A 144,179-nucleotide genomic window follows, 5' to 3' on the forward strand; every position below is an offset into this window, starting at 1 on the left:
TAAAGGGGATCTTGTAAGTGAAGACAAAGCACAAAAATAACATAGACCAGAAAGAAACAGAGACAACCTATGAAACAGGGACTTTACAGGTAATACATGACACTAAATTCATATCTGTCAATAGTTACTCTGAATGTAAATGGGCTAAATGCTCCAATCAAAAGACACAGGTATCAGACTGTATGAAAAAGCAAGACCTATCCACATGCTGTATACAAAAGACTCATTTTAGACCTAAAGACACCTCCAGATTGAAAGTGAGAGGGTGGAGAACAATTTATGATGCCAGTGGACATCAAAAGAAAGCTGTAGTAGCAATCTTCATATCAGACAAATTGGATTTTAAATCAAAGACTGTACTAAGGGATGAAGAGGGACATTATATCATACTTACAGGGTTTATCCAACAAGAAGATCTAACAATCGTAAATATTTGTGCTCCTAACTTGAGAGCAGCCAATTATACTAAACAATTAATAAGCAAATTAAAATAACACATTAATAATAATACAATAATAGTAGAAGATTTCAACACCTCACTCAAAGCAATAAACAGATCATCTAAGCAGAAGAACAACAAGGAAACAAGGGGTTTGAATGAAACACTAGACCAGATGGATTTCAAAGATATATAGAGAGCATGCCATCCTAAAGCAACAGAATACACATTCTTCGCAAGTACATACAGAACATTCTCCAGAACAGATCATATATGGGGGTCACAAATCAGGGCCCAAATGGTACCAAAAGATTGGAATTATTTCCTGCATATTTTCCGACCACAATGCTTTGAAACTGGAACTCAATCAAAAGAGGAAATTTTAAAGGAACTCAAACACTTGGAGATTAAAGAGCATCCTACTCAAGAATGAATGGGTCAACCAGGAAATTAAAGAATTTAAAAGAATCATGGAAATAAATGAAAATGAAAATTAGACAGTTCAAAGCCTTTGGGATACAGCAAAGGCAGTCCTAAGAGGGAAGTACATAGCAATACAAGCCTTTATCAAGAAACAAGAAAGGTCTCAAATACACAAGCTAACCTCACACCCAAAGGAGCTGGAGAAAGAACAGCAAATATAGCCTAAACCAAGAAGGAGAAGAGAAATAATAAAGATTAGAACATAAATCAATGAAATATAAACCAAAAGAACATTAGAACAGGTCAACAAACCTAGAAGTTGGTTCTTTGAAAGAATTAGTAAGATCGACAAATCCTTAGCCAGACTTATCCATAAGAAAAGAGAAAGGACCCAAATTAATAAAATCATGAATGAAAGAGGAGAGATCATGACTAATACCAAGGAAATACAAATTTAAGAATATATTATTGGCAATATATATGAACACATTAGGCAGTCTGGGAGAAATGGACATATTCCTGGAAATGTATAAACTACCAAAACAAACAGGAAGAAATAGAAAACCTGAACAGACCAATAACCAGCAAGGAAATTGAAGCAGTAATTTAAAATCTCCCAACACAAAAGAGTCCAGGGCCGGATAGCTTCCCACGGGAAATCCTAGAGGAAAACACATGCAGCAACCTCTTCAACCTTGGCTGTACAGCTTCTTGCTAGATACTTCTAGAAAGTCATGGGAAACAAAAGCAAAAATGAACTCTTGGGACTTCATCAAGATAAAAAGCTTTTGCACAGAAATGAAAAAAGTCAACAAAACTGAAAGACAACCTATGGAATGGGAGAAGATATTTGCAAATGACTTATCAGATAAAGGGATAGTATCCAAGGTCTATAAAAAAAGTTATCAAACTCAACACAAAACCCAAATTATCCAGTGAAGAAATGGGCAGAAGACATGAACAGACATTTGTCCAAAGAAGACATACAAATGGCCAACAGATACAAGAAAAAGTGCTCCACATCCCTTGGCATCAGGGAAATACAAATCAAAACCACAATGAGATACCACTTCACACAGTCAGAATGGCTAAGATTAGCGAGACAGGAAACAACAAATGTTGGCTAGGATGTTGAGAAAGGGGAACCCTCTTACATTTTTGGTGGGAATGCAAGCAGGTACAACCACTCTGGAGAACAATATGGAGATTCCTCAAGAAGTTAAAAATAGAGCTACCCTATGACCCAGCAATTTCACTACTAGGTGTTTACCACAAAGATACAAATGTAGTAATTGGAACAGGCATCCGCACCCCCAATGTTTACAGCAACAATGTCCAAAATAACCAGACTGTGGAAAGAGCCCAGATGTCCATCAACAGATGAATGAATAAATAAGAAAAGAAGATGTGGTACACACACACACACACACACACACACTGGAATATTACTCAGCCATCAGAAAGGATGAATACTTATCCTTTGTACTGACACGAATGGAACTGGAGGGTGTTATGCTGAGCAAAGTAAGTCAATCAGAGAAAGATAATTATTCTATGGTTTCACTCATATGTGGAATATAAGAAACAGTTCAGAGGATCATAGGGGAAGGGAGGGAAAACTGAATGGGACGTCAGAGAGGGAGAAAAACCATGAGAGACTCTTAATTATAGGAAACAAACTGAGGCTTGCTGGGGTGGTGGTGGATGGAGGGATGGATAATTGGGTGATGGACATTAAGGAGGGCAGATGATGTGACAGGAATTGAGTGTTACACACAATTGGATTATTGAACACTATATATGAGATAAATGATGTTGGCTATTTGAATTTTTTAAAAGGTAAAAAGATAAAAAAACCCAAAATTATGAATGTTGAAATGTTTCAAAAGGCTTTACATAAAGAAGTTGTGTCTCCTTTACCTAATATTTTCAGGGAATGGATATTATGTCATACTGGAGAACAATTTCCCTACCTTGCAATTTAAAACCAAAAGCCTCTTAATGAAGTCTTAATGGAGGCTATGGTTAGAAATTCAAGGGTTAATAGAATCAGGGTAAAAGTATGTTGGAGAATTGGTATGTTTGAACACATTTACATTAAGATGTCATGTCTTTTTTATCTGATCACATTATGGGGATGGACACTGTATCTAACTGTGGAACATTTTCCCTACCTAGTACAGTAAGACAGAAGGCATGCAAATCCATCCTTGAGGCAAGCTAATTGGACATGCTAAATGGAAACGAGTAAGATTGCCTGAGTCCACACAGTATGGAATAGAAGCCAGAATGTTGGTGGGAACAAATTCTCTATGACAAATGGCCACAAAGGCTGTGCCCTTTACAACCCCAGGGGCTACCAATTACCATTTGTACAGGACTCCTGATCCTCGCCCGTGGGAACAAGAGCAGAAGCAGGGGTGACTAGAGGCCAGCCATCAGCAGTCCCATTGTTGGGCAGGGAAGATAGTGGCAGCTGGGACTCTACTCTAGCAGTAGAGGTCTATCCATTAGTGGATCAAAACCTCCTCCCTATGACCGAGCGATTGCACCACTAGGTATTTATTCAAAGGATATAAATATAGTGATCTGAAGCAGTGTGTGCACCCCAATGTTTATAGCAGCAATGTCCACAATAGCCAAACTATGGAATTAGCCCAGATGTCTATCAGCAGATGAATGGATAAAAAAGAGGTAGTGTATGTACATATATACCATGGAATACTACTCAATCACCAACAATGAAATCTTATCATTTGCAATGACATGGATGGAATTAGAGGGTATTATGGTAAGCAAAATAAGTCAATGAGAGACAATTATCATATGATTTTACTCACGTGGAATTTAAGAAACAAAACAGAGGATCATAGGGGAAGGGAGGGGAAAAAATAAAACAAGATGAAATCAGAGAGTGAGACAAACCATAAGAGACTCAACCATAGGAAACAAATTGAAGGCGGCTGGAGGGTCGGGTTGGGGGAGGGATGTGGTAACTGGGTGATGGGCATTAAGGAGGACACCTGATGTAATGAGCACTGGGTGTTATATGTAACTGATGAATACTAAACTCTAGTTCTGAAACTAACTAACTAACTAATTAAATAAATAAATCAAACCTCCCTAAATAGGATCGCTGTTTCCTGTACTTTATTCCCTTCTATTATATAGGGTTTCTGAAGAAGTTTGGTCTGTAAATATCAGCCTGTCTTGCCTGCATTCAGATAACTATTTCACAGTGAATACAAACTATTGAATATTACATTGTACACTTGAAACTAATATAATGTTCTATGTTAATTATACTTTAATTAAAAAGATGGGAAACATAAAAGGCACATTCCACAGTTCAACCATGAGAACTGAGGTCCCCTGGTGGCTTAAAGTGGTAGTGACAAGAGCCCTGCCAGATGGGCGATAGTGACACCTTAGGGGGTTGAGGAAATGAGCCCGGATGTTGGGACATACAGGGATTCCCTTCTGTCAGGGTTGTTCCATTCTGTATTTCAGATGAGATTCAGAGGTCATGGCACTAGATCTTCATATTTTTAGTTCATTACCTTTTCTAGTACACTATATGACAAGACCCTGAGATAAATACCTTAGAGTTAGTGGAACATTTTCCCTGTCCCTGACCTTCCATGGTAAGGAAGAGAGATACTGCTAAAAGAGACTATAGATGTTAAAAGACAGGTTTCTGCGGGGTTTTTTGACATTTGGTCCAGACTGATGGTGCATACTCCATGCTATAAATGAAGACAGGTTAATGTCTTTACTTTTGTCAAGCAAAATTCTTGAAATTCTTCTTGGAAGAATTTATAAACAGTTGTTTCTGACTTAGATTGTTGTCAGAAAATTTCAGAAATTCATGGGAGCACAGAATCTCTGATACACCTTTCAATATGGAGCAGAGTTGCCTCTATCACATTTCTGAAAAGTAGCCATTCATTAGTTTCCTGAACAGCCATAGTAACAAGTAGAGACCTCACTCCCTTGAAATACAGCCCATTATATTTTTAGCTCTATTACAAATATAAACCCTGCAGGAATTCTAGGCAGGCTGAGCATAGGTAATCCAGTGAGTGAATACATATGGTCAAGGCTGAAGGTTGTAATAAAACACCATAGGAACAAAAATTTTTCATTTTATATACTTCTCCTTAGAAATAATGAAAGTTGGATAGGGGAGATAACTAGAAGAATTTCTACATGGTTTCACTTTTATTCTGTCTTCTCTTAGAAAGTCATATAAAAGTACATTTCTCCATCCTTGGAGCTGACCTGCTACTAACATTTTATTTCTGTATTAGTGTTCTTCAGAGAAACAGAGCCAACAGAATATATATGTATGAACATAGGTAGACAGGTATGTGTTTATTTATTATAGGAAGACCACACATTATGGGGACTGAGAAATACCACGTTCTGCCTTTTACAAGCTGGAGAACCAGGAAAGGTGGTGGTGTAACTTAGTCAAAGTCCAAAGGTCTAATAATCGGGGGGCTAATGGTGTAAGTCCAAGTGTGGGTCTGAAAGTTGGAGAACCAGAACCATCAGTGTCCAAGGGCAGAAGATGGATATCTCAGCTTAAGCAGAGAATGGATTCACTCTTCCTCCACTTTTCCTTCTTTTCAGGCCATCAATGGATGGACTGATGCCCCTTGTCTTGGTGAGAACCATCAACTTTACTTAGTCTACTGATTCAAGTGCTAATCTCTTCCAGAGACACCTCACAGACATACCCAGAAATAATGTTTTACCAGCTGTCTGAATCCCTTAGCCCAGTCCAGTTGACACATAAAATTAACCATCACAATTTCTATGGAGAATATTCACCATTTTTATATAGCCTCTGAGATAAGGGACACATACTTATAGGATGATGACCTTCCATGTAAGAAAAGAAAACTGGTAACAGCTCCTAGGAGTGAGGTTGCTTCAACAAAAATATTTGTTGACAAGTGAATTTAATTAATTAGAAAGGAAATGGATAATACCTTTACAAAGTAGTCTTTCATGGTAAGTTTGGGAAAAAGGCATTTTAAAGGCCAGAGTCTAAAGGCTCATCTGCTTGTCTCAATCTGTTCTGTTCCTGCCTAAGGCTAAGACTTCATTATCTCTAATTTGGATCATTAACATAGCCTTCTTTCTCTTTTTTCCCCCCTCCTTTCAGTATGATGTGTGTAGGAGTGGATTTCTTTTTATTCATCCTGCCTAGGATTCAATGCGCTTCTAGAATCCATGGAGCATTGCCTGTTAACTGCTCTGAAAATTTTTGGCCATCATCTTCCCCATTTTTTCTCTCTTGTCCCACCAAAACTCAAATTAAATGTACTGTAGATCTTCTCACTCTATTCATTGTATCTCTTAGCATACATTTTCTTTTTTCCCATATAATTTGTTTCATCAGTTAGAATTCTGTATAATTTCTTCTGATCTATCTTTCAATTTAATAATTCTTTTCTAAGGGAGTGGCATGGTATATTCAGTGTGCTGGATGGGAAAAATCTTCAGCCAAGAATACTCTGTCCAGCAAAGCTATCATTCAAAAAAGAAAGAGAGGTAAAGAGTTTTCTGGAAAAAAAAAAAACTAAAGGAGTTCATGACCACTAAACAACCCTTGCAAGAAATATTAAAGGGGAGACTTTGAGTGGAAAAGAGAGACCAAAAGTGACAGTATAAAGATACAAAACACAAAAGCAGTAAAAATGGATATTTCTATAAAAATTACTGAAGGAACTCACAAAAAAGGATATACAATATAATAACATATACCTAACAGGTGGGGAGGAGAGGAGAAAAGAATGGGTTCAAATTTACTCAACCATCAACTTAACATAGACTACTATATGCAGAGGAGGTTATATATACAAACCTAATGGTAACCATATATCGAAAAACACTAATAAATATATAAAGAATAAAAAAAAAAGAAATCCAAATGTATCATTAAAGAAAACCAGGAAAACATGAGAAAATAGCAACAAAGGATCAGAGAAAATCTTCAGAAACAACTACAAAACAAATAGAAAATGACCATAAATATATATTTATCAATAATTACTTTGAATGTAAATGGATTACATCCTCCAATCAAAATATACAGGGTGACAGAATAAATTAAATAAAAACAAAACAAGACCCACCTATATGCTGCTTAGAAGAGACTTCTTTTAGACCTTAAGACACCTGTAGATGGAAAGTGAGGGGATGGAGAAACATGTATCATACAAATGGATGCTAAAAGAAAGCCAGAGTAGCAATACTTATATCAGATAAAGTAGACTTTAAAGAAAGATTATAACAAGAAACAAGGAAATCATAAAGGAGACAATCCAAGAAATAAAATAATTCTAAATTTTTATGTGCCCAACATAAGAGCACCCAGATACATAAAACAGCTAACAACAAACATAGAGAAACTAACCAGAAATAATACAGTAATAGTAGAGAACTTTAACACCTTACTTGTATCAATGGACAGATCATCTAAACAGCAAATCAATAAGGAATCTGGCTTTCAATGTCACATTGGACCAGATGAATTTAACAGATGCATTTAACAGAGCATTCCATCCTAAACAGGAGAATACACATTCTTTTCTTTTTTTTTTTTTTAAGATTTTATTTTATTTATTTGAGAGAGAGAGACAGTGAGAGAGAGCACGAGCAAGGAGAAGGTCAGAGAGCGAAGCCCCATGGAGCTGGGAGCCTGATGTGGGACTCGATCCCGGGACTCCAGGATCACGCCCTGAGCTGAAGGCAGTCGTCCAACCAACTGCGCCACCCAGGCGTCCCTACACATTCTTTTCAAGTGTGCAGAACATTCACCAGAGTAGATCACATTACACCACAAAACAAGCCTCAACAAATTTAAGATCAAAGTCATACCATGCATGTTTTCTGACCACAATGCTGTGAAACTAGAAGTCAACCACAAAAAAAAATCTGGAAAGACCACAAGTATATGGAAGTTAAGTAACATGCTGCTAAACCATGAATGGGTCAACCAAGAAATCGAAGAATATATTAAAAACTACATGGAGAAACAAACTGAGGGTTTTGGAGGGGAGGAAGGATGGGGCGTTAGGTGAGCCTGGAGATTGGTACTAAGGAGGGCATGTATTACATGGAGCACTGGGTGTGGTGCATAAACAATGAATCTTGGAACACTGAAAAAATAAAATAAAAATTTTTAAAAAGTACATGGAAACAAATGAAAATGAAAACACAATGGTTCAAAACCTTTGGGATGCAACAAAAGCAGTCCTAACTGGGAAGTATATAGCAATATAGGTCTATTTCAAGAAGCAAGAAAAACTCAAATAAATAACCTAACCTTATAACTAAAGGAGCTAGAAAAAGAACAACCAAAACCTAAAACTAGCAAAAGAAAGGAAATAATAAAGATAAGAGCAGAAATAATGATACAGATAGTTTAAAAAAAAAACAATAGAAAAGATCAATGAAACCAGGAGCTGGTTTTTCTTGGGAAAAAAAATAAATAAAATTGAAAAAAAATCAATAATACTGATAAACCTCTAGCTAGACTGATAAAGAAAAAAAGGGAAGGACTCAAATAAATAAAATCACAAAGGAGAGAGGATAAATGCTGAGTGAAATAAGTCAAGCAGAGAGAGTCAATTATCATATGGTTTCACTTATTTGTGGAGCATAACAAATAGCAGGGAGGACAAGGGGCGTTAGAGAGGAGAAGGGAATTTGGGTAAATTGAAAGGGGAGGTGAACCATGAGAGACTATGGACTCTGAAAAACAATCTGAGGGGTTTGAAGTGGCGGGGGGGGGGGGTGGGAGGTTGGGGTACCAGGTGGTGGGTATTATAGAGGGCACGGCTTGCATGGAGCACTGGGTGTGGTGAAAAAATAATGAATAATGTTTTTCTGAAAATAAATAAATTGAAAAAAAAATAACCAACACCACAGAAATACAATTATAAGAGAATATTATATAAAACTATATGACAACAAATTGAAAAACCCAGAAGAAATGGATAAATTCCTAGAAAAAGACTACCAAAACTGAAACTGGAAGAAATAGAAAATGTGGACAGACCAATTACCAGCAATGAAATTGAATCAATAATCAAAAAATTCCCAATGAACAAGAGTCCAGGATCAGACGGCTTCACAGGCAAATTCCACCAAATATTTAAAGAAAAACTAATACACATTCTTCTTAAACTATTGCAAAAAATAGAGAAAAGAAAAGGAAGGAAAACTCCCAAACTCATTCTATAAGGCCAGCATTACCCTGATAAAGGGTAAAACCAGATAAAGACACCACTAAAAAAAGAGAACTAGAGGCCAATATCTTTGATGAACATAGATGCAGAAATCTTCAACCAAATATTGGTAAGGCAAATCTAATGATACATTTAATAAAATCATTCACCACAATCAAGTGGGATTTATTACTGGCTTGCAAGGGTGGTTCCATATTGGCAAATTAATCCATGTGATATACCACGTCAATAAGAGAAAGGATAAGAACCATCTGATCATTTCAATAAAGAGAAAGCAGAAATAAAGAGAAAGCACTTGAAAACAGAGAAAGCACTTGATAAAATATAATATTCATTCATGACAAAAACCCTCTGAAAAGTAGTTCTAGAGGGAAGATGCCTCAACATAATAAAGGCCATATATGAAAAACCCACAGCTACTGTGTAAACCTGGCGATTCACAGACCTGTACCCCTGGGGATAAAAATATATGTCTATAAAAAATAAAAAATTATTTAAAAAAATAATAAAAAAATTAACATTACCCTTAATGGGGAAAAACTGAGACCTTTTCCCCTAAGGTATGGAAGAAGACAAGGATATCCACTCTCACCACGGTTATTTAAGTACTGAAAATACTGAAAGTCCTAGCCACAACAACTGGACAACAAAATGAAATAAAAGGAATGCAAATTGGCAAGGAAAAGTAAAACTCGCTATTTGCAGAGGACATGATACTATATACAGAAAACCCAAAAGACTCCACGAAAAAACTGCTAGAACTGATGAACTCAGGAAAGTCACAGATAAAAAATCATTGTACAGAAATCTGTTGCATCTCTAATAATGAAGCCACAGAAGGAGAAATTAAAAACCAATCCCATTTACAACTGCACCAAAAATAATAAGATACCTAGGAACAGACCCAACCAAAGAGGGGAATGATCTGTATTCCGAAAACTGTAAAATATTGATGAAAGAAATTAAAAATGGCACAAAGAAATGGAAAGACATTCCATGCTTATGGATTGGAAGAACAAATATTGTTAAAATGTCTATACTACACAAAGCGATTTACACATTTAATGCAACCCCTACCAAAATAACAACATTTTTCACAAAACTAGAATAAACAATTCTAGAATTCATATGGAACCGCAAAAACCCTGAATACCTGCAGGAATCTTGAAAAAGAAAAGCAAAGCTGGAGGCATCACAATTCCGGACCTCAGCTTATATATTACAAAGCTGCAGTCATTGTAGGGTAACTGGCACAGAAGTAGGCACAAAGGTCAGTGACAGAATAGGAAACCCAGAAATAACCCCACAACTGTACAGTCAATTAATCTTTGACAAAACAGGAAAGACTATCTGATGAGAAAAAGGCAGTCTCTTAAAATGGTGTTGAGGGGATGCCTGAGTGGCTCAGTTGATAAAGCAGCTGCCTTCAGCTCAGGTCAGGATCCCAGAGTCCTAGGATCAAGTCTTGAATCAGGCTTCCTGCTCAGTGGGGATCCTCTTCTCCCTCTCCCTTTGCCTGCTGCTCCTTCAGCTTGCGCGCTCGCTCTCTAAACTGGACAGCAACATGCAAAAGAATAAAACTGAAACCCTTCCTTACACCATCCGCAAAAATAAATTCAAAATGAATTAAAGACCTAAATATGAGACCTGAAAGCATAAAAATCCCAGAAGAGAACATAGGCAGTAACTTCTTTGACAGTGGCCATAGCAACTTTTTTCTAGATAGGTCTCCTGAGGCAAGGGAAACAATTGCAAAAATAAATATTGGGACTATACCAAATTAAAAAGCTTCTGCACAGCAAAGTTAATAATCAACTAAACTAAAAGGCAACCTACAGAATGGGAAAAGATATTTGCAAATGACATATCCAATAAAGGTTTAATATCCAAAATATATAAACAACTTCCACAACTCAACAAACAAACAAACAAACAAAAATCCAATTAAAAAATGGAGACATTTCTCCAAGAAGACATCTAGATGGCTAACAGACACATGAAAAGATGTGATGATGAGCATCAGGGAAATGCAAATCAAAACCACAGTAACATACCACCTCACCTCCTTCAGAATGGCTAAAATCAAGAATATAAGAAACAACAGGTGTTGATGAGGATATGGAGAAAAAGGAATTTTTTTGCACCATTGGTGTGAACACAAACTGGTGCCGCTTCTTTGGAAAACAGTATGAAAGTTCCTCAAAAAGTTAAAAAGAGTAGTATTGTATAATTCAGGAGTCATACTACTGGATATTTACCCACAGAATACAAAATCACTAATTCGAAGGTATGCATGCACCCCTATGTTTATAGCAGCATTATCTACAATAACCAAATTATGGAAGCAGCCCCAGTGTCCATGAATGGATGAATGGATAAAGAAGAGGTTGTATACATATGCAATAGAATATTACTCAGCCATAAAAAGAATGAAATCTTGCCATTTTCAATGGCATGGATGGAGCTATAGAGCATTTGTTAAGTGAACTAAGTCAGTTAGAGAAAGACAAATACCATAATGACTTCACCATATGCAAAATCTGAGAACAAAAGAGTAGAGGGGGAAGAAAGAGAGAAAGATAAAGCAAGAAACAGATTTTTAACTCTAGAGAACAATCTGATGGTTACCAGAGGGGAGGTGGGTAAGGAAATGGGTGAACTAGGTGATGGGGATTAAGGAATGCACTTGTGATGAACACTGGGTGATGTATGGAAGTGTCGAATCACTATATTGCATACATGAAACTAATATAACACTATGTTAACCAACTGGATTTAAAATAAAAACTTAAAAAATAATTCTTAAGTTTATTTTTCTTCATTGTACTTATCCTTGTCCAACAGTTGTGTTCCTCTTCTGTTAAACACATTCACCGAATTTTCAATCATTATATTTTTTTAGTTCTAGATACCCTGTTTGATGACTTTTCAAATCGACTATGTGGCTTTTTAGGATTTTTCTGTTCCCTGCAGACATTTTAAAGCTTATCTTTTCTTTTCTGAACTACTGTAAATCACAGTCTATGTCTCATAATTCTGATATTTGAAGTCTCAGTGAATTTTTTTTCATTGTCTTTTTTTTTTCTTCTGGTTGTCACAGTGTATTTTTCTTTGTGTGCCTACTTACCTCTACGTGCTGATGTATTATTGAAAAATTATTTGTGAGACTGATTTCAGGCCTAGGAAGACAGAATATTTCTGCAGAGAGTATTTTCATTCATTGTTGACAAATGCCTGGCAATAGTACCTGTCCAAAACTACTTTAATACAAGTTTAACCAGGTGATCCTTGGTAAACCCTTGTGATGGGTTATCTTGGCTGCAAGTTCATGCAAGGGCTTGTTCCTTCTCATTCACCATTATCCTGAAGGGATAGTCACATAGTTTCAGCCTAAAGTGGCTGAGTGACTTATTAAATCTACTCATATGGGATGTGGGGTTCCACTTTATGTCCCCTTTGCCCATGAGTTCATCAAAACCACAACTCAGTTTCACAATACTTTCTTCTGGATTCAGCAAATGCCCGTGGACAAAAGTTGTTCTGAGTGCTGGACATTTCCATCTAGGTCCTTGTCTTCTTCTAGATTTTGGCCTCATTATTTCTTAACTCTTTTCTTTTTTAGATTTTATTTATTTATTTGACAGACAGAGATCACAAGTAGGCAGAGAGGCAGGCAGAGAGAGGAAGGGAAGCAGGATCCCCGCTGAGCAGAGAGCCCCATGTGGGGCTCGATCCCAGGACCCTGGATCATGACCTGGGCAGAAGGCAGAGACTTTAACCCAGATGCCCCTATTTCTGAACTCTTAATGAAGGTCATTTCTTATTATATTTCATCTAGTTTTTTTTATTTTTAATTTTTTAAGAAAAATATTTTAAAGATTTTATTTATTTATTTGATAGAGACACAGTGAGAGAGGGAACACAAGCAGGGGGAGTGGGAGAGGGAGAAGCAGACTCCCTGCTGAGCAGGGAGCCCGATGCTGGGCTCAATCCCAGGACCCTGGGATCATGACCTGAACCAAAGACAGATGCTTAACGACTGAGCCACCCAGGCGCCCCATCATCTAGTTTTGTTTTTTGTTTTTTTTTTTTTTTAGTTGTCCTTATTTGGGATGATTAGCCCAAATAACTCAGTCTGCCATTACCAGAAGCAGAGATGTACATATATCCTCCTCACTGCTCTCCTTATCCCCAGTCTCTCTCTTCCTTCCAGTTTCTCCTTCTCTTTCACAAGGTAACTGAAAGCTTCTTCCTTATTGTGTTATTTCCTCTGCACACATCCTTCAAAACTTACTGTTGAAGGTAAAGCAGAAATTAAATTCCTTAGTTTGGACAATCAGATCTGAAACTCTCTTTTGTTTTACTTATTCACTGAGTAGGTATTTACTGGGTACTCACTAGGCCAGATGCTACCTATTCTTTTGATTCTTACCTCTTTTACTGCTTGTCTTACCTCCTAACTCACCAAACACTTCAGCCAAACTGGAATGCTCACTATAATGTGGCAGAGCTGGGTCAAAACACAGATGGGCTAACTCCTAGGTCAGAGCCCTTTACACCATGAGCCCATATTCAGGTTTAAGTGCATTCGGTCCGAGTATTTATGTATATTCTTTTTTAAAAAAAGATTTTATTTACTTATTTGACAGAGAGCAAGTGAGCTCAGGAGAGAAGTAGGGAGCAGGGAGCCCAATGTGGGACTGGATCCCAGGACCCCAAGATCATGACCTGAGCCGAAGGCAGACGCTTAACCGACTGAGCCACCCAGGCACCCCTATTTATGTATATTCTAGTAAAATAACTAGACAAAAGCTCAGCACATAAAAATTATACTGGCTTTTATGTATTTCTTGTTGCCTTTTAGGCTATCTGTCATGTGAGTCTGGAATGTAAGCTCTGAAAGTGAATTAAGTATTACCATCAAGTTTTTAGCAATCACTATAATCACAAGGACACCTGAGGGGGGAATGAGGCTTGCTTCCTTTGACAAATATGGCACTGATTGTGCAATTTGTTCCGGGGGCTAGGAAAAATGAGCTTGCAAACAAATCTACTCCCACCTGCTGGCAGTTGCCTGAAATACCAGTCAAAACCAACTTTCACTGAAAAAACAAAACAAAACAAAACAAAAAAACAGTTCTGGAACTAGGCCAACCCAGAAACAGGATTCTGGGTTTGGCTTTTCCCACTATATAACCTTGAGCCAACCCCTCTTCCTTCTCTAGGCTTCAGTGTCCCCACATGTACAACTCAGGTGCTTGGCAAAATTACTTGGAATGGCTGTTCCATTTTTTGTAAGCAAGAATTATCCCCACAAGGATGCCTGAGTGACTGGGGACAAGGAATGAAGGATTACAAGCAGGAGGGGTGGGCTTGACTTACCTGCTCTTGCGAGTGATGGTTAGTGATGCTCCCACATTTTTTTTTTCTAACCTTGCACTCATGTGGGAAGGAAGCATTTGCTGCGATGGAAAGAAAAAGAGGGAAAATGAGAGGGGAAATGAAGGTACTAGGGTGCTCTGCTGGTTATAAGAAGGCAGGAAATTATGAGATATATTTTTAAAGTGATTCTAAAATGGTAAAAAAAAGTGTGGGTGGTTGTTTATGATGGGTAAAGACTTAAATCCTTAGCTGTGACAAACAGCCACCCCCAGGAGTTCCACACAACTGAAACTTTGCAATATGTTGGGCACAAGCACTTCCAACTCATTTACCAAATACTGAAAGAAAGAGAAAGGGAACAATGTTTCTGCTGGAATGTTCTAGTTAACCAAGAGTGAACTTGAAATCTGTTTTGATTTCAACACTTTTAAATGGCATGCCTTAGGATGTTCAAAGCTGAGTTCTATTTGTTGATTGCCTATTTGGCTTTTGTGCTCTGAAGAGGCCTCTTGCTAAACTTGTTTTAAATTGGACCAGAGATGGGAAGGAGAGAGGGTAATGAATGGAGGCATTTTCTCATCTCAGATATCCTTTTATCCCACAGAGCTATCTATATTCAGGATAGTAGAAAGAATAAATACCCTCTAGTCAAAATGCCAGGCTTTTCCATACGATGGGGCCAGAATGCTGGAACATTAGACGGGCCAGCTCTCCAGAGGCTAATTCCCTTGAAGATACACTTATCTTTGCCTTCTTTTCCCCTTTTATGGTGTCAGCCAACAACACTCCAACGCTGTATCCTCTGGTTTGGGGTGTGTGTGTGTGTGAGCGCGCACTCCAATTTCTGTCCTACTGAAGGGTCACTCCTGCTGTGGCCAGCACCCTGTCATAAAAATTTATTTGGTGATCCTCTTCCACTCCACCCAGAGGCTCAAGCGTCTGGAAATGACCAACAGTCTTGTCCTGCTTCCCCCAAATGTCTAGCTCATTCAGAATGCAGATTCAGCCAGGGCAGTCAAATCACGGCACTTATTCACCACAAAAAGCAACCTCTTGGCCACAAGCTGTTCCAAGAGAAAAACAAATTTTCCATTTTTGCAGGGGGGGGGACGCGGGGGAGGGGTACGTCGAGCAGCGGACCCTGGCCCAACCCTCCAGAGCCAAGGTGCTGGAGCTGGCCCAAGAGATACTGCAGATGCCTGTAAGAGCAGAGGACTGGGCAGCACCCCAGTTGGGGAAGATAGCAGGGTTGTTTGTCTTTTTGTATGGCTCCTGGCATCTGCACAATTGGCTAGGCTGGCGCGGCCATGGAGTGGGCGGAGCCAGCGGCGCGGCTGGCTCAATGCCCGCCCAGTTGCAGCTGGGACTGGCTTCAGACCCAGCGTAATTCAAAGCGGTCGACCCGTCCTGTGGGCGCGGCGTGGAGTAGAGCTCCTGCCTGGCTATTCCTCTCGCCGCGCGGGGCTCCGGACCGACTCCCGCACTTTCTGCTCACCTTTGCCCTCTATGCTGAGCTCTTAGAGGTGACTCTTTGCGGAAGAGATAGCGCCCTCACCCCATCTCATTCACCGCCTGACCCCCGCCCCGCCCCCCCAGCTCCCTCTAGCCTCGTGCTTCCCGCTCACCTCCTTCTGTCCTTTTCCTGATCCGCGACCTTCTTATTCTCCGTAGGTCCCAGCTATGCCATCCCGGGCTTGCTGGGATCCGCTGTCTTCCAACAGCTCTTCAGGACCTGGCTCCTGGAGGGCGACACCACCCCCCAACCTAGAAATTCCACTTTGACCTGTAATGAATCCTCCTCCAACGTTCCCAGCGTCGTCTTGGACCCTCTTTTATTGGTAAGCTGGTCGCTAGGCTACCGTGAGCCGGCAGGAGGGGCGAGTGGGCGGTCTTTTGGTAGGAGTTGGCTTGGGGACGCTTGGACCTGGGCTTCTGAGCCCCTGCTAATGCACCTGCCCGTCAGCCCCTGCAGGGGTTGGTGGTGGTAATGAGGGTGGCCAGTCCTGTGTTTCAGCCCATATGTTACAGTGGCACCTGATAGCACCCAATTTCACTGTGTGCCCAAATAGCAGGGGGTGGGGATACCACCACCCCAGGGTCCAAACCGTCTGTCCCCAGGGACTAAGGTCCCAAGCGTTTTGGAGTCATGGGCATTGGCCCCCGTGTGTGGGGGGGGGAGTGGTGAGGGTTGTGGGGTGTTAACTTCAGAGCAAAGAGCAATTTTATTTAAGTAAAAGAATGAGATTATTTGGGAATAGCAGAGGAATTGCAATTTGTGACAAGCAAGCTGTGGCAAAACATAAGCAAGTCCGAAGAGACAAAGGGAAGGTCAGCTTTTATAGGTTTTAGGAAGAAATTGGGGAGGGTTCTGGACAAAAGTTGACGGAGAAGATGGGAGGGGCGGTTTGAAGATGGTCAGGGTTTCTCATTTGCTGCAGGTGGTGATTAGTGTGCAGCTGGATCAGGGAGGGGTCTTCCTTTTCTTAAAGACAGGAGATAAATTCCTATGTGGAAAGTGCCCTCTCTCGTCAATGTAATTATCTTCCTTCTTCCTGCTGGTTATGTATGCTGCAGTGAGAGGTATGTACTTGAAAGGTCCCCCTCTGGGGCTTCCTGACTCCATTTTAAGTGTTTCCTTTAATTATTTTCACATTTACCCCCTTTGATCAAGATCTTTCCTGAAAGTATTGCTGATCAAGGGTCAGAATTTTCAAATTTCAAATTTAGTGGTTTGTTCCTCGATAGCAGGAAAGATCTTTCCTGGTTGTCATTGGGCCACACTGGAGAGAATGTGCATAATGATTGGAAGCCATCGAGGCCACATTTGAGGAGTAAGGAAGGGTAGGAGGGAGAGCTATCAATCACTTCCCATCAAGAGTCTGTGTCTGGGGCACCTGGGTGGTTCAGTGGGTTAAGCTGCTGCCTTTGGCTTGGGTCATGATCTCAGGGTCCTGGGATCGAGTCCCAGGTCGGGCTCTCTGCTTGATGGGGAGCCTGCTTCCCTCTCTCTCTCTCTGCCTGCCTCTCTGTCTACTAGTGATCTCTCTCTGTCAAATAAATAAATAAAATCTTTTTTTTTTAAAAAAGAGTCTGTGTCTTATCAAGGTCCTAAATGTTGGAGATTATCTCAAAGTGCAGAGCTAGCATCACCCTACTTGATGTATTACTTCTGAAGAGATTTGATAAGCAACAGTTAAAGTTTAAAAATAATTATACAAGCAGAATTAAAAGTAATGACAAATCCAGTTTCCAGGATGGTTCCAAACCAAGATCCCAAACCCAGCTAAATATATCAAAAGACCAGGGGTCATTAGGTCAGATTTGTTTTTTTTTTTTAAAGATTTTATTTATTTATTTGACAGAGAGAGATCACAAATAGGCAGAGAGGCAGGCAGAGAGAGAGAGGAGGAAGCAGGCTCTCCGCTCAGCAGAGAGCCCGATGCGGGACTTGATCCCAGGACCCTGAGATCATGACCTGAGCCGAAGGCAGCGGCTTAACACACTGAGCCACCCAGGCGCCCCAGGTCAGATTTGTTTTAATCAGCGCATATGTCCCCTGATCTCATGTAATTGAATTTCTACTTCTCCAGAGGTATTTACCCACGTACAACAAGTGGTACCTGTTGTTGCACAAACACCTTGCTCAGCAAGTAGATAATCAAGGGCTCTACGATTGTCCAACATTACATTAGTCAATGAGTCAAATGATGGCTGATAGGATGCTATTGCTTTGGAACTGGCTGTGGAATTGGCCAGCTTTGCTAATGTTAGGGGGAGATACCTGATTCTGTGTTCATTGGCATTTACTCCATCAATCCAAGGAAGTAAATATCTTCCTATGGAGGCAAACCAAGGGACATGTATACCTCCTAGAATTTCCCATTTATGATGGCTCTGGAGGTCTAATGGGGCAGACCAATGGGAAGTCTCTTGATTTGTTATAGATGTTAACAGGAATGCTATTAAGTAACCCAGTAACATTGACTTCCAAGTTGCCAGCTATCTAAGCATTCATATGCCCATAGGAAATGCTGTCCCTTGCAAACAAAACCAGGTGGAACATAGAAGACTAAGGTCTCATTATTGAAAGATTTCTTAACTGGAAATTTCCTGATTGATCCTTTGTAGCCATGGTTCAGAGGAGTTAGGATGACATTCTATGAGAGTCCCATCTTTTCCTAAAGGGCTTTTCTAAAAACCTTGCAAAGAGGCATAAACTTATTTATATTTCCCTTGGGTGCAGGGAGACAGATCACAGTTCTATAAGGAAAAGAACCTGGGGGAGTGAAAATTGTATGACTGGCAAAGATGGAGGGATTTGGCGGAGGTAGTATGACTATGTCTAAGGAAATGTTGAAGTAAGGTGTGTGAACACCTGGTTGCAATAAGCCAACCTGCTAATTAACATCTCTAGGCTTTTGGTTGTAATCAGCAGTGGCATTTCGTTCTAGAAAGAAAGCAGTTGTAGGTAATACCATGGGATCTCTGACATCGAGATCAGGTTGGAGCTTCTTGTGACAGATCCAACAGTCAGAGAGGTTTCTCCCTTTTGCAAAGGATTGGAAATATGGATAAGGACACTGTCTTTTCCAGAAAGAGAGGGCAAAGAAAGTACAAGCAAAGGAAAGAAGGTATATAGATGCCTGGTCCTGTCATCTTGAGAAAGCTTTTTCATCTGCTTCAGTTCCTGGAAATCTTTATTTTTGGGTCACCAGTTGGTGTGTAGGACCAGTAAAGGTTTGGTGCTTTATTTTTTTTTTAATTTTATTGCTTTTTAAAAAGATTTTATTTATTTATTTGAGAGAGAGAGTAGGAGCAGGAGGAGGGAGAAGGGCAGAGGCAGAGGGAGAAGCAGACTCCCTGCAGAGCAGGGAGTCCAATGCAGGGTTGAGGGGTTTGATCCCAGGACTCTGAGATCATGACCTGAGCCAAAGACAGATGCTTATCCCTCTGAGCCACCCAGGTGCTCTGTGTGCTTTCTTTAGAAGTGACATGGGAATCCACAATTCTGTTCCTTGGAATTCGGCAGCACAGTGGTTGTTTAGCAGCACCTGATACAGGTCCATTTCAATGGGGATGAAGAGAGACTTTCTCGTCCTTGTGAGTGGATATAGTTCACCTTGTGCTGAAGTAGCCAAAGATGTCACTTCAGTTACTTCCAAGGGAGTTGGAATTATATATCCAGCACCATATTTGCCATTTTCACCTTTCAAATAAGAACTGCCAGTGAGCTATGACAAATTAGCATCAACGAAAGGAGTTTCCTGTAAGTCATCACAGGGAGTCAGGAGGTGATCTGTCAGAGTCAAACAGTATTGTCTGGAGTATTGCTCTAGAAGAGGGAAGGAGAGTACCAGAATTAAGGTTATTACAGTGAGAAAAAATTATGTGAAGAACTGTGAGCAAGAGGATTTCATAGGTGGTGAGATGATTGGCTGAAAATTGTTGAGTGTGATGAGAATTTAGTTAGGGATGGAGGCTGATAGAGTATGAGGGTTGAGAACAACAGGATGATGAGGGATAACAATACTATATTGTTCTGAGATCCCAGACAGAACCCCATTCACAGTCATTAGAATTTAGGAAGGTTTCTATTTCCTGGGGGCACAAAGATGGTTAGAGGGGATCCCTGACTATTCCTTCAGTGGCCTTAACTAAAAGGGTAGTGCAGGAACAGCTCTGAGGCAAGGGAAGGTATTCTCAGGCCATAGGGTCTAGCTGTTGGCTATATTACCCTATTGGTTTATGATGGTCCCCATGTTTTTGGTTGAATACCCCCAAGGTCCTTCCCTTCCCCGTCATATATAAAAGGGAAAAAAGGAAGTTGGTAATTGGGACGTCCAAGGGCAAGGAGATTTATTAAGCTTTCTTTTAAGGGGTCAGGTTTAGTGTTCTTTAGTAATGTATGTAAAGGCTGAGCCATGAGAGGAAAGTTTGAAATTCATTTCTGATGCTAGGCCATCAGCCCACCTGAGAGAACCTTATAATGGGCACTTAGTTTTGGGAAATTCAGGATGCTATGGAGCTTACTTGGATCTACGTGGAGCCCTTGTTCTGATATTAGGTGTCCTAAATAACAAATTTGAATTTGAACAAAATGCAGTTTTTCCTTGGAGACCTTGTGTCCCTTTTAGGCTAAAAATCAGATGGATGCTGTCTTCCTGTGAAAAGGGAACACATGATTAGTGTCCTTATAACTAGCTCTGGTGTCATTAGAGATGGAAAAAATAAATGACATTAAAGGTTCAGAGAAGGAGACAGACAATACTGTTTGACTCTGACAGATCACCATATGAGACTCTGGGGGAAAAACTGAGGGTTATAGAAGGGAGGGGTGGGGGATGGGGTAACTGGGTGATGGGTATTACAGAGGGCATGTGTTGGGATGAACACTGGGTGTTATACACAACTAATGAATAATTGAACACTACAACAGAAATGTATGTACTATATTCTGGCTAATTGAACATAATCATAATAAAAAAAGGTTCATTTGCTTCATCTAGTTGGCTATTTTGGTTGTTGCTGTCAAATTATAGAATTTATTTCCCCCTTTTGAGAGAAAGAAATTCTAGCACAGTATTTCTCCAAGAAATCCTGGCCCAACAAGTGAATAGAGGCAGAGAAACTAAGGAGAAAGTTGGGTATCTCTCAGAGGGCTTAAATAAAGGGGTATAGGGTTAGAGACAGGAGCCAGTTGAGGTTTATTTGACACACATTTCCCATTTGAATCGTGTTAGTACTTGAGGCAAGGGCTATTTGATAACAGACGGGTTGAGAACGGAGGGCATAGCTCTGGTGTCAGTAATGGCAGAGAGAGAGAGTTATTCCTAATCTGGAGAGTTGTTTCTCTAAACCAGCTAAGAGCAGGACTGGGAAAAGCCCCTGTAATTCCTTGGAGTTTCATTGTTGGGAGTTAGGAGGAGGACACTTGGAAAGGTTGGTTAAAGCATGGAGGACACTTGGAATGCTTAAGCTTATAACGGTCTTTTTTCCAATGCTGTGGCTTTTTGCAATAATGACAAAGATCATCAGGAGGGTTTTGTTTAGGGGCCTCCATTTGTTTTGTTGGAGTTGTAAATTACCAGCCTGTTCTTAGGGCTTTCCCAAAACCTGTTGCCTGGAATAAGATTCAGGCTTGTACCCAGAAGCCCAATGAGCCCATGAATAATTATTATAGCTGGTTCCAAATTGTTTTCAGAGAAAATTCTGTTCTTTTAAATGTCAGATCCACGGGAGTAGCTTTTAACTCTGCGGTTGTGAATGGGCTGAACTGGGATCTTTCTTTTCTGGTTAAAAAGGACCAACATGGAATGGGAAACTATGTCCACTCCTGGTTCAGTTAATTTAACAAATCAGCTCACCCACGTCTTAGATGATTCAACTAAAAGGAAGACCACTAAAGTCCCTAATTTACAACTGCAACAAATGCTATTTCAGGTGTACAGTATAATGATTCAGCACATCCATATATCATCCCATACTCATCACAAAAAATGCTCTCCTTACCACATAGTCTATTTAATTCTAGGTTCACAGTTTTTTTTTTTTAAGATAGTACTTGCGTGCACATGTATACACACATGCGGGGAAGGGGCAGAAGGAGAGGGAAAGAGAGACTTAAGCAGGTGAGGCTTAATCTCAGGACCCTGAGATCATGACCTGAGCCAGAATCAAGAGTTGGATGCTTAACCCACTGAGGTAGTGCCACTGGTTCACTGTGTTCTAATTTGGTTCTCAGAAAAACGAGTTTGGGGAGGTCATTGAAATTCTAAATTATTTTTGGTTAAGTTGGTCCAGATAGTTAAAAATGTACATGAGGAGGGACCATAGTTTTTAAATATAAAACCAGACAGGATCCCAGAAGAAGGCCCTTTTTGAGAGTGTTTAGAAGATTGGGACCCCATTATTCAAAATCAGGGATTCATCATCACTAGCCATCAGGGAGATTCAAATTAAAACCACATTGAGATATCATCTTACACCAGTTAGAATGGCCAAAATTAGCAAGACAGGAAACAACATGTGTTGGAGGGGATGTGGAGAAAGGGGAGCCCTCTTACACTGTTGGTGGGAATGCAAGTTGGTGCAGCCACTTTGGAAAACAGTGTGGAGATTCCTTAAGAAATTGAAAATAGAGCTTCCCTATGACTCTGCAATTGTGCTACTGGGTATTTACCCCAAAGATACAGATGTAGTGAAAAGAAGGGCCATCTGTACCCCAATGTTTATGGCAGCAATGGCCACGGTCACCAAACTGTGGAAAGAACCAAGATGCCCTTCAATGGACGAATGGATAAGGAAGATATGGTCCATATACACTATGGAGTATTATTTCTCCATCAGAAAGGATGAATACCCAACTTTTGTAGCAACGTGGACGGGACTGGAAGAGATTATGCTGAGTGAAATAAGTCAAGCAGAGAGAGTCAATTATCATATGGTTTCACTTATTTGTGGAGCATAACAAATAGCATGGAGGACAAGGGGAGTTAGAGAGGAGAAGGGAGTTGGGGGAAATTGGAAGGGGAGGTGAACCATAAGAGACTATGGACTCTGAAAAACAATCTGAGGAGTTTGAAGTGCGGGTGTGTGTGTGTGTGTGTGGGAGGTTGGGGGAACCAGGTGGTGGGTATTAGAGAGGGCACGGATTGCATGGAGCACTGGGTGTGGTGCAAAAACAATGAATACTGTTATGCTGAAAATCAATCAATCAATCAATCAGGGATTCAGAAAAACAAATGAATACTCACCAGAAAGGATGGAGTCTTTAAATAGATCCCGAGTAAAAGCAAAGAATTCAACCAAAAAGAGGGTGCTCAGAATCCAAGAGGAGAATTAGTGAACCTGAAGTAGATGGAGACTTGATGAGCAGAGGGCTCTGTGTGGATGTCTCACTTGATTCTGAGGGTTGTTGTCTTTCAGGGTTTGTCTCCTTAAGATCCCACTTCTGACCAATTTTAATGGGATTTCCTTTATTTTCACAGGGGGGAAGGCTAAAATTACTCTTTTGTGCTGCATTGACCTTTTGTAAAATCAGGAGGGCCTTTAATAGTCTAATCATAAGTTCCCTTTCCTACTTTTCTCCCCAGTAGTCCCCTAGCCAAACAACCCTTCTTATCAAATGGACTACATGTATTCCTGTGTGTTATCCCTGAGCAGTGGTTTCAGTTCCCTGTCAGCACAGTAATTCAAACAAGCCAATTACATACTCTCTTAAGAAGCAGGGGGTACCTCTTAATATTACACCCTCTTAATACTATAAAAAAAGGTGCCTCTCATGGATCCTTCCAATTCATGCTACTTCGGAGTGCAACCCTCTTGTGTCCTGCATGGTATGCAGTGCCCTCCTCTTCGACACTGTGAACTTAGGTGACTGTTGATCTTTTCTGTCTAGAATTAGGTGATGTGTGTTTAGCTATCCCTGTAACTCGAGGGTGGGACTCCTGCCCTCCTTAAGGGGTGATGTGGAGATGATTAAAACCATTGTTATCACACATGATGATCTAACCACAGTCAAGGGGGAGCTGGTCAGGTTTACTAGCTGCTCCCTGACTGACTGTGCCATGATACAGTGAAGGCTGCCTAGGACAGGACCACCAGTTGCCAGTGGGCTTGTGCTCTGGCCTGTGTGGTACAGTGCTGTTTTTGTTCAGTGTTGCCATCTCTTCCTTCCCTAAAACATTCTCTCCTTAAAATAAGAATTGTAGTTAATTGACTAGATCTCAGTGTGAAGTGTCTTTGCATTTGGGTTGTGTGTACCAGAGGTCTCTGAGGCTTCCACCTGTAAAAGTGGCAACATCACAGCATCCTAATTGGTCAGCACTTGAATCCTTCATACCAGTGGTTGGGTTAGTGACTTGTTAGGCAGTGACCACTGTTTCTAACCTGGTGACCCCTACTAGATACTTGGGGCAGCCAGCCATGTGGTCATTGTGGCTGTGTACTTCTGGGATGACTCTTTATGAGGTTTGCAGATAGGAAGAGGACTCTTAACCACAGGGAGAACTAATTAAGCATGACACCTCTGGTTGCCTTAATAGTCCTTGTTCTGGGCAGGATCATGAGCTTGTGTATCTCCTGTGCTGTTGCTTCCCTTGCTGCTGCCTGTACACTCTCCTGACTTCCAAGGGTATTGAAGAAGAGCACATCCATGGTGGATTTTGGCCCAGGAATGGATGAGAAAAGGGGGAAAAGCATTCACTATTCAGCTGTTCTCCCAATGTAAGACCCCTATCCAATGCCAAACATTGCTGTAAGGGAGGCCCCTAACCCTAATGATCTGATTCTGGATGAAGAAATGTATAAATATGAGCAGAGTAGAGTGGAACCCCCTGGAACAGAGTATATCAAGTGAAAAAACAAGTAAAAAGAAAGAAAAAAAAAAGACTGCAACAAACCTGAGTACAGGCAACTGTAATATTGTGATTTGTAAGAAAGAAATAGGTATTTGGTCATTCAGATGACCAAAGTATTTTTCATATTTATTTGGTCTTTCTTTGTCCATGGTTTCTGACTCACAGCTCCTAAGTGGCGGGGGGGGGGTGGGAGGTTGGGGTACCATGTGGTGGGTATTATAGAGGGCACGGCTTGCATGGAGCACTGGGTGTGGTGAAAAAATAATGAATACTGTTTTTCTGAAAATAAATAAATTGGAAAAAAAAACAAAAAAAAAACATGAGGAATTTCCTGTGGTAAGAGCTTTAAGGTTATCTTTTGTTATGTTAATGATGTGACTTTTGGTCCTTTCTTTTTTTTTTTTTATTAAACATTTTATTTTTTTTTAATTTTTTAAAATTTATTTATTTTCAGAAAAACATTATTCATTATTTTTTTTCACCACACCCAGTGCTCCATGCAAGCCGTGCCCTCTATAATACCCACCACCTGGTACCCCAACCTCCCACCCCCCGCCACTTCAAACCCCTCAGATTGTTTTTCAGAGTCCATAGTCTCTCATGTTCACCTCCTCTTCCAATTTCCCCCAACTCCCTTCTCCTCTCTAATTCCCCTTGTCCTCCATGCTATTTGTTATGCTCCACAAATAAGTGAAACCATATGATAATTCACTCTCTCTGCTTGACTTATTTCACTCAGCATAATCTCTTCCAGTCCCGTCCATGTTGCTACAAAAGTTGGATATTCATCCTTTCTGATGGAGACATAATACTCCATAGTGTATATGGACCACATCTTCCTTATCCTTTCGTCCGTTGAAGGGCATGTTTGTTCTTTCCACAGTTTGGTGACCATGGCCATTGCTGCTATAAACATTGGGGTACAGATGGCCCTTCTTTTCACGACATCTGTATCCTTGGGGTAAATACCCAGGAGTGCAATGGCAGGGTCATAGGGAAGCTCTATTTTTAATTTCTTGAGGAATCTCCACACTGTTCTCCAAAGAGGCTGCACCAACTTGCATTCCCACCAACAGTGGAAGAGGGTTCCCCTTTCTCCACATCCTCTCCAACACATGTTGTTTCCTGTCTTGTTAATTTTGGCCGTTTGTGAAGTCAAATACTCTTGAGCAAATTGTGGGAGGAAATACAAGATGTTGAGAGTGGTTATTTCAATCCATCCTTCTTTCCATGGAGGGTGAAAGTCTCTCCAAAGTCTCATCATAAATACTTCTACCTCAAACTCTAGGACCTCTGGATGATCCACAGTTTTCTCCATTAGGTCTATATATAGTGGTTCACGGTCTTGTGGTCCTTTCTTAGATAACCTAAGAATGCCGGCTCTTTGCCTCAAGGACCAACCATGTGGAAAGAGGGCTGAAACTTACAGTCTCACCCCAGACCTCCAAGGAGGAAAGAGGGGCTGGCTAGAGGTTGAATCAATAGCCAGTGGCCAATGATTTAATCAGTTACGCCTATGTAATGAAACCTCTATGAAGATCAGAAGGATAGGGTTTGGAGAGCTCCTGAGTTGGTGAACATGCGATTTTCAGAGAATGGCATGCCTAGAGAGATCATGGAAACTCCCCACCCATTTCCACATACCTTTCCCTATGTATCCCTTCCATCTGGCTGTTCCTGAGTCATATCCTTTTATAGTAAATGGTTATCTGGAGAGTAAATGGGTTTCTTTGAGCTGCTCTAGCAAGTGAATCAAATTCCAGGAGCAGGTCATGGAAACCTTTGGTCTGTAGCTGGTTGCTCAGAAGCATAGGTAACAACCTGGTTGTAATAGGTAACAACTGGTATCTGAGTTGGTAGGGAGCAAGCAGTCTTGTAGACTGAACCCTTAACCTGTGGGATCTGATGCTCTCTCTAGATAGTGTCAGGATCAAGGTGGACTGGACACTTTGCTGGTATCTGAAAATTGCTTGATAGTGTGTGAGGAGGACCCTCACCCACCCACCACCAAGCTTCACGTGTTGAAATTAGGTCCAGGAACCCAAGAGAGGGAGGAAAAAAAATAAATTGAAACAAAGGTCCACAGTTTAATTCAATTGGAAATCCAATATTTACTGAAAGAATTTATACAGCACAATGATAAAAGCCTCCTCCAAAAAACAAGACTGTAGAATCTGTCCAAATCTGAATCAGTGGACACTCTTGTTGGTGTCTTGAGAGGTTACTTCATTGTAGAGGCTTTAGTAACCCCCTGTCATGCTCTATGGAGTCTTTGGACCACCTATGATGTTTGGTTGGACAACAGGTAAATTTGGCTGTGGGCTTCTGATGCAAGAAACTGCCTGTCTTGGCCTTGCACTATACACCATTAGAATGACAATTGCTGGCCAAATACTGGACTATCCTCAAAGTAGAGGCTCTCAGAGACCCTGAGCCTATGACCCTCTGTACCCCATTGCCCAGTATGCCTTGGGTCATGGAACTGGCACCCCATAACCTCAGCATGGCTAGTGAGGCCTCCTCAATAGAGAATAGAGCCAAACCTGAGCCTTCTAGCAGCAAATCTCTCTTGCAGGAAGGCATGGACTTATCTGTTTTTACTCCCTTACCAGATGTCATAATGGTCCAAGAAACTCCCCCTACCCCACCAACATCTTGGCTACTTGAGAAGCCCATTGCAATCAACTGATTCAACAACACTGGGAGTCTGTACACTACAGATGGTATTGTCACCATCATAGATATTACTGCTTCCCATCCCTTACCTAGGATGATCATGATAAAATAGAGGACAAAAGTGTCAGCACAATTGGCCAAACTTCAGGTAGTCATCTTAACACTAGATGCTCTGGACATCAAATAGCCCCAGCTGCACATTTTTATAAACTCTTGGGCCATTGCTTATGAGTTGCCCCCTTTTGGGGTAAAGAACTCTGAGAATCACTTGTCTCACAGATACCCGAAATATAAATCAAGACACTATACTGAATTGGGTCCCCTACAAGTTCACATGTTGAAGCCCTAATCCGCAATGTGACTGTATTTGGAGCTATGGCCTTTAGGGTGGTAATTAACTTTTAATAAGGTCATAAGGGTGAGGCCCTAATCCAATAGAATTGCGTCCTTATAAGACAATGAAGAGACTCCAGAGCTCGCTCTCCCACCACCCCCCCATTCTCCCTTCACACTCACATAAAGGGAAAGCTGTACAAGGACATAGAAGACAACCACCTGCCAAGGATAGAGGTCTCATCAGAAACCAACCCTGCTGGTGCTTTGATATTGGACTTCTAGTCTACAGAACTGTGAGAAAAAAAAAATTCTGCTGTTTAAGCCACCCAGTCTGTGGTATTTAGTTATGACAGCCCTAGCAGACTAATTCACAGGATAACAGATGTCTCTACATATTCAGTTGTTTGTTGTTATTTGTGGTAGTTATGTCCTGTAAAAGTCACCATCAGTACAGAATTAGTGAGCAGGAAACTGTCTCTCCTAGGGGAAATAGAGGATTAGGTTCCTGTGAGCCTCTAGTCACAACAACATATTCATCCACCAATCAGTGCGTAAACTTTGTTTTTTGTGTTTCTATTTAAAGACATCTTATTTTGTATATATTGTTGATTTATTTAAATTGATATTTAACATGTTGATGATTTACACTGAACTTACTGAAAACATCCCTCTAATTCATGCCTAAAACGTGTATTTTCTCCACAAGGCACATCACAGCCTTCTTGTGTTTAGGAAAAGTCTACAGTTTGTCAGCATTAAACTTGGGGGCCGATTTAAACAGTGAAACCACTAACAAAAAGCACACAAATGTGAACAACATTGTACTAAATATACTGTTGGAAGGTCACTTGTTTATTGTATGAGAGACGAAGTAAGAAGCTGGAATGCTGCTTTGTCTAAACCTAGCTGAGAACTTGTGGGTCAGATGATTCAATTTTTTTATTGTCACTCTGCACATGTTTGCAAATAACCACAAAAGTGCTGAGTGTTGATTTTGCAGTTACAAGTAAGTTTTAGCAGGTAGACAAATTTGCAAAATAATGAAGATCAAGTGTATTAAGGTTACAGTGTAAGGGCTTCAACAGAAAGTTCCTTATGCCCTTTGGAATCCAAGATCTTATGGTTATGACCAAAGCATTCATTTCGGGTCTCAATACACATTGCTGGGCTCTTGAAAAAGGCAGTAAATGGAACTGGCAACTCCCCTATTGGCCTCAAGCTGCTTGCTTAATTGACAGCTGTAATTAACTCCTCAAAGAACTCCTGCTTAAGTTACAAAAGTGGTAAATAGACCTCCTCTACACACATTGTTGTAAGCATTGGTTAACCTAAATTCATGTCCTCTAAGTACTCACTACACCAATGCCACACAGTTGCCTTTATTAGCCATGAGGGTAGGTACTTTTAAAGTTCATAGGTTTCGATAACCTCACCATGTGGCCCTCTCTTTTTTGGGCAAGTGACTATTCCATTTCCTAGGGAGGACCCACTACTCCCTAAGAGTCTCAGTTAACACCAAGGTTTAAATTGATGTGAAGGCATCAAGGACTCAGTTATGGTACAGGGACTAAAATTCAGGTTCTATATTGTCTTGACATCTGGTAAAATTGGAAGGACTTCAGATGGTCTAATCAAAGTTCTCCTCCCTATGCTGTGCATGTAAATAAGTTCTCTTAGCCAAACAACCCTCCTTTCTGAACAGACCAGGTATAGTTCCGGCTTATCCCTAGCTAAGGGTTTCAATTCCCTGCCAGTTGTGGAATTATTCCAACAAGCCAATAGCAATTCTCCCCTGGAAACCAGAGGTACTCTGTCCTCAACAGGGCAAAGCCTGCCTCCTACAGACCCTGGTTGTTCACTCTGTTCCTGAGTGCAACTAGAGTGCAGCTCTCCCTGGTGCATTGTGTCCAGCTGTCTCAGGCTGGGAGTATATGTGACTGACACATGGCTGTCCTTGCATTTGTCCAGTGTCAGGTGTTACGTGTTTGGCTATCCTCACCACCATAGGAAAGAATCCTTTCCTCCTTAATGGGGTGAATAGGAGGTGATCAAAATGGAGGTACAGAGCAATGGGAAAGACACAAAACAGAGAAATGAGAGACAACTGTTTGAGGACAGATTTTAGCCCACTTTCAAGGGTGTGTGTGTATGTGTGTGTTGAGAACCTGGGGGACCCTACTCAGTGCTACCAATGGAAATTATTAGCCTTGGATATGCAATCTGTAGAAGTATATTCATGTGGCCTGAGATGGGTATACTTTGAACTTATTCTTGTGAAACATTTGAAGGTACAGATTATTTTTTGTCTGTGTTTTATTTAAGTTTAGGTCTGTAGATACCTGAAGAGTTGTTAAATAGCTATGTCATGCCGATCATGCAGAAATATGTATTTGTTGTGGCCACAAGATGCTGAGCACTGGCACATGGGTAATGTATGACTGGACACAGGAATACATTGCTTTAATTCAGGAATAATTCATCAACATAATTTGGAATATTGCAAAATGAAATTCTGTGATTGAAGATAATCTGGAATAAGTTTTCAAATGGCAAACCAGAAATGAACATGTACCCAAGGGGAAGGAAAGGGAGTTCGGCATTTCCAGGCAGCAGCTCTGCATTGTCCACAATCTCATATATCAGAGTGTGCTAGTGAATTCCCCCTGCAACACACACAGATTTGTGGGCACTGATGTTTCTTGGCCAACATATGAAAGATCCCATTTCCTAGTGATGCTCAGGACCTGTTCTCATTCACAAGCCCCTTTTGGGGGTGAGTGTGTGTGGAATGGTCTCACTGAAGTTCTCAGGTGCCTTGCACGAAAATTTCAGAGCTCTTTAGAAACACCAGCTAAATTAGGTTCTTGGGCCCAATCCCAACATCTAGGCCCCATCCCAACATCCCAATTAGGTTCTTGTTTGAGAGTTCATCTCAGTTATGACATTATCTACTAATTGCATCATATTGCACGGGTTGAGTGTTCAGTCCCACAAGACTGCCCTCCCCCTACACCAGATGCCAGTCGCAAGTCTAGGTTCTTACCTGTGCTTCTGACTGATTGCCTATAAAGGAGACAAGCCCTTTCCTAGGGTTTGACTCATTTGCTAGAGAAGTTCACAGAACTCAGAGAAACATTATACTTACTAGATATAAAAGGAAGTAACTCAGGAAGAGCCAAATGGAAGAGACACATAGAGCAAGGTATAGGGAAAGGCTGCAAATTTTCTATGCCCTCTCCCAACCCACTGCTCTCCCTAAATCTCCATGTGTTTACCAACCCAGAAACTCTCAAATCCTGTCCTTTTGGGTTTTTTTATGGAGGCTTCATTGTATAGGTGTGATTAATTAAATCATTGGCCAATGGCTAATGATTCAACTAGCATCTCCTCTCCCCAGGAGGTTAGGGGAGTAGGGCTGGAAATTTCAGCCCTTTAATCACGTGGTTGATCCTCTTGGCAAACAGCCTCTGTCTTTAGGTGCTTCTAAAAGTCACCTCACTCACATAATAAGAGACACCTATGTCACTCTCAAAACTGAAGAAATTCCAGGATTTGGGGAGCTTTGAGCCAGGACCTAAGGAGGAAGACTAGATACATGTGACAAATATATATTTGGTCATCTGAATGACCAAATATATATTTCTTATAAATCACAATATCATACCAGTTCTTTGCAGGGCTACTCACCCAAGACATCTTGAGGCAGAATGTACATGATTAATGAGAGATGCCAGATTTCAGAATGAATGTCTTTGAGAAGATAGCTAAGAATCTGAAATGGGTTTGTTTGGGTGAGGATCAAAAGGTTCTTTATGAAATATGCTGTATGTCCTAAAAACAGGTGTACAAGAGCAAGGTTGACATAGATTTGATCACAAAATGCCCAGTCCCAGCCCAGGGAGGGGAAGTGTGACTTTGAGCTGGAGAATGTAAACTGGTCACCATAGCTCAAGAGGGTGTCAAGGGTGAAAGATTACTTTTCCTGGTTCTAATCAACCAACTTAGAGAGCTGTGTCCATGCTGATTGCAAGGTGGAGCTCTTTAGGGATTTGAATACATTTATCTGAGGGCTGCCACCTGCCTACTTCTTCTACTCTCCAGTTCCCAGAATGTCTGCTGCTCCCTCATCATCCTACCTGATAACATGGACCCAGTCTTTGTGCCCCACCCTCTGGTTAAAAGCTGAGGAGGAAGAAAAAATCTGCCTCATTGCTGTGCTTCTGGCTAACTCACTGTGGGAAGAGAGTTGGGTGGGAGAGAAGGTTTGTATGCATACAACTATATGTTTGCCTGTGTACAGGAGGGAAAGCTCTGGAAAATTTACAGCTGGTGTGACCTCTGCTGTTTGTTCTCTGAGAAACAATATGGCATTTACTGATGACCAGTGACTTCTCTGTTTCAGCAAAAACTACAAATGAAATTGATTAAGAAGGTTTGGGGCAGGATGCTGACACGATATGATGTTCATCTGAGTCCAGCTTTTGAAGGTAAGCCACTTATAGACCTGAGATCTGTGTATTAAGTTGAATAGAGCTGAGACACAGCAAACCAGTCCCATGAGGTAAGCTGACCAGTGACATAACTCCAGGCTTTACACTTCTACCTCTCCAGATTCCACCTTCCTGACCTGCAACAGAGTACTCCTGGGATGCTAGTCCTCAGGCCATTTGCTCTGACTCTGGAGTTTCTCCCACTTTTCTGGCTTTATGTGCAAGATGCCTTCTGCTCTCTCCACACTCTTTTAGGAGGGTACAAGAGTTGAGGCACATTACCTAGTGTGACTGTAGGAACACAACCCACAGAAAGAGGTGTGCAGGCCAGATTTCCTATGTGTCTCAAGCTAGAATTTTCTGTACCATCTGCCATGCTCTATGGGGAGGGCACTTGAACACACATTCTTTTTTTTTTTAATGTCATGTTATTCACCATACAGTACATCATTAGTTTTTGATGTAGTGTTCCATGATTCAGTGTTAGCATTTAACACCGAGTGTACCATGCAATCTGTGCCCTCCTTAATACCCATCACCAGGCCAACCCATCCTCCCACCCCTCTCCCTTCTAAAACCACCATTTGTTTTCCAGAGTCCGTAGTATCTCGTGGTTCCTCTCCCCTTCTGAATCTCCCCCTTCATTTTTCCCTTCCTTCTCCTAATGTCCTCCATACTATTCCTTATATTCCGCATATGAGTGAAACCATATGATAATTGACGTTCTCTGCTTGACTTATTTACGTAGCATAATCCCCTCCAGTTCCATTCATGTCAGTGCAAATGGTGGGTATTCATCCTTTCTGATGGCCGAGTAATATTCTGTTGTATATATGGGCCACATCTTCTTTATCCATTCATCTATTGAAAGGCATCTCAGATCTTTCCACAGTTTGGCTATTGTGGACATTGCTGCTATGAACACTGGGGTACACGTGGCCCTTCTTTTCACTACATCTGTATCTTTGGGGTAAATATCCAGTAGTGCAATTGCTGAATCATAGGGTAGCTCTATTTTTAATTTTTTGAGGGAGCTCCACACTGTTTTCCAAAGTGGCTGCACCAAACTACATTCCCACCAACAGTGTAAGAGGGTTCCCCTTCCTCTACAACCTCTTCAACACTTGTTGTTTCTTGCCTTGCCAATTTTTGCCATTCTAATTGGTGTAAAGTGATATCTTATAGTGGTTTCAATTTGAATTTCTCTCATGGCTAATGATGATGAACATTTTTTCATGTGTCTATTAGCCATTTGTATGTCTTCTTTGGAGAAGTGTCTGTTCATGTCTTCTGCCCATTTTATGACTTGGTTATTTGATTTTTGGGTGTTGAGTTTGAGAAGTCCTTTATAGATCTTGGATATCAGCCATTTGTCTTTAGTGTAATTTTCAAATATCTTCTCCCATTCCGTGGGTTGCCTCTTTGTTGGCTGTTTTCTTTGCTGTGCAGAAGCTTCTGATCTTGATGAAGTCCCAAAAGTTCATTTTTGCTTTTGTTTCCTGCCTTTGAAGACGTGTCTTGAAAGAAGTTGCTGTGGTTGATGTTGAAGAGGTTACTGCCTATGTTCTCCTCTAGGATTTTGATGGATTCCTGTCTCACATTGAGGTCTTTCATCCATTTTGAGTTTATCTTTGTGTATGGTGTGAGGGAATGTTCAAGATTCATTCTTGTGTGTGTAATGGTCTAGTTTTCCCAGTACCATTTATTGAAGAGACTATCTTTTTTTCCATTAGATATTTTTTCCTGCTTTGTCAAAGATTATTTGACCATAGAGTTGAGGGTCCATATCTGGGCACTCTATTCAGTTCCATTGGTCTATGTGTCTGTTTTTGTGCCAGTATCATGCTGTCTTGGTGATCACAGCTTTGTAATAAAGCTTGAAATCAAGCAACGTGATGCCCCCAGCTTTGTTTTTCTTTTTCAACATTTCCTTGGCAATTCAGGGTCTTTTCTGTTTCCATACAAATTTTAAGATTGTTTGTTCTAGCATTTTGAAAAATGCCATTGGTATTTTGATAGGGATGGCATTGAAAGTATAGATTGTTGGGCAGCAGAGACATTTTAACAATGTTTATTCTTCTGATCCATGAGTATGGTATGTTTTTCCATCTTTTTGTCTCAAACTCTTTCATGAGTGTTCTATAGTTCCTCAAGTATAGATCCTTTATCTCTTTGGTTAGGTTTATTCCAAGGTATCTTATGGTTTTTGGTGGTACTGTAAATGGAATTGATTCTCTAATTTCCCTTTTTACAGTTTCATTGTTATTATATAGGAAAGGAACTGATTTTTTTGTATTGATTTTGTATCCTGCCATATTATTGAATTACTGTATGAGTTCTGGTAATTTGGGGCTGGAGTCTTTTGGGTTTTCCACATAAGGTATCATGTCATCTGTGAAGAGAGAGAGTTTGACTTTTTTGCCAATTTGAATACATTTTACTTCTTTCTGTTGTCTGTTTACTATTGCTAGGACTTCTAGTACTATGTTGAACAATAGTGCCAAGAGTGGGCATCCTTGTCATGTTCCTGATCTTAAGAGAAACGCTCTCAGCTTTTCCCCATGAAGCATGATATTCACTGAGGATTTTTCATAGATGGATTTTATGAAATTGGGTAATATTCCCTCTAATCCTATACACTGAAGAGTTTTAATCAGAAAAAGATGCTGTATTTTGTCAAATGCTTTTTCTGCAACTGAGAGAACCATGTGGTTCTTGTATTTTCTTTTATTTGTGTGTTCTGTCACATTGATTGATCTGCGAATGTTGAACCACACTTGCATCCCAGGGAAAAAAATCCCACGTGGTTGTGGTGGATAAGCCTTTTAATGTACTGTTGGATCCTATTAGCTAGGATCTTGTTGAGAATTTTGGCATCCCTATTCAGCAGGGATACTGGTCTGAAATTCTCCTTTTTGAGGGGTTCTTTCCCTGGTTTGGGGATCAAAGTAATGCTGGCATCATAGAATGACTCTGAAAGTTTTCCTTTTGTTTCTGTTTTTTAAAAGAGCTTCAGGAGAATAGGTATTATTTCCTCTTCGAATGTTTGGTAGAATTCCCCAGTGAATCCATCAGGTCCTGGACTCTTGTTCTTTTGGGAGATTTTTGGTCACTGCTTCAATCTCGCTAATGGTTATTGGTCTATTCACATTGTTAATTTCTTCCTTTCAGTCTTGGAAGTTTATAGGTTTCCAAGAATGCATCCTTTTCTTCCAGGTTGCTTAATTTATTGTCATATAGCTGTTGATAATAATTTCTGATAATTGTTTTTATTTCCTTGGTATTAGTTGTGACCTCTCCCCTTTTATCCATAATTTCATTAATTTGGGTCCTTTCTCTTTTCCTTTGGATAAGTCTGGTCAGTGGTCTACCAATCTTATTCATCTTATTCATTCTTTCGAAGAAGCAGCTTCTAGTTTTGTTGATGTGTTCTACTTTATTTTTGGTTTCTAATTCATTGATCTCTGCTCTAATCTTAGTTATTTCCCTTCTTGTGCATGGATTAGGCTTAATTTGTTGTTGATTCTCTAGTTCTTTAAGGTGTGAAGACAATTTGTGTATTTGGGATTTTTGTATTTTTTTGAGTGAGGCTTGGATGGCTTTATAGTTGTCCTTTAGGACCACCTTTGCAATGTCCCATAGGTTTTGGACTGAAGAGTCTTCATTCTCATTGGTTTCCATGAATTAAGTTTTTCTTTGACTTCCTGGTTAATTCAAACATTCTAAAGCAGGATGGTCTTTAGCTTCCAAGTGTTTACATTTCTTCCAATCTTTTTCTTGTGCTTGAGTTTCAGTTTCAAAGCATTGTGGTCTGAGAATATACAGGGAACAATCTCATTCCTTTGATATCAGTTGAGACCTGATTTGTGACCCAGTATGTGGTCTATTCTGGAGGGAGTTCCATGTGTGTTTGGGAAGAATGAGTATTCTGTTGTTTGAGGGTGGAATGTTCTGTATATATCTATGAGGTCCATCTGGTCCAGTGTATCATTCAAAGCTCTTGTTTCTTTGTTGATTTTCTGCTTAGTTGATCTGTCTGTTGCTGAGAGTAGTGTGTTAAGATCCCCTATAATTGACATATTCTTATCAATATGTCTCTTTATTTTGGTTAACAGTTGGCTTAGTAGTTGACTGCTCCCATGCTGGGGACATAGATATTTACAAATGTTAGATCTTCTTGTTGGATAGAGACTTGAAGAATGATATAGTCTGGTTCTGTATCTCTAACTATAGTCTTTAGCTTAAAATCCTAGTTGTCTGTTATGAAAATTGCTACCCCATCTTTCTTTTGAGGTCTGTTGGCATGAAAGATCATTCTCCATCCCTTTACTTTCAGTCTGGATATATCTTTAGGTTAAAAATGAGTCTCTTATAAACAGCATATGGATGGGTCCTGTATTTTTATCCAATCTGCAACCCTGTGCCATTTTATGGGAGCATTTAGGCCATTTATGTTGAGAGTGATTATTGAAAGATGTGTTTTTATTATCATCATGTTGCCTGTGAGGTCCTTGTTTCTATAGATTGTCTGTATATTTCTGTTCTGTATCACTCTTGGGGGCTTTCTTATTTTATAGAAACCCCCCCCTTAATATTTCTTGCAGGGCTGGCTTAGTGGTCACATATTCTCCCCCACTTCGGGAAGGGCAACTAACCTGGACCACACAGCTTTAAGGTACAGTAAAACCTATCCTGTGTCCACAGAACAGAGTGATGTTCTCTCGCCAGGGAACACCCAGGAAACCTAAACCAATGGCCGACATAAGAAAGGGTACATTCAATAGAAGTTCTGTGGGAGTTTGAACTAGATACCAGTTCTAAAGGATTAATGAAGGCTAATGGTTCACACATATGCAAATAGATAGAGTTCTTTTGAATATTCATTGCCTCAACCCTAAAGAATACACAGCTGTGATGATTTGGCACCTGAAGGTAGATCACTAGGGCCACTATGTTTGTCATGGGAGCTACCTTGAAAGCAAAGGCCATTGCTGTAGGCCCTGAACTTTGAAAGTGTGTCACTTGATTGATTTCTCTTGACTCCACTGCTCCCTGCAGAGTGTAAGGGGATAAGGTGTGGTGCATATATTCCAAGGTGAGTGGACATCTGGGGACTGGGAAGCTGGAGTGGAGAGGGCAGAAGGCAGGCTTTTAAAATAACTTTACTCTATAAGGAACCAGTGCCTTTTTTAGGTGGATTCTCTAGGGAAGAGGTCAAAACTCTTGAGTGAGAGAGGGCTGGATATATGGGACTTCAGCTGTTAGAGCACAGCCAACTCCCTCTTTGCATGATACCAACATTTGGATCAATTGGGCCAAACACTGCTGGGAGTCAAGGGGGTAGCTCCCTCATTTCTTTCTTTCCTTGTTCTCTTGTATCTTAGCAAAAAGCTAACCAATGAGCATTTAGGTACCATGCTCATTCTTCCTCTGTTTTTTTTTTAAAGATTTTATTTATTTATTTGAGAGACAGTGGAGAGCACACAGCAGGGGTAGGGGCAGTGGGAGAAGGAAAAGCAGACTCCCCACTGGATAGGGAGATGTGGGGTTTGATCCCAGGACCTTGAGATCATGACCTAAGCCAAAGGTAGATGCTTAACTGACTGAGACACCCAGGTGCCCCTCTTCCTCTGTTTTAAGGCAGGCAAGGTAGTTATATCTCAGCAGGCATCCAGGGTCAAGGTGAGTGAGGGAATCAAGGGCCAACCTCTGGGGATTGTCAGGTGTGGATAGTCTGCATTATGTCTGAGACAACCCTCTACCCCCCGCCACCATCTTTCAAGCTGATCTGTTTACAACCTGGTGCCTAAGTGACAGTGGGGATTGAGGGTGCGTGCTGGGTTACATTAAGCTTTCTTGGCATGCAGACCTGGGACATGGGAGAAAAGGTGGGTCCTTGGACTGATTTAGTCAAATGGTAAATGAAGGGGGAAATGCAAGAACAATGCAGGACCTTCTTTTGACAGAACAAGGCACTGCAGGCTCTAGGCCTAGGGCTGGTGTTTGTGTATGTGGGGAGTAGGGAGGCCAGTAGATGGGGCAGATGCAGTCTGAATGGAGTGGGCAGCAGGGATGGAAGAAACAGAGAACAAAGCAATAACACCATGGCACAAGGTGTCCCACTTAAGGAAATAGCCTCCCCGACCTGGTCAACAACCCTCGTGTGCTCTAGGGAGAGAGCTTAGCCCAAGGAAGCAGGAGAATGAAGGTGAGCACCTGCCAATGGCCTGTAAGTACCAGTGAGGGGGAGGTTAAAGTTGTTGAGGGGAACGTTTCATTGGGAGAAAAGAGGGCCTGGGCAGAGATTTACGACTTGAATCTGGAAGAGAGTGAGACTCCTGCTATCAAGGAGTGAACATGCTAGATTACATTTTCAATTTCACATAATCCAAGGAGGAATGATACAGCAGGAAAGTGAGAACTGACACTGGACAGAGATGAGCAGGGAAGCCAGGACAGAAAGGAAGAAGGATGAGGGTAAAGAAGAATACGGAGTATAAGAAGGGAAACACCCAGAAATAATTAGTAGTTGGTGTATCATTATCCCTTAAAATCCATTCAAACGATCACCTGCTTCAAAAGCGGGTTGAGCCCAAACCTGTACCCATATCTGTGAGGTCATCAGTGGCAAGCAGGATCTAGGCAGTGGCATTTACCTCATGAGAGTCACCTCCCCCACACCTATTCCTCTTTTCAAGCCAGGCTTCAAGGAAATTAGGCCGAGGGCATCAGCATTTAGGGACCCCTAGATCTCTCTATGAGACCTCCCAAAACACTTCAAGTCAAATCTCTTTTTGTGTCTGAGTTGGAGTTGAGTTTCAGGAATTAACCCATTTTTCTTCCCCCACAAGCTCACAAGCAGAGGTCTTAGTGACTGTGACATGTTTAGTTTTAAATGGGAAGATTTATTACTTCCTTTAGAAGGAGGGGGCAGTGAGAAGAAGAGGAAGAGCAGGAGCCAGGGAAAGGTAACATAGCTGCTTCCCTCTGAGCAAGAGACCAGGAGCCACAGTGTTGTGAAAAGCAGCTCCCTGGGGGTTTCATTCAGCCCAGCACCTGGCATGACATAGGCAATGCCATATTGTGAAATGAAGGAATGAGTGAGCCATTTTCATCACTCCTTTTTTCATCTTGGAGCACTAGAACTATGATAAATACTAAGGAGGGAGAGAAGTTGTAACACTGATGTTCTGAAGGGGGAGGGAAGTAGTTATTCCTTCCACTTTTCTTGCCTTCTTGAACTCATCAGGGAGGACAGTAAAGGGATATGGAGCTGAGGCCACCACTCCAAAGATGGGTTTTAGGCACTATACCTGGAGGCTTTTGTCTTAGTTCTGGCTACTATGAGAATACTGTAGACTCAGTGTCAAGGACAATACATTTATTTCTTTTTCTTATACTGTTGGAATTTGAGACGTCCAAGGTCAAGGTGCTGGCTAATTTGATTCCTGTCTTGTAGATGGCTGCCTTCTTGCTATGTGCTCATGTGGTGGAGAGAGAGTATTCTCAGGTTTCTTTCTCTTCTTCTAAGGGTACTAAGCCCATCATGGGGAGCCCACCCTCATGGCCTCATTTAGGCCTAATCATCTCCTACAGGCCCCACCTCTAAATACCATCCTATTGGGGGTTAGGCCTTCAACATAGGAATTTTGGAGTGCACACAAATATATAGTCCATAACACTTCTCTTTTCAGTTATCCTTTTAGAGATGTGAGGATCCGTTAGCTAAGTTTTCATACTGATCACTATTAGCATGTAATGTGGCCTTTTGAGGTAGATCTGTGCCAGGGCTCATGGCTTGGTGAAGGGAAAGCAGACTGCCTTTCAGCTCCCCCTTGCTCTTTTAGCTGGGAGCCCTTGGACAGGCTCTGTGCTGGTCCTTTAGAGTCCCCAAGATTCCTCCAGAAGGGATGCGTGGAATCATTGATAGAATTGTTTGCGTGGCACTGAATAGTCTAGAATGAAATGTAAGACCCTGAGAATAGTGGGGGGCCCTGGCTGCCTGATTCTGTTCAAGTTCATTAACAGCATAATACCACTTCTATTCTTCCAAGGCATGTGGGGGGCCTGAAAGGCTGTAATAGAAATCTGCATCTGTAGAAATCCCTGTCACTACATAGCACTTTGCTGGGGCTTGTTCATAATAGCCTTAAATGCTGGCATTTGGGCAGCACCTTAACTCAAAGGCCCATTTACTTCTCCATTGTCATCCAGAAAATTATTTCTAATAGCACTTTGCTTTTGGAAGCACTGAGCTTGGAGTAACATGTTTCTCTCTTTGCTGATCAGCTTCTGGGCCATCAGCCTGCAGTGAAGCCAGCAGGCTGAAATCACAGTGGTCATGCATATTTCCATAGCAGCAGTGTGATGTAATACATAAAGGATAATGTGGCTTTGCTTTAGAGCTATTTATAGGCAGCTTTGAGCCAATAGAGAATAAAAATTTATTCATGCGCAGCACCTTACGGTTCACAATATGCTTTTAAATCCGTGATCATATTTGAATCCTGCCAGTGGAAATAGGGGCCTGAAAAAAGGCTCCAGGAGGAAGAAACATACTCAAACATAGGCTTACACATCCAGTTACCTTTGCACATTAAAATAACACACAGTCATTCTCATTCACTCACACAAACATACTCATATGCTTATATGTTCATTCACGCACACTTGTACATGCTCTGACATTTTCACATTAACAGGCTCACACATTTCTCACACATGGACATGCTAGTACATTTACATAGAGACTCATACACTCTCATTCACTCACATGTGAACATGCTTCCACACATGGACAGCCTTGTATATTTACTGAAACAAACGTGAGTATAAACACACATTTATACTCACAAGTATTGCTTATGAACAAGTTCACATATTCACACACATACTTACATGTACAGGCATGTTAACTCTGTCAATAGGATGACACAGGCACAATGACATAGCACACAGTCACTTGCACACAAACATGATCACACACACTCATGATCAGACACTCACTTACATACATGAATATGCTGATACATCATTGAAATACAAACACATAAAATTATGCATTCATTCACACTTGCATGTGGCCAATGTCACACAGACTCATAATCCCTCCCCCAAAGACATACTCATGCATTCAGTCATACTTATGAGCATATTCCCACATTCACTCACTCACAGTTACACTCCTTACCATCGCAGGATATTCTCACACATGTATTAAAAACATTAATATTTTCACTGACCTGTACATGTTCAAACACATAAACTTATTCCTAAAGTCATTAACATGAACATATTTATATATTCACATGTGCATCTAGTTTTATCTTTACTCACATACATGAACCTAAATCAGCATGTACATTAACACATTTTAATGCAATCATAGGTATAGTTATGATTGCTCACACATGTATCCATGTTCACATTTGCTTATTGATCATATTCACATTATAACATCATCATACAAAAACCTCATGAATTTAAAAAGGAAACTGTTCATATAAATGTACACACATTTACACACAAAATGATCAGACATTCATGCATGTACTAAGACATTAACATGATCACAGACATATTCATACATTCATTCACATGAACTTGGTCAAAAATTAACTCACATATAGACACTAACACATACAACTTCACTTAAAATTGTACATTGTCATGTTCACATTCATGAACTGGCTTATGCATTCAATTGCACACAGGAAAAATACTCCTATGTTAATGTACTCACACATTCCAACTTGCTCATGTATTAATTCACACATAAACATGCGCACATTCATGCATATGCTCACCAGTTCAAGCATAGACATGCATGAACACAGGAATTCATTAATACACAAACACAAACTTTCATACTTGCATGTTGGCATGCTCAAAACACAAACATGTTCACACTTTCATTCACATATGTTCATGTGCACACACATGTGCATTCCCAGATATTCACTCATATAAATATAAACATTAATATTTTTAGAGCCACAAACATGGTCACACAGTATCTCACAACAGCACACTGCCATTTTCACTCACATTCACACATACACACATGCACATATGTTTACTCATTCATGGACACAATTGCCCACACTTACTTCCAATATTCACCCCATTCACACATGCGGACATGCTCACATGCACTCACACAATTACACATGCATGAATAAGTTTACATGTTCACATAGTTGACATGCTCGTAAACACACATGTAATGCATTAACATATTCACTTGTCCCCAACATTCACTCACACATATGAACATGAGCACACATTCACATACATACAAGATCATATTCACTCACACAATCATACAAAAACCTACATACACTCAGACACTCACATTCACTCACACTTACACATGAACACACAGTATACTTCCACACAAATGAACACACATCAAGTCAGTCACACACAAACATGCTCACATTCACTCACATACACACATTAACATGGTCCCTACAAACATGTTTGCATATTCACTAATTCACATGCATAGACTCTTGTATTCATTCAAACTTGCATTTCAATAAATAGCTACATCCTCATGCATTTTCTCAGACATAGATATCTTTTCACATTCATTAAACACAAATAAATAAAAACAGAGATACAGAGCCCATGTTCACTCATATTCACTTATGAATACACACATATGCTGACACATTCAACACATGAGCACACTCAAATGTACATACAGTCACTTGCACACAAACACGAATATATTCACATATACATACAATGAACCTGCTCACATACTCACGTACTCTCATTAACACCTTCATGTACATGGACATGATCAACATTTACACAGATATTTTCACATATGCACACTCATACACTCACAGAAATATATGTACACATTAACTAGCTCACATGAATGAACGTGGATACATATATACTTTCAGATAAGCATGCTGACATAGTCTTTCACAAATTTACTCGTACGAAGACACAGAAACACAAATTCACATTAACACATGTGAACAGGCTCACTCATACACAGATGTGCTCACACATATCCACACAATTCTATCTTTCCTCACATGAACATACTAACAGATTTACTCCTTTTCATAGACACAGTCACATACACTGACACATATATTCATTCAAAAACACATATATACTCAAATTAACATGTTTATACATTCAGTTACCCAGTATGTCTCATGTATCCTGTGTCACTCACATTTACTGATATGCATGATCATATTCATCTTTAAGACGTTCACACACTCCCATGTACAGATTTTCAACCACACAGACACAAACATGGTCCCAAATTCCTCACACAGACACCCTTACATATAATCATTTGCACATACTCACACACTCACATGTATAACTATGGTCACAGTTCACTCAGATTCATAAATATATTCATCACAAACACACTCAAAAATTCCCTAACATTAAAACATATTCACTGACTTACACAAACATGTTCACAGATGTACTGCATAGACATACAGTCATGCTCACATGTTCACTCACTTACAAAAATGTTCATTTGCTCACATATAGACATGCTTACAAATTCACATACAGATACTCATGCTCACAAGCATACACTCAATTGCACTTGCACATGCATATTAACATGCTCACATTCACTCAAATACACATTTTCTCACACTCATCACAAAGCTTACACATTTACTCATACAGATATACTCACATGAATATTCTCATATATTCCTCACAAAAATACATTCACACATTAACAAGCTCAGACAGATGAACACAGTGATATATTTATTCACACAGGCATGCTTACATATGCATTCACTCAAATAGAACTTGCTCACACAATCACAGACACACTCATATAAGCTCACAGTTATGTACTCACACATTTCCTCACACATTAACATAAAACAGTATCATACTCATCTATTCTCACAAATGACTATTCACATACCACAAAGCTCACACATTTACTCACACACAGATAGGCTAACATATACTCTTAAGCCCTTCTTGCACATTAACTCACAAAAATATACTCAAACATTAACATGTTCACATAAACACTTATGCATTTACTTAAACACATCAATATGCTAACATTCATGCACATGCTTACAAAATCACTTATACATATGAACAGTCCCACTCATTTAAACACATAAACTCATACTTGATTAGGTTCCCACATTTATTCCCACACACATATGATTATATGCATGCACAGTCATATTCACTTATACAAACATGTTCACACACTCACCAAAACTTGCTCAAAATTTCACTCATTTGAATGTATTCACAAATTCACTCAGTCCCATTCACATATGTTTGCATACATACACACTCACACATGTACATGGACACACTCACAAATACAAATGTGCCCACACATTTACTGGCACACAAACATGCTCACATTCACCAGAGGCTCACAGATTTGCTCAGATATATACACAAAGATGCTCACAAATTCAATGATTCAAATATACTAATATTTTAAAAATACCACACAAACATACATACAAATTCACTCACAAACACAAATACACTAGTATCCATTCACATGGTCACCTATTCACTCATACTCATGTACATGCATATTTACCTAATCAAACAAGTATACTATTAACACATTCCTATTTGAACAGGCTTACACATTCACTCTCCAATGTGGATGTTGTTATATAAAGGTGGCCTCTGTTTATTGGCCCTATGTCTGTTATTTTTTTCCAGTAGCTTAGAACCCATGAACTCAAAAGCTGGCCAGCACCAACTCAAATTTTTACACATTAAGTGTTTTAAATAGATCCCAAATAAGTAGATGTTTAACCATTTAGAGCTTGCCTGCTTTGCATACCATGCAAATGTGCGTCCAACCTCTGCTGGCCATAGATAAAATAAGCCCTGCAGCTATAAAAGACTTCAAGGGAGGGCTGCCCTTCAGCTGTCTCTGACCCTGAGACTCCTTGTTGTATTGCTGAATGTCCTTGCCAAGACACATAAGTCCCTACTCTGATTCTGTTCTTTTATGGGAGTTCCCTTGCTTTCCTCTCCCTTTTTAAAAGTGGATCCCGCCTCTGGAAGGTCTCCTGCTATGAGAGAATTCCCCTGCATGCACATCTGTGAAAGCCTCCTCCAAGATAAAGTCATTGTATGCTACTGCCAACTTTTGGCCATATCTTTTTCTGTGATCAGCCTCTAAACCCTTATAGCAGTTGCTACTAGTGATGGTAAGGATAGGGGAGGATTTGGGTGATAATTAGGAAATCAATACAAGGTTCATGTCCACTGAGTCAGTGACAATTAGTTGGTAAAATGATCCTGGACTGTCTTATATGGTTGAGACTCAAACTTTGGAATGCCTCCATGTCAGTTTGGTATGACCTTTTTCTTTGCTATATTATTCTTGTATTTTCTCGTGGTCTCTACTTGTGTGTGCGGTTTTGTTTTCTGGGCTTTGTTTGTTTGTTTGTTTGCCTGACCAAGCAATAGCACCAGAATTTGAGCCAACCTCTGTCACTGCAACTGACTTTTGGGGTTGTAGGCTCTAAGTTCCCTAAGGAACTGCCCACCTGGGCCCCTCAGTAGGCAGGCACTGGACAGTGTAAGACCTCTGGGCCTGAAGAGGAAAAGGAGAGGAGCGCAAGTCTTTGGACTGAGTGGGCTACCTCTGACCCATTATAGGCTTTAGCAAGAGGAGCTCCCTGCAGCTAGGCTGGTGATTTGGGGTATTCTGAGATGAGAAGACATCTTTGTCCCTGGGGACAATTTTGGCAGGTAAAGGAATCAATAAGTCCAAGATGTAGGTTGAGGCTGGTCTCTTCAGACACCTTTGTAAACAGCAAGCCTGCCTCTGCTGCCATCTCAATCAGATCTGTTGCCAATGGTATCATTCTAGTCACTCACCTGAAAGATAATGGAGACCTAATCCCTGGGCTGAGCCAGCAAAAGCATCACTTAAAATGACTGAATGCCAGGAAGTTTATGTTGCGGCTCCTCCCAGGGCTCCAAAGGAGGTGGCTATCCTACTAAACAAGTGTTCCAAACCATGAGACATGTGTTGGGCTGTACTCATGGTAGCTTTTCCCCAGCCCAACACCTGGAGAGAAGGGGGCAGCTCAGCTGTCAGCTGAGGATGTTAAAATGAGCTTATCAGGCAATAGATGGCCTGTAGTCTGGTGACAGGGCAAGTATGAGGAAGCTGAATTGAACCCTGAGTCTACCCAGTTGTTTCTCAGGCACAGGGGGAGCTCCTGAAAAGTGTAGCTTCTCTTTATGGGCTATAGTGGTTAGTGCTAAGACAATTCAAGAGGACATAACTGCCCTGGATTTAACAGAAACTTATAAAAGACAAATTCAGAATCAAGTGTTGCCTATTAATTCTACAAACAATACCCTACTTGGCCTACATCAAAATTAGTATCAACAGCGAGACTGCCCCCTTCCAGTGCCAAGTAAACCACTTATATAGCCAGCTCCCTTTTAAGTGTGTACTCTAAGATGAACAAGAGAAGTTGTATTGGACACTAAGGGACAAGGATAGTCCCAAATTAGATGATCTCTGATAAATCCATGGAAAAATTTTGATATTTAGGAGTATTAGATTACAATCTGGGCAGGCTTCTCCTTCAGAGATAGTCCTGCCTTCCCTCCCTACCCTTATCTCTGCTAGCAGCACATCAGGGTCTAGTGGTATGAGAGTAGGTCCCTTCCAGGAGACAGTTACCTTTTTACCACTTTAACTATAGTTTGGACTCCAAAACACTAACAGCACTGGCTGGCTCTGAGGGACACAGGTACCTAAAATCTCCTAATCCCAGGAAGCACTCAGACTTTAAAAGGAACTCACCAGGAGATGACTGGCTTGAGAGGATTAATTGAAGTGTTAGCTATCTGCTCAACTAATAAAATTGGCCCAGGGGCACCTGGGTGGCTCAGTGGGTTAAGCTTCTGCCTTTGGCTCAGGTCGTGGTCTCCGGGTCCTGGGATCGAGCCCCACATCGAGCCCCACATCGAGCCCCACATCGGGCTCTCTGCTCGGCAGGGGGCCTGCTTTGCCTTCTCTCTGCCTGCATCTCTGTCTACTTGTGATCTCTCTCTCTCTCTCTGTCAAATAAATAAATAAAAATTTTTAAAAAATTGGCCCAGTTTTGCTAAAAAAAAAAAGCTTCTTACCTGGTTGTTACCCCCAAGACTCTCTTTTCCCATGATTGGAATGGACTTGTTCAGTGAGGAGACCACCTCTTGAGACAAATTTAAGGGTTACATGCTACTTGTGGGCACTGGTCAATGAGAAACATTCAACCTTCCCCTCCCCATGCACGAGGTTAATATGCCACAGTAATGGTTAAGGCAAAGCACTGAAGGGTTATGTCTTGTCATATCTGACTTAGTTCCCCCATGTGCAGTTCCCCCCTGCACTTAAAGCCACTACTAACGAGGGGAGGCTCTCTGTATAATGAGTACCATAAGACTGTTCCCTGTATTATAGTAGCTCTAATGCATCATCTTAATGAATGACATTCCAAATAATTGGTAGGTGTTCCAGAATCATAGATTGGGCTAACAGGTCCTATTCATTAAAAATTTTGTAGGAGAGTAACCCATGGTTTGCTTTCACCTTGGAGATCAATAGTATATCTTTTCCCAGTTGTCTATGTGGTACATCAATAGCCCTGTGATAGCATACAGAATTTTCAGACAGGACCTAGATATCTGCCATGCACACCCCAACCCCCAGAACTCAGTTTTGGCATTCTATCAGTGACACCCTCTTCACTAGACCTGGCCAAGCCTCTCTCATAGGCTCTCCCAACCATGAGTGGCCCTCTCACTGAGAAGGGAAGAGCAGTTGCCCCCCATAAGGTACAAGCTTCCCCTCCAAGTCTGTTAAATTTCTGGGCTACATTTGAAACTCAGAGGAGTAAACTAGTCCCAATCCACCAAAAGAAGAGCTCATAGGGCTCCAACTTCCTACATTCATGAAAGAGGCCAACGTTTTGTAAGAATGTTTGGTAAGAATGTTTGGATTCTGGTGTCAAATATTTGCTGGCCCCCATCTCCCAAGGCATTCATAAGTCTTCCTCTCTTCAGGGGGGACCTGATTAAGAGCAGGCACTAGGTAAATTAAACGAGGCTATCACTTCAGCTATCCTACTAGTGCTCTGGGAACAGAACTTACAATCAGAAGGTTTAGCCTCTCTAAAGTTCACTTCTGGGAACCTCTGGACCAAATGGACAGACAAATGCCTGACCCAGGGACTTTTGGTAGAGGTGACTCTCAGACTCAGGCCAAAGATTTTTGTCACTAGAGTGGCAACTACTGGAAGGGTACTGGGCCTTTATTAAAACTGAAGCCTTTAATGGAGCAGAGCGCCAACTACCTTATGGACTGAGATTCCTATTTTGTATGCCCTTGTGTTGGGGGACCTGGAGCTGGGGCAATAAATTAAGAATATGCAGATTTTGGGGGCACCTGGGTGGCTCAGTGGGTTAAGCCGCTGCCTTCGGCTCAGGTCATGATCTCAGGGTCCTGGGTTCGAGTCCCGCATCGGGCTCTCTGCTCAGCAGGGAGCCTGCTTCCCTCTCTCTCTCTCTGCCTGTCTCTCCATCTACTTGTGATTTCTCTCTGTCAAATAAATAAATAAAATCTTTAAAAAAAAGAATATGCAGATTTTGAACTGCTGCACCCCAAGGAGGCACGAGTCACCCACATGGGGTTGTCAAGAGTACCTCCCTCAGCGTCTGAGCTTCCACTTCAGGGAAGTGAAAACCTAAAGGTCATTTTGATTGAAGGTGCAGTTTCAATGTACTTGCATGAAGGAAGAAGGAAGACAAGTCCCAAGATTTATTACTTACGGTTCCCAGAAATGAGGCAAGAGTGCGGTAGGGAGCACAGCTAACCAGGGGAAGGGTGGTCCTCCATCCCAGGTCAAGATTAAGCAGAAGGTACAGAGCAGGATAGCGAGTTCCTTGTAAGGTGGTTGGCACAGAGGATACTTTTTGTGGGCTCAACTCTAAGTGGTTATTTTAAAAGGTACCTTGGAAAAAGCAAAGTGGGATCTTTTGGTGGGAACCCTAAACTCTGGGTGTGACCACGGTTGTTATACTATAAAATGCCCAGACAGCAACTCAAAATAGTTGTTTTCTCATCACAGCCCTGGGTAATAGAAACAACTCCCAGGAAATTTGGATCAGCAACACCCTGTGTGAGGCCTCTTTATTAACATGGAAACAGTATCTACTGGATTGAGCTAAACCCAACCCTGCTAGAGTGTCACAGCTCCATTTAAAAAAAAAAAAAAGCCACATACCTTTCCACTGAGGTTAATTTGCCAAAACTTCTAGGACTTCTGTTGGTTTACTCATGCAAGGCACCAGCCTCTGCTAATGTTACTGAGGGGTTAACAAAACAGATTTTATAGCCTTTGGGACTGCCACAGGTCAGTCAGGCTTCTAGTTCTGTTTTGCTGCAAAGCAAGTACAACAATGGGCTTAACAAAATAACAATTTTGGGGTTTTTCACACCCTTTCATCCTGTAGCATCAGGTTATCACAGAAAGACTTGAATCAAGGGCTATTGAGAGAACTTTAGAAACTGAATTGTTCAAAGATACTGCTCATAGTCCTAATTATATTAAATTCATGCTCCTTTGACATAACTATACCATATTTAAAATCACAGCAAGTGGTGAGACCACCAACAGAGTCATTTCTATCTAATGGTGTATACCCACACCAGACACAACCCAATTACAAGCTCTCCCAGAGAGGGTAGCCCTGGCATTGCCATCCACAGATAAGGAACATTCATCTGGGACTTTGACCTTTCCTTTCCTTTCTCCCTCAGATAAAAATCAAAACTTAGCCATTTCTTTGATCCTAATGAGGACTTGACATGGACCAATGAATCTGGAACCATCTTCAGCCTGTGATCAGTCATAATCCAGAAGAAGCCAAGCAGACCACCCATCACTCTCTGGAGAGAGAGGTGCCCTCATCTGCCACCTGCATCCTTTGCTGCACTGAAGGTACTGTGGAACCCTTGAGGGGGAGCTAAAACTCTCTCAGGCTAGGTAACACCATTTTAACAATACCCAGAAGACAATCAGTCCCTTACCACTGGCCACAGTTGACCTCTGACTTTAAGCCCTATGCTATTACTGTGCTTCTTCCTTACCTGAGAAGTTTCTACCCTTACCAGTGTTGATTGTACGTCATTCACCCAAGCCCCGGTAATCTGCACACTTCTGTAGACAAGGTCTATCTGGAAACAACATGCCACAGACACACCATAGTGAGAGACACCGCACAGGTGAGACTGGGGGCAATAGGAACCATGCTATTGGCTATTCAGGTTAGTCAATCATACTATCATGACCAAGGACATCAACACGGAGGTTAGCATTCTTTTTCCTATCTCTACCTACTGTTACTAGGAATACCCCTTCTGGCTAAGCTGGACTCTTACTGCTTATGACTCATAGATGCTTTCTAACCCCTGGAGCCTACTGTTACTTCAGATCGGTAAGACCCACTGTTAATAATTAGTGCCATCAAACAAATAGAGTAATGGGCCACTACTTATCAAGTCTCACTTAAGGACTGCCCAGAGATAATATGCATCCAGTACTGCAACCAGGATGCTTGTTATTGTTAGAGTTAGATTAAAAATACTGTCATCCAGAGCCAATACCAATAAACTGTACGTTTACAAAGATAAAATTATAGATCTTAACTAACCCTTGGTATAATGACATATGTAAACCCTGCCAAAAATTTTTGCTGTCATAATTTTTTATCTCTTTTCCTATTAATTACAATGCCCTCTCCCTCTCTCTCTTGCTCTCTCCAGTATAAGCCCCACTTATTGAGGCAGAAAAATATTGCACTAACCAGGTGGCCAGGTTCACTTTACCATGGGTTTCCTCTCTGGTTGCTAATCAGTATAGACAAAGAAGGGAAGGCATACAACATAAAATTAACCAGGACAAGGCCTGCCTAAAATGTCAGGGGCTACAACCAGCTTGGGAGTTCTTTCTTAACCTAACCTCACCATACCAACATCAAGATTTGCATTACACTCAGAGAAAGCAGGTTCTTAGAATTAACAGGCTAACTACCTGAAGTAAACAATCATAGCTTTGGGTTGTTGTTTGTTTGTTTGTTTGTTTTGAAGAAGAGCAAAAGCAGTTCTTCTGAAAAACATATTTGATACCTTGTAGAAATCTAATCACTCTCTACATGGCAATTTCTCCATTCAAATTGGCAGCTACCTGTTTACAACCATTACAAAATTTGCCAGGCCTACCAGGACCATCATTAGTAAGAACTTGGGGAAATATTTAAGGGAGATGGCCACCCAATGTTACTCTTGTACGGGATCTTTTATTTTTTTTAAAGATTTTATTTATTTATTTGACAGAAATCTCAAGCAGGCAGAGAGGGAGGAAGGGAAGCAGGCTCCCCGCTGAGCAGAGAGCCTGATGCAGGGCTCAATGTGGGGCTGGATCCCAGGACCCTGAGATCATGACCTGAGCGGAAGGCAGAGGCTTTAACCCACTGAGCTACCCAGGTGCCCCGTACAGGATATTTTAAAAGCATCTACACCACACCTTGTGGGATAAAGCAATGAGAAGCTCAGCAGCAAAGCTAACTTGGGAGGGAAGCTATTGGTATTGTCACATGACTGCCTCCCAGGAGTCCACTTCTGAGGCTATTAAAGCTATACGAATAGCTGTCCAAGAAAAATTTCCACTAGAATGCAGCAATGGAGCAGGTGGTAGTCTCCCACTGAAACACAGCAACGTTATGATAAACAGGGACAGAATTAGGCTGGATATACAGCACAGTGGATGTCTATTTTGAAATAATTTGGCCCACCTGGTGAGGATCCTGTATGTGCATACTCCACATTTCAGGGTCCAATTTAGTGCATTCCTAAATTAATGACTTTTTCCAAACTGCCAAGAACACCTGCTAAGTTTATTCGGTGCCCATGGGAACACATCGGTGCTAATTGTTATTGGCAGCTGGCAGGAAACTCAAGCAACAATTACGCCAATCTGAACAAGGAGGGACATACAGTTGCTCATCGGAACAAACCTGCATATTACCTTAGTCACAGCAATACATAAAGACGGCAAATTGAACCACATTCTGGGCTTAATTACGCCAATCTGCTTTTAGTACACATAGCATATACCTCTCTCTGGCCAAGCTCCCCCATAAACCTCATTTATCAAAAGGAACCTAGTCCTCTAACCATCCATATCCAACACAATATCTAGAGGCTAATCTCACATAAGAATGGCACTGGTGGGCTGAATCCATACCATTTTTATCTGACTCAGGTGCTGAACGCAAGGCAGGTAGAAGGCAAGCTTATTTGTATCGTTATATGCTTCTATTAATACCACCTGCAGTTGCACCAAGCCACACAAAATCACCTTTATGGGAACAGAAGGAAGTAGAGGAAGCCTGGTGGGCCTGTTAAGGGAATCAAATGGCTTTCCCTTGTTTGACCCTGGAGAATGTTTCTTATACTTGGGTTTGGCTCCAAATTCTAGAGTTTTACTTAGCAGCTGAACCCTCTGAGTACTTCCCCCAACAAACCATGCTAGACACAACTCTCCAATGCCACAGATGTTTTGCATACATATACTCCCTCTCACATTCATTCACACATGCTCACATGTGCATCCGCACACTTATATATGCACATTAACACACTCGCACAGGAACATGCTCACACATTGACTCATATACACTCACATCCACGCTGACATTCCTCACATGGATACACTCACATATCGACAAGCTCACACCAACGACCCTACTGATACTTTAACTTATGCACAGAAACTTGCAAAATTCCATGCACACGATCATAAATTCACTCATAAACATGAACACACAAGCATTTACTAAACTACACAAATAAACGCACATTAACAAACTCCTATGGATTGCCATGCTTGTTCACACACTGGCAGATATTGAGATATTCACTGGCTCACACCAGCGTGCCCACACTCATAAGCACATATATACACATTCATGCTCACAAATTCTGGAGACATGTATATACTCAGACTTGAATGTTCACATATATAATAGTGCTTAATCACTCACTTGCTAAATATCCTATACATAGTTATTCACACATTCTCTCACACACATCAGTGCACTTATATTCTCTCACACATATGACCATACTTAAACATGGTCACACACTCACATACTCATCCATTTACTCACACAAACATGCTTCTAAATTCATTCACACACATAAACATCTTCAAATTATTTCCATGTAAGTATATTCCCAGTTAAACTTGTACAGTAACATGCTCTCATGTATATATTCTCCATTCACTGGTAAACATATATGTTCACATACACAAAGATGCCCACAAATTGACTCAAACATGCTCATAAGATATACATATTCACACACACATTTGTAAACCCTCATGTCAATTTATTCACTCATGAATATGATCACAATTTTATTCACAAACAGCATACTCATAAACTACTCATAAACATTTCAACCCATGTGCTCACACATTCATTCAGTCACATGAGCTTGTTCACAAATTCACTTACATACTGCCACACTGGTATTTGCTTAAATTCACACACCCATATATTTACTTATATACGCATATTAACCTCACAAACACAAAAATACTCACATACTCACTCACATACAAATATACTCTCATATTATCATGCTACTCAAATTCACATTTACCCATTCAGTCATACATGAACATCTATACACATCTACTCACACACAAACACACTCCATCCCTCATACACTTGAATATGCTCAGGCATCCACATAATAACATCCTCAATTAAGGACATGCTTGTACATTTATTCACTCTTAACATCATATACATAGACATACTCACATATACTCACATGTTGATGGTCATTAACAATCTCACCCCTAAGACCTTGATCATGTATAATCATACATATTGGGGTGATTGGCTAGCTCAGTTGGTCAAATATGCAACTCTTGATCTCAGGGTCATGAGTTCAGGCCCCACGTTGGGTGTAGAGCCTACTTTAAAAAAATAAACTCTCTTGTATTGCATGGAGCACTTGGTGTGGTGCATAAACAATGAATTCTGTAACACTGAAAAGAAATTTTAAAAAATAAATAAAAATAAAAAAACAATCTCTCTCTAAAAATGAATAAAAGATGTGAATAGACGTTTAAAAAAATCACGCTCATGTATCGACTCACTAGAGAACCTGTTTCCTCACGAACATGCTTACACATGTACTCATGGAAATGATTATTCTCACATATTAGACACACATTCACTTGTACACAAATTCATTCACATGTTAAAATATACTCACATATTAATGGTCTCATAGAGGAAATTGCTCATATATTCACTCACAGATATGAACATACATACAAATGCACACTCAGTGACACATAAAATAATATGTTTACACATTTATTCACCCCAACTGGCTCACACATTTAGTCAACTGAACATGATTACGGTATCACTCATAGACAAGACACATTCATATATGTCACATATACACATATACTCCCTCACTTTTGCAATAAACACTGAAACACGGGCACGCTCACACATTCATTTGCGAAGGAACATAATTCCAAACACATATTCACACATTTATTCATAGGAATGTATTTTTCCATTAAGAAGCTCACGATGAGGCACCTGGGTGGCTCAGTGGGTTAAACACTCTGCCTTCAGCTCGGGTCATGATCCGTGGGTCCTGGAATTGAGTCTCACATCGGGCTCTCTGCTCAGCGGGGAGCCTGCTTCCTCCTCTCTCTCTGCCTGCCTCTCTGCCTACTTGTGATCTCTGTGTCAGATAAATGAATAAAATCTTTGAAAAAAAAAAAGCTCACGAGATGAACATACTTGCACATTCACTCACATATACAAAAATGCCCAAACATATGATTATTCACACAAAAATGTCCAAAAATTTATTCCAACATAATGACACATGAATGTGTGCTCACATACACACATGCACAGATCCTGCATGTATGAACATATGAAAATTAACACACTCACAAACAGGAATATTACCCATTCATTTGCAAGTAAACATTTTCACACTCATCATAGAGCTCACACATTCAGATGTACACAGGAACATACAGTCCCAAGCACATGCGCACATGTTTATTCACACACAAATTTACTCACATGCAACCTCATGCAAACGAGAATGCTTACACATTAACACACAAAGGAAAATGCTTATACAGTAACACATAAATGAACATGCTTACATCTATGTACAGATTCACAAATTTACTCATACACATGAACAGGTACAAACATTTACTTAACCACACAAGTATACTCACACTGACACTTGTAAATAGGCTCACACATCAATATCATACATGGGCATGCATGGGCACACATTTATTCACTGACATGATCATGCTCAGAGGTTTACTCACACTGGTGGGTACACTTATCACTCTCATGGATATGCTTTGTCATTCACTCACTCAAAACAAATATACTCAAATCAACATGGTTACACATGTGAAATACATTCACTCACTCACCCACACATGCTTGTATACACAGTTACTTAAATGGTCACTCCTATGTATCAATGCTGATACATTTATTCATGTGTATGTGCATTCTTGAATTTATGTTCACAGACACATAATCACCTACAAACTCAAATCTGCTTAAAAATTCATTCACGTGGGGTGCCTGGGTGGCTCAGCTGGTTAAGTGTCCTACCCCTGATATTAGCTCAGGTCTGGATCTCAGAGTCTTGAGCTCTAGCCCCATCCTGGACTCCATGCCCATGGAGCCTGCTTCAACAAAATTCACTCACATACATAGACATTCACAACTAATCACTTGTACATATTCACACACCCAGTCACATGTGCCTATCAAGATACTAACTATAAAAACCTGGTTATTATTCAGTCATATATATTTGTGCTCAAACACACAAACTTATGAAGTTACTCATGCACTTATAGATAATAGACAAGCACATACACATTCAGTTACTAATAAAACATGCTAACAGTTTACTCAAGAATGTAGTGACATTTTAACTCACATAGTTACACACATATATATCATTCACCTTCCCAATTACACAGACATGCTCATTCACTCACATAAACATGTTCACAAAATCACTCACATATCCAACAGACTTATTTATTCTCACATGTACATACTCACCCTTTAACTTACACAAAATCACATGATTATAGGAGCATGCTCATATGTTCACTTGTACATGAACATGCTTATACTTAACAAATGTTCATACAGTCACTCACATGAATACACACATTAGCAAGCTTAAAGATGAATCCACATTCACTCACAACATGCTTACAGGTTTACTAACACATAGCCATACATCCACATGCTCACATGTTCATTGAGTCACATGAACATGCCCACAAATTCATTCCCACACAGGACACATTCATATATTCTCACATTCACTCAATCACATTTTTTCTTACCACTCACAAATAGGGACATACTTATACATTTAATCATACACTTGTCCATCCTTATCTTAACATGATCACAAACTCACACATTAACACATTCAATTATACACACAAGTGTTTGCAAAATCACTTGCATATATAGACATTCTTACATGTGAATATTTATACAAATCACATGCCTAGTCTTACAGTCATATAAATTTATATTATAAATTTATAAGTTTATATTTACATGCTCAAAACCAGGAACATGCTTATAGAGACACACAAACATGCTCATATCCACCACAAAGCACAAACATTCACTCAGAGAAGAAAATACACTCATATGTGCTTATGTTCAGATGCTAACATTTCCCTCATACAGATATACTCACATTAACTACTTTATGGCAGTGACACTCACATAAATACTAATATCCATGTACATGGCCACTCACACTTGAACACTCACAGACACACACCTCAACACTCAAATATCATGACACTAACGTACTCATATGTTCAAGTGCATATATTTACTCTCTCAAACATTCCTGCTCATATATATGCACACATTCACTCACACAAATATGTTCACACTTCACTTATTTGAATGAGCATTGTCACACATTCACTCACACACCAGATACTCAGGAGATTTATACACACACACTCACACATTCACTTATACATGTGAATTATCACTGACACAAAGGGGAATATTCTCATATATTCACTTGCACGTGATCATAGTCACACTCAACAGGAAGCTCACAAATTCAAACACAGAAGTACACTTACATTCACTGACACACACATACATTCATGCCTTTACACAAATAAAGTCAAATGTTAATAAGATCATACCCCCCAACCTACTGACACATTCACTAAACAGAAACATGCTGATATGTGTGTTTATACTCACAAATACACTCCTACAAATAAGTACACACAAATATTCACTTAAAATACAAATTCACACACAATAAAACACCCTCACCTATGACTAGGTTTATACACATACTGTCATATTTATGCTCACATGTATACAAATGCTCAAACATGCACTCATAAGAAAAGCTCATTCATTGACTTACACAGGCTTGATAAGCATTTCATTCACATGCCTTTGCATACTCAGACGGCTGGTTTGCAATCTCAGGAGGTCTCTGGGTGAAATTTGAAACCAGCCCCTGTACACAGAGAGCAAAGAGAGACCAAGGAAGAGGCAGACCACTCCAGGTTGGTAGGTGGCAATTTTAATAAGCAAGGAAACTTGCATACAAGACTTGTATTGGGTGGCCAAAAGAGGAGTAGACCTCTATACCTGCCTGCCAGAATCTTAAAAGTTTCTATGGAACCCTTAATGGGGTTCAGTCACATATGTAGTCCAGATGGTCTCAGGAACACATTACTCTCAAGGCTGCATCCATGAAATGGCTCCTAGTGAGTAATGGTGGGCAAAATGTACATTCTAAGGACAGGGGAGGGGATAAGGAGCTTCTGATTGCCCAGGTCCAGCTTGCAGGTCAGTATGCAGTCACATCCTCTTGATGATCTCCTTGAACACTCTGTCCTTTATGACTGACTCTTACGATCTTATATACCCCCTTCTTTCACATCGTGTCCCAAGTGGTCAGTAAACGGTTTTCTTAGTCTGGAGGTAGCTCACTGGGTGGCTATCTGGCCTCACTAGAGGAAGATGCCACGGCAATAATATAAGCACATGCAAGAGAAAAGACAGATGAAGATAATAATTTCCAATAAGTAACAGATTTTCTCACCAAGAGCCCCATGATCCAAATCAATTATTTAAGTCCCCTGGGCTGGGGGTTGGATCACTCAAGGCATTCATTTGTGGCCTCATGTGATTTAATAAAGATGATAAGTTAGCAGGGCCTGAACATATAACATTCTCTTTGGGTAATGGTACATGTTTCTTCTTGTGAGGCAGTAGTAAAGTCTAAGGCCATCCTAAGGAACTACAGAGTGGTAACTGCCTGCATACCCAACATTTGGATTGATTTCTTTTCTGGGCACATGAATGGGCCTACTAAAGAAAGGTATTTCCATCATAGCCCACCCCGGGCCTGGATTCCAGAGCAGCAGAAGTCTAAGGCTGAAAGACAGATATTTAGTAGAAACTTGTGTGGGAAGGACTTCCCCATCTATAAGAATTATACTTGTGGACTGACCAATCCTTAGATGGTAATGTGGCCACAGCATTAGGAATTTTACCTGGTTGTATATACCATACATGAATACAGTACATGTTGGCCAGGACTGTCAGATATGAGGAAATGGATTAGGGGTAGGATATGTCACACCAGGACCCCTACCTTTCCCCCCCTTTTTATGGTGTGTGTTCCATTCTAGGTATAGTATACAGGTCTGGTGTGCAGCAAATAATAGGATCCCAGTGGAGATTGAGTAATTCCCTTTCACTCTGGGTTACAAAATAAACGGCCTATTTCAGTGAGACATCCCACTGCAAATTCCAGTAGATAATATCTTTCCTAGGTGTGATGGTTCTTGCTATTCTCAGCAGCATTGCATGTCTATCCATGGTGAAATTTGGAGGCAATAGCTGTTTTCTGCAACTTGCATACCTTTCCGGTATTGGGTATCTTGGTAAGAGTCTCCAATCTGGCATATGGGGCAATCAGCCCTACTGGTTGGTCATTCAAATGTATGAAGACCAAGGATAGTACTTTAGTCCTCCCAGTCAAGGTGGTTTTACTTGTTAGTAATTTGATCTGCTGCTTTAATATTCCATTTTTACTTTCTGTCAACCCTGATGCTTTCAGGTTAGAGGGGAGATGGATTCTTTGTTCAGTGTCATGTTCTTTTATCCAGTCTTGAACATCATGACCTTTGAAATGTGACCACCATCATTGTCTATTCAGTGAGGGTATCTGTATATAATACTCGGCTTTTCCAGTCCTCTAATGGTGATAGTCTGGCTTTCATGGCTGTAGAAGAAAGCTTAGGATAGAGCAGATGCAGTGTCCACACAAACTAAAGCTTATTTAGAACCTTCACGCAGATGGAGAGGGCCAATGTAATCAATTTGCCCATCCCTCTCTGGTTAGAAACTCTAATGGATGGGTCCAGATGCTTTTGGAAGTTGCCTGAATATTGTTTAGAACACATAACACATGCTGTTACTGCTTTAAAAAAGTCACTGTATTTGAAGGGCAATCTAGCATCCTTGGCAATACACCATCTCACTTGGGGACTATGGTGGCTGCTCTTTCTATGTACCCAGTCTACTGTGTCTACTGAAGAATAGATTGCTAGAGTTCATACCCAGACTGGAACATCAGATTCCTGATTGCCAGGGGCTGTCAACACCTTATGAGCTGGGGTGTGGGTAACAGTGAGGAGTGCCTCAGGTTCTTGCAGGCAAATCCAATTGTCTTTCTACATATCCTGACCCCACAAGGGCTTATTCATGATCATCTACCCACTTGGTTTTCCCATTGATCAAGCCATAGTGCTAATCACTATAGAACAGCCCAACTGTCGTTGTAATTGTTAATAGCCAAGACTCAGGAGAGATCACAGGCAAAAACTGCTCTCAATTCAGTTCACCGGCTGCAGTTCATTCTTTTTCACATCCAGAAGGTGTCAGTGTTGGGCCAAATAGTGACTCTAGGCTGTGATGATGGCTTGCCTTGACTTGAGACTAGACCCCTCTGTATACCAGGTATTAGTAGGAATTTTCCTTTTTCTGTCTCTGCAGGTCTCAGGGGCTGCCACAGGAATGGAGTGGGTGCCATTGGAGGATTTACATAGTCTACAGGGCTTAGTAGCATTCATGTTTCTAGAGACAGTGGGCTGGTGAACAGGGTGCTCCACTGACGCAAATAGGCACGCCATTTAGTAAAAGTGGGAGTTTGAACCATAGCAGAGGTCGGTAAATGGAATATATTCTCAAATACTCCTTGATAGGGAGGAAGGTGCTTACCACAATGTATTGTTCATTAAAGCTATCTGGTCATATCTGATTCTATGGACATTCTCAAATATGACATTCCAGTCAAAGCCAATGTTTCTAAGTGTGTCTAGTTACAAGAATAGATTCTTAGTGAACTTATGCAAATAAATATATCGCCATGAAAGTAAAAATACTAAGAGTTTCTAAATTCTGGAAGAATCAGGTAGGGAGAATAGATCAACGTTTCATCTTTGTTTATAAAGGTGTATGTCAGCAAAGTTTTGATAGCTTAAGAGAGAAAAGTCTTTCTTGAATCTGCAAAAGCAAAACATAAAAGAATCAATGTTTCAGATAAAGAAATCATAAAAATTATAATCTTCCTCATCAGTTCATTCAATTTATATAATTCATTGTTGTCACTCTCTTGTTAGCAGCTTTATGAATTCATGTTTTTTCCATTAAAGTTCTGTAAATTTTTATTTTACAGTTCATACCAGTTCTGTGGTAGGATCTCAGTTACCACAAAACCTGTACTTGTCAGAGTCTTTCCATAAATTTCTTTGAAGATGAAGCACTTTTGCAGGACTGCTTTTCCAAAAGCATCAGAGTAAAACAATTATCTGTAAATGACAAAACATTTTAGCATGGCCATGATTAAAGATTTGATGAGAGTTCATTATAATGCAGTTGGCAGGGCATTTGGTTATTTCTGTGACATACATAAACATACAGAGAGACATGGAGACCCCATAACTTTTGTTCCAAAACTTTAGCCATGAATTAGGTACAATACAAAAGGTACTATTTTATAAATAACAGCTGAATCCAAACTGTCTCTGGAGATGGAGCAAGTTAAGGTTACCCACTCATGTGGCTAAATCTTTTTAGCCACAAATATTAAGGCTTTTTAGCCTCAAATATTATTTTGAGGAGACTTTTAAGGTTTGTATTTGCCCTTGAGTAATCTTATGGAGGCTGTGGTCTAGAGTTTGGGCAAGGGAGTTCTATAACGCTCTGGATTTTAAAAAGCCTCTTTCTCCCTTTTTTTTTTTTCTTCAGTCTCAGACAATTGGGGGCAGTGTTTTGGGCATTTCTTAGGATGTTTACATTTCAAACGCATGGTAAAATTTACAACTGCAGGATTAGATAAAGAATGCAAGCTTTTCTCATAGGAGATTTGAGGTATATTTTTCTATTATTGGAAGTCTAGGGTGATTACTAAAATTTTCCTTTGTTTTAGGGGCTAGACAACATAGAGTGCTTTGTCCCTTATTGTCAACCACCACAATATTCTTCCCTTGTTCTCCTCACCTTTCCAGAAGTTCCAGCTCTTTGTCACAAGTGCTGGGACCTTAATCCAGGTAATTTTGCACCCTCCTAGCTTTGTCAAACAGCATGCTGAGTATCTGAACTTATCCTGCTTTCCCACCTTTCTACCAGCCCCAAAGCTAGCAGAGTCACTGATCCCCATACATCCTTCTCAAAACTTGCCTCTTCTTCCAACTTTCTAACTTGAGATTTAGCCTTTAATTGGACTTCGGTAGTCAGCCTAACTGCCCACAGTAGAGGCCAACCCATTGCACCAGCCATATTTTCCCTGCTTTTGCCACAATGCACTATGTGTTGTTACTTAACACAAGTGCATTAGACCAGCTGGCGTTTTTCAAGGCATCCCCACACTCACACATGGCCCACAAGCCTCTAACAAACAGGCCACCCCTGTCCACATAGAGGTTGAAGACCAACCCAGGATTTTCCTCATGAATGCCTTTTTCCCAAGACCCATTTCTTTGGTCTTCTGGCTGGCTCTCCAGTTACTGGTTTGTAAGCTTGGGAGGTCCTTGGGTGAAATTTGAAACTGTCTTCCGGTTATGGAGAGCAAGGAAAAATGAAAGAAGGCAGCAGACCACTCCAGATTGGTAGGTTGCAGTTTTAATAAGGAAACTTACATTTGAAGCTTGTTTGGGATGGCTGCAAGAAGAGTAGATCTCTGCACCCATCCACCAGAATCTTAAAAGTTTATGTAGAGTCCTTAAATGGGGTTTGGTTACATACCCAGTCTAAATGGTCTCAACATTACTCTCTCTAGGTCACATCCTTGAAGTGGGTCCTAGTGTAAGAACAGTGGGTATCATGTAAATTCCAAGGACAGGAGAGAAAGTAAGGAGCTTCTGATTGCCCAGGTCTAGCTTGAGGGTCAACTAGCAGTCAAGTCCTCTTGACGACCTTCTCTAACAAAGACACATTCACATGGACACTGACATATTCACTCTTTCACACAAACTTGCTTAAACATTTTAGTCAGTCACATGAGTATGCTTATAAATGTACTCATGCAGGGAAACAAATATATACACTCATATGCTCTTGTACACCCCTTTATTTACACATGTGCATTAACCTCAACATAAGGAGTTGATTCACACACACAATCAAACACAGACATCTACCATGAGGCTCAAGTATCCCCTCACATGTAAATAAGCTCACAAGCACTTCCACTCATATGGTTATGTTACATTCATACAAGAATTCTCACAAGTGACTGGAGGAGTCAAGATGGCGGAGAAGTAGCAGGCTGAGACTACCTCAGCTAGCAGGAGATCAGCTAGAGAGCTTATCTAAAGATTGCAAACACCTACAAATCCATCGGCAGATCGAAGAGAAGAACAACAGCAATTCTAGAAACAGAAAAACAACCACTTTCTGAAAGGAAGGACTGGCGGAGAAGTGAATCCAGAGCGACGGGAAGATAGACCCCGGGGGGAGAGGCCAGCTCCCGGCAAGTGGCGGAGCAACAGACACAAAATCAGGACTTTTAAAAGTCTGTTCCGCTGAGGGACATCGCTCCAGAGGCTAAACCGGGGTGAAGCCCACGCAGGGTCAGCGTGGCTTCAGGTCCTGCAGGGTCACAGAAGGATCGGGGGTGTCTGAGTGTCACAGAGCTTACAGTATTAGAACGGGGAAGCTGGCTACAGAGACAGAGCTGAGAGTGAGCTCACAGCTCGGGGTTACCTTGAACCGGTCGCGGGCTCCGTGGGCTCGAAGTGCAGCGGGAGGTCAGGTGGACAGCGGGCTGGGCGCTGTTCTCTGAGGGCGCACTGAGGAGTGGGGCCCCGGGCTCTCGGCTCCTCCGGGCCAGAGACCAGGAGGCCGCCATTTGTATTCCTGTCCTCTGGAACTCTACGGAAAGCACTCAGGGAACAAAAGCTCCTGAAAGCAAACCCAAGCGGATTACTCAGCCCAGCCCCTGATAAGGGCAGTGCAATTCCGCCTGGGGCAAAGACACTTGAGAATCACTACAACAGGCCCCTCCCCCAGAAGATCAACAAGAAATCAGGCCAAGATCTAGTTCACCTACCAAGGAGTGAAGTTTCAATACCAAGGAGAGCAGCAGAATTCCAGAGGAGGAGAAAGCAAAGCACAGAACTCATGGCTTTCTCCCTATGATTCTTTAGTCTGGCAGTTAATTTAATTTTTTTTCTTTTTCATTTTTTTTCTCTTCTGCTAAAAAATTTTTAACTTTTACCCTTTTCTTTTTTAACATTTTTTAACTAGTTTATCTAATATATATATATTTTTTTTCTTTTTTATACTTTATTTGTTTTCTTTTTTAAATTCTTTTCTTTCTTTTTTTTCTCTTTCTTTCTTTCTGAACCTCTTTTTATCTCCCCCCCCCTCATGATGTGGGATCTCTTCTGATTTGGTTATAGCATATTTTCCTGGAGTTGTTGCCACCCTTTTAGTATTTTACTTGCTCCTTCATATACTCTTATCTGGACAAAATGACAAGACGGAAAAATTCACCACAAAGAAAAGAATAAGAGGCAGTACCGAAGGCTAGGGACCTAATCAATACAGACATTGGTAATATGTCAGATCTAGAATTCAGAATGACAATTCTCAAGGGTCTAGCCGGGCTCGAAAAAGGCCTGGAAGATATTAGAGAAACCCTCTCAGGAGATATAAAAGCCCTTTCTGGAGAAATAAAAGAACTAAAATCTAACCAAGTTGAAATAAAAAAAGGTATTATTGAGGTACAATAAAAAATGGAGGCTCTCACTGCCAGGATAAATGAGGCAGAAGAAAGAATAGCTATATAGAAGACCAAATGACAGAGAATAAAGAAGCTGAGCAAAAGAGGGATAAACAACTACTGGACCATGAGGGGAGAATTCAAGAGATAAGTGACACCATAAGATGAAACAACATTAGAATAATTGGGATTCCAGAAGAAGAAGAAAGAGAGAGGGGAGCAGAAGGTATACTGGAGAGAATTATTGGGGAGAATTTCCCCAATATGGCAAAGGGAACAACCATAAAAATTCAGGAGGTGCAGAGAACTCCCCTCAAAATCAATAAAAATAGGCCTACACCCCGTCACCTAATAGTAAAATTTACAAGTTTTAGTGACAAAGAGAAAATCCTGAAAGCAGCCTGGGAAAAGGAGTCTGTAACATACAATGGTAAAAATATTAGATTGGCAGCAGACTTATCCACAGACACCTGGCAGGCCAGAAAGAGCTGGCATGATATATTCAGAGCACTAAATGAGAAAAACATGCAGCCAAGAATACTATATCCAGCTAGGCTATCATTGAAAATATAAGGAGAGATTAAAAGCTTCCAGGACAAACAAAAACTGAAAGAATTTGCAAACACCAAACCAGCTCTACAGGAAATATTGAAAGGGGTCCTCTAAGCAAAGAGAGAGCCTACAAGTGGTAGATCTGAAAGGAACAGAGACAATATACAGTAACAGTCACCTTACAGGCAATGCAATGGCACTAAATTCATATCTCTCAAGAGTTACCCTGAATATTAATGGGCTAAATGTCCCAATCAAATGACACAGGGTATCAGAATGGATAAAAAAACAAAACCCATCTATATGTTGCTTACAAGAAACTCATTTTAAACCCAAAGACACCTCCAGATTTAAAGTGAGTGGGTGGGAAACAATTTACCATGCTAATGGACATCAGAAGAAAGCAGGAGTGGCAATCCTTATATCAGATCAATTAGATTTTAAGCCAAAGACTATAATAAGAGGTGAGGAAGGACACTATATCATACTCAAAGGGTCTGTCCAACAAGAAGATCTAACAATTTTAAATATCTGTGCACCCAACGTGGAAGCAGCCAACTATATAAACCAATTAATAACAAAATCAAAGAAACACATCAACAATAATACAAAAATAGTAGGGGACTTTAACACTCCCTTCACTGAAATGGACAGATCATCCAAGCAAAAGATCAACAAGGAAATAAAGGCCTTAAATGACACACTGGACCAGATGGACATCACAGATATATTCAGAACATTTCATCCCAAAGCAACAGAATACACATTCTTCTCTAGTGCACATGGAACATGCTCCAGAATAGATCACATCCTTGGTCCTAAATCAGGACTAAACCGGTATCAAAAGATTGGACTCTGAAAAACAGTCTGAGGGGTTTGAAGTGGCGGGCGGGTGGGAGGTTGGGGTACCAGGTGGTGGGTATTATAGAGGGCACAGCTTGCATGGAGCACTGGGTGTGGTGAAAAAATAATGAATACTGTTTTTCTGAAAATAAATAAATTGGAAAAAAAAAGATTGGGATCATTCCCTGCATATTTTCAGACCACAGTGCTCTGAAGCTAGAACTCAGTCACACGAGGAAGTTTGGAAAGAACCCAAATGCATGGAGACTAAACAACATCCTTCTAAAGAATGAAGGAAATTAAAGAAGAATTGAAAAAAATCATGGAAACAAATGATAATGAAAATACAATGGTTCAAAATCTGTGGGACACAACAAAGGCAGTCCTGAGAGGAAAATATATAGCGGTACAAGCCTTTCTCAAGAAACAAGAAAGGTCTCAGGTACACAACCTAACCCTACACCTAAAGGAGCTGGAGAAAGAACAAGAAAGAAACCCTAAACCCAGCAGGAGAAGAGAAATCATAAATATCAGAGCAGAAATCAATGAAATAGAAACAAACAAACAAACAAAAAACAATAGAACAAATCAACGAAACTAGGAGCTGGTTCTTTGAAAGAATTAATAAAATTGATAAACCCCTGGCCAGACTTATCAAAAAGAAAAGAGAAAGGACCCAAATCAATAAAATCATGAATGAAAGAGGAAAGATCACAACTAACACCAAAGAAATACAAACAATTATAAGAACACACTATGAGCAACTCTACGCCAACAAATTTGACAATCTGGAAGAAATGGATGCATTCCTAGAAACATATAAACTACCACAACTGAACCAGGAAGAAATAGAAAGCCTGTACAGACCCATAACCAGTTAGGAGATTGAAACAGTCATTAAAAATCTCCAAACAAACAAAAGCCCAGGGCCAGACGGCTTCCTGGGGTAATTCTACCAAACGTTTAAAGAAGAATTAATTCCTATTCTCCTGAAACTGTTCCAAAAAAATAGAAATGGAAGGAAAACTTCCAAACTCATTTTATGAGGCCAGCATCACCTTGATTCCAAAACCAGACAAGAATCCCATCAAAAAAGAGAGCTAAAGACCAATATCCTTGATGAACACAGATGCGAAAATTCTCACCAAAATACTAGCCAATAGGATTCAACAGTACATTAAAAGGATTATTCACCATGACCAAGTGGGATTTATTCCAGGGCTGCAAGGTTGGTTCAACATCCACAAATCAATCAATGTGATACAACACATCAATAAAAGAAAGAACAAGAACCATATGATACTCTCAATAGATGCAGAAAAAGCATTTGACAAAGTACAGCATCCCTTCCTGAACAAAACTCTTCAAAGTGTAGGGACAGAGGGCACATACCTCAATATCATCAAAGCCATCTATGAAAAACCCACCACAAATATCATTCTCAATGGAGAAAAAACTGAAAGCTTTTCCACTAAGGTCAGGAACATGGCAGGGATGTCCATTATCACCACTGCTATTCAACATAGTACTAGAAGTCCTAGCCTCAGCAATCAGACAACAAAAGGAAATTAAAGGCATCCAAATCGGCAAAGAAGAAGTCAAACTATCACTCTTCGCAGATGATATGATACTATATGTGGAAAACCCAAAGGACTCCACTCCAAAACTGCTAGAACTTGTACAGGAATTCAGTAAAGTGTCAGGATATAAAATCAATGCACAGAAATCAGTTGCACTTCTCTACACCAACAACAAGACAGAAGAAAGAGGAATTAAGGAGTCAATCCCATTTACAATTGCACCCCAAACCATAAGATACCTAGGAATAAACCTAACCAAAGAGGCACAGAATCTATACTCAGAAAACTATAAAGTACTCATGAAAGAAATTGAGGAAGACAGAAAGAAATGGAAAAATGTTCCATGCTCCTGGATTGGAAGAATAAATATTGTGAAAATGACTATGCTACCTAAAGAAATCTACACATTTAATGCAATTCCTATCAAAGTACCATTCATCTTTTTCAAAGAAATGGAACAAATAATCCTGAAATTTATATGGAACCAGAAAAGACCTCGAATAGCCAAAGGAATATTGAAAAAGAAAGCCAAAGTTGGTGGCATCACAATTCCGGACTTCAAGCTCTATTACAAAGCTGTCATCATCAAGACAGCGTGGTACTGGCACAAAAACAGACACATAGGTCAATGGAACATAATAGAAAGCCCAGAAATAGACCCTCAACTCTATGGTCAACTAATCTTCGACAAAGCAGGAAAGAATATCCAATGGAAAAAAGACAGCCTCTTCAATAAACGGTGTTGGGAAAATTGGACAGCCACATGCAGAAAAATGACATTGGACCATTTCCTTACACCACACACAAAAATAGACTCAAAATGGATGAAGGACCTCAATGTGAGAAAGGAATCCATCAAAATCCTTGAGGAGAACACAGGCAGCACCCTCTTCGACCTTAGCCACAGCAACATCTTCCTAGGAACATTGCCAAAGGCAAGGGAAGCAAGGGCAAAAATGAACTATTGGGATTTTATCAAGATCAGAAGCTTTTGCACAGCAACGGAAACAGTTAACAAAACCAAATGACAGCTGACAGAATGGGAGAAGATATTTGCAAATGACATATCAGATAAAGGACTAGTGTCCAAAATCTATAAAGAACTTAGCAAACTCAACACCCAAAGAGCAAATAATCCAATCAAGAAATGGGCAGAGGACATGAACAGACATTTCTGCAAAGACATCCAGATGGCCAACAGACACATGAAAAAGTGCTCCAAATCACTTGGTATCAGGGGAATACAAATCAAAACCACAATGAGATACCACCTCACACCAGTCAGAATGGCTAAAATTAACAAGTCAGGAAATGACAGATGCTCACATGAACTCTTTTAAAATTCATTCACTTAAAATACACAGTGACAAGATTACTCCCACACACAGACATACTCACATTTCCATTGCACACTCACACATTCAATATAAAACAAACAAGCAGTGAAACAAACTTCCTCTTCCCTTACTCTTATGAGCATTATCATATATACAGTCATGCACATGAACAGGATTACAAAATCATTGTCACAAACAGGAATATGCTTATGTATTCATTTGCATATGAAGATGATCATACTCTCCAAGAAGATCACAGATTTACTCAAGACATAAAAGCACATTTGTTTATAAACATGCTTATAGATTACCTTACTCAAACATATTACCCTATTAGCAAGATCACACAAACATGCATACACATTACACATGAACATGATAGCATGTATGCATATAGTTACAGAAGCCCTCATGGTCACACACAGATACTAACTTTAAACACATGTATTTATACAATAAAACTCAATCTGACCCCCACTGGCTGAGACATACATTGTGAAACACACAAATGCTCACATATATACATACACTGCCATATTTAGTAAAAAAGAATATACATGTCCACTCTCAAATATGCTCCTAAATTCACTCTTATACACAGACATAGATACATAGACATGCACACATTGACTTAGTTATTCTTTCACCAAAATATGCTCAACAAATTCAGTCATATGAACACACAAATTCACTGACATGGGGTCATGAATATGTACACTCAGATGTTCCTGTTCATCCATGAACTTTTACCACCACATCAACAAAATCTCAAACTGAAACATTCTCACATAGACACACACACACACACACACACATGCCCACACTTATCAAGAAGTTTAAGCATTCATTCATACTGAGATACACTCAAATATACATGAACATGGTCACCAATCACTCAAATAATATACTCACACATCAATAAGCTCAAACAAATGAACATGTACATATTTACTCACATGAATATGCTATCTATCATTCACGCACATGGTCACAGATTTATACCTACAAAATAACACACACATTTACTTCAACATTCAAATATTGTCACACTGCCACACAGTCATGTCTTGTTCAATATTCACTCTCATGTATAAATATGTTCACATTTATGCACACATTCATATGTTCACTCATGGTAACACAGTTTAATCACTAAAAACACCCATATTGACAAATTTAATAATTCTCAGAGACATACATACATTCACAACCTCATGTATACACTTTCATTCACACAAACATGCCTATACCTCATTCACTCACAGCATTATGACCCACTCACATATGCAATCATGGTCACAAAGTAACTCCTACACAAGACAAGTTTGTAACTGATACACAAATACATTCACTTACCCATGAAAATTGTCACTAAAAGTAACATGTTTCACATATTCACTGGCATGTGAACATGCTCTCACTCACCAAAAAGCTCACACCTTCACTTTCATATATAAAATGCATCCACCCACATACATACACACATGCTCATATATTACCTCACTCAAATCTACTCACAGGTTAAAAAGATCACATAAAAACACACACTCAAGTATATATGAGCATGCTAACATAACACAAATGCTCACATACTCATACAGATGAGCACACAAAAATACCTACTTTAAACATATAAACTTACATACTATATAACATTCTTGCCATGAACCAATTCACACATAAATCATCACACATATTCGCACATGCACATATGTGATGAAACATTCAAACACTCACTAAATAATGCATTCACCCACAAAAACACACTTACAAGTTTACACATATGTAGATGCAGTCACTATGTGCACACTGACACATTCACTCAATCGCATAACATGCTCACGGATTCACTCATGGGGACTCAAATATGTCCATCCAGATGCCCCACCCAGCCCTTCACTTAAACATGCATATTAACATGCTCACAATCAGGACGATAACCCCATCTTCACTCACATATACACTAATCACAAAGCTCAAACTTCAATTCACACATATACATACTCACATATATTTATACTCAAATGTTCACATTTTACTCACATGATATACTCCCACATTTAACAAGGTGAAGCAAACATGGTACATATTTATGTACCCAACCCAAGAAGGTATCATGTAAACATGCTCAGAAATTCATGCACATGCATGAATGCACAAATATTTACTTTAATGCTCGGCTATTATCACATTCACACTCATGTATAAGTTGACATGAACACTCACAAATATACATGGTAAATATGTGTGTGTGTGTGTACATATGAATATATATGTGCACATCCTCATACATCTACTCACATTAGCACACTAACAATTCACTCACTCAAATGACAGACAAGTTTCCTATCACACATACATTCATACACTCCAATGCTCCCAATTACCCAATATCTTCACTTATATTAACATGCTCACAGTCAGGAACATGTTCACATATACTCTTACAGATATGTTCATCACAGACCTCAAGCATTAATACATTTGTAAACTCACATGCACTCAGTCATTTGCTCACATTGCATCCACACAGTATATACACACAATAATATGCTCACAAATGAACATAATACACATTCATATACTCATATGAACATGGTATCATCCATACACATGCTTACAAATTAATGCATACACATGAATACAAACATTTCCTTCACCACTCAAATGTTCTTCCACTAGCGCACTCTAAGATGTATAGAAGTTCATATATTCATTTTCAAAAGTATATATGCTTACATATATACACAGGATCACACATTGACCTATATTAACATGATTATAATTTATTCACTCCAATGAACATATGAGAAATTACATATATAGACATACATATATTTACACTCACACATCCCTTCACACAAACATGCCACAACTCATTGACTCATGGAATTATTATATATTCACACACATAAATATAATAAAAAATCAAGTTGGTGCAGCCACTTTGGAAAACAGTGTGGAGATTCCTTCAGAAATTAATAATAGAGGGGCGCCTGAGTTGTGCAGTGGGTTAAAGCCTCTGCCTTAGGCTTGGGTCATGATCCCAGGGTCCTGGGATCGAGCCCCACATCGGGCTCTCTGCTCAGCAGGGAGCCTGTTTCCTCCTGCCTCTCTGCCTACTTGTGATTTCCATCTGTCAAATAAATAAATAAAATCTTAAAAAAAAGAAATTAATAATAGAGCTACTTTATGACCCTGCAATAACACTACTGGGTATTTACCCCAAAGATACAGATGTAATGAGAAGAAGGGCCATATGTACCCCAATGTTCATAGCAGCAATGGCCACAATCACCAAACTGTGGAAAGAGCCAAGATGCCCTTCAACAGATGAATGACTAAAGAAGATATTGCCTATATATACAATGGAATATTATGCCTCCATCAGAAAGGATGAATACCCAACTTTTGTATCAACATGGACAGGACTGGAGGATATTATGCTGAGTGAAATAAGTCAAGCAGAGAGAGTCAATTATATGGTTTCACTTACTTGTGGAGCATAAGGAGTAACACAGAGGACAATAGGAGAAGGAGAGAAGTGAATTGGGGGACACTGAAGGGGGATATGAAGCATGAGAGACTGTGGACTCTGAGAAACAAAATGAGAGTTTTGGAGGGGAGGGGGCAGAGGGATAGGTGAGCCTGGTGGTGGGTATTAAGGAAGGCACATGTTGCATGGAGTGTGGTGCATAAACAATGAATCTTGGAACACTGAAAAAATAAAATTAAAAAATAATTTGTACACCATCACCATACATATTGTTTATATATCCACAATCACACATTCACTTACACATACAAATTATCATTGTCTCAAGTGGAAACATGCTTACATATTCACTTGCACCCAAATATGCTCACAGTTAATGAGAAGTTTAAAAATACACAAAACCATAAAATAAGATTCCTTTACACATACACTCTTGCACATTACCTTACTCAAATATATTCACATATAAACAATATAACAAAAGAATCCATTATACACTTGCTATACACAAACGTGCTGGCATGTTTCACATGCTCATAATTTATACATACAATGAATATACCAAAATACTCATTTACACACAAAATTTTGATCACAGTACATGAACAGGCTCACACACTTTTACACAGACATACATACACTCACACATTAATCACTCACAAACAAGTTTAAGCATTCATGCTTTGAAATGTGCCCACAAAAATCACTCAAATTCAGACAGATACATGTTCAGACACACCCATGGACACATTCTTCCCTTCACACAAACATGGTGATATTCATTCCATCACATGATCATGTTCACAAATTCATTCACGCAGGGACTCAAATATATGAACTCAGATGTTCCCATTTACACATTCACTTATACGTGCATATTATTGTTGTGAAAATTAGGAACATGCTTACATGGACACTTGCACAAAAACATTCTCACATCCACTATGAAACATATACTTTAAAACACAAATGCTTATGTCAACATTCAAGTGTTGACATAACATTTTTTATGAATGTATAGTGTTCAAGTATATTCACACACTCATTCTCTTACTCATATTAGCATGCTTATAATTTACTTATTCAAATGCATATATTGACAAATTCTCATGAATACATGTATCGACATATATTCACATTCAGATGCTCATTCACATATACAAAATTGTTCATATCTCACTCTCATGAGCATAATCATGCATTTACTCATACACTTGAAAGTGATTTCAAATTCACTAATAATTCAGACACATTCATTGCATTTATAACACACACTCTCCCACATTCACTTTCCCACATAAATCACCTTTGTCACAAACACTTGCACAAGAACACACTCACACTCAGTAAGAATCTTACCAATTCACTCAGTTACATAAAAACCCTTATATTCACTCACAAACATGCTCACAAATTACCTTATTCAAATATAATCACACATTATCAGGATTACACAAAAGACGTAATCATCTGCTCACTTCTCGCTGATATGCCAACAGGATTTCACATGCTAACACATGAATTTATAGAGATGAGAAAACATAGTCACTTTATAAACACAAATTCACACTGAGTAACATACTTATGAATAGCCTCCCACTTAAACTGTCACAGAAAGCTTTGCTCATGTGTATATACATGCTCACACATTCACTTATAAACATTCTCAGCTATTCACTCATTCAAATATGCCCAGAAAGTCACATTTAAAGATGTATATACATTCACACACACACTGATACGTTCACTCTTTCACACAGATGTGCTCAAGTATTCACTCAATCACATGATCATGTCCACAAATTCATTCACACAGGAACTTCACTATAGAATAGACTTAGGTGCTCCCACTCACACATTTACTTACACATACTACATTAATGTGCTGAAAATCAGGAACTTGTTCACATGTACACTCAGATCTGTCAAGCTCAAATCAGAAGAAAATACACTTAGATGCACTTACACTCATATGTTCATTCATATTTCACTCACGCAGATATACTCACCTGTTAACTAGCTCACAGAAGTGAAACTGATACATGTTCACTTACTCACATAAACATACTAACACCATGCACATGGCCACAAATTTAAGAATACACTGGAATGCAAATATTAGCAGCAATATTCAAATATTGAAATACTAACATTCTCAGAGGTGTAAGTTCACAAGTTTACTCTCACAAATGGACAAGCTCACCTATATGCATATGCTCATTCCTTCACATTAACATGCTTATAAATCACTCACACATACTGACAGATTTACTCACACATATACACATACTAACATACATTCATACTTTGTGGCTTACAGTTCAGATACTCACACAAAATGGCCCCCATCTCACTCATGCACTTGATCATAATCATGGATTCACATAAAAACATAAACTTAACTACAAAATCACTCACATCCAGATATACTCACTTCATTTATACATGCACACTCACATCGAGTTACACTTACAAAATATCATTGTCACAAACAATAACATGCTTATGTGTTGAATTGCACACGAACATGGTCATACGTCTCAAGAAGTTCATAATTTCATTTACTTACTTAAAAACCATCATATTCAGTTGCACACACATGGTCACAAATTACCTTATTCAAATATATTCACACATAAACAAGGTCACACAAAAAACGCATTTACTCCCTCACTACTTGCAAATATGCTAACATGCTTGCACATACTTATAAATTCATTCATAGAGATGATTGCAGTTATTCACTTCAATCACACAGATTTATACCTAAAACACCCACGAACATGCTCACACATACAGTGTTACACAGAGATATGTTCACATACATACCCATTCTCACATACTCACTCCATAAACACACTCAAGTTTGCCCACAGACTCACTCATATTCAAAAACCTACATATTCACATGCATGTACTAGCACCTTCGCTGCTTCATAGAAGCATGCTGAAATATTCCCTGAGTCTAACAAGCATATGCACAAGTTCACTGACACAGGGACTCAAATATATACACTCAGATGATTCTTGATGCTCTTACTCACACTTTCACTTACACTTGCACATGCATGTTCTTAGAATCAGAAACATGCTCGGATAGAAACTTTTATACAAACATATTGACATCCACCATGAAGTTCAAACATTGCTCACAGAAGGAAATATAAGCACTTAGACTCACATGCTTGCATTATCTCACAGAAATATGAACACATATTAACTAGTTTACAGCAATGAACTTGATACACATTATGTCACTCACATGAACATGTTAATACCTTTATTGTCAATAGATAATTGTACCATGTGGAGTTTAAGAGGCAAGGAAGGCTTTATTCAAGACCATTGAAATAGGGAAGAGAGACTATTGCAATAGGGGAAAGAATTAAACCCAACTCTATATACAACAGAGAAAGATGAGGATTTATGGCCAATAGGGAGGGCGATGGAATTAGTGATTAGAAAATTACTAAGAGGAACTTGGTTATGTATTGTATTAGTTTATCTTATGTGTCCACTTGATTGTACTAAGGTATGCCAATATTGATGGTAAACAGTCTTGATGTATCTGTGAGGATAAGCGCAGACAAAATTAGCATTTTAATTGGTAGACTAAAGAAAATTGCCTTCACTGATGTAAGTGGGCATCATCCAATAATTCCTTTAGGGTTTGAATAGGACAAAAATGTGGAGGAAGAACAAATTTGCTCTCTCCTTCAGGTGGGACATCCATTTTGTCCTGTTCTCAGTCACTGGTACTCCTAGTTCTTGGGCCAGACTTCAGTGAGGAATTACACTGTAGTTCTCTGATTCTTAGGCCTCTGGACTCAAACTGGGACATACTCCCCTGGTTCTCAGGCCTTCAGATTCAGGCTGAATTATACCACTGGCTTTCTTGGCTTTGCAGCTTGCGGACAGCAGATTACGGGACATTTCAACCTCTATAATTGCGTGAGCTAACTCCTATAATAAAATTTACAGCTAAAGAAAAACAACCATAAAATATCTACAAAGGTAGATTATATAAAGATATATATAAAATATATAGATATCTAGATATATATTTCTAGATTGTATATTAATATAGATATATAGATGTCTATCCTAATATAATATAAATACAAAGAATATCTATGTATAGATATGGATATATAAGATATCTACATCTTTTTCCTTCTATAGGGGAAGGATGGAAAACTTGATTTCAATATGAAGAATGTGGCATTCTCACTCAGATGGCTTAGCAGGATTCACTTCCATACATAGACATACTCAGATACACTTATTCACACACAGAAACATTCTCCCCACATAGATATGCTCAAACATTCATTCAGTCACATGAGTATGCTCACAGATCATCTCACACAGTGACACAAATAAATGAACCTAGTAAACATTCATGCACACAAACATGCTAACTTTCATGCATATGCTCACAAATTCACATGTACACATAAACACAGAGCAACATTTACCTGAACAAACAAGTATTGTCACACAAACACACTCTGACAAGTTCACATACTCACTTTCACAAATGTGCATGCTTATATTCATATACATGATCACATTCAGTCTCACCTTAACCTAATAACAATTAACATAGTGACAAATTATCTATATAGACATACATGCATTCACATCTACATACTCACACAGTCACACAAATATGCTCACACATTCATTCATTTAAGTGAATATGATCATACATACACTCAAATGAACATGCTCACAAATTCACATACATATACAAAGATATATACACACTGACACACTCTTTCACAGAGATATGCTCAAATGTTTACTGAATCACATGAACATACTCACTAATTCACTTACATATGGACACAAATATGTATACTTAGATACTCCCATTCACACATTCACTTGAGCATATTATCATGCTTGAGCATGAACATGCTCACATATATACTCACACAGAAAGATGCTCATAATCATCAAGAAGTTTTAACATTTGTATGTAGATAGACTCAAATATACTTACACTCACTGAACCCTCAATATACTCACTCATTAACAAGTTCACACAAATGAACATGATCCTCACATACAGATACACTAACTTCTGTGCATACGCTCACAAATTCGTACATACAAATGGATACACAAAACATTTACTTGATACTCCAGTATTGTCACCCTAATATTCTCTCAAATATGTAAATTCCCATATTTCTTTTCATGAATGTACATGCTCACAAATATCCAAATGCTCTCACATTCACTCATTCATGTTAATATGTTTAAAATTTACTCAAATATACTAACAAGTTTATCACACATAGATATACATACATTAATATTTGCATACTCACACATTTACACTTTGAAAAAGTATGTTCACACATTAATGTATTTACATTGGCATGATCACACATTCCAGTCAGTCACTCACATGAACATGCTCACAGATTTATTCCAAAACATAGATACATTGGTTATACTCAGATGTTCACACTGATAAGTTCACTATATTACACAAACTGCTCAAATATTCACCCAGTCACATGAACATGTTCACTGTTTCACGTACACAGGGACACAGACATATATACTCTGCTTCAATCTTGTATTCACTTATGCACACACTTGGTTGACAAACAGGAACATGCTCATATATATGTATATATATATTTTTAAAGATTTTATTTATTTATTTGATGGAGAGAGAGAGAGAGATCACAGGTAGGCAGGGCAGCAGGCAGAGAGAAAAGGGGAAGCAGGCTCCCTGCTGAGCAGAGAGCCCCATGTAGGGCTGGATCCCAGGACCCTGAGATCACGACCTGAGCCGAAGGCAGAGGCTTAACCCATGGAGCCACCCAGGTGCCCCACTCATATATTTACACACAAATCCTCTCAAGCTCACCAAGAAGACAACCATTGATTCACATAAGATATACTCATATGCCCACATTTCATTCACACAAATATAATTACATGTTAACCATCTCACTCACACAAATGTATTACACATCACTCACTCAAATGAACATGCTAATATCTGCGCACATGGTTACAAATTTAGGCATAGTCTTAAACATATACAAATATTTACTTCAATATTCAAATATTGTCACTCTAGTACACTCAGACATATACAGGCTCTAATGATTCTTTTTTTTTTTTTTAAAGATTTTATTTATTTATTTGACAGAGAGAGATCACAAGTAGGCAGAGAGGCAGGCAGAGAGAGAGGAGGAAGCAGGCTCCCTGCCGAGCAGAGAGCCCGACGCGGGACTCGATCCCAGGACCCTGAGATCATGATCCGAGCCGAAGGCAGCGGCCCAACCCACTGAGCCACCCAGGATGGATGTACATACTTGTGTATATACACACAGCCATTCATTTCCTTTGAAACAGATGTATACCTTCATTCACTGACATGAGCTTTAACAAATTCAGTTACATGCATGTAATCACAAATTTGTTCACACAACAGACATATTCATTGAATTTATATGCACACACCTACATTCAGTAAAGTGTGCAAATTATACTCACAATGTAAATATACTCATTCAAATATGTACAAACATCCTCATACTTGCCAAGAAGCTCACATCATAAATATACTCATATTCACTCATACACATACTTATGCTTTCTTTTGCACAGTTATATGCATAAAATCACACAAAATGAACACACACACACACACACACCACACACACACACACCCCTACATGCTGTTATACATTCACACATTCCAAAATTTACTCATACAGATGAACACATACAAAAATTCACTTCAGCACATAAATAAACTTGCAGTAAAACACTCTCAGCCTTGCATAGGGTGTAACATATTCTCTCCCACACATGTACATGCTCTCATACACAGGTTTACTCATTAACCCATCCTTATGAACTTGATAACTTATTTACTCTCACTCATAGACATATTCACACAGGTACTCATACATTTTTAAAATGACATATATTTATTTTAGAGAGAGAGTGTGGGTATGCACATGAATGGAGGGAGGGGCAGAAGGAGATAGAGAAGGAGAGAACCTCAAGCAGATGGCCTACTGAGTGTGGAGCCCGATGTAGAGCTTGATCTCACAACCCTGAGATGATGACTTGAGCCAAAATTAAGAGTCAGATGCTTAACCTACTGAGCCATCTAAGCACCCCTGTACTCACATATTTAACAATCACACAATATAATCTAACATTCTCACACACATGAAAATACTCTCATTTATTCACCTCAATACACTCACCTACAAAGTCATCCACACATTTATTCACATGTATCTATACTCTGACATATTCACTCATACATGTAAAAATATTTTAAAATCCCAAAGATATATTGATATCCCCAGATATAATATTTACATGTGCTGTTGCATCAAGTCACAGTCACATAATTGTATGCTTTTATGTAAAATATGCTCATTGATCATCAGTGCATATACACGCTAAAAATAATTCATGAGATTTTAGAAAAAAATTGTGTACATGCTCTCATTCACTGAATCCTTTATATAGCACACATTGAGTCATGCATACATGTTCACAGACTTTTCTCATGCACAAACACATTCATGGGTATGTGCTATCATTTTCATTCACACAAATATACCTACATATTAACAATCTTATAGAAAAATGTGATGCATATTTACTAATACACATAAACCTAACATCCATGTATGTGTTCACAAATTCATGCATACATATATACCCAGTGTTTACATAAGCACTCAAAAACAATAAGACCTATCAAACATTAACAAGTACACATATATACTCATGACTCTACTCATGCTCACATACATGTTCATGCTTACACTTTCACCATTATCATACACAGTTCACACAAACATACTTACAAATTTACTCATATATAGATATCTTTGCATACATTAGTACCCACATGCTCCCACATTCATTCATTCACATGCTTACACCTTTACTTACAGTACTATGATTATATATTCACTCACTGATATGAACATAATCACAAAAGTTAATCATATTAGTGGAAATATACATTCACATGTACACACTGACACATTCATTCCTTCACACATACATGCTTATTCACACATGTTCACAAATTCTCTCATGCAGGGTCATAAATCTATGGGTTCAGATGCTCCCACTTACCTATTTATTTGCAAACACATTAATATACTCACATAAGGAACATGCTTATATATGGACTTATGCATGTACATGATTATACAAAGAAGCTCACACATTCACCCATATGTGTAAATAAACTCACATTCATTCACACAAGCATGGTTACATATTTTCTCATATAAACATGTTCAAACATTGATAATCTCACACAAAAGAACACATGGTTTCACCTATCTACATGCTAACATATGTGCAGATGCTCACAAACTCATGTACAGCTGAACATATACAAATATTCATCTAAATCCATAAATTTACACAGAAAACACTCATGAACAGGTTCAAACATACTCCATTACACACATGTGTGCCCACATGCATGTGAAGAATCACAATTCCCTCATTCATAAAACAGGATCACATAGTCACTCACACAAACATGCCCAAAGTTTATTCACATACATGGATATAGGTACACACATATGCACACATTGACACATTGACTACTTGGCACAGAAATGCTCAAGCATTTCCTCAGGTACATGTGTATGCTCAGAAATTGACACATAGGATACACAATTATACACACTTAGATGGTCACAACCATATTCCTTTACACATATACACCAGCATGCTCACAACAGCAACACACTTACATGTTCACTCACACACAAACGTGCTTATACTCACCACAAAGGTCAAACACTTCAACAAATAGGTATACTCACATATGCTCACATGCTCACAATTCCCTCACAAAAATATACTGACACATGAACAATCTCACAGATTAACATGATACAAATTAACTCACAGAAACATGCTCATATCTATACACAATTATAATCATGTGTATATTTTTCACACACAAAAATTTTTTTCACAATTTTTCACACACAAAAAAAGTTACTTCCACATGCAAATATTATACATTAACCTACTATCAGATATGAACAAATTTAGGTATGTCATCTCAAAATGGGCTTTCCCACTAATACTTTATTCAGTGAAACTAACTGCCTCAAATTTTGTCTCCTTCCCATGAATATACTTACACTCACACATACATAAGACACATTTACATATGCTTTTCCACACCATATGTTGCTTCATGCACGTACATTAACATACCTCCCAAATAAGGACATGCTCAGACATTCAAAATAATATGTCCACACTATCCATGACCTCATAAAGTTGCTCAGATACATATATACAGTCACCTACCTATACCTGTCATACATAAATACACTCAAACATGAACAAGCTCATACTGATATGCATGCTTACAAATCCATTCTTATAAGGGACATGCTCACATGCATTCGCATACTCATGTAATCTCTCACTCACATGACCATGCTCAGAGATTACTCATCTTTATAGACACACTTGTATATGCTCAATCACAGAAACACACACTCACTTAAATACATAAATGTACTCAAATAGTATGCTCTTTACATGAAAAAAATATACTCACACATTAACCCACATGTGTTAACATACCCACTGTTTGAGACATGAGCTTACTTAACATTAATATGTTCACATATTTGCATGCTTATCCATTCACCAACACACAGACATACCCACAAATTCATTCATCCAGAGATACCTTCCCACAAAATCATTTGCATACATTCATATCTACTCACACTCCCATTAACATATATACATGTACAAACATGCTCACCATGTACTGACATACATGCTAACACATTTCTCTTACAATCAAATACAAAACATCCTCACATACATGAAAACACACACACATTCCATGACTCACATTAAACTGATCACACTATCAAAGTACACTTCAAACCCCTCAGATTGTTTTTCAGCATCCATTCTTGCTAAAAAAAAATCTCAACAAAGTAAGGATAGAGAGAACATACATCAACATCAGAAAGACCCTATGTGAAAAAGCCACAGGTAATATCATCTGCAATGGGGAAAAACTGAGATCTTTTCCCCTAACATCAAGAACACTACAGGGATGCCCACTCTCACCAGTGTTATTTAACATAGTACCACAAGTCCTAGCCTCACCAATCAGAAAACAAGAAGGAATAAAGGCATTCAAATCAGCAAGGAAGAAGTCAAACTTTCACTATTTGCAGACTATATGATACTTCATGTAGAAAACCCCAAAGACGCCACCAAAAAAAATGCAAAACTATACAGGAATTCAGTAAAGTCAAAAAACATAAAATAAGCATACATAAATCTACCACATTTCTATACACTAATAATGAAGCAGCTGAAAGAGAAATAAAGGAATCAATCCCATTTACAATTGCACCCAAAACTTTAAGATACCTAGGAATAAACATAATCTAAGAGGTAAAAGATCTGTACTCTGAAAACTTTATAACACTGATGGAAGAAATTGAGGATGACACAAAGAAGTGGAAAGACATCCCATGCTTATAAATTGGAAGAACAGATATTGTTAAAATGTCTATACTACCCAAAGCAATCTACACATCTTTTTAAATTTATTTATTTATTTATTTATGAAAATAAACATATAATGTATTTTTATCCCCAGGGGTAGAGGTCTGTGAATCGCCAGGTTTACACACTTCACAGCACTCACCATAGCACATACCCTCCCCAATGTCCATAACCCCACCCACCTTCCCCAACCCCCCTCCCCCCAGCAACCCTCAGTTTGTTTTGTGAGATTAAGAGTCACTTATGGTTTGTCTCCCTCCCAATCCCATCTTGTTTCATTTATTCTTCTCCTATATACACAATGGAATACTATGCAGCCATCAAAAGATATGAAATCTTGCCATTTGTGATGACGTGGTTGGAACTAGAGGGTATTCTGCTTAGCGAAATAAGTCAATCGGAGAAAGACAACTATCATATGATCTCCCTGATATGAGGAAGTGGAGATGCAGCAATCTACACATTTAATGCAACCCCTGTCAAAATGCCACCAATAGTTTTCACATAGCTCTAACAAACAAACCTAAAATTTATATGGAAACCATATGATAATTGACTTTCTCTGCTTATTTCATTCAGCATAATTTCCTAAAGTCCCATCCATGTTGATACAAAAGTTGGGTATCATGGATGGTGTTAGGAAAAGGAAAGGAAAAGTGAATTGAGGGAAATTGGAGGGGGAGATGAAACATGAGACACTGTAGACTCTGAAAAACAAACTGAGGGTTTTGGAAGGGAAGGGGGTGAGGGGATGGGTGAGCTTGGTGGTCGGTATTAAGGAGGGCACATATTGCATAGAGCACTGGGTGTGGTGCATAAAAAATGAATCTTGGAACCCTGAAAAAATAAAATAAAAAAAAAGATGTGGATCATATACACAATGGAATATAACCCAGCTATCAAAATGGATGAACACCCATGATTTGCATCAACATGGGTAGAACTGGAAAGGATTATACTAAGTGAAATAAGTCAAGCAGAGAAAGATTATTATATGATTTCACCCATTTGTGGACATGAGCAATTGCATGTAGGACATTATGGGAAGAAAGGGAAAACCGAAGTGGGGGGGGATTCAGAGGGAGAGATGTACCATGAAAGACTGTGGACTCTGGGAAACAATCTGAGGGTTTCAGAGGGGGGATGGGGTAACCAGAAGATGGGTGTTAAGGAGGGCACATGTTGTAATAACCACTGGATGCTTAGGCAAATAATGAATCTTTGAACACTACATCAAAAAGTAATGATGTACTATACAGTGGCTAAGTGAACATAATAACAAATACAAAATGAAATGAAATGAAATTTATATGGAACCACAAAAGGACCCTGAATAGCCAATGCAGTCTTGAAAAGCAAAGCTGGAGGCATCACAATGTCAGACTTCAAGTTCTATTACAAAGCTGTAGTGATCAAGACAGTATGGTACTGGCACAAAACCAGACATAGAGGTCAGTGGAGCAGAACAGAAACCCAGAAATGGACCTATAACTGTATGGTCAACTGATCTTTGACAAAGCAGGAAAGAATATCCAAGGGGAAAATGTCTATTCAACAAGTGGTGTTGGGAGAACTGGACAGCAACATGCAGAATGAAACTAGACCACTTTCTTACACCATACAAAAAATCAAAATAGATGAAAGACCTAAATTGAGACAGGAAACTCAAAATCCTAGAGGAAAACACAGGCAAGAACTTCTTTGACATCGACTATAGCAAATTCTTACTAGATGTGTCTCCTGAGGCAAGGGAAACAAAAGCAAAAATGAACTATTGGACTTCATCAAGATAAAAGGCTTCTGCACTGCAAAAGAAACAATCAATGAAACTAAAAGGCAAATAACAAAATGAAAGAAGATATGCAAATGACATACCTGTAAAAAGTATCCAAAAGCAATAAAAACTCATCAAACTCATCTCCCCAAAACCAAATAATCCAGTTAAGAAATGGGCAGAAGGTTTGGTAGAATTCCCCAGGGAATCCGTCAGGTCCTGGGCTCTTGTTTTTTGGGAGGTTTTTGATCACTGATTCAATCTCGTTATTAGATATCGGTCTATTCAGGTTGTCGATTTCTTCCTGGTTCAATTTTGGTAGTTTATATTTTTCCAGGAATGCATCCATTTCATCTAGGTTGCTAAGCTTATTGGCATATAACTGTTCGTAATAACTTCTGATGATTGTTTCTACTTCCTTGGTGTTAGTTGTGATCTCTCCCTTTTCATTCATAATTTTATGAATTTGGGCTTTCTCTCTTTTCTTTTGGATTAGTGTAGCCAGTGGCTTGTCGATCTTATTGATTCTTTCAAAAACCCAGCTTCTAGTTTCATTGATACGTTCTACTGTATCTCTGGTTTCTACCTCATTGATCTCAGCTCTAATCTTGATGATTTCCCTTCTTATGTGTGGAGTTGGTTTGATTTGTTGTTGATCCTCCAGTTCTTTAAGGTGTAGAGACAGCTGGTGTGTTCTGGATTTTTCAATTTTTTTGAGCGAGGCTTGGATGGCTATGTATTTTCCCCTTAGGACCGCCTTTGCTGTATCCCATAAATTTTGGACTGAATTGTCTTCATTCTCATTGGTTTCCATGAATTGTTTCAGTTCTTCTTTGATCTCCTGGTTGATCCAAGCATTCTTAAGCAAGGTGGTCTTTAGCTTCCAGGTGTTTGAGTTCCTTCGGACCTTTTCCTTGTAATTGAGCTCCAGGTTCAAAGCATTGTGATCTGAGATATGCAGGGAATAATCTCAGTTTTTTGGTATCAGTTGAGTCCTGATTTGTGACCCAGTATGTGGTCTATTCTGGAGAAGGTTCCGTATGCACTTGAGAAGAATGAGTATTCTGTTGTTTTAGGGTGGAATGTTCTGTATTTATCTATGAGGTCCATCTGGTCCAATGTGTCATTCAATGCTCTTGTTTCTTTATTGATTTTCTGCTTTGATGACCTAATTCTGAAAGAGGTGTGTTAAGATCTCCTACGATTAGTGTATTCATATCAATATGACTCTTTATCTTGATTAACAGTTTTCTTAAGTAATTGGCTGCTCCCATATTGGGTGTATAGATATTTACAATTGTTAGATCATCTTGGTGGATAGTCCCTTTAAGGATTATGTAGTGTCCTTCTGTATCTCTGATTACAGTCTTTAGTTTGAAGTCTAATTTATCTGATATGAGAATCGCTACCCCAGCCTTCTTTTGAGTCCCATTGGCAGACACTTCTCCAATGAAGACATACAAATGGCTATCAGACACATGAAAAAATGTTCATCATCACTAGCCCTCAGGGAGATTCAAATTAAAACCACATTGAGATATCACCTTACACCAGTTAGAATGGCCAAAATTAACAAAACAGGAAACAACATGTGTTGGAGAGGATGTGGAGAAAGGGGAACCCTCTTACACTGTTGGCGGGAATGCAAGTTGGTGCAGCCTCTTTGGAGAACAGTGTGGAGATTCCTCAAGAAATTAAAAATAGAGCTTCCCTATGACCCTGCAATTGCACTCCTGGGTATTTACCCCAAAGATACAGATGTCGTGAAAAGAAGGGCCATCTGTACCCCAATGTTTATAGCAGCAATGGCCACAGTCGCCAAACTGTGGAAAGAACCAAGATGCCCTTCAACGGATGAATGGATAAGGAAGATGTGGTCCATATACACTATGGAGTATTATGCCTCCATCAGAAAGGATGAATACCCAACTTTTGTAGCAACATGGATGGGACTGGAAGAGATTATGCTGAGTGAAATAAGTCAAGCAGAGAGAGTCAATTATCATATGGTTTCACTTATTTGTGGAGCATAACAAATAGCATGGAGGACAAGGGGTGTTAGAGAGGAGAAGGGAGTTGGGGTAAATTGGAAGGGGAGGTGAATCATGAGAGACTATGGACTCTGAAAAACAATCTGAGGGGTTTGAAGTGGCGGGGGGGGTGGGAGGTTGGGGTACCAGGTGGTGGGGATTATAGAGGGCACGGATTGCATGGAGCACTGGGTGTGGTGAAAAAATAATGAATACTGTTTTTCTGAAAATAAATATATAAATTTTAAAAAAAGTAAAAAAAAATACCTAAGTTAAAAGTAAAGGGGGCTTTATCACTACTGATTCTACATTCAATAGGATGCTATGAACAACTCTATGTCCACAAATATGGTATATTCAACATTCAGTATGTTCAATAAAATGGAACAATTTCTTAAAAAAAAAAAGAAATGGGAAGAAGACATGAATAGGCATTTTTCAAAAGAAGATATCCATATCTGGCTAACAAACACATGAAAAGATGTTCAACATCACCCATGATCAGGGAAATATAAATCAAAACTACAATGAGCTATCACCTCACACTTGTCATAATGGGCAAAATTAACAACACAGGAAACAACAGGTGTTGGTGAGGAGGTAGAGAAAGGGAAACACCCTTACACTATGTGGGAGTGTAGACTGGTACAGCCACTCTGGAAAAAGGTATGGGGTTTCCTCAAAAAGATAGAAATATCCTAAAACCCAGCAATTGCACTACTGTGTATTTACCCAAAGGATTCAAAAATACAGATTTGAAGGGACACATACACCCTGATGTTTATAGCAGCATTATCTACAATTGCCAAATTATGGAAAGAACCCAAATGTCAATCAACTGATGAAGGGATAAAGAAGATGTGCACATACATATACGATAGAATATTACTCAGCCATCAAAAAGAATGAAATTTTGCCATTTGTAAAGATATGGGTAGACCTAGAGTGTATTATGCTAAGGGAAATAAGTTAAAGAAAATCAAGTACCATATGATATCACTCATGTGAAATTTAAGAAACCAAACATATGTACATAGGGGAAGAGGGCAAAAAAGAGAGTCAGGCAAGCCATAAGAGACTCTTAACTAGAGAGAACAAACAGACTTGATGGAGGGGAGGTGGACAGGAGATGGGCTAAATGGGTGATGAGTATTAAGGAGGGCACTTGTGATGAGCACTGGGTGTTATATGTAAGTGATGAATCATTAAATTCTACTCCCGAAACCAATATTACATTCATTATATGTTAACTGACTAGAATTTAAGTAAAAACTTGAAACATAAAAATTCCACCAAACTACAATGAGATATCACCTCACACCTATCAGAAGGGCCAAAATTAACAACACAGGAAACAACAGATGTTGGTGAGGATGTGGAGAAAGGGGAACCCTCTTATGACTGTTGGTGGGAATGCAAACTAATGCAGCCACTCTGGAAAACAATGTGGAGGTTCCTCAAAAAGTTAAAAATAGATCTACCCTATGACCCAGCAATTGCACTACTAGGTATTTACCTGAAGGCCACAAAAACACTGACTGGAAGGGATACATGCACCCTGATGTTTATAGCAGCATTATCAACAATAGCCAAACTATTGGAAGAGCCCAAATGCCCATTGACTGATGAATGGATAAGGAAAACACACACACACACACACACACACACACACACACACACAAGCAATGGGATACTACTCAGCCACTAAAAAAATGAAATCTTGCCATTTGCAATGACATAAATGAAGCTAGAGTGTATTATGTTAAGTGCAGTAAGTCAGAGAAAAGTGTGATATAAGTGTGAGAAGTCAGTTACAGAAAGACAAATACTGTATGATCTCACTTATATGGAGAATTTAAGAAATGAAGCATATGAACATACTCTTATTTCTAAATTATTTCTAAAAGTAATTATTTCTAAAACTAATATTTTACTATATGTTAACTAACTGGAAATTAAATAAAAACTTGAAGCTACAAAAAAAGAATAAAAAAGAAAAATTTATCACCCTTACACATATACACAAATTTGCTCACAAATTATTCATACACACAGATGTATATACACTCACACCCACATGTTTAGATATTCAGTCCCTTACAACAACATGCTCATGCATCATTCACTCATACAAACATGCTCTCATATTCACTTACTCATCCACGTGAAATGCTCACAAATTCATTCACATAAACTGTCACATCTACATACACTCACACTTTCACACATAATTACTTACATGGGCATGCACAAAAATTCACACACAGAGACATATATTCCTCCTATGCATGCATTCATACATTCCCTCACACACATTAACTCTCAGAGACTATTTGCTTAGATTTACTAACAAACATCTACATGCTCACACACATGAAAATGCCCACAATTTCACAAATTTTAGTATATGATTCTGTGGTATATGTAATAGGAATTGCATTAATCTATGGTCACTTTGGAGAGAACTGACCTCTTTAGTGTGTTGATTCCTCCATCTCACAAACCTGTTTGTATGTCTCTCCATTTATTTAGGTCTTCTTTGACTTCTTACATAAGAATTTTATAATTTTCAGCATGTAGAGTACTAAATGTTTTCTTAAAATTTTACATAGGTGTTGCATGTAAAAAAAAATTGCCTGGTGTCTGTCCCAGTTACTTGGCCTAGAACTTATAAAACTCTTGGAATTTCCCAAGTGATAAGTATATTTTGTTATTCATGAGTGCCTTACATTACTCCTGAGTTTATTCAGTGAGGTGATTCGGTATGGTAGCTGGTCACCTTTTTGGATGTATGATTTGCAAATACTTTCTTCTTTTCTGTGGTTTGCATTTTCACTTTCTTAATAGTGACTTTTGATACACAAAAGTTTTAAATTTTGATGAAGACCATTTTTTAATTCCTTTATTTCTTGTGTTTTTAGTGTCTTATCTGAGAAACCATTGCCAAATCTAAGGCCATGAAGATTTACTCCTATATTATCATGTAAGAGTTCATGGGTCTAACCGTCTGTCCTATTTTGAGTTAATTTTTGTATCTGGTATGGTCGAAGCTTATTCTTTTGCATGTTGATATGCAGTTGTCTCAGCACCATTTCCTAAAGAAACTCTTCTGATTAAATTGTCTTGGCACCCTTGTTGAAAATCAGTCAACCGTAGGTGGATGGGTTTTTTTTTAAAAGATTTTATTTATTTATTTGACAGAGAGAAATCACAAGCAGATGGAGAGGCAGGCAGAGAGAGAGGGGGAAGCAGGCTCCCTGCCGAGCAGAGAGCCCAATGCGGGACTTGATCCCAGGACCCTGAGATCATGACCTGAGCCGAAGGCAGCAGCTCAACCCACTGAGCCACCCAGGTGCCCCGGATGGGTTTTTGAATTCCTGTTCTTTTCCATTGGTCTATATGTCTGTCTTTATGTCAGTACCATAGTGCTTTGATTACTATAGCCTTGTCATAAATTTTTAAATTGGGAAATGTGAATCCTCCATGTTTATTTACCTTTTTTACCCTGGGGGAGCTTCTCTTTATTTCCAACTGTACATGAATGTGAAAGTATTTTTAACTCAGTAACTCAGTTCCTTTGGAAGATATCTTGTGCCCATGAAGGGAGCCTAACTGAAGCTTAGATCCAGAGCCCTGATCACACCATACCTGAAGCTTATGGTCTAGATTTTCTGTTGCATTAGATAGTACAGTTATTTTATTTAAGCCACATTAGGTCATGGTCCTGCTTCTTTATCTATTTAAGGTTACTTATAAATCCAAATGAATTTTAGTACCAGTTTGCACATTTATACAAAAATGGTCACAAGTGGGGCGTCTGGGTGGCTCAGGGGGTTGGGCCTCTGCCTTCGGCGCGGGTTGTGGTCTCGGGGTTGTGGGATTGAGCCCCGTGTCGGGCTCTCTGCTCAGCAGGGAGCCTGCTTCCTCCTCTCTCTCTCTGCCTGCTTGTAATCTCTGTCTGTCCAGTAAATAAATTAAAAAAAGGCCACAAGATTTTTATAAGCATTGCCTAGAATCTGTAGATTAATATAGGAAAGATTGCCATTTTAACAATATTATCTCTCAATCCATGAATTTAGATATCCTTCCTTTTATTTAGGTCTTATTTAGTTCAGCAATGTTGTGTAGTTTTCAGTGCACAAATCTTTTTTTTTCAATTTATTTATTTTCAGAAAACATTATTCATTATTTTTTCACCACACCCAGTGCTCCATGCAAGCCGTGCCCTCTATAATACCCACCACCTGGTACCCCAACCTCCCACCCCCCCCGCCACTTCAAACCCCTCCGACTGTTTTTCAGAGTCCATAGTCTCTCATGGTTCACCTCCCCTTCCAATTTACCCAAATTCCCTACTCCTCTCTAACGCCCCTTGTCCTCCATGCTATTTGTTATGCTCCACAAATAAGTGAAACCATATGATAATTGACTCTCTCTGCTTGACTTATTTCACTCAGCATAATCTCTTCCAGTCCCGTCCATGTTGCTACAAAAGTTGGGTATTCATCCTTTCTGATGGAGGCATAATACTCCATAGTGTATATGGACCACATCTTCCTTATCCATTCATCCGTTGAAGGGCATCTTGGTTCTTCTTGACCTTCATTGGTTAAATTTAATCCTAAGAATTTTGTTCTTTCTGGGGCACCTGCATCATGCAGTCTGTTAAGCCCCCAACTCTAGGTGTCAGCTCAGGTCATGATCTCAGGATGGTGAAATCAAACCCCCCATTGGGCTCTATGCTTACCCATTTGTCCATTGAAGAGCATCTTGGTTCTTTCCACAGTTTGGTGACTGCGGCCATTGCTGTTATGAACATTGGGGTACAGATGGCCCTTCTTTTCACTATATCTGTATCTTTGGGGGTAAATACCCAGTAGTGCAATTGCATGGTCATCAGGAAACTCTATTTTTAATTTCTTAATGGATCAGAAGAATAAACATTGCTAAAATATCTATACTGCCTGGAGCAATCTATATTTTACTACCATTCTGATCAAAATTCCACACAGCATTTTTCAAAGAGCTGGGGCAAACAATCCTAAAATTTGTATGGAATCAGAAAAGACCCCAAATTGCTAAGGAAACATTGAAAAAGAAAAACAAAACTGGGGGCATCACGTTGCCTGATTTTAAGCTTTACTACAAAGCTGTGATCACCAAGACAGCATGGTACTGGCATAAAAACAGACACATAGACGAGTGGAACAGAGTAGAGAGCCCAGATGTGTACCCTCAACACTATGGTCAAATAATCTTCAACAAATCAGGACAAAATATGCAGTGACTTTTTTAGAGAGTCTCTTCAATAAATGGTGCTGGGAAAATTGGATAGCTATGTGTAAAAGAGTGAAATTTGACCATTCTCTTACACCATACACAAAGATAAACTCAAAATAGATAAAAGACTTCAACATGAGGCAGGAATCCATCAGAATCATTAGTGTTTTGAATCATTGTTCTAATTACTCTTGAAAGTGGGTTTGAAGTCTATAAATATTATAGAACAGTTTATTTCACTCTTCAGTTCTGTCAAATTTTGTCTCTTGCATTTTGAGTTTCTGTTGTTAGGTGCAAATATGTTTATAATTGTCATATGTTGCTGGATATTCTGTTTCATCAATACTTAATGTTCATTTTGCATATTGCAAAACTCTTTGGGTTAAAATCTTTTGTGCCTGGTTTTTTGTTACTATTTGCAGAGGAAATATTTTCTGTCATTTCAATTTCAACCTACTTGTGTCTTTGTATTTCAAATGAATCTCATATAAACAACATACAGTTGGATCATGATCTTTAAAACTTTTATTGAAGTATAGTTGATATACAATGTTATATTAGTTTCAGGCATAGAACATAGTGAATCGACAACTCCATACATTACTCAGTTTGTTTTATAGATTCCAAGTGAAATCATACAGTATGTCTTTCTCTCTCTTTATCATTCCACTGAGCAAATACCCTCAATGTCTACCTATGTTGTCCCAAATGGCAAGGTTTCATTCTTATTTATGGATGAGTAATATTACATTATATATATATAATATCTATCTGTATCTATCTATACATAGCAAATCTTTTTAAAAGATTTTATTTATTTATTTGACAGAGATCACAAGTAGGCAGAGAGGCAGGCAGAGAGAGAGAGAGAGAGAGGGAAGCAGGCTCCCTGCTGAGCAGAGAGCCTGATGTGGGGCTCAATCCCAGGACTCTGGGATCATGATCTGAGCTGAAGGCAGAGGGTTTAACCCACTGAGCCATCCAGGCACCCTATATCACATCTTTTTTTATCCATTCATCCAGCAATGGACAATTTGCTTGCATTTATATCTTGGCTACAATGCTGCAACAACATAGAAGTGTATATATCTCTTAGAATTAGTGTTTTCATTTTTCTTTTTTTAAAAAAATATTTATTTATTTTAGAGACGCACAGTGAGAGAAAGCATTAGCAGGGGGAGTGGCAAAGGGAGAGAAATCTTCCAGCAGACTCCATGCTGAGCATGGAGACTGATGTGGGGCTCAATCTCAGGACCTGAGTTCATGACCTGAACTGAAATCAAGAGTCACTCACTTAACTGACTGAGCCACCCAGGTGCCCCTATTTTACCATTTTAATTATACTATGTATTGGTGTGGATTTGCCTTTATTGAGTTTTTAGGGGTTCTGTGTGCCTACTGGATCTTGATACCTGTTTCCTTCCCCAGATTAGGGAAGTTTTCAACCACTATTTGTTGAAATAAATTTTCTGCCCCCTTTTCTCTGTCTTCTTCTGTGATTCCTATAGTATGAGTGTTATTATATCTGGTAGAGTAACTAAGTTCTCTAAGTCTACTATCATTTCTCATGTCTTTCTCTTTTTCATTCAGCTTGATTACTTTCCATTACTCTGTCTTCTAGGTCACTAATTTGTTTCTCTGCTTCTCTAGCTTGCTATTCATTCCATTGAACATGTTTATTATTTATTGAGTCTTTTATATCTTTTAATCTTTACCTCTGTGTTACAGGTCTCACTGATGTCTTCCACTCTTTTCTCAAGTCCATTGATTATCTTTATGATCATTAATTTAAATTTTCTGTAAGGCATGCTACTTATATCCATTTTGCATAGATCTCTGGTCATGGCCTCTTCCCATTATTTCAAATTCCTCTGTCTTCTCATTTTGTCTAAGTCTCTGTGTCTGTTTTCTGTGTGTTAGGAAAGTTAGTTATAACTCCTATTCTTGAAGGTAATGGTCTTATGAAGAAGAGGTCCTGTAGTATCCTGGAGTGTTATGTGCCCTGTTCCCTGGGACCTGGTGCTTCAAGGAGTGTCTCCAAAGTGTGTTGTGTGTACCCTGCTGTTGTGTCCTGGCCATTTTATCCTTCAGTGCAGTCATCTGTAGAGGTTCTCTGTGTCTCTTGTGGGCAGTGTTTGGTCCCTGGCCTGGATTTGCTGAGTTTTAAGTTGGTGTGCTTTTGTCTGCTTATGAAATGTGACCTGTCGTCACTACACTAGAACTGAGGCCCTGCAAAAATCCCGATTCAGGAGACATGATGTTGGCAAGGGTCTGAGCCAGTGTTCTGGGTGAGAGGGCCCACATGCTGGGATTGAGGCAAACATGATTGGGAAGTTTACTTCCACTAGAGTGTGGTGGGGGACTGCGGCTTTATTTAAGCAATTAGATAGCAGAGTCATCACTATGCTGGTTCTCACATGTGGCCCTATGCTTTGGCTGTGGGGGCAGGGAGGGAAATGTTGCCCATTATTTTTTTCCTGTAGGATTCTCTCTGTTAATGCTGCCTCTGTGGGATGCACTCTGAGATTAGTAAATAACCTCTTCATTGTGAGCTTCTAGTGCTCTTCACATTGCTGTTTCCATGCTGTGTGTCTGCCAGCTGCCCTGCCTTTTCTCCAAGAGTAGCCCCAAATTCCTCTGGGATCTCCCTGAGCCAAGCCCACTGACCTTTAAAGCTCCAGGCTTTAAGCCCTGCTGGTTTCCAAAACTCACAAAATTCAATCCCCCTTGCTTTCCAAGCCAATTGCTATGGGGATTCATCTTCCCAGTGTGGGCATCCCTGTGTGCCAGACTGTCTCTCACCCTTCTCTGCAACTGTGGCTCCCTCCCTACTGCAGCACTCACAATCCATTTCTTTCCCAAACCATGTCTCGACACCTACTTGTGGCCTCTTCTCTGCCTTTTATTATGCAGTTTGTTCTTCCAGTCTTCGGGTTGATTTCTGAGGCATTTAAGTTGATTTGATAATTATCTAGATGTGTTCATGGGATAAGGCAAGCCTGGGATCTTCCTGTGCTGCTGCCATCTTCTTTCATAATCTGTACTGTGTAAAAAGACATTTTAAGAACTTGATTACACTAAGATATGTGTGTGTGTATGTGTGTATGCATGCGCACACACACACACACATGTCTGGGCTATGGGTTCTTGCATTTGTAATTTCATAAATTAAGTGGGAGCACTGGTAAAACAACAATTAATGCACCATCATTGGGCTCTGGATGGATGACTGGGAGTGCAACTGTGAGTGACATAGGAAATCTGGGAAGCAGGAAGGGAAATGAGGTTTGATGTGGTTGAGCAGATAGGAGGTGAGTACATCTGATTATTCTCTTCAGTGGATGATTGAGGAAAAATGTACCTGGTGAGTAATCATGATCTAATGTAGTGGCTACTGAGAAGATGATATAAGGGAAGGGTTACTGCTTCACTAACAAATTATAAGAAACAACATGCGAAAGTAGTATTAATACCACAAGTATACTCAAGTCAAATTTGTTTCAACACTACTCATATTGTGTAATTCATTGAAAAACATAAGTAAGGACTCAAAATTAGTACAGAATTACCTAAATACAAAACTTCACAAAAAACCTATTTAGGCTCCCTTATGAACTGAAGTTACTGCTCTTACTCAAGACTTATCTGAGTCTGTTTCTTTCAAGCTAAATTTTTTTATTTTGAAAAACTCAAAAATTTCATAACTTGCATACATCTTTTCATAACTTGCAATATCTCATCAAAGGGATGGGAGGAGTGTCTGGTCAGTGTAGCTCAAGCATCACACTTATCTGAGTCAGCCAGTGAAGGACCTACAGCCTCTGAGCCACAGCTGTTGGTCAGATGTGTGAGGAGATATCCCGAGGTGAGCCAATAAGAGACTTCCTTGTTGCCCCTTGTTGGATTGAGGAGGAAGCAGCTCTATTTTTAACCTGTTGTTTTTCCTTTGCTTGATTATTTATACGTTTTGAGTCTGGTGACTTCAGGATATTGTATTAGTTTTCTAGGAATGCAAAACCAAATATCAGGAACTGATCAATAAATAACATTTAATTTATTGCCTTATAATCCTAAACGCTTCATGTTTATCATTGTGTGTTACATGGTAGAGTGAGTCTTGGGGTTGTGAGGCATATATCTTTTGCAGGCCATTCTTTTTGGCTTAAAATAGCCATGTTATCACAATATATACTCATATGATCTTCCCTGTGTGTCTGTGACTCTAAATTTCCCCTTTTTATAAGAACAACAGTCCTACTGGATGAGGCCTACCCTAATGATGTCACTTAAACATAATTACCTCCATAAAGCCTCTATTACCAAATAAGGTCATATTTGAAGGGGATAAGGAATACAGCATATCAATATTAGGGCACAAAATCCAATCCATGACTGTCCTCTGAAAATTCATGTCCCGATGTGCACAATACATTCTTTCTGTGTGAATGGCAACAGAAGCCTTCACTGATTCCAGCACCAATGCTAAGGAGAAATCTAATTGAAATACCCTGTATCAGATATGGGTGCATTTCCAGCTATGATTAATGCTGAGGCAATATTCCTGTCCAAGTGAGAACGTGTGAACACAGTTAACAAGTTATTTGCTCCCAAATACAATGACCAGACAGGCACAAGGTAGACATCACTATTTCAAAATTGAGAAATTGAAAAGGGAGACAAGGTTTCATGTGTCAAGAGCAAACTTGGGTCCTAGGAAGGACACTTTTTTTTTTTCAATTTATTTATTTTCAGAAAAACAGTATTCATTATTTTTTCACCACACCCAGTGCTCCATGCAATCCGTGCCCTCTATAATACCCACCACCTGGTACCCCAACCTCCCACCCCCCCACCACTTCAAACCCCTCAGATTGTTTTTCAGAGTCCATAGTCTCTCATGATTCACCTCCCCTTCCAATTTACCCAAATTCCCTACTCCTCTCTAACGCCCCTTGTCCTCCATACTATTTGTTATGCTCCACAAATAAGTGAAACCATATGATAATTGACTCTCTCTGCTTGACTTATTTCACTCAGCATAATCTCTTCCAGTCCCGTCCATGTTGCTACAAAAGTTGGGTATTCATCCTTTCTGATGGAGGCATAATACTCCATAGTGTATATGGACCACATCTTCCTTATCCATTCATCCGTTGAAGGGCATCTTGGTTCTTTCCACAGTTTGGCGACTGTGGCCATTGCTGCTATAAACATTGGGGTACAGATGGCCCTTCTTTTCACGACATCTGTATCTTTGGGGTAAATACCCAGGAGTACAATTGCAGGGTCATAGGGAAGCTCTATTTTTAATTTCTTGAGGAATCTCCACACTGTTCTCCAAAGAGGCTGCACCAACTTGCATTCCCGCCAACAGTGTAAGAGGGTTCCCCTTTCTCCACATCCTCTCCAACACATGTTGTTTCCTGTTTTGTTAATTTTGGCCATTCTAACTGGTGTAAGGTGATATCTCAATGTGGTTTTAATTTGAATCTCCCTGAGGGCTAATGATGATGAACATTTTTTCATGTGTCTGATAGCCATTTGTATGTCTTGATTGGAGAAGTGTCTGTTCATATCTTCTGCCCATTTTTTGATGTGTTTGCCCGTTTCGTGTGTGTTGAGTTTGAGGAGTTCATTATAGATCCTGGATATCAACCTTTTATCTGTACTGTCATTTGCAAATATCCTCTCCCATTCCATGGGTTGCCTCTTTGTTTTTTTGACTGTTTCCTTTGCTGTGCAGAAGCTTTTGATTTTGATGAAGTCCCAAAAGTATATTTTCGCTTTTGTTTCCTTTGCCTTTGGAGACGTATCTTGAAAGAAGTTGCTGTGGCTGATGTCGAAGAGATTACTGCCTATGCTCTCCTCTAGGATTCTGATGGATTCCTGTCTCACGTTGAGGTCTTTTATCCATTTTGAGTTGATCTTTGTGTACGGTGTAAGAGAATGGTCGAGTTTCATTCTTCTACATATAGCTGTCCAGTTTTCCCAGCACCATTTATTGAAGAGACTGTCTTTTTTCCACTGTATATTTTTTCCTGTTTTGTGGAAGATTAATTGACCATAGAGTTGAGGGTCCATATCTGGGCTCTCTACTCTGTTCCACTGGTCTATGTGTCTGTTTTTATGCCAGTACTATGCTGTCTTGGTGATCACAGCTTTGTAATAAAGCTTGAAATCAGGTATCGTGATGCCGCCAGCTTTATTTTTGTTTTTCAACATATCCTTAGTGATTTGGGGTCTCTTCTGATTCCATACAAATTTTAGGATTATTTGCTCCAGCTCGTTGAAGAATGCCGGTGGAATTTTGATCGGAATGGCATTAAAAGTATAGATTGCTCTAGGCAGTATAGACATTTTAACAATGTTTATTCTTCCGATCCAAGAGCATGGAATGGTCTTCCATCTATTTGTGTCTTCTTCAGTTTCTTTCATGAGTGCTCTGTAGTTCCTCGAGTACAGATCCTTTACCTCTTCGGTTAGGTTTATTCCCAGGTATCTTATGGTTCTTGGTGCTATAGTAAATGGAATCGATTCTCTAATTTTCCTTTCTGTATTTTCATTATCTTATCTTGTGCCAGTACCATACCACTTTGCTTACTACAGTCTTATAATATAACTTGAAGTCTGGAATTGTGATATCCTTAGCTTTGCTTTTCTATTTGAGAATAGCTTTGGCTACTCAAGGTCTTTTGCAGATCCATATAAACTTTAGGATTTTCTGTCCTAATTCTATGAAAAATGCAGTTGATATTTTGATAGGGATTGCATTAAGTGTGTAGATTGGTTTGGGTAGTACAGACGTTTTAGCAATATTTCTTATTCCAACCCATAACATGGAATGTCTTTCCATTTGTTTGTGTCCTTTTCAATTTCTTTCATCATTGATTTATAGCTTTCAGAGTACAGGTCTTTCACATCATTTGGTTAGTTGTATTCCTAGGTATCATCATTTTTGGTAAATCGTAAGTAGGATTTTTCCTTAATTTCACTTTCTGCTGCTTCATTATCAGTGTATAGAAATGCAACAGATTTTTGCACATTGGTTTTGTATCCTGAAACTTAACTGAATTCACTGATCATTTCTAGTAGGGTTTTTTGTTTGTTTGTTTGTTTGTTTTGGTGGAGTCATTCGGGTTTTCTATATAGGGTAACACATCATCTGCCTATAGTGAAAGTTTTACTTCTACCTCACCGCCTTGGCTGCCTTTTATTTCTTTCTGTTGTCTGATTACTGCAGCCAGGACTTCCAGTACTCTGTTGAATAAAAGTGGTGAGGATGGACATCCTTGTCTTCATCCTTGTCCTAAAGGAAAAGCTCTCAGTTGTTCACCCTTGAGAATGATTTTAGCTGTGGGTTTTTCATATATGGCCTTTATTATGTTGAGTTATGTACCCCGTAGACCCGCTTTGTGGGAAGAAAATTTGTTTTGTCAAATGGTCGAGATGATTATATGACTTTTATCCTTCCTCTTATTAATGTGGCATATCACATTGATTGATTTGCAAATATTGTACCCCCTTTGCTTCACCCCATGTTATCATGGAATATATCCCACTTTATCATGGTGAATGATTCTTTTAATGTACTGTTGAATTGGTTTGCTAACATTTTGTTGTGGATTATTGCATCTATGTTCATCAGAGATATTGGCCTACAGTTTTGGGTTTTTCTGTTTGTTTATTTGTAGTGTTTTTGTCTGGTTTTGGTTATCAGAGTAATGTTGGCCTCATAAAATGAATTTGGAAGTTTGCCTTTCTCTTCTAGTTTTGCTGGAATAGCTTGAGAAGAATAAGTATTAACACTATTTTTTTTTTAATGTTTGGTAGAATTTTCCTGTGAAGCCATCTGGTCCTGGACTTTAATGTTGAGAATGTTGTCATTATTGATTCAATATTGTAACTAGTAATCAGTCTGTTTAAATATCCTAATTCTTTCTTATTCAGTATTGGGGGATTGCGTGTTTCGAGGAATTCATCCATTTCCTCTAAGTTGTCCACTTTGTTGCCGTATAAGTTTTCATACTATTCTCTTACAATTCTTTGCATCTCTGTGGAGGTGGTTGTTATTTTTCATCTTTCATTTTTTATTTTATTTATTTGACTCTTCTCTCTTCTTTTTGGGATGCATCAGGCTAAAGGTTTACCAATTTCAATTATCTTTTTGAAGAACCAGGTCTTGGTTTCATTGATCTTTTCTATTGATTTTTTAGTCTCCATTTCAGTTAGGTCTATTCTAATCTGTATTATTGTCTCACTTCTACTAGCCTGGGCCTTTGTTCGTTCTTCTTTTTCTAGTTCCTTTAGGTATAAGGTTAGGTTGTTTATTTGAGATTTTTCTTGCTTCTTGAAGTAGGGAAGTAGGCCCATATTGCTAAAAACTTCCTTCTTAGAACTGCTCTTGCTGCGTCGTCCAAATTTCAGATCATCATGCTTTCATTTTCAGTTGTCCCCATGTATTTTTAAATTTTCTCTTTGACTTCTTTGATGACACGTGTGTTGTTTAGTACCATATTGTTTAGCCTCCAAGGGTTTGTGCTTTTTCCAGTTTTTTTTCTTATAATTGATTTCTAGTTTCATAGTGAAAAGATGCATGATATGATTTCAGCTTTCTTAAATTTATTGCAACTTATCTTGTGACATAACATGTGATTTATCCTAGTGAATGATTTATGTCCACTTGAAAATAATGTGTATTCTGCTGTTTTGGGATGGGATGCTACGTATACATCATCTGATCTAACGTGTCATTCAAAGCCCCTGTTTTCCTTGTTGAGTTTTTTGTCTGATTATCTATCCGTGGATGAAGTGCAGTGTTCAAGTCCTTTACTGCTATTTTATTGCTGTAAATTTCTCCCTATATGTCCCTTTATTGCTTTTTGCCTTTTTAATTATCATGTGTCTTGGTGACACATTGTTAGGGCTCTCTGTGATTCCCGGACCTAGATATATTTTTCCTTTAGCAGGTTAGGGATATTTTTGGCTATTATTTCTTCAAACAACATTTGCCCTCTCCTTTCTCTCTTCCCCTTCTGGGATCTGTAAAATACAAATGTTATTGTGCTTAGTTAAGTTTGTAGAGCTCCCTTGAGTTATTCTCATTCTTATTATTCTTTATTCTTTTTGCCGTTTGGCTTGGTTGTTTTTCATTACCCTGTCTTCCAGATTGTTGATCCAGTCTTCTGCATCCTCTAATCAGCTGTTGATTTCCCCTAGCGTATTTTTCTTTTTTTTTTAATTTTTAATTTTTATTTATTTATTTATTTATTTATTTTCCCCTAGCGTATTTTTCATTTCAGTTGTTAAATTCTTCAGTTCTGACTGGTTCTTTCTTGATGTTTTCCCTCTCTTTTCTGAAGTTCTCACTGAGTTCATCCACTCTTTTCTCAAGTACACTGAGTGTCTTTTATCACCACTACTTTGAAGATTATCAGGCATATAGCTTATCTCTGTTTTATTTAACTCTTTTACTGTCACTTTGTCTTGTTCTTTCACTTCAGACATTCACTTCTGTTTCTTTATGTTGCCTAACTCGCTGTGACTCTTTCTGTGTATTAAGTAGATCAGCTACATCTCCTGGTCTCAAAAGTAGTGACTTCATGTGGAAGAGGTCCTGTTTTGCCCTTATAGCGCACCCTCCCCAATCATCTGAACTAGCAACTCCAGGGTTGTCGTCTGTGTCATCTGCATGCCCCCTTTTAATGTGCTTGAGCTGTGATTGCCTTCAGCCCTACTTGCTGCAATGAGTCACTTTGACTGCTGTGGGTGCACTGGTGAGGGTTTGTTCCCTGTGCTGTTGAGAGGTCCGGCTGCAAAATGATGAGTGCACTGGAGTGCGGGGGTTTGCTCACCCCCTCCCCCGGGCAGGAGTCACCTTAGTGTGGCAGTGGTCCTGGCTGGCGCTGCCTGCCAGATATGGTAGGGGCGGGATAAACTTTGGAGGGATGCCCGATGAGGAGGTTGGGTTGGGTGGGACACGTCCACAGGGGAATGTTAGGGCAGGGCACGCCATGTTAGCCAGGATGATGGAGAGTGTTAGAACTGGCTCCTGCAAGTGTCTGGCTATCTAGGCTGAGGGAAGGGAAGAAAAATGGCACCCACCAGCACTTTCATTCCTAGGGAAATCGTTTGCCAATCCCTAACCCTCGGGCACACGTTCTAAGATTTGTCAGTAAATCTTCACCATATATTCTGGGCACTTTCCAAACTACTGCTTCTGTGCTGTGTCTTGAGCTATATAGTATGCTAGCTCTTTAAGGGTCGGGGTTCAGTTGCCTGTCACCCTTGGACTTTCTCTGAGTTAAGCCCCACTGAGTTTTAAAGCCTTTGGAGTTAACCCCCAGTGACTTTCAAAGCCAGACATAATGGGGACTTGTCTTTTTAGTGAGGGTCACCAGTGCCAGAAGTGCTTGATGTGGGGTCTTGTCCTCTCACTTTTCTGCACTTGTAATGTCCTTCCCATTGGTGGTTAGTCACACCAAGGGTTTGGTTTCCAACCGCATCTCTACCTGTCCTACCCATTATAATGTGGTCTTTTCTCTATGACTAACTGTGGAAGATCTTTCCTACAAGCCTTCCAGTCATTTAACAGAATTAGTTACATACAGGTACTTGTTTTCTCAGTGTTGTCGATGGGATGGGATGAGCTCAAGATCCTCCTGATCCACCATTTTAGACTACAATCCCTAGGCCCATTTTTATACAGTGGATCATGGATTGACAGACTGTGCATAACTGATTATCCCAAAATTATACTGACTAATTTTCATATTTTAAGTGATGCTTTATCCTTGGGATAAATTCCACATAGTCATAGTAAAGAATTATTATTATTTTTATGTTGCTGGATTAGTAGTGCTAATATTTTGTTAAAAAATTTTATATCTATATTTGTAAGGAATTTTGATATGTGAGGTTTTTTCCCCCTTTTTTTAAAAAGATTTTATTTATTTAATTGAGAGGGAGAGAGAGAGAGAGAGGGGGCGGGGGGAGAGTAAGCATGAGCAGGGGGGAGGGCCAAAGGGAGAGGGAGAAGCAGACACCCCGCTGGCCAGAGAGCCCGATGCGGGGCTCCACCCCAGGACCCTGAGATCATGAACTGAACCAAAGTCAGGTGCCCCTTGTTTTCTTCTTCTTGTTATCACTTTGTCTCAATGAGTGCCAGGGTATTACTGGACTGATTATATGAGTTGGGAAGTGTTTCTTCCTCATCTATATTTTGGGAGAGTTTTTAAAAGATTGAGCACTGGGTATTATACACACCTAATGAATCATTGAACACTGCATCAAAAACTAATGATGTACTATACAGTGGCTAACTGAACATAATAAAAAAATGAAAAAAACAATAAAAATAAGCAACCTCAAAAAAATAAAGTTGAATGTAAGATTAAAAATACAATAATAAAAAAATAAATAAAAGGTTGGGGGCGCCTGGGTGAATCAGTGGGTTGAAGCCTCTGCCTTTGGCTCAGGTCATGATCCCAGGGTCCTGGGATCGAGCCCCGCGTCCGGGTCTCTGCTCAGCAGGGAGTCTGCCTCCTCCTCTCTCTCTCTGCCTGCCTCTCTGCCTACTTGTAATCTCTGTCTGTCAAATAAAGTAAATAAAATCTTAAAAAAAATAAAAGGTTGATGTTAAATCTCCTTTAAATGTAGAGAAGACCTCTTAACCATAGGAAATAAACTGAGGGTTGCGGGAGGGGAGGGGATTGAGGTGATGGGGCTACATGGTGACTGACATTAAGGAGCACATGTGTTGTAATGAGCACTGGATGTTACATAGAACTGATGAGTCACTGAACTCCACCTCTGAAACTAATAATACACTCTATGTTAATTATTTGAATTCATATTTTAAAAATATAGAATAGACCAGTGAAGCCATCTGGTCCTGGGCTTCTGTGTGTGAGTTTGTGTGTGTGTGTGTGTGTGTGTGTGTGTGTGTGTGTTGCGGGGAGGGGGGAGGTGTGTTTCATTAGAGTGTCAATCTCTTGTTCTAAGTCAGTTCATACTTCCTATTTCTTTTTGAGTCAATCTCATTGCTTTGTGTCTTTCCAGTAATATGTACGTTTCATATAGATTATCTAATTTGTTGGCATATGCTTTTTTGTAGGATTATCTTATAACCTCTCTTAAAATTGTAGCATTGGTAGTATTAAAAAATAAAATTCAGCTGAGTAATTTTAAAGACCTTATTGCCATTATTCAATGACTCATGAATCAGGCAGCATTCAACCTAGCAGAGAGAAAGGAGCTCCAAGCAACTATGCAAAGTGAAAGAGTTTTACAGGCAGAAGGGAGCAGAAACAAGGAAGTTAGACTAAGAAAAAGTGAATTGTCTGTGGCAAGGTCACTTACTTTCAGGGGATGGTAGGCAGATTACCTAACTAGTGTTGATTAGGTCATTCCTCATCCACTGGTTTGAGTTTCCATTTCTGAGAGAGCTGAAACTCTAATTAAGTCTTGGTTTGATGATGTGCTGCTTAGCATAAATGATGTGCTTTGGGTCTGTTGTTGTCTTTAACAATTGTGATATCCCTTCTTCTTCCAATTTTTCCTTGGTCAATCTAGCTAAAGGTCTGTAACATTGTTTAATTTGTTTATAGAAAAAAAAGGAAAGAAAAAACTCCTGGTCACTAATTCCTGCTATTCTTTTTCTATGCTCTATTTTACTTACTACTACTCTTACCTTTATTTGTACCCCATAAATTTTGATAGCTCGTATTTTCCTTTGCATTCTTATCAGAATATTCTCTAATTATTGATGTGATTTCTCCCCCCCCCTTCAGTTCCCAAGTTATTTAGGAGTCTATTGTTAATTTTTGTGAATTTCCCATGACTTATTATTACTGATTCCTACTGTCACACCCAGTCATGGGCAAGAATTTCCAAGTCTCTTTTACTGTAGTAAATTACTGAATGAAGTTTCAAATTAAAAAGCTAAGAATCATTTCATTCTTTGCCATGTTAAGACCTCTATTATCACTTACAGGAGAGTAAAGTAGGTAATTTTCTCATCCCCTATTAAGAACCATCACTGGTGCTAAATATACACAGTGTCTCATTCTCATAAGGAGATGTTTTCAAGGTTATTCACTGCATTACCTTCTGTAATAACAAGAAAATATCCCTTCATGACATGAAAGTGTCTATCAAAGCATGGAAGAGTAAATAACCTGTGGTCTACCCAGAAATGGAATATCATGGATCAATTAGAATGAATGGGGTTGTACAACTATAACAAATGGAAAGGCAAATCAAGTGGGAAAAAAGGCGGGAAACAAATAAGTACTCAATTATATCTTTTGTTTTAAACGTACAAACATGTATAAAGAAAAAATATTTTTCTTAGAATACACAAGTACATGTAAATGCACATAATAAAAGTCTATACCATTGCCTGATGATGGAGTAACATATGAAGTCAGAAAGAATGAAGATGGTAACAGGTGGTAAAACAGGACTTTCGTATTCTCATAATGTTTGAAATTTTCTTTTTCTTTTTTTTTTTTTAAATTTTCGCAGGGAGAATGACTTTATGATTCAGACATGTAACTCAGTGTTGCTTTTTTAAAGTCTATACAGTGAAGAAAAACATGTACAGAAAGCATACGGGAACAACAAAGCAAATATAGCAAAGTCTAAACAAGAAGTAGAATTTATCTTGGAAAGAACCAAGATGCCCTTCAACGGATGAATGGATAAGGAAGATGTGGTCCATATACACGATGGAGTATTATGCCTCCATCAGAAAGGATGAATACCCAACTTTTGTAGCAACGTGGCCGGGACTAGAAGAGATTATGCCGAGTGAAATAAGTCAAGCAGAGAGAGTCAATTATCATATGGTTTCACTTATTTGTGGAGCATAACAAATAGCATGGAGGACAAGTGGCGTTAGAGAGGAGTAGGGAATTTGGGTAAATTGGAAGGGGAGGTGAACCATGAGAGACTATGGACTCTGAAAAACAATCTGAGGGGTTTGAAATGGCGGGGGGGGTGGGAGGTTGGGGTACCAGGTGGTGGGTATTATAGAGGGCACGGCTTGCATGGAGCACTGGGTGTGGTGAAAAAATAATGAATAATGTTTTTCTGAAAATAAATAAATTGAGAAAAAAAAAGAAATTAAATATAGAGCTACCATATGACCCTGCAATTACGCTACTGGGTATTTACCACAAAGATACAGATGTCGTGAAAAGAAGGGCCATCTGTACCCCAGTGATCACAGCAGCAATGGTCAGTCACCAAACTGTGGAAAAAACCAAGATGCCCTTCAACAGATGAGTGGATAAAGAAGATATGGTCCATATATACTATGGAGTATTATGCCTCCATCAGAAAGGATGAATACCCAACTTTTGTATCAACATAGATGGGACTAGAAGAGATTATGCTACGTGAGATAAGTCAAGCAGAGAGAGTCAATTATCATATGGTTTCCCTTACCTGTAGATCATAGAGAATAACATGGAGGACATTAGGAGAAGGAAAGGAAAAGTGAATTGGGAGAAATGGGAGAGGGAGATGAACCATGAGAGATTGTGGACCCTGAGAAATAAAGGGTTTTGGAGGGGAGAGGAGTAGGAGGTTGGGAGAGCCTGGTGATGGGTATTAGGGAGGGCACGTATTGCATGGAGCACTGGCTGTGGTGCATAAACGATGAATTCTGGAACACTGAAATTAAAGACAAATAAATAAATAAATAAAATTCGTGGCAACTAACTTTCAAAGTAACATAGAGAGATACTCAAATGAAGGAAAGTAGTCATCATAAAATGTAAGTACATGACAGCATAATTTTGGAATCTAGAAAACAGAGGAGGGTGGAACTACATGGAAAACAAACAAATACAAGTGGAAATTCTACAACTAGAAGGAACCCTTACTGAGATGAAGAAATGAGTTAGAGTAGCACTTCTGGAATGGTGAAATAAGGACCTCTGAAAACCTGTTCCTCCACAATATGCAGTGAGAACACTGGAAAAAAAAAACTGTCAAAATCAACTTTTCAGAACTCTGGGAATCAAAGAAAGGCTTTCAGTCATCCCAAGAATATTTATTCAGGAAAAATGGTCATATCTTATCATGAACAATAAACTTTGTGGTATTTTAAATTCTGAACCCCTTGGCCCCAGATCTGTGGTAGCATGGAAAACCAACAGATCTGCAATTATGTTACCCGTGAAACAGCAGCCTGGCACCTAGTGGAGAGGCAGAAAGATTTGGAGCTCCCCAACATTCCCATCCTCAAAGAATTATCAATATTTGACCCATCCAGCAGCTCTCTAAAATGTTCCATGCTCAGACATGAACTTCATTTATTCTCACTTAGAATCCATTTTCTATAAACTGGCCTGGCCACAGGCATCAGAAAAAAACAAGCAAACAAACAAAAAACACTCAGCAGCAATTGTTTACCACTGCAGCTTCCAAATGCAGGGTGACTAGTTGGGGCTAATAAGAAGGGAGAGAAACCATATGAGACTCTTGACTCCAGGAAACAAACTGGGGGTTGCAGAAAGGGAGGTGAGTGGCGGGATAAAGTAACTGGGTGATGGGCATTAAGGAGGGCATGTGATGCGATGAGCACTGGGTCTTATAAGTAACTAAAGAACATTGAACATTATATGAAAAACAATCTGAGGGTTTTAGGGGGGTTGGGGGGATGGGTGATCCTGGTGGTGGGTATTAAGGAGGGCACGTATTGCATGGAGCACTGGGTGTTGTACATAAACAATGAATCTTGGAACACTGCATCAAAAATGAATGATGTATTTTATGGTGACTAACATAACAAAATAAAAAAAAAAACTAATGATGTACTACTATACGTTGGCTAATTGGATTTAAATTTTAAAAAGCAGAAGCTATCCAAAATATTTAAAAAGCAAAACTGGGAGAGGAAATGTCCGTAGGATGCCTTGAAAAGTTCCAACATATAACTAAGTTCTAGAAGGCCATGAAGTGAACTGTGTGCATACTCCAAAGATATCTGAGAAGACCTAGCCCTCACTTCTAGCTGACATGGGGGATCTGAAGGGTTAGGCAGAGTTATAAACTGCCTACCTGAGCATTGAATTCATCTAAAAAACGTGCTCAAAGCATCCTGATAAAGGTTGGAAGATTTATTGGTTCAAGGAATTTAATTCAATCTCTGTATAGTCATTAGCTCATTAGTAAGCTATCAGAGAAGAGAATCCAGTGGCCACAGATGAAAAAGTATCCAGGTTTTAATGCATTACTTGGGTAAAGTCACTATGCAAACAATAACAATGGCAACAAATAATAACAATGAATCTGGAGAGGGAGGTATCATCTGATTTATGGAGTTTCCACCATGTATTATTTTAAAGGTCCTATATATATATATATATGACAACCTACAAAATGTGCAAACAGCCAAGAAGGTATGGCTCATGGAAAAAGAAACAGTCAATGTAAACTGTTCCTGATGAAGCCTAGACATTGGCTTTCTCAAAGACTTCAAATCAACTTTTCTTTTAAATTTTATTTTATTTTCTTAGTTAAATTGTTTAAGTTCAGTTGACACACAGTGTTACATTAGGTTCAGGTGTAAAACATAGTGATTCAAGTTCTTTTTCTTTATGTTATGCTCACCACAAGTGTAGCTACTCTCTGTCACCATACAATGCTATTACAATACCTTTGACTATATTCCCTATTCTGTGCCTCTTATTCCCATGACTTACTGACTCCATAACTGGAAGTCTGTATCTCTCCCTCCCCTTCACCCATTTCATCCATCTCCTCATCGCCATTCCCTCTGGCAACCATCCATTTGTTCTCTTTACTTATATGTCTGATTCTGCTTTTTGTTTGTTTGTTTTGGTTTTAGATTCCTCGTATAAGTGAAACCATATGGTATTTGTCTTTTTCAGTCTGAATTATTTCACTTAGCATAATACACTCTTGGTCTATCCATACTGTTACAAATGGCACAATCTCATTCTTTTTTTATGGTTGCATATTCGTGTGTGTGAGAGAGAGAGTGAGAGAGATTCCTTACCCATTCATTTGTCAATGGATCGTTGGGTTCCTTCCATATCTTGGCACTTGCAAATAATGTTACAAGAAACATAAATGTGCATATAGCTTTCCACATTCGTGTTTTCATTTTGGGGGGTAAATACCCATTAGTGGAATTACTGAGTAATATGACATTTCTATTTTTAATCCTTGGGGGATCGTCCATCCTGTTTTCCATAGTAGCCGCACCAGTTTGCGTTCCCACCAACAGTGCAAGAGGGTGCTCTTTTCCTCTACATCCTCAGAAACACTTGTTACTTCTTGTCTTTTTAATTTTTGCCATTCTGACAGGTATAAGGTGATATCTCATTAAGGTTTTGTAAATCAACTATTTATAAACATGTTTAAATGATTAAAGGAAAGCATATCTAGATAATTAAAGTTAAATGAAAAGAATATCTCACCAAACACAATAATTTAATAAGGAGACACTACTTTTAAAAAAAATCAAAGTTCTTGGGTTTCAAGGACAGTAATGAAATGAAAAATTCCCCTATTGGGAATTGGATCCCAATAGCAGATCTGAACTAATAAAGAAAGAATCAGTGAATCTGAAGGTAGGTCAACTGAGATTATCCGGAGTGAGGAATAGAAAGCCAAAATTTAAAAAAAAAATTAAGAAGATTGAACAGAGAGTCAGAGGCCTACACTGGGTGTTGTACATAAACAATGAATCTTGGAACACTGCATCAAAAACAAATGATGTATTTTATGGTGACTAACATAACACAATAAAAAAAATACACATAATAGGAGTCTCCGAAAAAGAGGAGATAGAGGAAGGGGCAGGGGGATTATATGATGAAAGAACAACCAAAACTTCCCAAATAGTTGAAAAGCATTAATCTACACATTCAAGAACTTCAGTAGATCCAAGTAGGATAAAGTCAAAGAGAGATACACCTAGGCACAACATAATAACACTTTCAAAGCCCAACACAAAAAGATGAGTTTGAAAACGATAAGAGAAAAGCAACTCATTACATTTAAGAGATTTTCATTTCTCAACAGCAGCCATGGAGACTCAAAGCCAGTAAGATGACCTTTTTCAGGTGTTGAAAGGAAAAGACTGTCAATGAGGAATTCTATATCTAAAAGAACTATCTTTCGAAATTGAAGGAAAAGTAAGACCTTTACATATTAACAAAACCCTAGAGATTCTGTTTTTCCCACAAGCAATATTAAACTGAACTTTCAGGCTGAGATAAGAGAACACTAAACAAAAACTCTAATTTACATGAAGCGTTAAAAAGCACCAGGAAATGTAACCAGATAGGTAACTATAAAGACAGAGCATATGGGTTTTTGTCCATTGCTTTTTTCTTATCTGATTCATGATATACAAAAAAACTATAAAACTGCATTGTTGGGCTTATAATATATACACACATAATTTGTATAACAATAATAAGCTTTAAGAAAGAAGGAGAAAATTGGATAATAGTTAACAAAGCTTTTTTTTTTTACTATTGGAATTAAACCGGTAGTAGTCCATAGATTAAGAGAAATTGCCAATTGTAATCTCTAGGGCAAACCATTAAGAAAATAAAGAATTTAGTAAAATTGAACTTCAAAATGGGCAATATTAAATGAATAAAGGAACAAACGACATAAAATATACAGAAAAGAAGTAGCCAAGTGGTAAACATGGATCCTATCTCCTCTTTAATTACATTTAATGTAAATGTACTAAATCTTCCAATCAAAAATCATATATCTGTACAATGGATTTAAAAAGCCATTGTCTAATCATAGGCTGTCTACAAGGGACACACATTCAATTCAAAGTAGATTGAAAGTAAAAAGATGGAAAAAATATATGCTATGGAAAGAATAACCAAAAATAACCCCCCTCTTTTTTTTGGCTATCCTAATATCTGGTAAAATAGAGTTTAAGACAAAAGAGACCAAAGAAAGACAGTTGAGAATGATTAAAGCAACAATTTATAGGAAGGATATAATGATTAAAAATATGAATGCACCTAAGAACAGAGTGCCTAAATATATGAAACAAAAGCTGACACAACTGAAGAGAGAAATGCACAGTTCATCAGTAGCTGAAGACTTCAACAACCCACTCTTGCAACTGAATAAATACAACAATTAGGCAGGAGATCAGCCAGAAATTAGGAGATTGAAACAACACTCTAAGCGAGTTATATCTAACAGATACTCTAACAGATACCTGTAGAATACTCAAGAGAGGAGTACACATTCTTCTCAATAGGACATGGAATATTCTGCAGGGTAGGCCTTATATGGGCCATAAATAAGCCTCAATAAACTTAAAAGGTTTTAATTTATATAAATGATGTTCTCTGAACAATATGCTAATACAGATGTTAAGAAAATGATGTTGAAGGTGAATGTGAAATATTCATATCCCTTTGTAGGGAAGGGGTGTGAAATGAGGCCAAGTTGTATGATAAAGGCAAATTGCAAAGAGTCTATACTGAAAATCTCATTTTTGAGGCAGGATGAAAACACAACAAAAGTGATAGAAACAGGACATCATTTGTACACATGGTCATCCTCCATACTTGGCTCTACTAAGTTTGGTGGAACTTTCTGGGCACTCAGAAAGGCTGCATATATATAGTCGGTCTCAAGTTACTTATGGTGGAAATGCATGGTGCAGCTTTGCCTTTGACAGTTATCCTGTGTGTGTGTATGTGAGAGAGAGTGTGATTGTGTGTGTGTGTGTTGTGTACATGTGTATGCATATCTATATATACTTGTGTGTATATAAACATCTATATGTGTTTGCACGTATACATATATTTATATATATAAATTTGTATTTATATATGTGTGCATCCTTATATTTTTATATATGTATGTTTACAGACATTGGAAAATTAGAGAACAGTATTTGTTTTTGTTTCAGTTTGTTACCTACAGCTATCACTTCATGTAGTGTGATTATAATAGCTGCTTTAATATCTTTTTTCTTTCACTTCCAATACGTGTGTCATCTTTGTGCTTGCCTCTCTTGCTTGCATTTTCCCATGGAATTTATTAATGTTTCCTTGGTTTTTCATATACTAATTGATTTTAAGTATATCTGGACATTTTAGTGTTCTGGTTTTAGAGAAAGTATCATGATATCCTATAGAAAATCTCAGAAAATCTCTTTTATCCTACAGAAAATCTCTTTCTTTAGATAGATAGAGAGAGAGAGAGAGAGAGAGTAATGTTTTCCTTATTTTACCTTCGTTTAGGTTCAGGCCACAAATTTGTAAATTTTGTTGGCTGTTGTTCCAGTCTCAGTTCACATTTCAAAGCCTTCGTGATGCTATTCATATCTGGCCATATATGTACCAACCAGTGAGGAATGTGGGATAATGACAGTGGTCTACTTATTTGATCAGTACTCAAATCATTTAATATTATTTTGGGGTTCAGGTACATGCATGCACAGTTTGTCCAGAGCCCAGATCTTTATGCACAATTTTATGTGGTCATTTTCATGAGCTCCATTATCTCAGCAAACTCATTGGTGAATTCTAGGGCTTCAGGGTACCTATACTGATTTTGGCTAAAGTATTGCAGTTCAATTTCTCTCCTCTGCCTTGAAAGTTCTCTGATGGATTTCACCTCAAAGCTAAATAGTGTAAGTACAGAACTAGAATAAATCAGAGAAACAACAACAGCATTGATGGAAAAGGAGTGTTTCTGTGGGAGCTCTGTCTGTCCACACTTGGTGGTTTAGTTTTCTAGGGCTGCCATCACAAAATGCCCCAGAGTGGGTGGTGTAAACAACAGAAACTTATTTTCCCACAGTTCTGGAGGATAAAAGTCTGAGATCAAGTCGTCAGCAGGTTTGGTTTCTTCCAAGGGCTCGCTCCTTGGCTTGCAGATGGCCGCCTCCTCACTGTGTCCTTACAGGACCTTTCTTCTGTGTGTACACATTTCTGGTGTGTCTTTGTATGTCCCAATCATCTCGTCTTTTCTAGGACACTGATCAGATTGGGCTAGGACCTACCCGTATGATCTCACTGAACTTTAATTACCCTTTAAAAGGTCCTGTCACCAAATACAGTCAAGTTTGGGGATAGTGAGTCCTAGGGGCTCCACATATGAATTTGGGGGACTATAATTCAGTCCATTAGGGGTAAATCTCCATGACCTTTGATTTGGCAATGGATTCTTAGATAGGACAATAAAAGCGTGAGGAAAGAAGACAGAACAGATAAATTTTACTTTGCCAAGCTAAAAACCTTTTTATGTCAAAGGATGTTACCAAGAAAGCAAAAACAAACTACAGGATGGGATAAAAATTTTGTGGCAAGCACGTATATAAGAAGGGTCTAGTATCCAGAATGCATAAAAAACACAACCCAAAAACATGTAGACAGTCCAGTTTAAAAGTGGACTTAGGGGGGGCGCCTGGGTGGCTCAGTGGGTTAAAGCCTCTGCCTTTGGCTCAGGTCATGATCTCAGGGTCCTGAGATGGAGCCCCACATCGGGCTCTCTCTGTTCAGCAGGGAGCCTGCTTCCCACCTCTCTCTCTGCCTGCTGCTCTGCCTACTTGTGATCTCTCCCTCTCTCTGTCAAATAAATAAATAAAATCTTTAAACAAAAGTGGACTTAGGATGCGAATTCCTTATCTTCAGGAAAGATATACAAATATGCAATAAGGACAGGAAAATCAGCTCAACATTATTAGTCATTAGGGAAATGCAAACAAAACCCCCATGCAATGCCCACAGCATACTCACAAGGGTGGGTGTAATAGAATTATTTTTAAATGAAAAATAAAACATATTGAGCAGAATGTGGAGAAATTGGGATCCTTGCGCATTACTGATAGGTATGTAAAATGAATGTCGTCCCTGTGGGAAAGAGTTTGAGAGTTCCCCAAAGAGTTAAATGCAGAATTACCATATGACTGACTCATGAATTCCACCCCCAAAATTGCCACATGTTCATGGCAGCCCTATTCACCCTAACCAAAAGGTGGAAACGCCTCAAGTGCCCATTAACTGACGGACGGACAAACAAAAGTGGTATGTCCATACAGTGGAATATCGTGCAACCATAAAGAGGAATCAAGTACTGATACATGCAGCATGATGGATGAACCTCAAAACCATTATGCTAAGTGAAGGTCACATATTGTATGATTTCATTTGTACCCAATTTTAGGCAATATAGAATAAATGCAAACTAGGTAAATTCACCAAGAGAGCAGATAAGTGGTTTCTGGAACGTAGAGTCACAGATGGCAAAACAGGGGAGAACTAATTAAAGGGTATGAGGTTTCCTTTTAGAGTGATGGTGTATTTCGGGACTTGACAGAGGGGATACCTGGAGAGCACTGTGAATGTACTAAACGCCACTGACATGTACCCTCTAAAATGGTGAGTTTTTATCACAACAACAATAATGATAAACAGAATAAAGTGCTGATTGGCTTTACACTTTTACAAATAGTGAATTAACTTCAACATCTGCTAAATGCATCATTTAGGAAACCTTTACGTTCTTAATAGTGGGGCTCAAATTATAGTAGTAGTTGGGAATCCCACTAAATTTTAAAAGGGAGCCCCTGAAATCTTAGGAGAGCTAATGAACATAAAATAGAGGTCAGAGAGGTTTCCCTTGCCTTACACATTGAAAGTATTGCCTTACCTCAATTCCCCATGGTCATGGCACCCATTGTCCTAAAGTGTCTATCCTACAGTAGGCATCAGCACTCTGACACAACGGTTAATAAAGTTAAACTCAATCTTTGTCACTTATGAATGGGCCTGACAAATGGGACCCAATGGACTGCCCCCACTGAAAACACTGAATACGGGCTAAGGAAAAATAAAACAGGGCCTATAAAGATTGAAATCCATTATGTAAGTTCTATGTAAAGAAGGAATGACTTCCCCCACTGCTTCTCCATTTGACCTTCTCCAGTTTGGCCTGTTCTTAGACGGGGAAAGAATGAAGGATGCCTCAGGGTGGATTCCCACAGCCTTGGTACCTCAGGGTCTGGTCTCACACATTAAGGCCCCCATACCCAATGTTCTTGAAATTATGGACTCCATCCTGTCAGCAACTGCTAAAGGCTTTGCTATTATAAACTTGGCTAATGTGTTCTGTTCACTGTCTGCATATCAATAGCACCTCAGTTGCTGTCTGCCTTCACTTCTGAAAGGACACAATACACATTTACCTGGCTACACACGGTGTACCTCAATGGCCCTGCCGTCATCCACAATCCACATCCACACTGGTCTAGGATCACAGGTATGACATTACATGGATGACCTCTTCCTCCAAGGACAGGCATTTGGAACTGTCAGGACATGCAAATATTCAGAGGGGCTTACAAAAGGCAGGGAAGCCATTGTCCCACACATAGGGCAAGACCACGTCACCTTGGTTAAATTCCTGAAAATTAGTTGGTAAACCAAGGGCTGCTTCATTGCTGACGCTGTCAAGAACCAGCTATTGACCCTCTTGGCACCCACAATGCTAGAACAAACCCAGCATCTTTTAGAACTTTGTGGGTCCAGTAGGAAATTCTTCGTTTGCCAGTGTTAGCTGAGCCCACTGATCCCGTTATTTAAAAATTGGCCTGCCTTGAAAGGGCCCCCTACAACAAAAGGGTCTAGAATCTGTCCAAATTACAAAACAGCAGGCACTCCTGTTGGGGTCTGCCAGAGAGTCCTTCAGTGTAGATGCTTTAGCGACCTCCTCTCGTGCCTTCTGGACTCTCAGGACCTCCTGTGATGACCATAAGTTGCTAATGGAACTCTGATTAAAGAAACACTTCTCCTCGGCCCTACGACATGAGACATGGGAGCAGCAACTGCTGGCTGCCTAATGAACTCTCTTGGATTTAGAAATTCTCATGGGCCCCAGGCCTGTGACACTCAGCCAGTTGCCCATCAGGCCTTGGCTTACGTCGCGGCACCCCCGCAAGTTTAGCAAAGCCAGCAAGGCAAGACTTCCTTGTTACAGATGGAGGTAAACCTGGGCCCCCTGGTATATCCCACTTGCAGGAGGACTTGGCCTTTGCCGTTGTCACTCCTTTGCCAGATGCCATGGTACTGAAGGATGTCATCCCTCTCTCAGACCCCTTGGCCACCACGGGAGCCCCTGGGGATCACCTGAGGTGAAGAGTAATGGGTGTTTCTCTGGTTTATGACCGGAATTGTCACCATCACTCTGGTCATCTGTTATGGAGCTCTCAGCCCTTGACCAGGACATCTCTAATAGAAGATGGGACCCAAGGGTCAGCACAACTGACTGAACATTGGGCGGTTACCTGAGCACTGGATGCATCGGCCAACAGGCAGTCCAATCTGCACATTTTTAAAAGACTATGCAGGTCGCCGGCATTGTTCTGGCTGTCTGACAGGGGCAGTAGCAGCAACGACAATTCCTTGTCCAAGACTGTCCCCTTTGGGGTAAAGAACTTCAGGAATATCTTACCCCACAGGCTCCCAAAATATAAATCAAGGAGACATGTAGTTTTACATATATGAAAGCCACAATACAAGGCCTCACCTATGATGCTCCTTATCTGCTTTGGAGTTCCAGCGTTATTGGTAGTGACCGAGGCATCCATTTCACTTTTCAGGATACACAATGCTGATCTCATGAACAAGCATCCAAGAGACCATTCCCTTCCCTATCTGGCCTCAGGCTGCAGAACTCATAGAGTGCCACAATGGCTTACCTCCCAGACTTCAATGAAATAGAAGTGACCCATTTTGGTCATCTGTCACAGGTCAGGGATGAATTGTAACAAAGTGTCAACTCCGTTCCTTGGTGTTTGACTGCTGAGAGATTTTAAACCTCGGCCCACCCTCGACCCCAGTACCCCACATCTGGGCGAGCTCATAAAAACACCCACATGTTCTCTCCCTTGGTGCCGTTTGGATGGGTGGGGTTCAAACTACACAAGCCACTGCCAGCACATGGAAACTCCCATGTTGCCCCCATCCACTAACCACAATAAAACTCCCAAACCAGTCTCCTTTCCCATCTTTCTCAAGCCTGTTTTTTGGAGCTGCCTGGGAAGCCTGTCCTGCTGTCCCCACTCCTGCCCCACCCGACAAAAGCCTCATTATGTAAGTAAGTAAGTAATTACACTTTTCATATTCTCTTGGTGGTGTGTGGGTGGTTCTACCAGTCCTGACATTTGAACCAAATTTTGGGTAAGGGTCCTGACATTTGAACCAAATTTTGGGTAGGGGTCCATACTGTCTCAGAGTGTCTGCAACAGCTCTTCTCGTGATTCTTCTAGTAGCACACTTGTGGCAGGTGTACTCCCCATCCCTGAAACTTTAGTGTTTGTCAGATCCAAAGAGAGTGTGTGTCCGGTAAGGGACATAGCTCATGTTCTGTTGAACTTGAAGTTACAACTAGTTACGCAGTCTTTCTTCTGTGTCCAATGACAACAGCAAATGGAATTAGTAAAACAAAACAAAACAACAGCTGTTGATTGCTTCTTAGTTTTAAGAACCTTTACACATGAGGTCTTGGCCAAGTGGGGCTGAATACAACAAAAAGTCTTGGACTGTTGACTGAGAAATTGTTCTAGGAAGCCTGTTCTTTCAATGTCTGCCATGCTGTATTAATCCGCTCTGGCTGCCATTACAAAATGCCATAGACTGGGTGACTTACAAAACAGACATTTATCTTGCGTGGTTCTGGAGGCTGCAAAGTCCAAGGTCAAGGAGGGTGCTAGTTGGTCAGTTTCTTAGTGAGAGCCCTCATCCTGGCCTGCAGACAGCTGCCTTCTTTCTGTGTCTTCACAAAAGGTGATTTGGGGTGGGGGGAGTAAACTCTCTAATGTCTTCTGATAAAGGCGTTAATCCCAATTTGCAGAACTCACTTTCATGGCCTCATCAAAGCCTAATTACCTACCAAAGACCCCCATCTCCAAATACCATCACACTGTAGGTAAGGGCTTCTATGTATGGATTTGGGCGGGGCACACAATTCAGTCCATAACATGTGCTTAGCCCAGTCCTCTCTTTAAAAGAAGTAGCTCTCTTTCTTGGTTCATTCTTTGGAGGCTTGAAGTGAATGGGGGCACATTCATGAATCACCTTCCACCTCCTATTTTAAAACTTCTTCCGTTCTCTGTTCTCCCTGCATCCATTTCAACTTTGTATGTGCTTTTCTAAGGCGCTTGAGTACATCAAAACATCCCGATTCTCTTTCTCTCTTATGGGAGGTCTTTCACCATCGCTGATATTTCATCCGCACACCTTGTTTTTATCTTAAGTAGCTGTATCTCTACTGGCATGAGCCACCCTGAGGTAGAAATTGGGGAAGAAGATACCTTTTGCATACCCCAGGGTGCCACCATACAGGGGCACTATAGTTTTGCTTGCGATCATAGAATTCAAAGGAAGAGACTTGCGTGGGATCAAAGGGTAACCCAGGGTACCAAAGCCTTGAGGGAGGCAGAAGGCTTTGATCACTCATTGGGCGACAAGCATGTCAATCATTGCTTCTCAGCAAATGAGCTTTGAGCTCATGGTGGAGGAAGTGGCTCTTTGTTGACCCTTCCAACTTCCACCTCCCGTCACCAGCCCAACGGAATCTTTCCCGCCTTGACCACTGCCACCTCAGGCGCAGTCTTGGTTGGCCGATTCTTGGGCTGCCCCTCTGCGCTTCCTGTTGCGGGACTTCCACGGGCACCTTCACAGACTGTTGTACCCTCTGAAGTCATCTTCTCTGCCACCCCCACCGCCTCCTGACAGGTCCTGCTGCCAACAGCCTCCCCTCAGGGGCAGTCACTTCAGTGGCCGCCATCTTCACCGCGGTTGTCGCGGCCCCACAATCAAAACTCCAGTTGAGGCACTGACTGGCGAGTCCCTCCTGCCATGTCTGCCACAGAGGAGCAAAGTCTGATTCCAGGTGGCCAGGACCCCAGACCCGTTGGGGTCCCAGTGTCCCCTTCAGAAGGGGTGGATGGGGTCGAGGCAGCCGCAGCCTTCCTGGCTTCTGAAGGGGTTGCCCGAGCCCTTCCTGAGGAGGAGGGTGGACAAGATGCTGCCCAGGCCGCAGAGCAGAGCCAGGAGGTAAAGCTGGTAGAAGAGGAGGAGGCGGGGGAAGAGGACGAGGAAGAGGAGGGAGAAGAGGAGGAGGAAGAGGAGTTCGAGTTCGAGTTTGAGTTTGGAGATCAGGAAGACTATGAGTACCAGTCGCCAGAGTTTGAGTTTGAGTTTGGGAACCAGGAGGAGTCTGCCTATGAGTCAGAAGAGGAGGGTGAAAACGAGGAAGAGAATGAGGAGGAAGAGGAAGAGACTGAACCGGAGGAAGACAATGGCCAAGAGCCCACAGACGTCCCAGAAGTCGCCGCGGCCGCTCCTGAGACCCTCATGGCACAGATTCGGTCCCTCTTCAGGGCTCTGCTCCATTCCCTTCTACACCGTATCCATGATAATGACCATGCCCTGGTCCAGCCCCATGCAGGCCGCATGGGAATCAGGCGCCACTCCCGGGAGCCTGAGGACCCTGGAGAGAGACCAGCGCCTCCAGAGGTGGAAGAGCCAGGAGAAGGACCAGCTCCCCAGGACCAGGGGCACCCGAGAGAGGAAGCGGAGGTCCGGGTGGGCGAGTACCAGGCAGAGGGCACCTCGCCCTGGGGGCCGCAGGAACCAACAGAGGAGGCTGTATCCCAAAAGGCAGAGGAACCCACAGCAGAGGCTCACGGAAAAGAGGACGAGGCCCTGGGCGATGCCTCCAAGTCCTCGGAAGCTGGGGCCTGTGCCCCCGACAAGGTCCAGGTTGGCGAGTGGCCGTCAAGTCCTCGGGCTCTTGCATCCCCCCTCGGGGCACCCAGCTCAAAGGCAGGCGGTGCTCAGCACTTGCCTTTAGTGGTGAAGCAGCGGGTCAAAGCTCTCAAAAATCTTCAGGCCCAATATGCACAAGTGGAAGCTCAATTCTACCGAGATTTTCACGATCTAGAGAAAAAGTATGCGGTCTTCTACCAGCCTTCGTTTGATAAGAGATCTGAGATCGTCAATGCAATCTATGAGCCCACAGAAGGTGAATGTCAGTGGCAAGTAGCTGTCCAGGAAGGCGCGTGGGGGGAAATGGAAAGAGAGCCTGCGGGAAAAGGGCCAACAAGCGGCATACCTCACTTTTGGTTGACAGCTTTTAAAAATGTGAGGATCCTTGGGAGGATGATCCGAAAAAATGATGAGCCTGTACTAGAGCACTTGAAAGATGTAAAAATTAAATTTTCAGGGTTCAAGGAACCAATGAGCTTCACCATAGAATTTATCTTCAAGTCCAACGAATACTTTCTCAATGAAATCCTGACTAAAACATACCAGATGCGATCAGACCCAGATGATTCCGATCCCTTCCTCTCCAAAGGCCCAGAAATTATCAGCAGCACAGGATGTGAGATCTACTGGAAAGAGGGGAGAAATGTCACCATGAAAACGAGCAAGCTGCAGAAATGTGAGGACCGCAGAAGCATTGTATCCACCACCAAGAAGACGCCCCGCTATTCTTTCTTCACCTACTTCTATCCTCCTGATTCTCCTGAGGGCAGAGTAGTCGATGTCGCCACCGATTATAGATTGGGCTATTTTTTCCGTGAAGTTCTGGTCCCGAAGTCCGTATTATTCTTCACCAATGAAGCCAGTGAATATAAGTGTGGAAGCTCTGATGATGAGGCCCGAGAAGCTGGAGGTGAGGAAAAGAAAGCAGAAGAGATCAGAAATGAAGAACCTGAGAAAGGGCCTGAAAAGCATCTGGGCCCAGGAGAGAGCAGTTCCTGAGAACCCAGGTATCTGTGCGTCGCTTTGTGTATCATCCAGCCGTGCCTGACATACATCAGTTATGCTTCTAACTTTTCTCAGTAAAGTAAACAACAAAATGTCAAAAATTTAGTTCTGTGAGCCAGTTCGGTGTTAAATTTGGATATCGGTGTAGAAGGCAGCATATTCTGAAATGCACTTCATTCACAGCTTCAAGTCCTTTCAGTTGTAGCTGTGAGTCTTCAACGGGTGGGAGATGTGTCAGCCTGGTAGCAGAGACCAATGTTTGTTTAGAACACGGTTGCCAGAACAAGCGGCTAAAGGAACATAAATCAATACCAGCTGGGCTTTCAACATGTAGCCCCAGAAATATGGTCTTTTATGCTAAGTAGGAGACGATTCCTTTGAGAATGTGACTATCACAGGAATCGTTAAGAATTTTATTTATTTATTTATCAGCCATTTAAACCATTTATTCAGTTGTAAATATCTATATTTCAGGGGACAGTGAAAAGAAAACAATAGTCATGGTAAGATTATTGTTAATCACTGGATCGATAATTAACTCAATCTAATATGCATATGCCTTTTTCATTTTTTTTCTGTTGTTCTTCTATTCACTTTTGCCAACTTGGAAATGGAGGCCCTGTGTGGTTACTAAATAGATTGATAGGGTATAGGCTTTTCAGGTGAAAGACTTATTAAGTAAATCTCTGAAACAAAGCACAACTAGCCCAAGGCAGATGTTTTTGGTGTTTAACAAGTGGAGAGGGAGTTGGTATGATCAGATGATTAAAGCCCTATCCAAACATGTATGTTACAAGAGGGTAAGTGTTGATTGCTCTTGTTAATAGAACATAGGATTGACTATTTTCTTATATTTTGAAAATCACTGTTGCATATTATTAGTTTACAATTGTTAATTGTCTTTTATTTCATTTTACAGTTGTGAGGCTTACAGAGAAAGTCACAATGGAGGAATAAACAATGATTTTATTCTGTATGGACTTGAGATTTTCTGCTTTTCAATAGCCCATATGAATTTTAACACTGGTTTTGTTGCAGATATCATCACAGAAAAATTGATATCCAGCAACATCTGACTTTTACCTTTCTCAGATAAATTTGACAGCATTTGTTCAGGTTAAAAATAAATTTTCTTGAAATTAGTAAGTTGTCATGTTTTTAGTTACTGACATAAATTTATAACTGTATCTTTTTGTTTCTTTTTTTGGCCCACCTCACTGTGATTAAAAGGGATCACTTTCAGTCATGTTTTAAGTTCTTTTGTTGTATTCTCAAATTAATTACAGTACCAAGTTATGAACAATTTATGTAAAGAGAAAGAGGAGTCTGGTCTAATCTCTACTGAATTTAATTGAAAGAAACCCATGTATGGCATAGCTTATCTGGAGACCAGGTGGTGCTCCTTGGCTTCCATGGACCAGCAGCATTTGCATCATCTGGGAACTTAGAAATGCAAATTCTCAAGCCCTACTCCATATCTAATGTATCAGAAATTCTGAAGGTGGGTCAGGAATCAGAGTTTTACATGTCTTTTGGCATACTAAAATTTAAGTACTACTAGTTTAGAGTTGTGATGGGGTGGAGGTGTCCCAAGGGACTAAGCTTCTCCTATGGTACTACCAACATTAATTCAATGACTTGGGACTGTTTTGAAGTAAATGAATGAAACAGCAAAGGCTGGACTACAGAAGAGACTAGAATTCTTAGAGGCCTGAGACACAGAAAGACCTCCTAGAGGGGCAAAGATTGGGTGGTGGCAGTGGAAAAAATGGGTGAGGAAATAAACTTGTTCCATAAGAATAGAAGTGTTATGATACCAGGTATATGAAATTTTAACATATACAGTCACATGTTGATTATAGATACACATATATGCACTAAAATGCATGCATGGGAAATACATGCATATGAACCATGTAGAAAGGCATGATGAAAATGATAAGACTCCTATTTGGGATAGTGGTTATGTCTAGTGAAGAGGGAGAGAGAAGAATTCAATTTGGAAGGGTTACTTTTAATTTCCTAAGGCTTTAATAACAAATTTCCACAAAGTAGGTATCTTAAAACAATATAAATTTTAATGTCTCACAGTTCTATAGGCCAGAAGTCTAAAATCAATGTGCCAGCAGAGCCATACTCTGTCCAAAACTCTAGGGGAGAATCCTCTTTGCCTCTTTCACCTTCTGGTGTCTCCTTAAATAATTTGGTTATTGACACAATAACTACAGTCTCTAATTCTTTCTTCACATAGACTTCTTCCCTGTGCTTATGTGGCACAAATCTTCTGCTTTCTCTTATAAGGACACTACTTAATACATTTTGCGTCTACCATCAAATGCAGGATAACTCTATTTCAAGAGCCCTAATTTAATGACAACTACAAAGACTCTATTTCCAAGTAAGGTCACATTTACACATACCAGGGATTTAGAATTGAACATATCTTTCTGGAGTATATAATTCAACTCAATAAAGCACACAGTGTGCTTCAGTTGAATTTGTAATGTTATATTTCTTAGTTGGGTGATGGGCACATGGATGTGATTATTGTAAGAGTTCTGCATTCAGCCTTTGCCTGGAAGGTTGTTCTGAACTTTAGCATCATTTGCCATGTTAGAGAGGCTGGGGATGTTCAAAGCATCAAGTTCAGTCTCACTTTTGTTTACACTAAAGTCCATCTTTTAACTTCCTCCTCTCACATTTTGTTATAAACAGCAAGAAGAAAGGCAGCACCTTCAACACTCTGGGAAATCTCCTTGGTTGTATCACCCAGTTATGTACATTTTCTTATTCCCACACCACTGACCTAAATAACAAGAGATTCTTTCCTTTAGTTTCCACTAATGTTTTACTCACTTTCCTTTAAGCTCTCATGGACAGCCTCCACAATAGCCATAAGCCTTCTGGTAATAATCTCTTCAAAGAATCTTTTACTAACACCAATTTTCTTCTTAAAGTCCCTCCAGCTTCTGCTCTCTGGCCATTTTCAGAGCCAATTCCACATTTTTGGTTTTTGTTACTGCAGTACCCTACTATAGGTGCCAACATCTGTTTTAGTTTTTTATTGCTGTATGCTAAATAGTTGGTCATGTAAGTCATCTCTATTACATGAGACACTAGGACATGACACTAGGAGTCAGGGATAATTGGGGTGCTCTTGGAGGCTGGCTATCACAGTATCTGTGCTGAACGTGTTGTTGGTTATAATAATACTCTGAGACCCAGGATAGAGGAACTTCTCATACACCCTAAAATTTAGAGACTTCATTCCCATCCTCTTCCAGTCTTACCTATCTGCAAACAGCTAGGGATCCTGTATGTGGCATCAGAGATATATGCACACTCAGAACTGACACTGCCTTCCCCCACCTATGTTCCATGTATCTGGGGCCCTAAATTCCCTGCCCAAGTGGTCCAAGTCCTCAAGTACCAAGAAGTCTGCATGCTCCTCTTCACTGTATCTGTGCCCCTGAGGGTTAAGTGGCACTACCAGTGTTCTATTTTCAGGACTTGGGGATGGCCAAAAGTTTGTGGCTGCATTCAGGGAAGAGTGGAAAACTGGGCTTCAGTAACCACATATACGCAGGTGAGGTCTCTTGTGATTAGGAATGGAGGTCAGATTGAGTAGAGATGAGGAGGAGGCTGGAGCCTGGAATGTGGACCAGTGACCAAGGATATCGGCCCTCTCTCCTCACATACCTGGAACAGAACTTTGAGGAGTTCAAGTACTGTGCATAGACCTTTAGTGACACACAATGTCAAGAATACAATAAAAGGATTAATACACCATGATCATGCAGAATTCCAAGGATGCAAGGATATACCACAAACAATCAACATGATATACCACATTAATAAAATAAGGGACAAAAATCACATGGTCATCTCAATATATCTAGAAAAAGCATTTGACAAAATACAACATATAATAATGCAAAAACTCTCAACAAAATAGATATAAACAGGATGTACCTTAACATAACAAAAACCATATATGAAAAGCCCACAGCTTCAGCATATTCAATGGTGGAAAGTGGAGAAAGTGCTTCCTCGAAGATCAGGAATAAGACAAGGATATCCATTCTGGCCACTTTTATTTAACATAGTATTGGAAGTCCTAACAAGAGAAAGTGGCAAGAAAAAGAAATAAAAACAATTTAAAAGGGAAAGAAGGAAATCTGTCACCATTTGCTAATGACATAATATATATAGAAACCCTAAAGAGTCCATCAAAAAACTGTTAGAAATAATGAAAAAATTTCAATAAAGTTGCAAGACACAAAATCAATATACAAAAATCTGTGCATTTTATACACTAATAATGTAATAGAAAGAGAAATTAAGAAAATAATTTAATTTATAATTATATAAAAAAGAAAAAATACCTAGGAATGAATTTAACCAAGGAGGTAAAAGACCTATATAGTGTATACTATTAGAAATTGATAAAAGAAATGGGAGGTGGCTCAAATAAATGGAAAGATATTCCATGCTCATGGATTGCGAGAATAAATAGTGTTAAAATGTTCAGATTATGCAAAAGTATTTACAAGTTCAATGAGATACCTATTAAAATCCAAAGTCATTTAGCACAGAAGTAGAACAAGCAATCAGAAAATTTGTATGTAACCACAAAAACCTTGAATACATAACACAATCTTGATAAAGAAGAACAAAGCTGGAGGCATCACACTCCTAGATTTCAAATAGCCAAGAAATGGAAACAACCTGAGTGTCCAGGAATGGACACATGGACAAAAAATATGTGGTATATATACACACAATGGAATATTATTCAGCCATAGAAAGTGAAATCTTGCCATTTATAACAACATTGTTGGACCTTGAGGTAATTATGCCAAGTGAAATAAATCAGACAGAAAGACATGGTATGATCTCACTTATATATAGAATACAAAAACAAAATTAAAAATAAGCTCAAAGATACAGGGTACAGATTGGTGGTTGCCAATGGAAAGGTGTATAGGGATTGTGAAAGAAATGGGTGAAGGGGGACAAAAGGAACAAAATTTGAGGTATAAAATTAATAAGTCATGGAGATGTACATGGTGATTATAGTTAATAATACTGCATTAGATATATTAAAATTGCTTAGGAAATAAATCCTAAAATTTTTCATCAAGAGGTAAAAAATTTTGTAACTATGTAAAATGATGGATATTAACTAGACTTATTGTGGTCATTGCACAACTAGACTTATTGTGGTGGTCATTGCACAATGTTTACAAATATTGAATCTTTCTGTTGTGTCTGTGAAACTAACATAATGTCATATGCTGGTCATACCTCAAATTTAAAAATTGTAAAAAAGAAAAAGGAAGAAGAAAAATAAGAAAACTGAGACAACTAGACAAAAGCTGCGGGCCTTTTGATTTATCCTGAGGCCCACAGGGAGAAGTAAAGGGAACAGGAACTGCATCATTCACAGGCCCCAGCATGGCCAACTTCCTGCATTTAGCCAAAAGTTTTCTGGAGACAGAGAGATGGCAGACAGTGGGTAAAGCAACTGGCTTGGAAGGACAGCTGTTTCCTGGCTGAGATTCCTGGGAGCATGTTGGGTAGGGCTGTTCAAGTAGATCCCAGGTTTCTCTGAAGGGGGGCAGTAACGAGAAGGCTGCAGCTGCTTTTGCTGCTGCTGTTTGCGTTCTGTTATCCTGGCAACAGCTGCTGTAAAGGCCACTCTGAAGGATGGGTGATATTAGCACACCCCACACCATACTACTCTCCATTCATTAATTTTAGCCAGATTGTCTGGAGGAATTTAAGTTTCTAAGGTATCCTCAGGGCTGCTGAACAAAACAATCTTGAGGGATACTACACTGTTCTTTCCCTTGCAGTTTCAGCAACTTGCTCACTGCAGAGTGTTTATTGGTACCAGTAACATACTTGGAGTTACTCAGCTTATGTGAGAGCCCATCATGACCATCTCTGGTCCCATTGTTGAAGAGCCTTAAGCACTGGCTAGGATACTGCTTGCCTGGCTTTTTTCAAATTCCTCTGTTGGATCACTTATCTGACCAGCCAGGCAAGATAGGCTGGAAAGTCAGAGACCAAAGTGATCTCCACCAGAATTAAAAAGTTTGTATTAAAAATACACTAACACCTTCTATGAATGATACACGGCTTCCTCTAGCACTCCTCAAGACCCATAAGCATGGCTGACAATGTGCCCCATGAGACACTCAGAGCCTGGAAATGGTCTGCTAGCACCCTCCTGATATATCTTGCAGGCTCTGAATATTTTCCAAAGGTACCTCATGGGATCTGCAGGCTTTCTGCTTCTCCAGAATGGGACTGTGGTAAATTGCCTTGCTCACTATACACATTTTTCAGGAGTTCAGTTGAGCTGGAGAGAAAACTGATCTGCCAGAATAGATGCTTTCGACAGCAAGCCAAAAACAAAAGTAACACTCAAGCCTTAAATCACCAGCTGCCATAAGAAAAAGCAAATATCTAAACTGTAGAGAGTGCTGACTTCTCTCTGTTCCATTTTTGCCCACAGACCAGTATCAATAAAGGGTCAGATAAATGAACACAAAAGTGAGGATTGTTTCACTGTGAAGGGACCCCTGAGAGAAAATGTCCTGCAGTTTTATGGACACAAGATCCCGGAAATACTGGAAAGGGGAAGGGCTGAGAGAGCAATGACGACTGATTGAGAGAGAAGAAAAAGTGTCTTCAGGGTTCCTTCCCTCTACATCCCCTCTAAGGAGACTTCAGCTGAAGTACCCAAGGAAAGCCTCTGCCAAGGCAAGTGATCAAGAGGCCTCTAAATGGAGGCAACTAGGCTAGGAATGCAGTTCTGTGTAAGGGCATAGAAAGCCAAGAGAACCTGATTTCTTGACCACAACTCCCTTTAGAGACTTCAGTTCATTGGTTGTACAAATCCAGTTTGGGAAGAGTAGGATTCTCTTGTGAGGTCTGCCATGTAAAGCCTTTATGATTGCTTATAGTCAGGCTTCAGAAATCACACCTAAACTTTTCTTTTAATCCCAGTATAGTTAACATACAGTGTTAAATTAGTTTCAGGTGTATAATATAGTAATTCAACAATTCTATATATTACTCTATGCTCATCAAGGTAAGTGCACTCTTAAATGCTCTTCACCTATTTTACCCTTTCCCCACACTCCTACCCCACTGATAACCACTTGTTTGTTCTCTATGGCTAAGAGTCTTTGTTTTGGTTTGTTTCTTTTTCATTGGTTCATTTGTTTTGTTTCTTTTTAATTTAAAAAAAATTTTTTTAATTCCAGTGTAGTTAAAATACAGTGTTATATTCATTTCAGATGTACAATACAGTGATTCAAATGTTCCATATATTACTCTGTGCTCTTCAAGATAAGTGTACCCTTAATATCCATCACCTATTTCACCCATCCCTGTACCCACTTCCCCTCTGGTAACAATCTGTTTGTCTCTACAGTTCAGAGTCTGTTTTTTGGTTTGTCTCTTTTTTCCTCATTGTTCATTTGTTTTCTTTTTTTTCTCAGTGTCCTGAAAATTTCATGTGTGAATAGAATCATATAATATTTGTCTTTCTCTGATTGATTTTGCTTAAGATTAAACTTTCTGGCTCCATCCATGTTGTGGCAAATGACAAGACTTCATTCTTTTATGGCTAAGTAATATTCCATTTTATATATAGACTACATGTTTACCCATCCATCTGTTGATGGACACTTGGGCTGCATCCATAATTTGGTTATTGCAAATAATGTCACAATAAACATCGTGATGCATATCTTTCCAATTAGTGTTTTTGTATTCTATGGGTAAATACCCAATACTGTGATTATTGGATCATACGGTAGTTCTATTTTTAATACTTTTGAGGAAACCCCATATTATTTTCCACAGTGTCTGTACCAGTTTGCATTTCTACCAACAGTAAAGAAGGATTCCTTTTTTACCACATCCTTGCCAACACTTGTTTCTTCTGATTTTTGCTTGAGCCATTCTGATAGGAGTGAGGTTATAGTTCATTGTGGGTTTGATGATGATGGGTGATGTTCAGCATCTTTTTGTGTGTCTGTTGGCCATTGGACTGTCTTCTTTGGAGAAATGTCTATTCATGTCTTCTATCCATTTTTAAATTGGATTATTTGTTTTTTGGGTAATAACTTGTATCAGTTCTTTTTATATTTTGAATACTGACCCTTTATCAGATATGTCATTTGCAAATATCTATTCCATGGGATGTTGCTTAGTTTTGTTGATTGTTTCCAGCTCAGAAGCTTTTTATTTTAATGAAGTCCTAATGGTTTTTTTTTTAATGGTTTTTTTTTTATTTTCCTTGCCTCAAGAGACATATCTAGAAAGATATTGCTAGCCAGTGTTAGAGACATTATTGCCTATGCTCTGTTCTAGAATTTTGTGGATTCAGGACTCATATTTATGTCCTTATATACTTAGAATTTATTTTTTTAATTAAATTTATTTATTTTCAGCATAACAGTATTCATTATTTTTTCACCACACCCAGTGCTCCATGCAATCCGTGCCCTCTATAATACCCACCACCTGGCACCCCGACCTCCCACCCCCCTGCCACTTCAAACCCCTCAGATTGTTTTTCAGAGTCCATAGTCTCTCGTGATTCACCTCCCCTTCCAATTTACCCCAACTCCCTTCTCCTCCCTAACTCCCCATGTCCTCCATGCTATTTGTTATGCTCCACAAATAAGTGAAACCATATGATAATTGACTCTCTCTGCTTGACTTATTTCACTCAGTATAATCTCTTCCAGTCCCATCCATGTTGCTACAAAAGTTGGGTATTCATCCTTTCTGATGGAGGCATAATACTCCATAGTGTATATGGACCACATTTTCCTTATCCATTGTATATGGTGTAAGAAAAGTGGTTGTTTCATTATTTTGCAAGTAGCTGTCTAGGTTTCCTGACACAATTTGTTGAAGGGATTGTCCTTTTCACATTGCATGTTCCTACCTCCTTTGTCAAAGATTGACCATATAGTTGTGGGTTTATTTTTGGATTTTCTGTTCCATTGATCTATGTGTCTATTTTTGTGCCAGTATCATACTGTTTAGATTATTACAGCTTTATAGTAGAACTTGAACCCTGGAATTATGATGATTCCAGTTTTTTTCTTGAAGATTTTATTTATTTATTTGACAGAGATCAAAAGTAAACAGACACACAGGCATTGGGTGGGGAAGCAGGTTCCCTGCTGAGCAGAGAGCCTGATGCAGGGCTCAATCCCAGGACCCTGAGATCATGACCTGAGCAGAAGGCAGAAGCTTAACCCACTGAGCCACCGTGGTGCCACGATACCTCTAGTTTTGCTCTACTTTTTCAACATGGCTTTGGCTATTCAGGGTCTTTGTACTTCCATACGAACGTTAGGATTGTTGGTTCTGGTTCTGTGATAAATGCAGTTGGTATTTTGATAAGGATTGCATTAAATCTGTAGATTGTTTTAAGTAGTATGGACATTTTAACAATATTTGTTTTTCTAATCCATGAGCATGGAATGTCTTTCCATTAGTTCATGTCATCTTCAGTTTCTTTCATCAGTGCTTTATAGCTTTCTGAGTATAGGTCTCTCACCTCTTTTGTTAAGTTTAATCCTAGGTATTTTATTAATTTCAGTGCAGTTATACATGGGAATTTTCTTAATTTTACTTTCTGCTCCTTACTTATGCATAGAAATGTAACAGGTTTCTATATATTCATTTTGTATTCTATGATCTTTCTGAACTCATTTTTTCAGTTCTAGTAGTTTCTTGGTGGAGTCTTTAGCCATTTCTATATGTAATATCATGTCATCTGTAAATAGTGGAAACTTATCAATTTGGATGTCTTTTATTCATTTTCGTTGCCTGATTCCTATGGCTAGGACTTCTAGTACTTTGTTGAATAAAAGTCATGAAACTGGAATCCTTGTCTTGTTCCTGACCTCTCGTTTTCACCATTGACTATGATGTTAGTTGTGGGTTTTTCATATATGGCCATTATTATGTTGGGGTATGTTCCCTCTAGACTTACTTTGTTGAGGGTTTTTATCATGAATGGATGTTGTATCAAAATACAACAAAGGCTTTTTCTGCATCTATTAAAATGGTCATATGATTTTTATCCTTTCTCTTATTGATGTGATGTATCATGTTGATTTGTGACTATTGAACCTGCATTCAGGGAATGAAATCCACTTGATTGTGGCGAATGCTTTTTTTTAAAGTATTGGTGGATTCAAATTGCTAATATTTTCTGTCTTTTTAAAAAAGATTTTATTTATTTATTTGTCAGAGAGCGAGAAAGAGTGAGTGAGCACAAACAGGGAGAGCAGTAGGGAGAGGGAGAAGCAGGCTCCCCGTTGAGCTAGGAGCCAGATGCAGGACTCAATTCCAGGACCCTGGGATGATGACTTAAGCCAAAGGCAGCCACTTAACTGACTGAGCCACCCAGGCATCCCTCAAATTGCTAATATATTTTTTAAAATTTAAATTCAATTAACTAAAATTTTTTTGATCAAATTGCTAATATTTTGTTGAGAATTTTTGAACCTATGTTTGTCAGAGATATTGGCCTGTTCTCTTTTTTTGTAGTGTCTTTTTCTGGTTCTGTTATCAGGGTAATTTTGGCCTCATGGAATGAATTTGGAAATTTTATTTTGTCTTCTTTTTTTTTTTTGGATAGTTGGAGAAGAATTGGTATATTACATTTTATATATATTACATTGTATATTACATCCTTTAAATGTTTGGTAGAATTCACCTGCACAACCGTCTGGTCCTGGACTTTTGTTTGGTGAGAATTTTTTGATTAGTGATTCAATTACATTGCTGGTAATCAGTCTGTTCAAGTTTCATATGTCTTCCTGCTTCAGTTGTAGTAGTAGGTTTTAGGTTTCTGGAAATTTATACATTTCTTCTAGCTTGCCAATGTGATGGCATATAATTTGCCTTTTTGTTTTCTTTCTCCAAATTTTGACTTAAAATTTCAGTTAGATAACATACAGTGTAATGTGTTTTGGGTATAGAATTTAGTGACTCATCACTTATATACAACACCCAGTTCTCATCACAACAAGTGCCCTCCTTAATACCCATCACCTATTTAACCCATTCTCCCCACCCACACCCTTAGTTTGTTACCATATTTTAGAGTCTGTTTCTTGGTTTGCCTCCCTTTTAAAATTTTTTTTCATAATCTCTTATAATCCTTTGCATTTATGTGGTATTGTTTATTTCTCTTCCTTACTTATGATTTTCTTTACTTGAATCCTCTCTCTCTTTTTGATGATTCTGGCTAAAAATTTATCAATTTTGTTTGTCTTTTGAAAGAATTATCTCCTAGTTTCTTTGATCTGTTCTTTTTATGGGGGGAGAACTATTTTGCTTATTTATTTTTTAATCTTTATTATTTCTTTCCCTGTTCTGATTTTAGGGCTTTTTTTTTTTTTGTAACTGCTTTAGGTGTAAGGTCAGGTTATTTATTTATTTGAGATGCTTTTTCCTTTTTAAGGTAGGGTTCTATTTTTATAAACTTTCATCTTAGGAAATCTTTTGCTGCATCCCAACGATGTTGGACCACTGCGTCTTCATTTTCATTTGTTTCCAGGTATTTTTTTTTATTTTGTTTGATTTCCTGGCTGAAAAGTAACTCATTGCTTAGTTAAGATGTTATTTAATCTCAATGTATTTATGCTCCTTCCAGATCTTTTCTTACTGTTGATTTCTAGGTTCATAGTATCTTAGTAAAAAAAAAAAAGATGCATGGTATGACGTGGATGTTTTTTAATTTCTTGAGACTTGTTTTCTGGTCTAATATGTGACCTATTCTAAAGAATGCTCCATGTGCACTTGGAAAGAATGCATATTCTGCTGTTTTAGGATTGAATATTTTAAATATATATAATATATATATATATATAATATATATATATATATATAATATATATAAATATATATAATATATGCCAATGTGATGGCATATAAATATTAAACATTAAATATATTAGATATATTTAGAATATATATATATATATATGATCCATCTGGTCCTATGTGTCATTCTGAATGGATTATCTATCCATTGATGTAAATGGAGTGTTAAAGTCCCTTACTAATATAGTATTACTATCAATTAGTTCCTTTATGTTTATTATTAACTACTTTATGTATTTGGGTGCTCTTACGTTGGGTGCATAAATATTTACAATTGTTATATTTTCTTGTTTAAGGGTTTGTTTATGATTATATTGTGTCTTTCTTTGTCTCTCCTTATAGTCTTTGTTTTAAAGTCTATTTTGTCTGAAACATGTATGGCTACCTCAGCTTTCTTTTCAAATTCACTTGCATAAGTACTTCTCCATCCTTTCACTTTCAGTCTGCATGTGACCTTAGGTCTGAAACGAGTTTCTTGAAGGCAGCATATAGATGTTTCTTGCTTTCTTATCCATTCTGCTATCCTATGTGTTTTGATTGGAGTCTTTAGTCCATTTTCATTCAAAGTAGTTATGATGGGTATATATTTATTGTTTTTTTGTTACTTGTTTTTTGGTTCTTTTTGTAGTTCTTCTCTGTTCTTCCTTGATCTCTTTTCTTCCTTGATCTTTTTATTGATATACTTGGATTCCTTGCTCTTTTTTTTTTAATCTCTTACTGGTTTTGATTTGTGGTTATCATTAGGTTTGTATATGACCACTTCTGCATATAACACTTTATATTAAGCTGATGGTCAGTTCAGCTTGAACTCATTATTTACTCCTCTCCTCCCAACGTTTTAGGTATATGGTGTCATACTTTATGTCCTTTTATTTTGTGAGTGCCTTTACTGATTTTTATGGATATACTTATTTATACTGCTTTTGTGCTTTCTTACTATTTTATTATGTTTTTTTTCTTTCCACTCAGAGTCCCTTTAATATTTTTTTGTAGAGCTGGTTTAGTGGTAATGAAGTCCTTGAGTTTTTGTTTGTCTGAGGAACTCATTAGCTCTCCTTCTTTTCTGAATGATAGCCTTGCAGATAGAATATTCTTGGCTGCAGATTTTTTTCCTTTCCTTGAATATAACATACCACTCTCTTCTGGCCTGAAAAGTTTCTGCTGAGGTATCTGTTAATACCCTTATGGCGTTTCCCTTGAATATAACTGTCTTTTATGTTCCGGCTTTTAAAATTCTCTTTTATCTCTACTTTTAATTACCATGTGTCTTGGTGTGGACCATTTTGAATTGGTTTTGTTGGGTGATCTCAGTACCTACCATATCTGGATTTCTCTTTCTTTCCCCAGATTTAGGAAGTTCTCAGCTATAATTTCTTCAAATAAATTTTCTGCTCCCTTTTCTCGCTCTTCATCTTCTGGTATTCATGTAATGCGAATGTTATTACGCCTGATGGTGTTGCTGAGTTCCCTAAGTCTATTCTTATTTTCCCTATTTTTTTTTCTTTCACCTATTCTGCTTGATTACTTTCCATTACTCTGTCCTCCAGTTCACTGGTTCATTCTTCTGCTTCCTCTGGTTACTATTTTTGACATCTAGTGTATTTTTACTTTCTTTCTTTTTTTTATTAACAGATAATGTATTATTTGTTTCAGGGGTATAGATCCATGATTCATCAGTCTTACACAATTCACAGCCCTCACCATAGCACATACCCTCTCTAATGGCCATCAGCAAGCTACCCCATCCCTCCCACCTTCCTCCACTCTAGCAACCCTCGGTTTGTTTCCTGAGAATAAGAGTCCCTTATGGCTTACCTCCTTCTCTGGTTTCATCTTGTTTCATTTTTCCCTCCCTTCTCCTATGATCCTCTGTCTTGTTTCTCAAATTCCTCATATCAGTGAGATCATATGATGATTGTTTTTCTCTGATTGACTTATTTCACTTAGCATAATATGCTCTTGTTCCATCTATGTCACTGCAAATGGCAAGATTTTGAGCTTTTTGATGGCTGCAGATTATTCCATTGTATATATATGCTATATATTCTTTTTTAAAATATATTCTTTATCCATTCATCTGTTGATGGACATCTAGGCTTTTTTCATAGCTTGACTATTGTGGACATTGCTGTTATAAACATTGGGGTGCACATGTGCCTTCAGATCACTACATCTTGAAGGTAAATACCCAGCGGTGCAATTGCTGGGTCATAGGGTAGCTCTATTTTGAACTTTTTGAGGAACCTCCATACTGTTTCCAATTTCCACCAATAAGGTAGGAGGGTTCCCCTCTCTCTGCATCCTCACCAACACCTGTCATTTCATGACCTGTTAATTTTATCCATTCTAACTGGTGTGAGGTGATATTTCACTGTAGTTTTGATTTGTATTTCTATGATGGTTAGTGATGCTGAGGACTTTTTCATGTGTCCATTGGCCATTTGGATGTCTTCTTTGCAGAAATGTCTGCTCATGTCTTCTGCCTATTTCTTGATTGGATTATTCTTTGGGTGTTGAGTTTAGTAAGTTCTTTATAGATTTGGGATACTAGACCTTTATCTGATAGGTTGTTTGCAAATATCTTCTCCCATTCTGTCAGTTGTCCTTTGGTTTTGTTGACTGTTTCCTTTGCTGTGCAAAAGCTTCTTACCTTGATGAAGTCCCAATAGTTCATTTTTTGCCCTTGCTTCCCTTGTCTTTGGTGATGTTTCTAGGAAGAAGTTGCTTCAGCTGAGGTCGAAGAGGTTGCTGCCTGTATTCTCCTCAAGGATTTTGATGGATTCCTGTCTCACATTAAGGTCTTTCATCCATTTTGAGTCTATTTTTGTGTGTGGTGTAAGGAACTGGTCCAGTTTCATTCTTCTGCATGTGGTTGTCCAATTTTCCCAACACCTTTTGTTGAAGAGACTGTCTTTTTTCCATTGGACATTCTTTCTTACTTTGTCGAAGATTACTTGACCATAGAGTTGAGGGGTCATTTCTGGGCTCTCTATTCAGTTCATATTTTTACTTTAATTAACTGTATTTTTATCTCTGATTGTCTCTTTCTCATGTCTTTGTTAAGGGTCTAACCTAGGTCCTCCATTCTTTTCTCAAGTCCAGTATCTTTATGAACATTACTTTAAATTTTATATCAGGCATATTAGTTACCTCCATTTTACTTAGGTCTCTTGCTGTGATTTTGTCCTTCTTTAAAAAAAATTGGAATATATTCCTCTGTCTCCTCATTTTGTCTACCTCTCTGTGTCTGTTTCTCTGTGTTAAGAAAGCCAGCAATAACTCCTGTTCTTGAAAGTAGAGGTTTTATGAAGAAAATGTCCTGTAGTGCCCTGCAGTGCAGTGTTTCCTGTTCACTGGAAGCTGGTTCTTCAGAGGATCTACTAGATGTGTTGCAAGTGCCCTGCTGCTGTGACTGAGTCACTGTTTTCTTTTAGTCAAGTTTTCTCAGTGGATCTCTTTACCTGTTGTGGGCAGTTTTTGATCCCTGTGGTGTTAGTGGGCCAGTCTGGGGGTACCTTTGGCTTGAGATGAGTCAGACCAGGCATTTTCAAGATTTCGTAGCACCAATCTGCAGGGAAATTTCCCTCTGTTGTCCTCTGAGTAGCCTTCACTGGTGGTCAGGGCCTGCAATTAGACCAGTTGTCTGCCACCAGTCCACTTTTGGGGTCATAGTCTGACTCTTATCTGTGGTTATCTTACCCTCTTACTGGGGCAGGAGTCACTTTGGAGCGATGCTGGCCCCTTTCAGGTCATTTGCATACCATCTGAATTGCAGTACCACTTGGATGGGTTTCAGCCAAGAACTTACTAAAAAGGGTGGATCCACCATGTGCATGGGGACAGGACTTGCAAAGTTTGCAAGTATTGTGTGCTGATCTTCTGGGGTAGAGGAACATCAGTGCCAGGCCTGAGGTAGGTCTGGTTGGAGGCAGAGGATATGCCTAAGCATTAGGTGGGAGGCAGAGCAGTAGTGTTAGCAAGTGTTGGCACCATACTGTTTCTGGCAAGTGGCCATGTGTTTATGTTGGGGGTCAGGGGAGCAAGATGGTGCCTGCCAGTTCCTTTGTTCCTGGAAAATTATCCCAATGATCTCTGTCCCTCCAGGACCTGCACTGAGATGCATACAACTCTCCCTCCCATAAGCCCCAGCAGTTTTTCAAATTGCCGCTTCTGTGTTATATCTCCATGAGCTGTTCATTATAGTGTTCCTTTAAGGGAAGGGGCTCAATTTCTTCTCACCCTCCGGGCTCTCTCAGACCTAAGCCTCCTATTATTTAAATTTTCAGGTTTAAAGTTCCACCATTGTAAGAACTCATGAAATTCAGCCCCTCTGGTTTTTAAAGCCAGATGTAATGGGATTTGTCTTTTCTGTGTGGGCTATCCAGTGTGATAGTGTCTGCAGCATCCCTTCTTCACTGTGTCTGCAGCATCCCTTCTTCCCAAGGACAGTCCCATTAGACCATTTAGCTCCTCAAATGGTCTCCTCCCTTCCTACCCTCTTCCATGTGGCCTCTTCTATACCTTTAATTGTGGAGTTATTCTGCCAGTTTTGGGATCTTTGTCTGGGTCATTGCACTGATATGAGTATTATCCAGTTGTATCCATGGGATGAGGTGAGCTTAGGGTTCAGCTTGTCTGCCAGTTTCCCAGCCTCATACGTAAGTTTTTATCCAGAAGCCAGACTTTTCATTTTCATATTTTTGAGTTTTTTTTAGTGGTTGTTCTAGGGTTTTACATATATGTCTTAACTTTTCAGCATCAGCATCATATTTATATTAACTAATTCCAGTTATATATAGAAATATCACTTCTATATAGCTGTATTCCCTTTGTCTTATTTTCTGGTATTATTGCTATGCATGTTAAATGATAAATGTTGCAACTCCAAGAATACATTGTTATAATTATTGCTCTATATACTTCTTTGTCTCTTAAAGAATCTGAAAGAAGAAAGGAGAACAAGTATGTATTCATACGTTTTGTTATATTAACCTTCTTATTTATCATAGCTAGTTCTTTTCATTTGTTCCTGAGAATTCAGGTCACCATATGGAATAAAGCCCAATACTTTGCTCCAACCCATCTTTTTTCTTTCTGTTATTACCAAATAAATTAAATTTCTATGTATTATAGCCCCAATATTATTTCATAAACTGCTACTTAAATCAGTTAAGAAAGTAAAGGAGAATAAATATGCATCCATATAATCTCTTATAAATACACAGTTGCTCTTGCTGTTGCTCTGTTGTGTGTGGGCATGTGTCTGTACTCAGATTACCCTCTGGTGTCACCCACTGTCAGCCTAAGGAACTTCCCTTAATATTTCTTATATGGCAGGTGTGCATGCAAGAAATTCTATAAGCATATGTTTTCCTGGAATGTGTTTAATTCACTTTCATTTTTGAGAGATCACGTTTCTTGACAGGATTCTTGGTTCACAGTTTTCTTCTATACACACTGTATTTCTCTGCCTTCTGGCCTTCATTGTTTCTGTTGGGCAGTCATTTCATAATCTTATTGGGATTCCCTTGTGGCAGGTTGTTGTCTTTTGGTGATTTCAGATTTTCTCTTGGAGTTTCAATTTCAACATTTTTACTGTGGTGGTTCTCTTTGGCATCTCTTTGTCATGTTGGTATAATTAACATTTTCCCAAATGTCTCTGAGATTCTGTTCACTTGTATTTATTCTATTTTTCTATGATATTTGATCAACCTATTTTCAAGCTTTCTAACTCCCTATTCTGAATATTTCTAATCAACTGTTGAACTCCTCCAATGAATTTTTACTTCAGTTATTGTATTTTTCACTCCAAAATATTCATTTGGTGATTTTTAAGTAATTTCTGTCTCTTCACTGATAATCTTTTGTTGTTGTTGTTGTTGTTGTTGTTTAGGCATTGTCATTATACTTTAGTGTCTTCTTTAATGGTGGTTCCTTTGGTTCTTTAAACATACAGTGGTTAATTTGTAATTATTGTTTGCTAAATCTAACATTAAGTTGCTCTCACAGGTAGTTCCTTTTTTTGAACACTGTATTTTATTTCAAGAAAGATAGAGACAAAAAGCATAAAGATGACTAGATATTCTAACAAAAATGTATCTCAGTGGTTCTCGTTCGGTGTAATAACATTTCCTGCAAGCAAAATACCATCAAGTAATTTTTTTAAAAAACATCATAATGAATTGCAAATGATGTCAACTATTTTTTGCAGACAATCTGCCATAATTATTTTTTTGTACAGGATACCAACATTTGTCTTTCAGTGTAGTTTTTAAATGAGAGTGACTTAATGTTAGACTTAACAAATAATAATGACAAATTAACCACTATATGTTCAAAGAACCAAAGGAGCCATGATTAAAGAAGACACAAAAGTATGATGACAAGTAAAGTTAATACTTATCACACATATACATATCATGAGATGCAGCAAAAGCAGGTGTTAAACGAAATTAATGCTAAAATTGCCTGTATTAAGGAAAAAAAATTCAAATAAACAATTTAACATTACACCACAAAGAAATAGGAAAAGAAGAAACTACCTGAAATTTAGTAGAGGAAGGAAATGTCAAAGAAAAATTAGAAATAAATAAAATAGAAGCCAGAATAAACAATAACATAACATTGGAAGTAATGACCAGTTTTTTCAAAACAAGCAACCCCCCCCAAAAATTTTTCAATGTTTTAACTACATTAACTAAGGAAACAAGAAAGACCCAAAACCAAAATAAGAAGTGGAAGAGAAACCAATACAACAGATAACCAAAGAAATACATAGTGTAATAATAGATTACTATATGCAGTTATATAAAAACAAATCAGATAACTTAGAAAAAAAGATAATTCCTAAAAATGCACAAATTATCACAGCTGAATCATGAATCTTGAATCCAGGAAACAAGAAATCACCTTAGACCAATAACAAGAATGCAAGCTGAATGAGGAATGAAAAATCTCCCAGGACAGAAAAGACCAAGACCACATGGCTTCACTGATGAATTCTACCAAACATTTAAAAAATAAATAATGGCAATCTTTATCAAAACCTTACAAATAATTAAATAGATGGAGCACATTCAAAATCATTCCATGAAGCCAGTACAACCCTGGTACCAAAGTAGGATAAAAACGAAGAACAAAATAGTCTACTTTGTCCAATATTGCTACTCCAACATTCTTTTGACATCCATTTGTGTGATATGTGTTTCTCCACTCCTCACTTTTGATCTGCAGGTGTCTTTAAGTGTAAAATGAGTCTCTTGTAGGCAGCATATAGATCATTCTTGTTTTTTTATCCACTCTGACACCCCATGTCTTTTGATTGGAGCATTTAGTCCATTTACATTCAAAGCAGTTATTGGTAGATATATATTTATTGCCTTTGTATTACTTGTTTTGCTCTTTCTGGATTCTCTGATCCTTTCCTGTATTTGTCACTTTTTAAAAATTTTTTATCATATTTAATTTTCATATAGTCAATAAAATGCCACAGGGTGAGAGTCACTAGATATCTAAAATTATGAAACAAAATGGGATATAATAACAAGTTAACATATGGGTTTAAAACCTCATTCACTTTTCTTTTATTTATTTATTTATTTATTTTTTTTTCAATTTATTTATTTTCAGAAAAACAGTATTCATTATTTTTTCACCACACCCAGTGCTCCATGCAATCCGTGCCCTCTATAATACCCACCACCTCGTACCCCAACCTCCCACCCCTCCGCCACTTCAAACCCCTCAGATTGTTTTTCTGAGTCCATAGTCTCTCATGATTCACCTCCCCTTCCAATTAATCCTTTTAATGTACTGTTGGGTCCTATTAGCTAAGATCTTGTTGGGAATTTTGGCATCCATATTCATCAGGTATATTGGTCTGAAATTCCCTCTCTCTCTCTCTCTCTCTCTTTTTTTTTTTTTTTTTGATGGGGGCTTTGCCTTGTTTAGGAATCAAGGTAATACTGGCCTCAGAAAGTCTGGAAGTCTTTCTTCTGTTTCTATTTTTAAAAACAGCTTCCAGAGAATAGGTATTCTTTCTTCTTTGAATGTTTGTTAGAATTCCCCAGGGAATCCCTCAGGTCCTGGACTCTTGTTCTTTGGGAGGTTTTTGATCACTGCTTCAATTTTGTTACTGGTTATTGGTCTATTCAGGTTGTCAGTTTCTTCATGTTTCAGTCTTGGAAGTTTATAAAGTTTCCAGGAATGCATCCATTTCATCTAGGTTGCTTAAATTATTGGCATATAGCTGTTGATAATAATTTCTGATGATTGTTTCTATATACTTGGTGTTAGTTGTGATCTCTCCCCTTTTATCCATAGTTCCATTAATTTGGGTCCTTTCTCTTTTCTTTTGGTGGTTTATCAATCTTATGAATTCATTCAGAGAACCAGCTTATAGTTTCGTTGATGTGTTCTACTGTATCTCTGGTTTCTAAACCATTGATTTGTGCTCTAATGTTAATTATTTACCTTCTCCTGCATAGGTTAAGCTTAATCTGTCATTGATTCTCCAAATCTTTAAGGTATAAAGAGAGTTTGTGTATTCAGGACTTTTCTATATTTTTTTTGAGTGAGGTTTAGATGGCTATATATTTCCCCACCAGGTCCACCTTTGCTGTATCCCATAGGTTTTGGACCAATGTGTCTTCATTCTCATTGGTTTCCATGAATTGTTTAAGTTCTTTGATTTCCTGGTTGATCCAAACATTCTTCAGCAGGATGGTCTTTAGCTTCCAAGTGTTTGCATTTCTTCCAATCTTTTTCTTGTGATTGAGTTCCAGTTTAAAAGCATTATGAACTGAGAATATTCAGGGAATAATCTCAATCTTTTGGTAATGGCTGAGACCTGATATGTGACTCGGTATGTGGTCTAGTCTAGAGAGTGTTCCATGTGTGCTCGAGAAGAATGAGTATTCTTTTGTCTGAGGGTGGAATGTTCTGTATATATCTATAAGGTCTACCTGGTCCAATGTGTCATTCAAAGCTCTTGTTTTTTGGTTGATTTTCTGCTTAGTTGATCTGTCTATTGCTGAGATTGAGTGTTAAACTCTCCTACAATTAACATATTATTATCAATATGTCTCTTTATTTTGGTTAACAGTTGGCTTATCTAGTTGGCTGCTCCCATGTTGGAGCATAGATATTTACAGTTGTTATATCTTCTTGTATTTAAGACTGATATAGTGTCCTTCTGTATTTCTAACTATAGTCTTTAGCTTAAAATCTAAATTGTCTGATATGAGAATTGCTACTCCAGCTTTGATTTGAGGTCTGTTGGTATGAATGATGGTTCTCCATCCCTTCACTTTCAGTCTGGATGTATCTTTAGATTCAAAATGAGTCTCTTGTAGACAGCATATGGATGGGTCCTGTCTTTTTATCCAATCTGCAACCCTCTGCCATTTTATGGGCACATTTAGGCTGTTCATGTTGAGAGTGATTATTGACAGATAAGATTTTATTGTCATCATGTTGTCTGTGAAGTCCTTGTTCCTATGGATTGTTTCTGTATATCTTTGTTCTGTATCACTCTTGGGGTCTTTCTCCTTTTAAAGAACCCACCTTACTATTTCTTGCAAGGCTTAGTGGTCACATATTATTTCAGTCTCTGCCCATCCCATAAGGTCCTTACTACTCCATCTATTCTGAATGACAGCTTTGTCAGATAAAGAATTTTAGCTGCATGCTTTTCTCATTTAGTGCCTTGATTATGCCTTGCCAGCCTTTTCCGGCTTGCCAGGTCTCCATTGACAGGTCTGATGTTGTTCAGTTTTCTTCCCTCTGTATGTAAGGAATCTCTTTACCCTAACTGCCATTAAAATTGTTTCCTTGGTTCTAAGATTTGCAAGTTTTACTGTTACATTCCGGGACATTGGTCTGTCCTCCTTGAACTTAGGAAGGGTCCTCTCTGCCTCTAGGACACAAATGCTTGTTTCATTCTCCAGATTAAGGAAGTTCTCAGCTATTTGGTCAAATATATCTTCTAGTCTTCTCTCTCCCTAACCCCTCAGGGGTCCAGCAATTCTGACACTGAACATTTCATGGCATCATTTATTTCTCTAATTCTGTTTTAATTCAGATTCTAAGCTGTTTGTTCTAGGCCTCCTCCTGATCCTTCTTTCCTATCAGTTTGTCTTCTAGATCACTAATTTGATCTTCTGTCTCATTTACCCTGTCAGAGTATCGAGATTAGATTGGATCTTATTGATAGCATTTTTAAGTTTTGCCAAATCTGCTCTCCCTTCTGCCATTAATGAATCTATGTTGTCTTTAATAGTTTTCTCCACCCTGACTATTGTCTTCATAACTGATACCCTGAAGTCTGTTTCTGAAATCTTGCTTAGATCCATGTCCATTAGATCTTCTGGAAAGGCCATTGTCTCTGGGTCTTTTTTTTGTTGGGTTTTGAAGGGGCAGGGGTGGGAAGTTGGGGGAGCCAGGTGGTGGGTATTAAGGAGGGCACGTATTGCATGGAGCACTGGGTGTAGTGCAAAAAACAATGAATTCTATTACGCTGAAAATAAATTTTAAAAAATGTAAAAACAAAATAATATGCTCCAAAGGAGTAAAAAAAAAAAAGAAACACAAATCCATTTTCATCTTCTTTTTTATTATAAAATCCCGTGTGACTGCAGGCCAAAGCACATGTGGCAGAAACATAATTCTGTGTAAACTATAGAAGTCCCTTACATAAAAATTGTTGCACGAGTTCCAAGGACTTTTTTGTTTCAGCCTACCTATTCTATGTATTTAATCTGAGATGAAGTTTCATTCTGTAACCATTGATTATCATTCAGCACCACAATTAAGAAAAGCAATATGGCTACAAAATGAACAATTTCAATAGTAATAATAATGTTTTGCCTTAGTCCAAAAGGAAAGGGCCCTGTAGTCTCTCTCCCTTAATTGATTTAACAAGTCTTTGTATTTAATCTGGAGACAGCAAATCATGCAAGCAAAATTTTCTTCTGATAGAGGTTGAAAATTTCCATTCAAGACTACAAGCTTCTACAGGATGGAATCACTTTTAGGAGTACATTGAAACTTTAATCTACAAGCCAGCTTTCTATAATGATTCCATTATGAGGGTTGCTGGAGGGGAGGGGGTGGGAGGGATA

The 144,179-nt window shown here is 39.2% G+C and overlaps 1 long non-coding RNA gene across 2 annotated transcripts; it reads left to right on the top strand.

Moving 5' to 3' along the window:
* Nucleotides 1–15,885: 15,885 nt before the first annotated feature.
* On the top strand, nucleotides 15,886–106,053 carry LOC122897192. Of its 2 annotated transcripts, XR_006382481.1 has the most exons (6): nucleotides 15,886–16,031; nucleotides 16,180–16,346; nucleotides 32,281–32,365; nucleotides 36,973–37,043; nucleotides 50,202–50,382; nucleotides 105,842–106,053. It is a non-coding gene; the product is annotated as an uncharacterized LOC122897192 (long non-coding RNA). The 2 variants fall into 2 exon arrangements; XR_006382480.1 differs by lacking the exon at nucleotides 36,973–37,043.
* Nucleotides 106,054–144,179: the final 38,126 nt, after the last annotated feature.

Source organism: Neovison vison, chromosome X, assembly GCF_020171115.1.
Source record: "Neovison vison isolate M4711 chromosome X, ASM_NN_V1, whole genome shotgun sequence".
In the NCBI taxonomy this organism is placed as follows: Eukaryota; Metazoa; Chordata; class Mammalia; order Carnivora; family Mustelidae; genus Neogale; species Neogale vison.